Source organism: Strix uralensis, chromosome 1 (genome assembly GCF_047716275.1).
Source record: "Strix uralensis isolate ZFMK-TIS-50842 chromosome 1, bStrUra1, whole genome shotgun sequence".
Classification (NCBI taxonomy): Eukaryota; Metazoa; Chordata; class Aves; order Strigiformes; family Strigidae; genus Strix; species Strix uralensis.
In genome coordinates, this window is record NC_133972.1 from 151,471,198 (window position 1) to 151,615,376 (window position 144,179).

At 42.8% G+C, this 144,179-nt stretch overlaps 3 protein-coding genes and 1 long non-coding RNA gene across 25 annotated transcripts; 1 reads left to right on the plus strand and 3 right to left on the minus strand.

The window, feature by feature from the left end:
- Nucleotides 1-12,550: 12,550 nt before the first annotated feature.
- Nucleotides 12,551-66,938, minus strand: ANKRD46 (ankyrin repeat domain 46). 15 transcript variants are annotated; one of them, XR_012631082.1, is made up of 9 exons: nucleotides 66,823-66,938; nucleotides 52,922-53,264; nucleotides 51,472-51,630; nucleotides 44,071-44,167; nucleotides 41,009-41,221; nucleotides 36,347-36,578; nucleotides 34,453-34,575; nucleotides 23,217-24,138; nucleotides 12,551-18,259 (listed from the first exon to the last, which is right to left on the minus strand). XR_012631082.1 is itself a non-coding variant. In XM_074885592.1 (5 exons), the coding sequence occupies exons 2-5, from the start codon at nucleotides 53,230-53,232 to the stop codon at nucleotides 36,540-36,542; spliced, it is 606 nt and encodes a 201-aa protein (XP_074741693.1). In that variant the 5' UTR covers nucleotides 53,233-53,264; nucleotides 66,823-66,938; the 3' UTR covers nucleotides 34,579-36,539. The 15 variants fall into 15 exon arrangements, 6 of the variants coding, with proteins under 6 accessions (XP_074741693.1, XP_074741630.1, XP_074741649.1 ...); XR_012631081.1 differs by having other exon boundaries at nucleotides 35,730-36,578; XR_012631078.1 differs by having other exon boundaries at nucleotides 35,533-36,578.
- Nucleotides 66,939-68,549: 1,611 nt separating this feature from the next.
- On the minus strand, nucleotides 68,550-99,958 carry SNX31 (sorting nexin 31). Of its 8 annotated transcripts, XR_012631096.1 has the most exons (15): nucleotides 99,859-99,958; nucleotides 99,704-99,778; nucleotides 93,153-93,267; nucleotides 91,984-92,048; nucleotides 83,601-83,711; nucleotides 80,202-80,292; nucleotides 78,478-78,565; nucleotides 76,561-76,630; nucleotides 75,933-76,025; nucleotides 75,073-75,276; nucleotides 74,420-74,515; nucleotides 72,505-72,582; nucleotides 71,410-71,469; nucleotides 70,177-70,354; nucleotides 68,550-68,746 (listed from the first exon to the last, which is right to left on the minus strand). XR_012631096.1 is itself a non-coding variant. In XM_074885664.1 (14 exons), the coding sequence occupies exons 1-14, from the start codon at nucleotides 99,922-99,924 to the stop codon at nucleotides 68,651-68,653; spliced, it is 1,308 nt and encodes a 435-aa protein (XP_074741765.1). In that variant the 5' UTR covers nucleotides 99,925-99,958; the 3' UTR covers nucleotides 68,550-68,650. The 8 variants fall into 8 exon arrangements, 7 of the variants coding, with proteins under 7 accessions (XP_074741765.1, XP_074741777.1, XP_074741825.1 ...); XM_074885664.1 differs by lacking the exon at nucleotides 70,177-70,354; XM_074885676.1 differs by lacking the exons at nucleotides 70,177-70,354; nucleotides 99,704-99,778.
- Nucleotides 99,959-106,795: 6,837 nt separating this feature from the next.
- PABPC1 (poly(A) binding protein cytoplasmic 1) lies at nucleotides 106,796-123,322 on the minus strand. The gene is made up of 15 exons (XM_074885625.1): nucleotides 122,571-123,322; nucleotides 117,598-117,791; nucleotides 117,379-117,494; nucleotides 115,394-115,533; nucleotides 113,971-114,065; nucleotides 112,281-112,418; nucleotides 112,090-112,185; nucleotides 111,384-111,656; nucleotides 111,102-111,195; nucleotides 110,802-110,912; nucleotides 109,794-109,948; nucleotides 109,286-109,370; nucleotides 108,972-109,102; nucleotides 108,573-108,668; nucleotides 106,796-107,237 (listed from the first exon to the last, which is right to left on the minus strand). Exons 1-14 carry the CDS (start codon nucleotides 122,761-122,763, stop codon nucleotides 108,576-108,578), a joined length of 1,914 nt encoding a protein of 637 aa, XP_074741726.1. The 5' UTR covers nucleotides 122,764-123,322; the 3' UTR covers nucleotides 106,796-107,237; nucleotides 108,573-108,575.
- A 568-nt stretch (nucleotides 123,323-123,890) lies between these two features.
- On the plus strand, nucleotides 123,891-127,402 carry LOC141950590 (uncharacterized). Its single transcript, XR_012631094.1, has 2 exons — nucleotides 123,891-125,430; nucleotides 125,527-127,402. It is a non-coding gene; the product is annotated as an uncharacterized LOC141950590 (long non-coding RNA).
- The last annotated feature ends 16,777 nt before the right edge of the window (nucleotides 127,403-144,179 follow it).

Below are 144,179 nucleotides of genomic sequence, written 5' to 3' on the forward strand. Positions count from 1 at the left end.
GAGTCTGGCCCAGATGTTTAAAACTCAGCCCCTGCGTAGTTTACAGTGATCATTTTCATCACTGACTTTGGCAAACTTTCATAACTTGGAGAGGTTCAGCTGCAGCTAGCTTCAGTAGTGTAAAATTAATTACTTTTGTATATTCCTGTGCTGTAAGCACTGGGTGCAGCTACTGTGCTGTAATATTAGATTAAACTGAGTACATTATTAGCTTTATCAATGATTCATTACAATCTTAATGCCAACCAAAAGGACACAGAGTACCCATTTACCAGTGTGCCTCTAGCAAACACTGCAACACACACAGGTGCTTTTTTTGGAAGTGCCTTTATCAAGGAATATAAAGCAGTAGAAATTTCCTGAGTTGAGTACATGTGTTTCAAGTACATTATATCAGAAATAGGAAAAATCCCCCTGCGTTTAACTTTAGACTTAAGGCAAGGTGCTCAAGATGGAACTCTGAGCCATATGCTCCAGGCAGTCAGGATTAATACAAAATCTGTGTGACAGCAGACAACTGCAGACTGAGAGCTAGACCATTTGTAACACTGATTGACAATTGTGCTTATGTAAGTCTGTGTGAAGGCTGGAGCAACTGAATGCAGCTGTGAAATAAGGTTGAATGGAAAAAAGAGACTTGCAAAGACTCTCAGAAGCATGTGGCATGTGAGCAATTGCCTCCTCTCAGCCATCTCCTCCTTGTCTTCCCCCCACGTTTTGGAAGGAGCCGTCTCCTTGATTCATCAGTTCAGCAGTTTCCTCCACTGAAAAGTCATTCCTCTTTCACTCACCCCTTCATAGCAGGCCCTGAAGGAAGCGTGGGCACTTTCAGTGCTATTAATATGTAGAGAAATGCTAGCAACAGAATAAAGAGAACAGGGAAATTTTTATCTCCCTTTCTTTTTTGGGTCAGCATGAGAAGGGGTATTTCGAAGCCTATTTCAAGGCTTCCTAGTCTTTTTGAAAGCTGAGGCATTGGCCTGTGATATGCACACTTGTCAACAACTGTATATTCACCCCTGTGGGCTTGAATCAGATCCTACTACACCCCAGTTTGTCACTGGTGTAACCACTGATTTCAGTTAAATTAGTCTTTATTTACACTGGTGAGTATGAAGAAAGGCAGGTTTGCTAAGTACAGCAGATCCCATGAAACCAGTCTTTTTCTTCAAGGGAGGCATTAGTCACCATTGCAGCCACTTTGATTTGTTAGTTTGTACACAGCACAAGCAGGTTTTCAAGAAAGCAAAAGAGTGTTTGTTGGGTTTCCTGGGATGTTCAGCGCTCTTGTAAACCCTTGTGTTGGTTTTGATAAGGTTGGTTAAAATAGGTAATTGTCCACTTCAGAAATGAATCGATGAAACTCCAGAAACAAACCACATTGGAGGTTAGAAGAAAGGGTTGCTGTGTGTGAGACTGACAAGGAAATCATGCGTCCCAAGAATAGCCCACAGATGTTTACAGGGCTTCTCTATTAGGACCTGAAGGATGGGAGTAGTGCCATGTGTCTCTGTGCACGTATGACAAATATTACTCACTGGTAGCCATTTAAATGTGCCTTATAGATCTCAAAGTCCTTTTAAGAAAATAAATAGATATTAATGATAACAATTACATTACTGGGGTCTTTGGAACCCTGCTGGGGTCCTCTGACCCAAGACCAGGAGATTCAGTAAACCATGAGTAAGAAAACTAAACTTCCTGTGATTATGTTTCATTTCACTGTAGATGAATCTGTATTTCTACTGGAAAACATTTAGGGTTTAATGACTCAAAAATAAATAAACACTGAGTACCACTTTTGCCATTTGCAGATGAAAGTAAATTACATTATATAAACGAGAAATCTAAATCATCAGAGATAGATATTTAGCCCCGACAAACAGAATCACAGAATCACAGTGTGGTTGAGGTAGGAAGGGACCTCTGGAGGTCATCTGGTCCAACCGCTCTGCTCAAGCAGAGTCACTTAGAGCAAGTTGCCTAGGACTGTGTCCAGATGGCTTTTGAATGTCTCCAAGGATGGAGACTCTACAACCTCCTTGGGCAACCTGTGCCAATGTTCGGTCACCCTCACACTGAAAAAGTGGGTTTTATGTTAAAACTCATATATTAAGTCTCAATTTTCATGCAATGCACACACAAATAATTTTGGAAAGTAAAAAATAAGGTTTTGCTCTTCCTCCTTCAAAACTCAGTAAGCAAAAGGGACAATATCCACAAAAGACAAGTAAATAGAAGAAATTTTAAAATAATTTCTCATTGAAATGCTTCTTCAAAACATTTTCAGCCAAACCTCATTAGAAAGGTAATTTCCTAGAAGCTTTCAGGAAATTTGCCCATTTTTTTCACATACATTTTTGTAATATCACTGTACTTGACCTGATGCATGGAACATCTCCCTAAAGAAATCTGGAAGGCCTTGTCTTTGATATGCCTCTTGCAGCTTGCTGATGCTATGATGCCAAGAGGAAAACCAGCCACTGTATGTTAGCTAGGCTACGAGGCAGCTGGGGAAAGGCAGTGCTTCATTAAATACTTAGACATACATATATAAAATTCTGAAGATACTCTATGCATACACATATATGTATATACGAATACATTTTTTGTGTTTGTGTGTGTGTGTGCATATATAGATACACACACAACCATATGTATTTAAGCTTTTCTTATTTCTCTTTCATCCTCTTCCTTCTACACTAGTCTGCTTAGATTGTAAGCTTGCTGGACAAGATGCTGTGCCTGTATTGGTGTATCTTGTCTTAAGCGGGAAATGAGGGTATTCCTGTAATATAAATACTAATTTATAATCCAAAATCTGTGTTCAAAGAACACTAAGGATGCAAAGTCAAGCAGTCAAAGATAGGAAAGACCAGGCTTAGGAAGTCCTGTGTTACTTTAACTCAGTCTCCTTTGCATACTGCTAATTACCTGATCATATATTCTGCTTTTTCCTTTTTCATTGCCTCATTCAGTGTATGAAATGTGCAGTACTAACTTACCGACCAACAAGGCAAGATTGGTTTTCCCCTGACTGTTCCACATGTGAATTTACATCCTAGTTACTGCATGCTGTTCAAACCCTACTACCGAGAGGGAATTGTTGTGTCCTCTTTATTATCATTGGTGCTCATCTCTATCACCTTGGAGTGCCTCATGAGTTTCTGCTCATAACATCTTCTCTTTGGTGGAAAAGAAGTCCACTGCTGATGACAAACTGATCTAGATTAAGGTAATGTAGATTTGATTTGGTAAAATTTAAATAGATTAAGGTGAAAAATTAAAAAACTTGGGGACACAGTTTGAGATATACCTATTTTTTCACAGTATTCATCACCAAATAATACTTATAATTTCAAAGCTCAGCTCCAGAAGACTTCAGTTTGCTTCTCAGCCCTTCTGAAAAATGAGCCCAGAGAGCACCAGAAGAGACCTTTAACCCCAGATCACAAGCCCAAGCCACTGAGCCATAGGAGCATGTGCCTATGTAGCTATATTCAAGACACCCAAGAAGTAGATGAGGCCTCTCCAGTTGCTCTCCATTCTGTGGTGTGCGTCCTCATATGTCCCATGGTGAGAAACCTTGATTCTGTGCTGCTCTGGGTCAGCACACGTCATGGGATCCACAAATGGAGTTTTGGAATGAATTAAATATGAAAATGAAAAATGCACCTTGTACAGCATGCCTGGGGAGACCTAGTTTGAGACCACATTTAATTTCATGATCCTCTTAAATATTACATTGTTGTTGCACTGTAGAATGCTAAAGCAAAAATGCCAGGTTACATCCTGGGAGCAGTGACAGAGGTTTTGGCAGCCAGGCAGGAAGAATTGGAGCCAACAGCCCTTGGGAAGGTAGCAGGGGCACTGGGAGCTGTAGAATGGGTGAGCTGTCTGGATATTTCATGAAAGTCATCCTCTTGACACCATTCCTGGTGTTCAGCTCAGACTTACCATCATTAAGTTTCAAAGTCAATCTTGGGTGTATTTCTGTGGGGCTGCCATTTCCCGCAAAGATTCTCCAGCTTTTCACAGCCTCTGACATACTCACATCTGTTTGCACTCACTTTGGGCTCAGAAACATTTCTCAAGTGAAGGAGCAAGTTGGGTGAATTTTTCTAAAAGAAGAGGTGGATTTCTTGAGCACAGTTTGTTAGCATTGCATAAAAAGTGTGGTTTGTAAGAAATTTGTCTCCTTTCAAGCCTTCGGGCTGATTTTTTTTTTCACGGGCTCTTTGGCTCTGCTGTCTGCTCTCTGTGAGCTGTTCCCGGCTCAGCTGGCACAGCCAGCCTTTGTGCGTGACTGCAAGAGCCTCTGCATTTCTTGTGACCTTTGAATTCATGCCCACGCACAGAGCAGTCCCCAAGCTGCTGCGTGCTGCCTCAGCCCCAGCCTTTAAGGACTACCTGAGGTGCAGTGCCAGCTGAAGAAAATCAGCAAGGCTGTTTTTGGAAACTACTCACAACCACCCCATAAGTTTTGTGGTTCATAGAAGAGACATGAGCTGTATCTGGATGGTGCCCCACGCCTGCACCTTTCTGGTACCCTTCAGTCCTATACGACAGTACAAGAAAAGAGAGGGAGACGTAGGCTTTGGTGTCACAGGGCTTGCTCTCTTCTCACCCCTTTTGGATCACCTGTGGGCCATGGAGCTGGTGCTGCAGCCAGATGCTCACCAGGTGATTGGGAAGTCTGAAAGCACAGAAGACTGCCAGGGAAGGAGCATGCAGGCTGACAGCATGAGTTGCCGGAGATGCGAGGGATGGAGAGTCTCAGGTGTGTGGCAGAGGAGGAGATGAGGGAGGACAGAGTTCTCGGTGTGGGGCAGGTTATGAAGGATGTGAAGGGGGGGTCCACTTAGGAAACTGGCAATTGAGGATTTCAGGAGGGATCAGAGGGGAGGCCAGTACGACAGGCCTGCCAGCAGGAGCAATGAGATAACAGCCTTTTTCCCTTATGCAGCTTAATGCTTAAGGCTAGGGAACAAGTCTTCCAAGACATTCAAAGACTTTTCAGGGACACATGAAAACCTTGGAAGTTCTGACAAGTGACAAGAAAGCCCAGCTCCCACACACACGGAGGGGCTGAGCATCCTGGCCACCATGTGATGAGCGGTGCCACAGGGCTCGGGTGCAAGGGGAAGGTGAGTATATCCCCTCTTGTCATGTCTGAAAATTCATACTGGGAATTAAGATGCAGTGCCTGTGGCAGTCAGGGGCTCAGCCTGATGATCCCAGGAGCCCCTTCTAGCCCTTTTTCTCTAGCTTGAGCATATATATCTCTGTCTAACACCTCATCTGGGTGCATTAGGTTCATATAGCAAGCATAGCATCCCTGCCAAATCCAGAAGCAGGACTGACCTCTACATATGCCCTTTCTGTGTCTTTTGCTAAAGCAGAGGTGTGGAGGGAGGTACACAGTTTTCCCATATACATTTCTTTACCTTTCTGATGCCTATACACTGGATCTCATTATCAGGGCCTGCACTGGAGCTAGTTCTCCTACTGACTATCAGAAAAACTCCTGTTGGCTTTAAGAAGAGTGGGAGTGGACTGAGGAATCTCTGAAATTCTGATTTCAGGTAAGAGGGACTTCTGTAACGTGCCACCAATTGGAAATAATTCAACTAAACGTGAAAATTAAAATACATTCAAGAAAACAATAGGAGGGAAGCAGCTGACTTGAAACTGGACTTTTTTCTATATTACATAGAGACAGGGTGCTTCATTACATTTGTCTGTGGATAAGAGAAAATAACCCCTCGTATTTGAGTTATCTGACTCCACAGCCACTGCAGTAAATCACTGCACACTTTTTTTTCTACACGTCTGGTAAGGAAATGGAAATCTGTTACCTGGGCTTCAGGAACAAATCAGGAGTATGACATTTAGGCACCTGCTTCTCCAGTTTGTGTGCATTAAATCAGTGGTGTGGACTGCTGTGAATTAATTGCTGTTCCCTTTTATGTACTTTAGCTGGCTACAGCTGCTTGAGACACTTAAATATCCCAACAACTCCGGTATTGTTTGCTGATCCTTTCTAAATTCTCTGCTAGGCATTTGGTTGTCTTGATAGCATCGAACACCGTGTTTCACTTGGAGGCAGCCAGAGGCTTTGGTTAAGGGCCTGTACAGGTGTTGCGGAAATAATCCCGGGCAATTCAAGTAGCATCTAAAAGCCGTACTGTTTATTTTTCTGTTCACAAGGGCTGCTTATCACAACCACCTGGAAAATTCCACACACGCAGTTGCCCCAGAATAGGACTTTGTGACAGTGCAAAAAAAATGTGTTTTTTCATCTGATTCACTGGCAGTAAGTCTTGAGTAGGTAAAAGCATGTTTGGTTTAGAGTAAGAGGCAGAAAGATGAGAGCATGCTTTAAATTAAAATGGAAGCTTTGTTGGCATAAAGGAGTTAACCCAAATTTCTGCTCCTGGTGGCCAGAAACCTGCTCCCTTGCCATGACCCCAGCTCCCACTTATGCTTGTCTGGAGTTTTGTTGTGTGTAGGTTACAGCTGCGTGCATTTGTGCCAGGGTTGTGTGTGTCAGTACAACTCAGTATACTGACAGTTTACATAGAAACACCCTCTCATGGATGCAAAGCACTTGCTTTCTCTGCTGCTTATTCCTCAGCTCAGCCAAGGTGGTGGCACCGGCTCAGTGGAGACCCACAGGTCTTGGGGTGCCGGTGTGCTGGGGAAGAGGAGGGTGTCGGTGCAGCTGGGAAGGGAAAGGCAGAGCACATGAAGCAAGTGCCCGGTGCAGGGCGTACGTACAGCCACAGTGCCCAGAGAGCTCGAGGGTGTGCCAGGCTGAGCTGCCAGGGTCTGCCCTCTCCAGCTCTTTCACAATAATGAACTGGAACCCAAGGCAATAAATGAGGCTGAAACTGGGTGAAGTGGCCTGTTCTGTGCCTGAAGCATCATGTGGGGTCACAGTCTCAGAAGCAGCTTAAGTGAGAAATCATGAGCTAGCAAAGCAAGAGCTCTTCCCTGTTCCTTGCCTTCTTCTGAGGTACAGGCAATGTGCTCTTCACCCCTACTACATCACCTCGGTTCTGCTGAGGTGCTTTGGGATGACTGAAAGGGCACTGTAAAACCTGTCCTACTCCCTTTGATAGAGCAGTGCAGTACTCTGTGCCCAGCCTTTCCCTTCCTCCTTCACCTCAGCCTTCAGCCTGTTCTTGTGCAAACATGTGTAGGGTTGGAAACAACTGTAATCTGAGTGACAAGAGCAGTATGGCCATTCCTGGGTGAACTGGAGTATGTATACCACAGCAGCTGATGCTAGTAAGGAATGGGGAAGCTATGGCCTTGTCCTTGTAATCCTGCAAACGGTGTATATGTAGGGATTTCTCCCTGCTATATCCCTGGTCTGCTGCATAACCACAGTGTTAAAGAACTAAACTCTTTAAGGACACCTTCCACCACCACTCAGAGATAGTTCAGCTAAATAGATGTCCAGGCTGAAAATCAGCATACCAGGGAAGGCAATGCAACACACTACTGCAATGAAATCACAGGTGTCTCTGGAAGTTATCCTGAAACCATTTGGATGTTGTAAGAGGGTGACTTTCCTGCAGACATTCCAAGCCCTCTCATGGTGACCAGTGTGTTCATACTAAAGTTTCCTGCACCAGCACCCAGATTTGACTTTTGCTCTGCACTGTAAACCTCTTCACTCTGGCTTGGCTCTGCTGCCTCCTTTAACATATTCTTCGTTTTTACAACTGGTTTAGCAGTCTCCTCCCCATGACCTATCACATCACTATTATCTTCCTTATTAATCACATCTGACATTCAATTGGCATGTTTTGACAACCTTATCAGTGAGATTTGTGTTCTCATTCGACCTCAGTCTGCTGGGGATGGGAGGACAGGGAGTCCTTGAACAAGCCTCAGCCCTAATGATAAATATTAAACAGAAGAGACATCTTTCTTTGTGACCTCTTGCCATGTTCTGTAAGAAATGCTGGGAGAGCCTATTATTAGGCTGAGTACCCGTGCTGAATGCTACGGGACCCTTTGCCTTCACTGGGTTCAGCAGACACTGCCAGAACACACACAGTACTACACCGCACGGTACTTAATCGTTTGTTTTAATGCAAGGAATCACTTGCCTGTTCTTTCCCAGCTGTCTCTCCATCCTGCTGATAGGGTTGAGAAATGTACCCCCAGTCAGTGCCTGCCATCACTTTATGAACTCCAGAGTGTGAACTCCTCTGAAGCTGCCCTGCCATTGCTCCTGTCAAGTCTCACCAGTAAACACGCAAGACTGGTCTGCTATCTTAGGTTTCTAAAGGGATTCACAACAGCACTGGATTTTTTTTTTTTGTTTCAAAAAATGGCAAAATCCAAAAGACCTAAAGATTAATGGAGACTAATCCACTACAAGACTAAGAGATTCCCCATCCTCTTATTGACACTTCCTAGACCGTGAATTCCTCAGGGCAGAGAATCCCTCTCTCTTCTGTACTTTCTAAAACAAGCTTTTGTGGTGCTAGGTAGCTGCTGAGGGAAAGCAGGACACCTGGTCTCAAAGCATTTAGACAGGTAAGGCTTCTGCACAGTGTGCTTTTCAATTCCAGAAAAAGTGCTGAGCAAGGCCTTCAGGATTTAGCCCATGAACTGTGATTCTTGTAGCACATGTGGATTCTGAGATGATTTGAACTAAAATTATGTCAGAGAAGTCTCTACTCCTGCTTGTGTTCCTGGTGGGGCAACAGTCTTAATGTCTGTAGCTCTCATATGATTGCAACTTGCTGCACAGGAAGCAATTATGGATGAGGCCTGAGCTGCCTGGCCTCATGGATGCCTTCCTGGGTCTTGTTAAGCATCTGTGGACAGTTGGATGGATGTAATGTGCTAACGAACATATTCCCCTGCACCAGGCTTGTCCTACCACTTACATCAGTCACATGCTGGGGCCAGATCAAATCAAGTGAGTCAGGTAAAGGTCTCAAGTGTGGGATTGTCTCCAAGCAGCAAACGCTGAGGTGCATCTGTACCTCACCCCTGCACAGAAGAACCTGGGGAGAGAGGGCTGGAATATGAGTTTTCCTATAGCTGGCCTATGCAAGGCTACCTTGCAAGGGAAGCTTCTGGAAAGCTGAGGCTTTGACTCCTTACATTTTCTTAAATCACCATAAGACATTAGAGAAGATGCAAGACCAGGCAAAATTGTCAAGGGCCCTGGAAGGGGAAGCCAGCTGAACTAGCTGTGATGTGGTGTAGCCTACAAACTTTGCCCATGCACCCAAGCATGTTTTTGGTCTGGGGCATGCTGTACCCTCTTTTCTCAAGCCCAGTGGCAATTTGCCAGGCTGTCAATGAGGGTTATACAAATCTCATATGGGGCGTCTGTCCCAAGCAGGTTATCTCTTACCTACTACTAGGCTGTCCTGGAAGAGGCTGCCATTAATTTTTTTCCCTCCCTCTGATGACACATTTTCAAAACCACAAAGCTGCTTTGATCTGGACAACATCAAGAGTCATGCTGTGCTGTGGGTTTTCCCTTTAAAACTCTGGGCAATTATGCACACTGGCAGCTATGCCTCCCCTGGGGGCCACTGCTCAGAGGTGCTCCAAATGGGCTGGGTGCTTTTGTACAGCTCTGGACCTTTTTTTTTCCTGTGACCTTTGCCCACAGAGGTTTTGCTTGTCCTTGAGTCTTGGCTGCCTTGGGTAGCTGCAGCTGGTAGCATACTTGAGTCTAAACCTTCTATGTATACAGGAACTTGACCTGACGTGAGCCTCACACTGATGACTCCTTCCTCCTGCTCCTCCTCTGCAACCAGGCCCGCACACAGAGCTTTTGCAATGTGGCGTTCCTGTTTCATGACCCACATAGATCAGACGCAATTGAACAGACAGATCCATGATTCATTGAAAGGTTGCCTCTGACTTAGGGTTCAGGGCAGGAGAAAGGCTAGTTTCATCTTGTGAGCAATGATCCAGCGTGGTGCTATCACATGTGTCAGAGAAATAATACTTGGAGGTCTGCTTGTTTACACAGAGGATTTGGCTTCAGATGACCTGAGTTTAGTCACATTGCTGACTGAAGGGCTGCTGCTTTGGGTTTTGATTCCAGTCTTTGGAGCAGATGGTGTATGGGAGGCTGTGTGCTAGCTTCCTGTCTGTTTCTGCCTGCAGCTGGATGTGGTCCTGGAATACCCTTTTGGTGATAACCATGAGGCACCAGCAGAGCCAAACCTTTCTTTCTGGGAAGGTTGTCCCTGCTGTCCCACAAGGACTTTGGAGCAGCTATTTAAAGACAGCAGAAATAATCTGTTCCACGCTGCCCACAGGACAGCATTGCAGGAGCCAAAATGGGTTTCAGGCACAGAAAATGCAGCTTTTCATGGTTTTGTTCTTGACCTCACTGGAAAGGAGGGGAAGTTTGCAGCTGTAACCAGCTGCTGACTGCTCTGCAGGAGTGTAATTGGTGGTGTCCATCCATTTCCCCATGAGCAGGCATTCATGCAAAAGTCACCACCAGCCACCTTCACAACCAGGTTATGCGACAGCAGTCCCAGGATTCCTGATGGCAGGAGGCTACCTGAGCAGCACAGGGTAGGGTAGGGTGGGGTGGGGTGTGCCTCACCACCTCTTTTAGGGGCATGCCAGGGCCCTCTGTGCCTATTAGAGGCCTCCAAGCCAGGAAGCAGCTCCTTGCCTGGGCCAGTGGCCAAGAAACCTGCCTGACCCCTTACCTTTATCATAAGCCATCAAGCGTCAATCAAAGGACACTACTAACAAGGGCTTCAGCTCCCTCTCTGAGAGCATGTAGTTGCTTCATGAATTGCTAATCCTGCAGGACTTTCCACCTGTTCCTCTCCTCTCGTCACCTGCTCTTTCCTGCAGTGCTGCATAAAGGCAAAGTAAGCAAGATTTCTTTCTTTCTCCCATCCATTGAGTGCCTGCTCACAGTCCAAAACATGCCTCCTTTGCCTTTTTTTCTGATTTTTAGTGTTCCAGTTTCTCCAAGCTCAGTTGATCTCCCGCCTCGTCCTCCCCTGCCTTTCTGGGCCATGCTCAGCAACAAGTGTGAGCTATGCAAGATGCTTGTCTCCCATCAGGTGTAACAGATATTACTGTCATTTCTGCTCAAATCCACTGCCAGTAATAAGGATGTAAATAATGTATGAGCTGATGCTAGATGAGGATCAAATATGCACAGCTGTGAGTTATTATGTGGTACTGTGCTTTAAGGTTGGTGAAAAGAGCCACTTCACAGCTACTTAGGATTTTTGTATTCTCTTCCCAGGAACTTTCCTCTGAATGTGCTCACAAGATAACATCTTAATTAGTCACAGTCCTTCATTTCAGTTTCTGCTTTGCTCGACTTTGTTGGTTAAACAGCTGAGGTCTCCCTGGACCAGGGTCATAGCAAAGCCAGTGGGAGGTGGGTACCAATGGCTGTGATTTTTTTCACTGCAGGAGGACAAGCAGAAAGGTTTCAGGTGAAAGGGGAGGATTGTTCCCATCTCTTTGTCTCTCCCCTCCCTCAGAAGTGCCCTGAATAATACAGCCTAAACCATCCCCACCTTGAGGCCTATGGATACCTCCCTCCTTTGACTGCAGAATGGAGGCAGGATGTTAGCACTAGGGAAACAAAGCAGCCATTTACCTCTCCGGAACATTTTAACTGTGCCTTATTTTCAAGATTTCATGTTATGTGAAATGATGGGCAAATCAGGCACAACATAAAGCAAATTGTCTTCAAAGCTATCAAAATTGTCACTTTTGGACACTTTTGTGTTCAGCTATTACAAGTATGCTTTTCTAAATCTTTTCCTGTCTTTGTTGATGTTGCTGCTCACTCGCTGAGACACATCAAAAGGCTTGTGATGCTCCTTTTTATTTCTGTGCAAAAGGGACCTGTGCCTCTCGCTGCCACATGCTGATCTGTTTCTAGCATGCCTGACATACAAGTCAAATGCTTTTTCTGCTGCTTCTGAGCTTGTGCATCATGAACCGGCTTATGCATGTGAGTGTTCTTTTCACAGCCCAGGGGGGCCTGGCAGTGTGGCAAGGCAGCATGGCCAAAAACCAATGAGCTCAGGTCAGGAAGGCTTGGCTTTGCAAATCATCTCACCAGGGACGACTCAACCCCAAGGCAGGCATGTGCTTAAATGGAGGGGCACTGTCATGAAATTTCCATCCTTTCCAGGTTGGGAACTGCAGGCAGCCAGAGTGAATGTCAGAGGATCAAAGACAGTGGAGATGCCAAGTTCCCAGGCTGTTTTAAGATTATAAATAAGGTATTTTGGGAACAGAAGAGGCTGAAAGGCCCGTCCTTCTGGCTGGTTCCTGTTCACCCCAGAATTGGGAAGGTGTATGGGGGATGAAGCAGGGGTCCTTGCTTCTTGTGTGGCAGCAGAGGGTGAGGTTGGGGCTGCCCTTGAGACAGAGAATCAGGCCTTGAACTGTGGGGTGAAGCTTGGGCACAGCACTTGTCTCATTCATGGCCCATCACAGTGTGGTGGGGTCTTGGTGAAGGCATCATGCATAATGATGTGAGGAAAGATAATTGCAGTGCACAAAATTAAGCTAAGGCGGTTCAGCATTTACTTTAATTTTTTGGGTTATGTCACTTTGCAGTTTCTAACAATTTTTCATCTCATCTTCTGTACATAGCATATGATTTCTGTCCCCCACTAAGCCGTTGCTTTGTTCCTAGTGGTAGCTCTAGGATGTTATTCTCTCAAGAACAGTACCTAAATGCAGTGCCTTCTTTTAAGTTAACCTTCCTTTAGCTGGACTGAGTCATAGGTACTCAGGACCCAGGAAGGACAGCCTCCATGATGGAGAGCAGAGGGGAAGCAGCCCAGCAGTGCTTCTCTCCCCAAACACAGCCACTGCCTTTTGCCAGTATGAGGGCAGGTTGGGCAGAAGGGACCTGTGTGTGTCTCATGATGACGCTGCAAAGGAATGTGCATTTTCTTTAGCTTTGCAAGAGGGAGAAGCTTCTGGCCTGGCCATCCATATCCAGGCTGCCCCTCACTTTGGAGGGCACTGCCTGGGAAAAAAAAAAAACAACAAAATCAAGACCAATAAAAGAAAAACAGTTGGAAAGATTATGACTTGTCAGTGCCCAAAGCCCAGGCAGGAGCAGAGCACGCCAGCAAGCAGAGCTCTGACAGTCACTCAGGGAGGTAAAATGAGAAGTCCTGCAGCTTGGGGAGCCTGGAGATCCTCCTCTGGCTTGGAGCCAGGCACACGAGAGCAGGAGAGAGATTTCAGAAAGACATGAGAACTACAGGGAGTGCTGCTGGCCACCCATTTGGCCGATTTTCCTCTGTGTCCCTTAGGGGACACCCTGTTATGTCATCTCAGCAGCAAGAGGCATTACCTGGATCCTATTTATCTGTGGTCGTTAAAAATCCCTTTTTAACTTTGCTGAGAAAAATAATGGCCTATCCAGCATCCTGCAGTTATGTTTCATTTAGTGGCATACTTCTTTTGGCTGAAGGATTTTCAAAGCTGTTTAAAATTGTTAATACATCCAGCACTTTCACAGCTTTCCTGGGTGATGCGCACCAGATTATTGCATTGTGAATATTTGGAAATCCCGGCAAGAATTCCTTCTAGTTTTCCTCTGCTCCGTGGAACTACAGTAAGCATTCCCAGCCACACCCATGGCCACGGTCACATCCCTCTCCCGTTCGCTGATATATGGAATGAATAGCTAACAGATTTATTGACATTTCTATCCAGGGTGCAAGTGTCATAACAAAAAGATACTCAGGCAATCCAATTTAGCTGCAAATTTACCTCTGTCATACAGACCTTAGACCTGCAATTCTGAAATGTACTGCCATAACAAATACCAGATTTTCCCAGTATGGATACTAAGAAATTAAAGTATTTCCACACACTTCTCTGTCATCCTTTTTGGATCTTTCTTTTCTATTATAGTGTGTTTTGAGTCTGAAGCGATACAGCCAATCAGTAGTAAAGCACTTGGATGGCTTCTATATCAACGCTCAAGAAAACAGTGTCAAAATTGGGGAATAAGGGAGTGGAGCTGGAAGAGAGGAGGCTTTTAATTTCATTTAGCAATGTCTACTAATACTTGCGATGTTAGAAGATGAAGCAACATCATCTACATCTGGAGGAGAAAAGGAAATAGTTGTAGTTCCATTTTCAAATCCTAAAGCTTATGAACTGACAAATGGTGTTTATCCTATCTGGAAAAAATGTTATTCTTAATTGTAATACTGTCACTGCTGTCAGCTCTCACAGCTTCAGTGTGTGGCTCATGACAAATGGTGTCTTTTCAAGCCCTGTTTTGATTATATAGGAATCTCAACAATGCTTTTTTTTAAGCTTGAAAGTATATCCCAGAGCAGAACCTGAAGGCTGAAAAAGTGGAAGACAGAGAATTCACTATATATTGACTTTTTAAAATCTCATAAATTTTAAGGAAGTGTGATAATTTCTTCTTATTTTTTAGTTTCCCAAGTTAGTAATACTACAGTCCAGAACAAGAAGACACAATATACACATGTACACATACGTACATGTGACTCCATGTGTCGCTGCGGTGTCTCTCTGCAGAGAATACCCTTTGGTTTTGCATTTATCATATTTATAAATGCAAGCCTTGTATTTTTACATATCTATTGGACCCTTACATGTATAGAAGGTATGGGAATATGTAAATATACTTCTGTTTGTTCACCTGGTTACATTGTCTGGACTAGTCTGGGAAGATGCATGCCATAATACCCCAAAGAGTATTCATATCATAAGATCACAAGGAGAAACCTTCTGGGACACATCTAATAATGTTGTTTAAAAAGACAAAAAGAACCTGAAAAAAACAGCTCTCATATCTCATCAGACACTAGATTTTCAAATCAAGATATGGAGAAACTGGAAATGAAGAAAGCTTCCAGAAGATATTTTTCTTCTGTTGAAGATTGGTGGGAACATGCAGGTAAATCCAATGCTTAGATGGAGGCAGTTGGTGCATATATTTTACCATATATATTTTTATTGAACATCAGAGAGCATTAAAAAGGGGAACTGCCCATCTCACAGTTTCCTGGAAGTGCTGGGCACTCGTTCATGTGCAGAGCAACAGTGCTTCTTAGGTACTAAGCCACCACTGACTGTCACTGCGCATCACATTTCAGAAACAAGGAGATGATGCATGAGCAGGAGAGGACCTTTCTGTCCCCTAGACAGCTACAGCCAGCTTTGCCCTGTCACAGTCGGCTTGAGGGAACGCTGTTGTAGGATGCAGGAATGTCTGACTGTGGGGTTTTGACCTGAAATAGACCTTGGACCAGTCTGAATAAATATTTTAATGCTTAGCCACAGAAAGAAGTTGTCAAGACGATGGTTTCATATGCTGGAATTAGAATATTTCTTGTAAATATTAGCCTAACTTTGTTCCTTTGAACACAGAGGAACCTTGCCACAGAGGAATGTAGAGTTTATGGTCATGCTGGCACTCTTCCTGTGACAAACAGAAAGAGCAGCAAAAGCAACATACCTGGGAAGATAAAGCCAGGCAGAGAGGAGGTGAGCTGTGGGAGCAGCTGGGAGAGTGGGACAGAAGACAGACTGGTTTTGTCACCTGATCACCTGCTAGCTGCTCCTTCAGAGAAGGGACAGGTATCCACAGGCGCTGAGGTTTACTCGTGGGCACCTTTATGGGAGTATAACCTGTGGGATGCTTTTGACATGTTGGCTCGTTTTTGGTCTTTGTTTTCTCCCTGCTAGGCTGGGAGCCCATTCTGCCAGTGTGCTGAGTGGCCTCAGCCCTTTCTGCCCCTGGCTGTAGCTGAGGGTGTCCTGTCATTGATAGAAGGTACAGTGGTGCATCCTTGGACCAAGATAAACCTCTCCATTACTATAGCTCCAAGCTGAGACTTTTGATGCTTCCTCCTCTTGGAGGGGCACTGCTGAGATGGTGCTCATTTCCATCTATAAAGAGCTTTGAGATCCTTACTTGGACCATGCTGTGGAAGCATGACACGTTGCAGATAACAGTGCCCTGAAATAAACTAACAGGAGCCTGGCCAGAGGAAGCTTTTGGAGTCACCGTGAAGGAGTCCCTCAAACATGCTGCCCAGTGCTCAGCAGCAGGGAGCGTGTGAGTGAGCATTTGGCTGCTCAGCCCCCATGCACTGGCAGACTGCTCGGGCAGGTATTCATTTGGGCTATCCCTCACCTTCTGGGGTCAAAAGGAGCCAAATTATCAAGATGACAGATGATTTAAACTGCCTGGTCTCACCCACCTCATTATGACAAACATGGTTTGAGGATGGCAGGGTACCAAACGCTCTCCCAGAAACAACCATGGGATATGTAGAGGATGGGGCAGCTAGTTTCCTTCTGGGATTTTAAGCAAAGGTTTAGTGGTGGTTGTATTTACCAGGCAGGTGTTTGCTATGAACTAGACGACACCAGTTTTACAAAGACCATAGAGCTACTGTCAAAACACAAGGGTGGTGGGACACTTCTGATGTGTGGGATTCAGACCAACACCCTTCATGGCATTGCCAGTCCCTTAATCCACACTGAAAATACCAAAACCACCCATGTATCCCCTTGTGAAGTCAACCAGCTCTTGTTATTCCTCTTTCCCACCTGTGCTGGCAAGCATGGAAGGTGTAGAAAGGTGAACAGCATGACTGATCAGATGGGGTGTGAAAGGAAGCCTGTGCAAAGCAGCAACGTGAGGGCAAGGCATGGCCCTACTACCAGAGGCACTGTGCTCTCAGCCTCTGCCCCAGGAGAGTAGCTCCTTTTCGCCACACATTCAGGATATCACAGTGGAAGAAGCTGAGGCCATGGTCCCGTAATGTCTCTGGGTACAGTTTTGTCCCTGCTCAGCCCTGGGCCTTTGTTCTGGAGTGATGCCTTCCCATGTATATGGATCTGCAGCAGGTGAAAAACAGACAGGTCTAAGGACAGAATAGGTATAAGAGCTTGGGCTGTATCTCATGTTCCCAGCAGAACCCATCCGTATCTAGAGCAGTTCATAGAAATCAGTGGATTCCCTTCAGGTTTACACCAGAGTAAGAAAGCAGAAGCTCCTGAGAAGTTCATGTTCCCAGAAGAGCTATGTACTTCAGTACAAAGCACACCCACCCTTTTCTCTGGCCTCTTTCTTTAGAATGACTCATGCAGATTTCTGCTTGCCCTTGCCTTCTATCACTCCAGTGAGTCTGCTGTGATTCAGCCGTTCTCATTTTGAACTCCCTCAGAGCATTCAGTCAATCCCAGCTTACCAAGGTTGGAAACTAATGAAAACAACATGATACAATTTCCAGAGATGCTTGATGCGCTTGATGCTCAGCCACCTTTCTCTGCTGAATCGTCATGCAGATTCTCTGCAGGAACTTGATTAACTCTAACACTCGGTGAGACAGCAGGCATGGGGATGTTTGCCACCGTCTCCAGTGAATAGTTCACATTCCAACCAAGTATTTTTTATCACACATTATAAAGAAAATATGACATGCTATACACACATAGAAATAGTTGAGAATATTATTTTACTGGGACAGATGTTATAGGGCTGTCACTGCTGGCCCAAAGAGTCATGGCTTTCTGCTAAAAAGAGGATGTCCCGTCTGAAACGGGAAGATGCAAAATTAGGAGAGATAAAAGGTTCAGCATCTCCAAAGAAGCTCAGTATGTGGAGCAGATGTGGCAGAAACTCCTCTGCTTAAACCTGGAAAGCTGAGAGAAGGTCAAATCTAGGAGCTCAAGTACAAGCTTGAGCGAAGAAATAGATATGAAGGGGATCCTGAGAAGAACAGCTGATAGGGACAACCAGGGAAATGTGCCTACAAATCAGCCTGGCTTTTTGCAGTAAACAGCATAAATAGATACTTGAACAGGGCAACAAGCTGCTTCAAATGGGAAGAGATGAAGGAAAATAAAAAAACAGGTTTTGTTGATTAGAAAGTTCCACTGTGTTTAGCAAAGGGCTGAAGAAAGTATGGGATGAGGAAAGACTTATTTTGGGGAAGGTTGCCAACTGAGCTGTGATGTTATTGTGAAAAACCTATCTTGGGGCTTGCGCAAGTACTGGGAGGCAGTTTTTAAAAATTCCAGGGAAAAGGGAAACCAAAGCAGCAAGCTCTAGTGAAATCTCTTTTCTGTCTGCTTATGTGAGCAATAACAACTCAAGTTACAAATGAAGATTATTTGCGTTCAAGATTCAGCATGCTACCTTTTAATTTCCAGTGAGATAATTTCCAGGGCACATCTGTGAACCATCTAAGAAGTCCTACAGCAAAAACAGGAAAGATGAATGATGACATTAACCAGTAAAACAAAACAAGGCAAAAAAAAATCCAAAGACAACCAAAAAAATCCTGTTTGGAAGGCAACTCAAAACAAAACGTTTTTTTTCCCCCTTTTTTAATATACTATAAAGAGCCTAAAGGGCATGCATATAATTTCTTTTCCTTTGGGACACAACTGCAAACCACATAATGGCAAAAGACACTCAAAATAAGTTAGCCAGAAGACTGGAGCAAATGCCTGGCTTTAATGGAAATGCCTCAGCCCTGTTACTGATCCCAGGACCTCTGCGTCTTCTCAAATAAAGCACTACTGCACACCCAGCACTACTGCACACCCACGCACTGGATCAGTCCTTGGCTAAAGAGTGACAGAGCAAAAATTTGACTTCCTGCAGAACACAGGACGTTGCTTAGCCATCTGCAGAGCCTCCTGGGCACAGGGTGTGATGAGATCAGAGGAACAATCCTGGTCCCTGTGACAAGAAGTTCCTTTGGGGGACTACCAACACCATCAACAAAACCTTTGGCTTCTTGGAAACAATTGCTTTTCTTTTTAGCAAGTTACTCCCTCCCTTCCAGGTGACCAGATTTTGCATCCACCCCTATTCTTTGAAAGGTAAGTTCACAAAAAAAAGTCTTGATCATGTCCCAGCCATCTCCTCTCTAACGTGAACAGTCCTGGCTTCCCAGTCTTCCCTCTTAAGGAAGCTGATCCCCTTGGCCCTTCTGGCTGCCCTTCTCTAACCCACTGTATCTTTCTTCAGAAGCAGAGACCAGAACCACACACCCGACCCCAGCTGTGGGCACACCAAGCTGGAGCAGCAAAATGGTGCTCTCTGCCTTTTCCTTGGTAGCCTCCCTGAGGACAGTCACCATGTTCCTGGCTTTCTGGCTGCCACGGCACACTGAGCTGAGGCTTTCAGGGAACTGTCAGTGGTGACTCCAAGAGCTTTTTCTTGAGTGGTGGCTGCCAGTTGTGAGTTCAGCACCATGTGAGCATGGTTTAGATTATTCTACCCAAGACATCATCTTACCTTTGTGTACGCTGAAGCTCATGTACCACCCTTCTGCCCCCTCCCTTGGTTTTGTTAAGCTCTTCTGGAGTTTTTCACCAACAGCTCAGCATTTCACCAGACAAATGAGCTTGCTATTGGCTGCAAACTTGGGCATCCCATGACACACACCCTTACTCCAGGCTGCTGGTAAAGATGTTGAATAATACCAGACCCAGAACCAGTTCCTGGGGGTTCTGTTGCTACTTCTTGTCCATCCTGAAAAGTCACTGTTGAGCCCTAACCTTTCATTTCCGCTTTCAAATCACAAAAAGACCTTTTCTCCAGTCCACGGTGACTTAGTATCTTCATAGCCTTTGTTGAAAAAATGTCAAAAGCTATCTGAAAATCCAAATACATTGTGTCCAATTTATTTGTGTACTTGTTACCACCCCCATGGACTTCCAGCAGATTGGTGAGGCAGGATTGTCCCTTACAGAAATCGTGTTGACTGCTTCACTTGACATCACCTTTCCCCGTGTGTACAGTGGTCTTATGGTTCTGCTGTTGTAGGAGGGATGGAAGTCAGACTCACTGGCCTGTGACCCCCAAGACCCCTCTAGCTGGCAGCTACACTAGCAACTCTGCCCTCCGGCACAGAGGCCATTTGTAATGGCAGTTTACACACCTTGGCCAGCAGTTCTGCAGCTTCACATGTGAACTATCATGTAAACGGTGCCTGGTCCTGCTGGTTTACTGACGTCCAGCTTATGTCTTTGGTCTGATATATCCTGTGAATTTAATTCAGATTGGTGTAACTCTTCTGATAAATTGCTATTAAGAATATGTTGGGTTTGGGGCTCTCTCTTATGTCTTCAGCAGGAAAGACTGGTATATAAAACTCACTGAGCATTTCTGCTGTTTCTTTGTCTTTCTTGAGTGCCCTTTTACACATTTGTCATCAAATTAGTTGGCTTCCTGCCTTTGCTATGTAAAGAATTGTTTACTATCAGTCTTTGCAAGGCTCAACTCACATTCTTTTTTAGACCTTTTAATTTCTGATATATGGTTCACTTGCCATATTTTATGGGCTTTCCTGTTCTCCTAATTTGGGTAAGCTTCCCATTTTTTAAACATTAACTCATTGCCTGTGATAGCACCCCTAATGTTCCTACTGAGCTGTGAAATGGCCTGTTCTAACCACACTGGGTTTCTTTCTTGGATTCTTTCTTGGTTTCTTGGTTTCTTGGTTTCTTGGTTTCTTGGTTTCTTGGTTTCTTTCTTTCTTTCTTTCTTTCTTTCTTTCTTTCTTTCTTTCTTTCTTTCTTTCTTTCTTTCTTTTTCTTTCTTTCTTTCTTTCTCTCCTTCTCATTTTGATATATGTCTCTTGAAACTGAATATCCATGAGCTCAATATGCTTGGGTTGTTCTCTCCCATTGCAACACTGACCTCACTGTACAGTGATTATTATCACAGAACTGCTCTCCCATTAACATCTGAAGTAGGTTCTGCGCGCCACCTCACACCAAATCTAGAATAGCATCTTTTTGTGGGTTCTATGGCTAGATTTTTTAAGAAACAATAATTTATTGTCTCTGTATCTCATGTTGATGAGGCATTGATCCAAATGTGGGTAACTGAAATACCCTCCTCCTATAACCTGCCCTAAATGTATAGCTTCTTTAATCTCACTTAGCAGCTCACAGAATCACAGAATAGTTGACGTTGGAAGGCACCTCTGGAGACCCGCTCCTCAACCCACCCCTGCTCAAAGGAGGGTCAGCCACAGCAGGTTGCTCAGGGCTGTGTTCAGTTGTGTTTTGAGTATCTCCAAGGATGGATGCTTCACAACCTCTCTGGCAAACTGTTCCAGTGTTAGACCACCTGCACAGTACAACATTTTCTTCTTACGTTTAAATGTAATTTACTGTATTTCAGTTTGTGCCCATTGTCTCTTGTCCTTTCACTAAATATCATTGAGAAGAGTCTGGCTCTGTCTTCTTTCCCTTGGCTTGCTCAAAAAGTATTCAGGTAAGAGAAAGGGTTAGCAACATGCTAACTGAATCATAGAGTCATAGAACGGTTTGGGGTGGAAGGGAGCTTTAAAGCTCATCTAGTCCAACTGCCCCTGCAATGAGCAGGGACATCTTCAATAGATCAGGTTGCTCAGAGCCCCGTTCAACCTGACCTTGAATGTTTCCAGGGATGGGGCCTCTACCACCTCTCTGGGCAACCTGTTCCAGTGTTTCATAGACCTCATTGTAAAAAATGTCTTCCTTATATCTAGTCTAAATCCACCCTCTTTTAGTTTAAAACCATTACCGCTTGTCCTATCACAACAGACCTTACTAAAAAGTCTGTCACCATCTTTCTTATAAGCCCTCTTTAAGTAATAGAATTCTCAGAGGGCTCAGCACAGCCTGGTCAGATTTTTAATTCATGACAGTCCTTTTCCTTGTAAGGAACCCCTCTGTTTAGTACGCACAAGACTGCATTTGGAGTACTGTGTCCAGTTTGGGGCTCCTAGTAAAAGAAAAACATCGACAAATTGGAGAGTCCAGTACAGAGTCACCAAGAGGGTCACAGTGCTGCAGCACACACTGTGGAGGAGGGACTGGAAAACTGGATTTCTTTAACCCTGGAGAAGAGAAGGCTGAAGGAGGGTCTTCATGCTGCCTACATCTACCTAATAGGGAGTTACAGCGAAGACTGAGTTACATGCTTCTTGGACATCCATAGCAAAAAGAAAGTAGATGTGGTTACAAGTTGCAGGAGAAATTCCAGCTGGACATATGGAAAAAATTTTCACCGGAGTACTTAACCAGTGGAACAGGTTGCCCAGAAAGGTGATGGGAGCTCCATACTTGGAGATACTCAACACCTGACTGAACTAGGCCCTGAGAAACATGAAGTAACTTTGAAATTAGTTATGCTTTGAGCAGTAATTCTTCCTCCACCCTTAGCTTTTGGCATACCTTTCCCTGAAAGCTCACCTATAACTTATGGCAAGCTAATTGCTTTCTCTGGGCATGAGCATTTGTGAATGCCAGGCTTCATTACCAGTCACTGCAGAGAGCACATTTAATGATGCAGCTCTCTGGTAATAGAACAAGTTTGGCATCTCATAGTGCCTCACAGTGCCTGGAAACACAAAGCTGAGTGCCCTCCAGGGCAGTGAGAGCAAGCCCAAGATGAATAACTCTTCCACTGCAAGGCAAGATGGAAAAGACTCCAGAACAAACATGAAGACATTGCTCCTTTGCAGGCAAACTAATCCCTGCTTTTCCATCCTTTCATGTAATCCGCCCACCACAGAAAGTTGCTAACTAGGACTTGGAAAGTAAAATGTGCATTAAATGAATGGGCTTGGCAGAGGGAACATCTGTTTGTGAGTAACTTCTTGTTCTCTACATATGATAATGGTTATGGATTAGTGTGCAGAATACTGAACTTGTTTACAGCTCCTAGGAACTGTATGTTTTGAATCATTAATAAGGAGTGTTTTTAAATGCAGAATTTCTCATCAATATGAGCGTTGCTGTTTTTCCTCTCCCTAAATAGGTGCAATTCAGTTTGCAAATTAAATACCAGTGAGATTCACTTAATGTCGCTCTTTCAGCAGCCACAGAGATCAACATTTTTATTATCACAGTCTGTTCTACTTGGTATGTTGATATTCGTGACACTAACCCGGTGAAAATAGAACCATTTTCACATTATCTCTAAAAGATACTCCGGGTTTAATCTGACATGACACCAAAGGAAGTAGGAAATATTTACTGGGAGAGGGTGGGTCTGCTTGTTTAAAACAAACCAAGGAAACAAAGAACCTAAAATGAAATGATCCCTAGCTACAGCAGGATAGTCCCTTCTAAGGGATGATTAATGAAGAGGACTCTCCATCTAATGCTCTGCCTTAAAGAGTTTTCCATTATATAATTCTCACCTTACTCAGCTCAGATGTTTCCTTCTCTCCTTGTTTTTCACCCTACTCTTCAGGCAGCCCATTCTATTGTGGGGATATCACCTTTAAAAGCAATAAAAATAACTTTTTAGTAGAGGTATGTATGTGTAAATCCTAGCTAATCATTACACTGACTTAAGCTCTGGCTAGTGTTAAATGCAGATTTGTAGAACTGCGGATTTGCTGAGCTCCCTACACACAGCACATGGCATTTGCTTATTTCTCCCTGTCATTTTCATGCGATATTGCCCTTGCCTTGATGCTTATTTTCTCTAGATTGCAACATGAGCCCCCCGAATGCCACCACTCCTGTGTGTGACTGGGAGGTCTGCATTCCAGCTCTCCATCTGAAGCCCGTCAGAGCTGGGAGAGAGAATAGTCCATGACATATTCCAGTAGGAATGCCTTTTTAAAAGAGTTTTTTTGGCAATGCTCCAAACACAGCAAGTGCAGGGAGGGGGATTTGATTTCACCTCTAACGCAAGAAATATTCATGTGAAAACTTCTCTTCCACAGAAGAGATTGCAACGACAGTTAAAAGTTGTAATTAGTTTTCTGGTGTTATCTGATTTTGATAAGCACACCCATGCACCACACCCACACATAACCACACTCACGCCCTCTCAAAGCTAAACTAACCTGAAGGGAATCAGTAGTGTGTTTTTTCATGTGTCAGAAAAGATACTCAAAATGACTTGGGGATGGCTGGACAAGCTCATCAGACAAGACAAGACAACAAGAATATTCACGTGACTGTATTTTGGATTGCTTACTACTACTTTTCCCAGAGAAGAATTTTAGGGGGGAAGACTCCAGCTGTGATGTGGTGCGGTCTCTGAGGAAGCAAGCCCAGGACCACTGCCCGATGGGATGATCTCTCCAAGACAACTTTTAACCCAGCTTCCTGTGAGAGAATATTTTTCATAAAACAACTAGCACATCTCTACTTGCCAGTGCTTGAGAAAGACCTATAAAAAATGAGCCTAGGAAATAATATTCACCTCTACTAGCTACTAAAAATCATATCAGCACAGACATTTGCTTCATGTCATCCTGCGATGTTTCACACATCCTTCAACTGCTAATCCCTCTCAGTCCTCAAGTGCTCCCTACCTGTCACTGTATCCCCCAATCATATCACCTCTCCCCTTGCCAACACCCTCTGTGGTCCATGGGTGTCATCACCTTAGTCTATTAAAATTATTTTATTAGAAGTAAACTGATCTCAAAGTGATCATTCCCAACCAGTACCATGAAAATTGCAGTTTCTGTCTCAGACCTATTAAAAAAGCTTGGTTGCCCAAAGATTTATGTATAGTTTTTGAGTGCATAGGGTGGTCTCCTGAAAAATTCGACCTACAATCCTTTCCTTGTCTGTGCCCTCAGACCTTCACAGCTATTACAATGATAACTAACGTTAGGGGCTGGACATAGTCACTTCCCATCATTACAGAAAGGCTTGGGCTCCCTTCTGGAACCGAAGCACTCAAACAACAAAGATTTCACCTCATAACAAAGGCAGAGTGGCTCCTTTGCTATCTTTGGTGGTTTGTGTGAATGTAAAAGACATGCAGACACAGCAGAGAAAAAAGATAGCAACTAAGTGCAGACAAACACAGAAGTCTTCATAGCAGGAAAAATCCCCCCACTCTAGTACAGACTTCTGGCTGAAAGATAATGTCTTTGTTCCCAGTTCCAAGATGCTGTCACTCCTATTTGATTTCTTCTGCTCTAAAAGAAACAGACTTCTGCACATGCTTTGTAAATGAAAGGGACTCCATTAAAAAAAAAACTGTCATTATTTTTTCTTCTTAACAAAAACTGCCTGCAGGGTCCCTCCTTTCAGCTAACAGCTTGCCAGAAAACAGCAATAGTACGCTGAAGGAGTTTTATGTGTTACCTTCATCCTTATTAGCCATTATTGATTCAAAGGAAGGAGAAGCAAGTTGTACTGGATGGATGGTGGAGCATCTGAGCAGAGGCTGTCTATATTGGAACTGTTCAGATATTTGAGCTTTGATAACTTTGTAGATATATGTTCCAAAACACCATTAAATGGTCCCCATATAGGACACAGCCTGTGGGGGCTATAAACCTGAGAGGTCCTCTTAAGAAAACTAAATCTAACTTCTCCTCTGGGGAGATTTGCACTGTAAGAAAAATTACTAACTTAAAGATAAAAACGTTCTAACCCATCTTCCAAAAACAAGACCATGTATGAAAATGTTATAAACTGGTCATGCATATTTTACATACATTACTATTATATATAGGTATATCTACTTGCAGGTACAAAACGTAAAAGAACATGATAGGGTTGTTTTGCAAATGAGAAATTCTGAAACTTCAAAAGTTAAGCTCTTTTAATAAGACCATCTCCTTCAACGCTGAACACTGGATAATCTAGAAACACAATTAAGAAACTCACATATCTAAATATCTGCCTTGCTCCTCACTGTATCACGTTGATTTTTTCTCTGGTGAAGACCCCAGGGTTACAGAGACATGAAATGAAGCCACAGGAGAGAATAACTGTGTATAACATCAGCCCCTGATGACAACTACCACAGCAGCATAGCTGACTGTTTAAATGTAAGGTGCCATGGCAGTTGGGTGCCTGACCTTGTCCCCTGGCTCCAAGCTGTAAGATACTCTTGTTATTTAACTGTGGTTATGGGGTTTCTTATGTCCATTGCTACAGACTTATCAGAAATACTGATCTTATCACCATGAGATAAAACCATTTATTAAGGCTAACAGTTTAACAACTAACAGCCCCTGGCAAATTGTGCATAACCTCTCACACACAATGTCTTTCTAAAGCTAAAGATTTATTAAAAGGGAAAGAAGAAATTAAAAAATCAGGGTGATGGAAAGAAATGAAACCCTTTTGACTTAGTCACCCCTCTGAACGCATCAGGCAGCACATTTTCTGTTGCCAGCCATAGCAGGCAGATTTGGGGCAGGCTTTTTTTGCCACTGCACACTATACACTGAGAGTATAAACACGAGATAAGAACCACTCCAAAACCAGACGGCTGTGTCACTGCGTGGTGCCGGCACCTTTCGCTTTCAGCAAGCAGTGGAGAGCAGAGGGGCAAAGAATGGGAACCTGCTGGTAAGCAGGACTGTGCAGCTGGGACAGGGGCCTGTGTTGAACTCTTGAAGACAAAAGGCTTTCCTGTACATGAGCATTTTAAAAGCTCTCTCTCATGGCCTGAGAGTTCACAGGCTTGGTAAACAGGCTTTGCTAAAGCTATTTAAAAACTTTTCTTCCCTGATTTGAACATAGCGGCCCCGTTCAGGAAAACAATGTTTTTCTCTGGAGTTACATCCTGGCTTTGGATGTGGTGAAGCTTTTTCTGAAAAAAACTTTGTTAGCAGTCTAGCAGGGTCGTCCTCCCCCTCCACACCAAGGAGGGTGCGGGCTGGGGTGCAGGGCCAGTGCAAACGGCTGGGGCAGGAAACGAAGACCCGGGGAGGGGAGTGGGATACGGGGTCAAAGCAAGGATCCAGGATCTGTGTTTGAGCAGAATCAGAATCAAGACAGCAAATATGTTGTAACAAAAGATTTCCTGGGATTCCCAGAGTGGCTGTGGGAAGCCAAGTGCTCTTACATTCCTTGGTAGTTCCCAAATGTGCCTGTGAAGACAAAGGACAGCTTTAAGCCTCCTTGGGCCTCACCCAAGTGCCAGTGAGCTACAAGTCAGGATGGTCAATTTTTGACCATCAAATCCATTCAGCATAACCTTTCCTGTATTCACCAAACAATTTGGGAACTGGATAAAAAGTCTTTGTAACATTCAACACAGTATAACACTGACAGCTAACACACAGCATAGCAGCATGACTTTTGCTGTTCCACATGCTCTCCCCAAATACCCTGTAATTGCCAGCAGCATAAAAATAACTTCCTCTTGGTTCTCATTTTGCTATCACCACTATCCACAGTACAACTGTGCTGACATCTGGATGGCTGGGGATATGTATTACTCTATTGCAGTAGTGCCCAGGGGCCAAGGAACATGCTGTGGTAAGCACTGGTCACCCAGGCAGGGGCAATGCCTGCCCTGAAGAGCTCATGACTGCAATGGAAGATTAAAATGGAAAGATCTAATAACAAATTTTCAGCTGAATGCAGTCAGGATTCAACTGAAGGAAAGGCAATAAGAACCACAAGGGCCAGTTTTTCTGCTATGTCACCTTTTCGGACTTGGCTGACAGGATGATGTCCAGGACACTATCGTGCAAATAAGAGCATCTCCCAGCTGTAACTAACCAATTCTGGCAAAAAAGGCAGTGAAGAAGCAGCCAACAAAGATTTGATGTGATATTTATGACAGATTTACATCTCTCTGCACTGTTTGAATGATGCAAGAAAGGTAACACCAGAGATTTTATCACTGAAAGCATTTTAATCTTGCTCACAGTCTGCTCCAAAACTGCAGTTACCACTGCACCTCTTGCCACACACGAAAGCACCACAGTCACAAGATGCCTGATGACCATGTGAGCCGAAGGCCTGATGTCTCATTCTTGCTTTTTTTCTGTGGGAAGTCCCTGCTCAGATCAAATACATCATTACTGGGTGAGACACAAAAGCAAAGCTCTATCATTTATGATTAAAATCTGTCTTGGGACATATTTCACATCTCAGAGGTGTTAATTCCAAAATACTGGCCAACTTCTTAGTCTTCACAATTTCCTTCTATTTCAGAAATACACTGGTTGCAAGGTGAGTGAGTTTTTTCTTTACTTTTTGTTCTAAAGTTGCTGTGTGGTCCTGCACTGCAGGGACCATATAGACCTGGTCAGAAATTTCCAACTAAATTATTTTCCCTGCAAAATGCCTCACTTACCCTTTTCAGAGCTACTTTTCCTGATATAGTATATCCTGTGCCAGGGAAAGTGGAGGGAGGCTAACACGGTCTGGCCCGAAGATCAGGGCACTCTTCTTGGATGAAAGAGGTCCAGGTTCAGGTTCAATTACTATCTGATTACCAGGCAAATAGCTAATCTTTTCTCATGGCCTTTGAGAGAAACAAAAACCAAACCAGACAAAACTGAAAAAGGCCTTGGCGTTGACCTACTAAAAGAATTTGAAAATTCTAAAATCTTAACTGTTTTCGTTGATGGTATGAAAAGCATTTCACATCCCCCTCAACCAGTAGGTTTCATATCAGAAGCAATAGCTTTTAGTGGGGCTGAACTTCCCCTCAGCAGCCCTTCCCCTTAGAATTGGGGTTATTTAGGTTGGAAGAGACCTTGGGAAGTCATCTTGTACCTCCTCCCATGCAAAGTTAGTCCAGCCAAGATCAGATGTCTCAAGACCTTGTCCAGTCGAGTTCTGAACATCTGCTGGGATGGAAATGACACAACTTCTCTGGGCAGCCTGTTCTAGTGCTGAACTACCCTCATGGTGAAAATGATCTTTCTAACACCTGAACAAATTTCCCTTGCTGCAGTTTGTGCCCATTGCCTTTCATCCTATCAGCATGCACCACACAGAAGAGTCTGACTCCTATTACTGAGTTGTGAAGAGCAAAAACATCTCCCTGTGGCCTTCTCATCATGGGACTGGGCAAACCCAGCTCTGACTGCCTCTCTTCAAACACCATGTGCTCCTGACTCCTAACCATACTGGTGACCCTCCGCTGGTCTTGCTCCAGTTTCTCAACTAATTTCTTGAACTGGGGAACCCCAGAGTGGACACAGTACTCCAGCTGTGGTTTCACCAGTGTGGAATAAAAGAGAAGAATGACCTCTGTTGACTATACCCTTACTAATATAGCCCAGCACATGGCTGGTCTTTGCCACAGTGGCATATTGCTGCCACACACTCAGCTTGAGGTCCACCAGAACAGTCAGGTCCCTTTCTGAAAAGCTGCTTTCTAGACAGTTGACTATACTGTTGCACAAGGTTATTGCAACACACGTGAAGGACTTGGCATTTGCCTTTGCTGATTGTCATGAGGATCCTGTTAGTCAATTCCTCCCACTGCCAGGGTCCCTCTAAATAGCAGCCCTGCCCTCAAGCATATCAACCACATCCCTGCAATTTGGTATCATCCACAGGTTCCAAAATGCATTAAACAGTGTTGGCCTCAGTATCAGTCCCAGAGGGACACCACCACTGTGGTGTCACCTGCCACCAGATGGATTTTGTACTGCTGATCCCAACCTTTTAGTCAGGCAGTCCAGCCAATTTTCCCTCCACTTTACTGCCACTTATCCAGGCCATATCTCATCTTCTTACAGAGGCACAGTGAAGATTTTTGGGTGTTTGTAAGAAGCTTTGAGAGCTGCACCCCTGTGTAAAAAACAACACAATAATTTTGGAGAGAAATATATTTGTAACATTTTCCAGCAAATTATCTGAGTTCTTATTTATATCAAGTGGGAAGTGTTGATATGGGGCTCAAAACCTTTTAAATGTTGGGGGTTTCTTAGTGGGGTTTTTTTGGGGTTTGTTTTGGGTTTTTTTCCTGGTAGATGTTTTGAAATCTCATAGTTCAAAGATACTGCAGGAATAACTATGAGTGATAGTTCCTAATGAATCTCACTAACTGCAATTATAGTGACCAATACTCTTAATGTACTAATTTTCCACAAGACTCCTGCCTGCGGTATTGGATTATGTGGTTATTCAGGTTTCTCTCCATTTGCCTGTGTAGTTCCATGACTGTTGTTCCTCTCTGTGCTACCTGTGGTTCATGAAGACAGCCCACCCAGCTGCAGCAGTCACTACCCTCCCCTCTTCTCATTGCATTGGCAATGGCAGAAGCAGCACGTCTGATTTCAGGACCACCCCAAAATTTCCCTGTATTCCTTCCGTTCTCACATTAGGCCAGGCCATCCTTGCAACAGCAAAACATCAGTTTCATTTAGAGGGCTGAGAAACTTTGAACTCAATCTGAACAGATGATGAATTTACTTCACAACCATGATTCACGCCTAACACTGAATGGGACAGCAGGGGGGATGGAAAAAATTGCACTTGAAGAGGGAAAGCTTTTTGCAAAGAAACTGAAGAAAACTTATTGAGAAAGCTCAGGGGATCTTTACTGTGCCAAAAAGGCAGACAGGGCTTTTGGTGACAGTTAGTTGCTGTCTTCCAAGGATAAAACATCCACTTCTGAAGAAGAGGCTTTGGTGCTAGAGGACTAGCTGTAGGCATTTGGGGCAGGTCTGGATGGTGGAAAGCCCTACATGTCACAACAGACACACACAAAGAAGCTCCCTTGCTGAATGGGTCAAACACAGTGGAGTCAATGCAGCTCGACTGCCATCATTGCCCATCAGGACTGAGTCTCACCATGAGAAGAGCTATCCTAGAATTATAGGCTCATAGCAGGCACTGTTTTTGAGATGGTCATGCATACTGAAATTTCTGGTTTGTTTCTGCTTAGGCAATGAGAAGAGTTTAGTGACAGCTTTCCAACAATCAAAATTAGGGAACTATTCAAGGTCTTAGGAGACAGGAAAAGGAAATACCACACAAGTTCACAGAAGAGCTATTTTGAGAAAAAAATTCTGTATCTTCTCACACAGCAACTGCAACTGCTGAAGCTACTCCGTTGCCTGCTAAGTTGCTTTGGGTATCTGGATGAAAATGGGCGTTATCTGAAGAAGGAAAGTTTGAGCACAAATAGCAGGAAGCAGAGTCTAGAGAGACTGATGCTTTTTTGTTGAAAAGCTTAATTGGAAAGCATGGACACATGGCAAGAGTGAGAGATCAAACCCCACTGGACAGATGTCAGGCACAGTGCATAAGGCATTACTGGAATGCACTCGAAGATGATGGGGATGTGGCTAGTCATAAAAGCCCCTATAGAATGAAAGCTTTGTAAAATTTGGCTTTGCTGTAAGTTCAGATAGATGTATCTTAGAGTGGAAAACACCTTCTTGCTTTTGCCATTGAGTTTAAAACATACATTGGGACAGAGACCCAGAGAGCCATGGTTTACTGTGTTCCTCACCTGTGCGGACCACCCTCATAGCAAGCCATGTACCTGATGGCTGGATAGCATGAGTGATGGTTATTATTTAATACTAATGCAAATATTTTTGTGATATTTAAAAACTATAAATTGAAAACAAGTGACATGCTTTAGAAGAAATCCCAAAGTTGATTGCAAATTACTGCCATAGACAGGAAACAGATCGAAGTAACTTTTGGGGTGGAAGATGACAATTGTCCATACAGCATAATGTTGTACGTGCATGCTTGTCAGAGAATGAGGAATGTGAAGGTCAGCTCAAATGGTCTGTGTTTTTCATTCTGTTTAGCATGAAAAGAGACAACTCTGGTCAGGAACACTGCTGTCTACAGAAAATGTCTTGCTGACTCCTTCAGACTATGGCTAAAACTCCTGTAATGTCAGTTGGTATCTCTCCAGTAACAATTTACTTCCTGATGCACTTCTTGAAGATATAAAACACCCATTATTATTACCAAACCTTGCCATCAGCAGTCTCAGCTCTAGGGTACCGTGGTGATTAATACTTGAGGAACATCTGAATAGGGTTTGCATGCAGTGGAGGAACAGGATGTTTGTGCCATGCCCAACACAAACTGCTCCTGCTTTCAGTTGAGGAACTAGGCTGCATATGATAAAGAACATGGATACTCTTTGTAAAATGATTAATCATGTTATACTGATAGAAAGAGGTTGTTTCAGGACAAGAACTAGAAGACCATTGAGAAGCGTGAAGTCAGTGCTTAAGGCCAGATACAGCTTTTAGGGAAACAGGTATTTAAAGCCAGAGTAACTCCACCAACAGTGAATCTATTTACTTCATATTTGTCTAATTTTAGTTTGATAGAACTGGCCCCTGATTTTCCATGCTATAGTTTGTCTTTTTTCATTGCTTTTTTTTGCATTCTTTCTCAGCATCCACCAGCCAGGCTTGCACTGGTTTAGCAGATTCCATTTACATCCATGTTTACATTCTTTCTGTACTTGCCCTGTACTTTTCTATAACATAATACAGTTATGCACATAAATACTGTCTACACAAAAAAATCTCGTTTTCGCACATCCCAGTCTGTCTCACAGTGTTATAAAGCTCTGTGCATACCTGTTACATCTTTGTTCCTAAAGTAACTATAATGGTCCAAAAAAAGTGGGGTGCCACTTCAAACAAGTGGCATGAAGAACTAGGGTGCCTTGGTGTAGTTTCTGACACTACTCAGAGCTAGCGGGCTGGGTCTATTGCCCCTCAAAGCAACATTTGTCTTTCTGACAAATTACAATATCAGGTCAATTATACGGTGCTAGTCATTGACTATCCTTGCACTCAGACCAACCTAAAGTTTTCAGATGAGTCCAGCTATCCCAGCAGCTTAGGAACCAAGTGGCAGATCGGGCTGCTGGGGCTAACAGCGCGCTACCTGCCACCAGCAGAACCCAGTTCTGCTGTTCAGGAGTTCAGGAGGTGGATTTCAGTGGGGCTACAGGAATTTTTACTGTATTTCACAATCCAAAGCTCAAAGAGAATGGCTTTGACCCATAACATTTATGCTGCACAGTTCTAGAAGCACACTGCCTGCATCCACTGACAGAGGAATTTGTGGTACGTCCATAAAGACTGCATTGCAATTAGCTGGAACAGGAGCCAGTTCCTCTCAAGAATCAGGTACCTGCAAGGTCTCTGGAAGTCTTTTGCGATAATAATCTCATGTACATCAGCCTTTTTGGAACTATACTGCCTGTGACATATAAAATCTGTGCTGGACTCCGTCCTTCATTGTTAGCATAGGGTAAAAAGATACCTGGTGTGTAAATTAAGAAAACAGCACAGAATTTATTATTTCCCTTTTTAATATCCATGAAGTGATGATGACAGGACAATACTGCTTTCTCACAAAAAGGCCTTCAGTCTAATATAAATGATCGATAAACATGGAAAGTAATGACAAAGCCACTGAAAAGTCATGGAGCAGGGTGCCATTAAAATGGAGTGAGGGAACTACAGAACTGAATTCTACTTTTAATTTAGGAAGAATTGGACTTCATTATTCCCAGCAAGACATTATTTTTCCTTGCCTGAATCTCATGGCTTTTTACTTGGTCTAAGTCACTCTTTACACAGAAAGACATCTAGTCTAGTCCATTTAGGCTTTCTGGTTTCTACTCAGCTAAGATGGCTAACCAACTTCCCCTTCCTGATGGAGAGCTGGCTGTACTTTCATCCACTTTCTAATATGCTATTCAGAATAATTTTCCTGCTTTCAGGACTTGTTTCAGAACTTAGTCTTCAAACCACCTCATTATTAAAACTCCAAGTTACCTTTTTTTTTCTTTTTCCCAATACAAAGAAAACGCATTCAGAGTTTAAAGCTAAAGATGTTGCTAGCAGAGCCTAAGCATTTTAATAAATACGTAATTTAGCTAGATTCACCACAACACTGAGTAGCCAAGTTCCATGCATTGAGAATTACCTTGCACCTCTTAGTTTTACAAGCATTTTTTACCAATACAAGCACTGTTGCTGAATTCCAGCACATTAGTACCTGTACCTGCAAGGACTGAGAGAACATCCTAGAGTCTTGCACTTTGCCCTTGTTATAGATATTTTTCTTAAAATACCTTAGGAAAGGATTAGGATCATTTGGCTGTAAAACCATCTCTTCCAAAATTAAGCTTATTTTGGTGTCACAGAGAGCTGAATGGACCTAAACTGAAGGATCTTCGGAAAGCCTCAGTCTGCTCATCAGTACAGTTCAACCAAAGGATCAACTCTGTCATCTAGACTTGCAAAAGCAGGCAAGCATCTCATCTTAGAGACGATTCATTAAAAAACCCAACAAAACAACAACCCAGCTTTAGCAGAATAAAAGGGGTGTGTCTTCAACATGGACAGTGCAGCAGGGTGACAAGGGGACACACTTGACTAAAATCTGCCTGAGCTGGTGATTTGTAATGGCAAAGAAATTTGTTGGCAAATTGTAACAACTCCTTGAAGAGTATTTGGCAATAGAAAACAGTTAATCTTGTCTTTCGAAGAAGAATCTACACTTTTCATGGGGTTTTGAAGATGCTTATAGTCCACCAGTGACAGCATTTAAGCAACGTAATTCAGCTTACCCACCTCTTCCCCCATTCCTAGAGTAACTGTCAATTAGTATTCCAACCCTTTTGACTTTCTACCATAAATTATAACCAGATATTTACATTCACAGAACTGCTAAGACAAAATCCACTGGGTAACTTACTTGTCTTAAGTTAGCTGCCCTGCTAAGGCACAGCAGTATCTCTGATGAACTGATGAGCTGCCCATATCCAAAAATACTTTTCTGGACTGTGAACAGTTGGAGAGTTGCCTGCAATTCACACAGCTGGAAAGAGACAGGTTTTTTTATTATCTCAACCGGATATCTCTATGTACAATATGCTTCAAGACAATGAAGATGGGCAATTCCATAGTCAAAAGCTGGAGTAATAGCATTGCTTCAGTGGAGTTACTCTGCATTTACAGTGAGGAAAGTGAGATTGGAATCTGTACAACTAATAAGGGGTTAGTAAATCCTTTTCTCACTATTTTTTCCCCCCAAGAAAGACAATGAAGCTAATAAAAATTATACTGGATTGAAAGTAAGGTGAAGTGGCTGTTGCACACAGTTAACGCTGCACATACTGTTCTCATGAAGAACAGGGAGTTTCCACCTGGGAAATTCCCCCAAACTCTATGTTTATCCTCATGAAAGATGAGCAAGCAGCCAAGTAAGTGAATGCAAAGGATACAACTGCTCTAAAGGAAGATGGACCTTTGATTGCAGAGGAAGAAAGATTTTTCTAGAATCATAATTATTATTATTTTTAAATTTAACAATCAATACAAGTGTCAATCTCTTAGTGGTCAATGTGGCCAATGTAGGCTAAGACATTAACACCCAATGAGAGATGTTCAGATTGTTCACACTTGACCTTGCCCCAGCCCAGTGCAATAAAATCTGTGGTAAAGGATATTTTATAAAGCACAACACAAAAGAAAATAGAAGCAATGAAAACAGAAACAACGAAGCTTACACAGGAGCTCTGAGACTGCCTAACTTACACTGTTATAGTCCTCAGAACACTCTTTAGCCTGGCTGTTTCCATACTAGATGTGTGTCTCTGATGTTAGCCATGTTGTACCAAGAGCCCCATCAAAATCAAGGCAACATCTCTTGGCAGCTTTTCACAATGCAGCAGCTAGAACACCAGCATTTTGTTCCCACAGTCTATCATTGTGCATAGTGGTGATGCAAGCAATGAGGAGTTTTTAGCCAAAATAAAGCCTCGTAAAGTACTACCTGTCACCAGAACCTTGAGTTCCCCTTACTCTTCCTCTCTCCTGTCTCTCAGTTCATTCTTGATTGCTTTTAGTTCTTTATTCTTGAAGCTTCCTGAGCCTCTTCATTCTGGATACCAGGAGACATGTTGGGCCACCAGCCCCTGTCTGCTCTCAGAACAACTTGCCTCCTCCAAGGCCAAGGGTTGTGGGACTAACCTCTGCTGCACAGGACCAGGTGCTGGCAAGGGCTGTACGAGAGCTGTATAAGGTCTTTAATATATGATCCTGGGTGAGTGCGTGAACTGGCAATCCAGTGAGCAGAACGGGTAAGACTTGGAAACGCTAGGACAAAGAAAGAAGCCTCTTTTTAAAAACTCATCTTCACCCTGTGGAAGTTCGAATAATTGTGGGATTGGAGCAGTCTGAGCAAAGTAGTTCCACAGCTAGTCCAAGACACGGCTGGAGAGCACTCCCCTAGCTTCCTGCACACAAACATGCAATGTCTGGCCTGACTTCTGAGACTGGGTGCTGGATTTAGGACCTGGCCATCGAGTGCTGTCATTAAATGATGTGCCAAGAATGGAGAATTGTCACTGAAGACCTTCCAAAGCTCTGATTCCATAGCTCATACATCCTCTTGCTGCCAAACTTGTTTCCAGAATGAAAACTGATCCCCTGCTCAACAGGGAAATGTGAGAGCCCTTACATCCACCAGAAAGAAGAAAGGGAAGTGGCTTGGTCACAATCCTTCCTACTCTGCCTACACTGAACCTCAGCCAGAGGCATTGACCCTGGGAATGGGTTTCTTAAAAACTTAAGGAAATGGCAGACACCTGGATTAGCTTCTGTACTTTAGTCTTCTTCAATTTCCATTATGCCTAGCTGAAAACAGGATGGTCTTCCATGTTTGGCCATGATTCTGGATCTAAATCGTCTCTGGACACCAGCTGCTCTTGCCCACAGCCACTGAAATCAATGGGACTTCACACACTTGTGCAGGAGTCTCAGCCGGAGAGTGACATAAGATCAGAGCTTTTGTCTGTAATTCATGCATGCCCAAGAGTGCTATGGAAAAAATAGGAAACAACTATGAGATTAATAATTGACATATCAAGGAATATATATCCCTTTGTCATTAGATTATGCTTAGAACATATTGGGTAAAATTAATACAGTTACTTTGAGCAAAAAAACCCACAGGCTATCAGTACCAGTATTTATTTTCAAAGTCTTTTTATGCATATTAATGATGACATCACTCAAAAATTGAAGTTACATTGATTTTACTGGTGGGGAAGCAGAGGTTAAGTAAGTTTTTAAGGCCACACAGCAAGTAAGTGCTTGGATTTATAACTCCCAAATCTGCCTTCTGCTCAGTCCAGCAGGCCATGCTGACTCACTGTGGAATGCATATTTCCAGCGAACTCTTAAGGGACAAGAAGAATCAAAAAGAAAAAAAGCTACAGATAAAGTAAGCATTAATTCTAAAAAATAAATGTTTTCTGCCCTTCAGGAAATGTGAGTCAATTTCTGTTTAAGTTGTCACACCTCACAAGCCCATTAGCCTGAAACAGGAGCACTAGAATAACATGAGGGAGATATTGTTCTGACAGTGTTTTTAACAAAACTGAAAGTCAGACACAACAGCCTTATGCCATGAGATTTTCAGTATAAAGAAAACCTAGTATGTGTCTGAGATTTCACATGACATTTATGGAGATTTATCCCAAGGTAGCTTTAACATTCAGAGAAGCCAGAACTGTTCCCTTCCATGCAGATCCTGGCATCCACAAGACCATAAGAAACCAGCAGTGGTACTGTTATTCCAGCTTCTGGAAGACTATCTCAATGCTACTGCTCTATAAGTCTGCTCCTCAGTGTTGGACCTATCTGTACGTACTGAATCATGTTAAAAAACCCACCCTTAAGAATTTAAACATTAATTTACTCCTCTTAAAGATTAAATATTTTAGGAAAACTAAGAAAATTAAATGGAACTGACCCTGCAATTTCAAAGACCTTTTAAGTCAGACATTAACCAAGATGAGAGTGAAAGGAAGTGCTGATTACGTGACAATACTATAACCAGACCGTCTGGAATCTGGCTCTGGAGTGGGAATAAAGAATGCATTTCCATTCCATTAAGAGTCTCCATCCATAAAAAGTTCATTTCCTTTTATAGGTAAATAGAAGGGAGATGCCCAACCTGACATAGCTCCCTGAATAATCAGACAGGACTTGTAAAGGCCTTAATGCACAGTGCAGTTCAAGTTGCAAACTGCCTGCTCCACGTACCCTCTTCTGACTGCATCTCATTTATGCTTATGCAACTTATGTCGTGGGATAAATCCCAACCTATTGCTGGCAGATTCAAATTTAAGTACCTGTAACAATCTCTTTTGTGCACTGAAAGACTGAGAGACTGGAGAGATTGAGATTCAAGTGACAAAGTACCAACAAAAAAAACCCAGAGAGAAGAGAATAAAGAACTGAATGGCCCTATTTGAACTTGGCTTTGGTTAAAGTCAAGCAGCTGAACGAGCTCCTGATCCAATACCCACATGTAAAAAATAGACAGGGAAATCACATATTCTGATACTTAATTTAGAACCTGACATTCTAAACTTACTCTGCGGGTAGTTAAGTCAGAACCAGACACTACTCCTGCTATGCATTATCGTTTCAGAAACACAGCCTTCTGAGTCCCAGAATACAAAAACGTCTTAAATGATGTTACAAATAAAATTCACAATAAAAATCTTACCAATTTTAGTCAAGAGAAAAAAATCTAGTTCTGCTTGGTTTTTGTTACAAAACTGGGAATGTTTTGCTCATTTTGATAGCTCCGGTAAAATGACACTTAGATATCTATAACTAGAAGAATGAAAATGAAAAGAGTTTCCCCAAACCTGTTCTTTTTGCCAGGAGCATGTCTGCATCTGCCCAGTTTTCCTCAGAAACATCTGCAGTTTCTAAGGAAGTTGCTAATCTCTCTCTCTGAATCTTTCTCCTTACTCTTTTTGATTTGATCCATTACTTTCAGCATTCTTCCTTCATGTGCCAAAAAGTTGCACTGAACCTCAGATACTAATGCTTGGTTGCCTACAAAAAAGCCCCAAACCAGGGGAAGTTACATAAAATATTTTTTACAAAGAATATAAGCTCCAACCTGTGCACCAGTGGCTCTCACATATGGTTTGTGGCCTCCAACCTGCTTGCTAATTGGCCATGCAGAGATAACAGACTACACAGCACCGACTCTGCTTCCTCTCCTTCCTGCTGCTGCACCAGGTGCACATCCTTGTCTCATCTGTGAAGTGACTGAGCACAGCTGAAAAAGCCAAGGTATATTCATAACCCATAGTAGATGCACAGCTGGTTCTACCAGCTCAGTGACACTTGCTGGTAACTAGGAACCACACTGGTCTCATCTCCTAACATCTGTTTTGGCCTTGACAGACTAACTCTGTCCTATGTCAAAAGTCTTGTAACAGAAGGGGAGTATCTCTAGTGGTGTATGTCCACTCTAGAGGCTATTGCAGCATCCTCTATACACCCAGCATAAGACTATTATGGAGCCATAACCAAAAGAAGGATGATAAACCTGGGGCATCCCTGTATGCTGTTCTTGTGATCTGTGCTGCTGCTGTAGACTGCAAGAGTCCAGAGGCTACAACACCCTGGTTCCATAGAGCAGAGACCGGTCTCCATCCAGTCCCACTACCCAGAGACTCTCACAAGTGGTGCACAGATTCCTCATATCCACTGACCTAAACCAAGCTCAGCTTGTTCACAGGGCAGATTTTGGACATTTTCTATTGAAAGCTGAAGCAATCCACACATGACTTAGTTTGATTTAATGAAAGTACCATATCAACTACAGCATTAGACAAAGGAAGTAAAACTGAAAACAAGGCTCATACAACAAGGTTAGCTTCTTGTATCCTTACTACAGGAAAGCATAAATTAAAAAGATTACTACTACTGGTAGCAGTGAACAGGTGAACTGGAGCCAAGTGATAACCCTTCTCTTCAAAATATGATATCTTCCATCCCATAAAGAGCTTTCAGCATAGACTAGGCTAGGCAAATAAAGATACCTGGTAAAGAAAAACAGCTCAAATAAAATGTGGGATAGTGTGCTGTAAGCAGTGAAAGAAAACAAAATGGAAAGAAGTTACAGGAAGAAATTTGTTTTATGAACAGAATCCTTGGTGCATAAGAAATGGGGTAAATCTCAAGCCTAGGTGAGGCATGACAGAGGCACGGAGTGGAGGGCAGAAGATGAAACAACGGGGAGGGGCAGAGTTAGGAAGAATGCAGTGGGAGTGAGAATAAATTTCTGGTAGGGCTAACTGGCACAACTTCCCAATTCAGGACCTTGGGGTCAGATGTGTGCTAGCGCTAATGCCAGGGCAGGGAAGCACACTGGGAATAAAGTAGGAGATGCCTGGGTGCCAGCAGGAGGTGAAGTCAGTGGACTTGTACCCTTATGTTAGTTAAGATTTAAAAACTGACTTGCAGTTAGATTGCTTTCTTGACTTAAAAATAGAGTATTCCTAATTGCTCCACTAGAGTATAGTTTGTTGCCTGGAGGAAGACAAGAGCTTTCAGAACTGTACACCTTTACATTTCAGAACATAAAGGCCAAAAGTTTCTACAAAGCTATTGTTCTTCTGGCAGAGGGACTCCAAATGCCCAGTATGAAATTCCAAGGGTCCTGGAAAGCCTGAAAATGCAGGGAATAGATACCTCCAGCTTTATTGCCAGACCACCTTTTAATCCTCAAAGTGTTTGCTCCATCTGCACAGGCTCTCTGGAGGACCAGGTTAAGCCAAGACCAACAGTTCCCCTAACCATTGTTGCATTTCACATGAAAAGTGGACAAAACAACCAAGTCCTTAGTGAAACAAGCTGTACCGTACTAGCAAATAAGTTGCTCGCTTTGCAAAGCAGACAGCATAACTAAAAACTAAAGAGAATTGACTAACATTTTGAAACTGAAGAATTCACTTATTATCAAAATAATGGTGCTTGGTGGATGAAGCACACCTCTGCAAGGTAGGTAACATGATCTACACTTCCCAAACTGTATCACTGAGACCAAGAAAATATGTCAGTAAGTCAGTGCAATGCAGAAAAACAGAGCTGGTGGTGTATTAAATACCAATCTGATGACAAATGACAAAAACCAGAATTCCTTAGATCAGACTTACTTCAAACAGATCTCACTGGAGGCCTTGCTTGCTATTCCTAAACCTCCTTTGGCATAAGAGTGCACAGAGTAAGCACACACACATGCTCATTACCTGTGCACGTTTGCAGGCTGTAATTCTAGTAAACATTAGATTAAAAAAAAAAAAATCATTGAACTTTGAAATAAAGAATAAAGCTTTGACTTCTATTATAATTAAAATTTTTGAAAACAGCCTTCAGTTCAAGCCCCATGTTAACCACTGGTGTTCACTGACTGACACAAGGGTTCAAACCAGTACCATAAATGGGAGAAAGACCAGTTCTGTAAGGAACACGTCTGGCAGGATTGAGCAGTCCACATACAAGCTGTCATGACTTTCAGTGGCGTGCTCCACTATTCTTTATGTCCGCTACAGAAACTGTGCTTGCCGGCTTAAACCTATGCATGTCTATATACTTCATTTTTTGTCTGAAAATATCTGTACCAAAACAAACCAAGCCAGATGTTCAGCCTGAAATGAGACAACAACAGTATGAGGATGACCATATGGCATTTCAATTATTACATTCTAGCAGAAATCCACTCTCTTTATTAACTAGTTTTGTTTCAATATGCACACTTCATTAAGCCAGCACAACCTTTAAATGTTACTATATTCACACCACTGCAAGGCTATGTCAGCCTTTCTACTAGAAAACTTACCTGTCAGAGATTGTTATTTGAAAAATTCCTTATACTAAGGAATTTGACTCAATAACGAATTCATATTCCACAGTTCAAAACAAATTTACTATGATTTTCTTCTTGCTTTGCATTAAGAGAATGTTACCCATTTTTTTTTCTTTAGCAAAGGAAAATGAGATATTATTGCATATACTCGATCCTTCATCTGGATTCCTGCCTTCTGATATTTAGATAAACATAATTGAATACACCAGAAATATTTAATGTTTTACAAAGAGCTTCTGTTCACATTTGGTAAAACTTCTTTTGCTAACCTATGTGCAGAAAGATTCTTGTATAAGAGGAACCAGTTCGGCTTCCACATGAGCAGCTGTTACTGTAGGCACACATTCAAACATGCAGTTGTCTGAAATAGCAGTGCTCTAGACGTTGAAAGTCAAGAAGGGCCAGCTCAGGTTGCAGGGCTGCATGGCCACCCCTGTGAGATGGTGTAATCACAAGCCAGTGAAATCCTTCTCCTGCTAGGAGGCTATTACTGGTCACTCCTTGCACTTCTTACAAGCATTGGGACTGGCCTTTAAGCAGTGATTCATGAAGGGATCACACTGCTCTGCCTCCCTTGTTGTTGCCTTGGCTCACTGCATTCATTTCCCTCCTATTTTCTGCAAACCATACATACCACACAACAAATTCTGTTCCAAATGTCTCCTCATTTTCCTGTTCCCAGAAGGTAGTTTAAAATCACACACAGACAGAACATGCCACTTGAAGCCACAGTTGTGACTTGTTCACACTTTGACTTCAGAAGAAATTCTGATTTGTTGCTTTTTAGTTATGGCAACTTCCAGTAGATTTCCCATTCCCTTGGCAGTAATGAAGAACAATAGTTTTGTCTCATCATAGTCATTAGGAAATATTGGTTGCTTAATGCTTAGTTACAACAATGGTTTAAAAACTATAAATGCCTACAGCAGAGACACATTTTCCAGGGTTCTGCACACAGACTGCTTCAGCTGCAACATCAGATCGTTAGTTCTGCTTTGCATAACAGCACAGACTATACCAGATCACTGTCAGTTGGAGACTTCTACTTTTCATCTCAGATTTCTCTGGCAGTGTGAACCTGGGAACACTTCACTTCCTGGCAATAAATAGCAAAGAACTACCAATTAGTTGCATTTGTTTCCTCATACTGTATATTTTAAAAGTGTTCTTCCTTTGAAGCATTTGTAAGGGCAGTACAAAAGATGCCAGGCAACACTAAAATCAGCTGAAGTACTTAAATATGTTTCAGATAACAGGTGCATCATACTGCTCTGCAAGTGCAGGTACAGAATTATCTCTACTGTCACCAGAAATTAATTTAATAATATTAAGAGAGATTCGAGATTCATGATTCAACAGTACTTCAGCACTTACAAAGTTTACAGCTCTGCAATGATGTTTGAATTCTAGAAAGCCCCAACACCAGGGATGAAAAATGTAGTAACAATTGGCAACAACAATTTCTGTAACATTTTGGATCCCTTAGGGAATTTTACAAAGTGTATCCCAAATAACCAATCCACAAGGATTAATGTTGAAATGTAAAAAAAGAACACTGAATGAAGGAAAAGCATTCTGACCTAATTCTCACATCATTTAAGACTTATTTTAATCACCAATTCAAATATTAATTTAACAAAGAGCTGGCTTTAGGAACAACTTCAGAAAAAAATGGCTTCAGAAACAAGCTAACCTGTGTGTCAGCTGAGGAAGAAATCAGTCCTGTTAAAAGTCAACTTCAGGTAATGTTTAAATATATGCTAGACTTTTGAAAATTCTGAATATGACAACAGACAATATTATCCTTTTTTTTTTTTTTTTTGAGTTTGCAGGAGAGTTTTCACTTACAATTTGTACTTTCAAGTACTACTTTAAAAAGATGGTACTGGATTTCTGAATAAATTACTTAATTTGCATTTCTCTAACGTATTATGACCAAGCATATTTTAATTAGGCAAAGAGTTACCTAGCTAACTAGCCCATCTACAATACACTGGCGAGTTGATCATTTTTACTTACTTAAGATACTAAGAACAACCAGAGAGATTAGTTGACTCATGCTAAAATCAAACTCCAGATCAGCTGCAGATCCAGAAACTGCCTCGATCTGTTTCAAAGTGAAACCGTGTTCTTTCTCTCATAGGAGCTTTTCATGATTACCTGTTGTACTGTGGCAACCAGAAACAATACCTACCCATGACAGTCACACAACAGCAAACCTTCTACAAAGCAAAGTACCAATATGAGTGAAAACAGAAACCCTTGAAGATAAAAAGATATGGTACATGAACAAGATACTATGAGGTAAGATAGGTGTGATCTTGCCATGGAATAAATGTGTGCACAGGGACGGCCCACTGCAGAGTAGCCTATACACATCCATTTTACACTCCAGTTTACCTTGTACTATCTTGTCCATCAAGTTGTTTTATGACACTGGAAGAAATCACTTCATCCCTCCATGATTGTTTTCTCTCTCAATTCCTTGTTCTGTTCTAGTTCATTAGTCCGAGATCAGCTCAAGACAACAATCTGTCTTGGATTTGAAGAGCGCCTAGCAAAGTGGAGTCCCTGGATCAAGGTATCTAGACACCACTGCAATAGTAAGTAAAAGAAATCTTAACGACTTACAGCCAATCTAAACTGATCTCTGCCATTATGCTGAAATGGTGAAACTCCCTGTGACAACAGATTCAAGAGGAAGTGGGCTAAAGTCCTCTTTCTATTCCTGTAAGAAAGACAGATTGTATTCCTTGAAATCTAGCGTACAGGAGGTAAATTCACTCTTTAGAATCAACCTTTGAAAAGGAAGTTGTTAATGTTTATAGATACATTGAAAGGCACAGCTGTCCCTTTTCAATAACAGAGGTATATACAGAACAAACTCCTCTTTTAGTCAGACGTTTATTACGTCCTTATTTCAAAGAGTAGCAGTCATTACACAGTGAAATTCAAACAGTGCTTTGGATTTCTTTCAGTTTAAAAAGTGACATACGTTAATTTGGAACACACACACACGATTTTTCAAACCTTTTCAATGTGCAGTTTCGAAAATGCTTATGCATAGAGCATAAACAAAGTACAGCAAAGTAGGAAAGGCTACTTAAGGCTCAGGCTTGGCCTTCTTGGTTATATTATTTTGTACCCCTTCATAGTTAATCTTAAATCTCAAGGGGCCTCTAGAACACATGTTCAATACCTGAAATCTTAGATAAGAGAAAAAGACAGACAGACAGCAACCTTGATTCAGTGACAATACTGAAGATAAAAGAGGCAAATCTAAAGAAACCGTGCTCTAAAACCTCATTTATACCAACAGCGTGGTTGCCATTTCTCAGGGAGGGAACTGCCCCACTTGTGAAATGCTCATTATCAATGCGCAACAAACAAATAAACTCAGTCAAATGGGGTAGCATCATTACCGCTGCACTAATGTAATAATAAACCAAAACATATTTACTACATATATTTATTTGTGGCATTCACCCATAATGAGAATACAATTACAAATTACGCAGATAATACATACTGAAAGACAATATGATTATTCACGATACAGAGTACTATTAACAGAAATGTACTTGTTTAGAGAAGTAAATAGAAGTTTAGTTATACTATGAGTTTATATTTCTCTGTTCCTGAACAGATGTACAGTAATTGAAATATTCATAAGAGGAGTATGCTCCGCTTTTTGTTTTGTTTTGTTTTTAAGAGGCTTTCCTTTCTGCGGCATTGTGGCTACTACAAAAGTATCGTTTCATGAACCTCTAGTTTAAGGAATGAGATCAAGAATCATTCAGATGCAATTTAGAGCAGTGCCCAGTTCAGTGAAGTGCCTTCATGTCATACATCAAAACAAACACAACCACCCTCTTCACTCAAACCGATAAACAAGAAAGAAGAACATACATGATAGCAGAACAGAGAGATGCATGCTACTTCTATCAATACTTATAGTAATTTATATTTTCATAAATGTTTGATGTTGTTTAGCAACAATTTAGGAGTGACTAAAAAAAAATCAATTCATTAGGTTTGCAGCATTCATTTTGTTTGGGATTTTTCAAGGCAATGGCAACAAAGAGAGTTAAATGTCTAATCAGCAGGGGAGGAGAGAATCTGCTTTCTTTGAAAACCTCCAACTTAGTATGTAGTACCTTTTTAGCCTTCATAAAAGAGTATCTCACTGATTCATAACCCTAGATTATTTAAAAACAAAGGATTTCACAGCTAAGCACAGAATGGGTCAAGATTTCTTTTCATACAATGTTCCTAAATATTAACATTTTAAATACTTTTATTCTGCATAGTCAGAAAATAATTCATAAGCCTGTAAATGCTGACATGGAAAACAATTCTAGAAAGGAATTCTATTCAATCAAGTCCTCTCCACAAACATGAAAACAATACAATCATATGGTTCAGTCTGGTCCTTGTGGGAGGAAAAAAAAAAATCACCCTTCATTACATATTTCACAAAGAAATTACCTTACAGAATTATTATATACAGAGCAGAACACCTAGATCACTTTTTAACCACCCTTACAAAGAAAGGTTTGCTTAGTAACATTTCAACAAAAAGGCAAAATCTTCAGCCTAAGGCTGAAACAACTTTACTACCAAAGCACAACAAACAGCTTTGTTCTACAAAAATTTACTTCAGGCAGGTATTAACAACATTAAATTAATACAGGGAAGAAACACTGCATTAGCCTAATAAATAAAGGAGTGATCTATACATTAAAGTCATAGTAAAACCTGAACTAATTCTTCTTATAAAGTAGCAGATATGAAACTATGGGGAGGCATTAAAAGAACTATGAAGTTGCAGCTTATTACTGTCGATATATCAGAATGCTTTATTATATTATTTGGATTTCTTGAGGAGGACTTTTAAAACAGTATTTTTCTTTCAACTGAAGTGCACACAAAAAAATCCAACAACAGATTTACCTCTCTTCATAGGGAAAATAAATCAAATTTGGTTCTGTACTAGGATGTATTTTGCATGCCAAGGAATTTAATATTCATTATGAAAGGCCTTTTCTAATCATAATATTTTATCAACAGAGAGGATTATCTTCACATCTTGCTTGCAAGTCAAGGTAAGTCAGAGGTAGCTTAGGAATGCTTTAGAATTTAGTGTTTTACTTGAAATTAATTTATCCCTCTTCCAAAAGGGTTAATAATAAGTACAAAAGGCAAACAGTATATACAGCTGCCACTGCCTGCACCAAGAGAATAATTCCAAGAAGCTCAAAATAAGATTAGAACAGGGAAAAGCACAGTGCACTTCTTTGCATTTGTTTCAGTGCACCAGTTCAGGCTGGTTTTCTACAAAAGGAAGGACCCCACTAACATAGTACGCTATTCCAAGTGACAGAAGAGCAATGACAAAGATCAGGAGCAGCACCCTCCAGAAGCCCAGGTCTTCCACAAACTCTTGCCATGTCGTGCGGAAACTGGAAAGAACTCCTTCACCTTGCTGTAGGTTTGGATTAAGGAGGGAATGGCTTTCCATTGCACTACGAAGGATTAAAGTTAAAAATACATCAGAGCAAAAGAATGCACCTTCAAATACAACAGTAATCCTCCTAAGACCAACCGAAACATTCTAAATTAAAAACTAAACTCACCTGCAGATTTATAGCATTGCCTCTGCTAAATCAAGACAAAGAAGATCAGGAAAAGACTCCTAACTCTAAACTTAATTTAGGTGAAAGGATGTTTTATTAACCTGTGTAAAGAGAATGATATTTGCATCTGTACAACTGCACTGAGTTTGCAGGCTTGCCACCTAGAAGCCTTCAAAAGTCAATCCTCATAATTTCTACTAAATATGGCTTAGTAAAATCTAATGAAGCGTAAGATAAAACCTCAGGGGGCACAGATCTTCTTAATAAAACAAATCATGATTTAAAAATAAACTCTGATGAATAAAATGGAAACTTTAACCAATATAATTTAGATTCTGAACTCTGTAGTGATCTTTACTCTCTTGCATGTCTTTCTTACAGAGACCTCTAGCATAAAAATATCACATAAACCAATAAATTTGGATAACAAGAAATTCAGAAACTTTCTGATCTTCAAGACAAGTTGGCATTGCTGTGTTTTCTGCCATATGGCATTCAGAAACCGCTTTGATGTTTAAACATTCCACTACCAATCCATCAGCCCCCCTTAAATTGTCAGACTATAAATTAGGGACTGGAACTCTTACTTTTAAATGAGAAACAAATATAAAATCAGAACGAGGCAGTCATCTTGACAATGGATCACCTTTAGAAAAAACGTAAGCTCTTTCAAATACTGCATGGCTTCTTGTATCATTCTCCCAGTTTTTTTGGTTTCAGAATTGGCTTAAAACAGGAAACCTTCTCTGTTGCTGTAAGAAAAACCTCACAAAGACTAGGAAAAGTTTCTCATTACTTGATTTCACTTAGGTAAAATTTTAGCCATCTGCACAGTCCTACTACTTCTCACTTAAGTGAAATTACATACACAGGTGTTTACAGGATCAGATTCTGACAAGCACTGAAAGGAAATGGTGAAGCCAACTACGTACACAATGATGTCAACAGCAGAAGGTAAGATGAGAGAAACCAGGTTTTTTCCTCCCTTCTAACTGCTTTCAGCTACCATATTCCTAGATATCTCTTATAGCAATAATAAAAGAGAACATTTCAGGGAAAAGTAATTTCCAAGTCAAAATTAACTGTAGAAATGCTATTGTTCTTGGTGACAATAATAAATTGACAAATGATTGTTATCAGAAAAAGGTCTCATTTATGAACCTCTCTTCTAAGATTACGCCATGAAAAAACTTCACACTATTCATATGGTATTTTTTCTTAAGAAGTACAGCTGCTGAAGAATAATTTGCCTGAACTCGCATACCTTGCTGAAGTATTGCAGCATCACATGCTGAAGATTTCAGAAAATGCCTATTAAACAGCTTGTCTTTTTTGTTTTTTAAATATTTACCTTGCTGTAAAGTTATTTTTGCTTGCCCATAGCTGCAGGATTTAGTCATCTTCCTTGCTTATTATAATTTCCCAAGCAAAACAAAGAGTTTCATAAAAGACAGCCATTGGTGTAGAAAATAACTACTCACTCATTAAGTACTAACTAGTTAATACATAACCAGAGAGGTTAAATAAAGGTGCAATGCAATTTAAATTAAAAGATCACATGCTTGCTCATTAAATACAAAAGAGTACATAGAAAACACTTTTGCTATTTTATATTGCAACCCAATTAAAATCAATCTTATTCAAAATATTTTTTCTTATTACGAATTACAGCTGCTTAAGAAATGGTAATGCAGCAATGCATCCTACAGAAGAGCGTGTGCCACACAGCCCAGACAGATGTTCTCTTCTGTTTCCAACACAACGTGGAAGTTCACATTTGGATGCACTTGTGGGTGCAGTCACGGGGCATGCTGGGCTGTGTAGATGGACAGAACGTCTGTGCTAAAAGACGGACAGAGCGAGCTCTGCCTCCTGACAGCACAGTGCCACTCCTCACTGACAGGAGTGCAAAGGAAGAGAAAATAAATTCAACTCGGGAACCTAGCTTTGTCCTCTGCTTCCAGAGCAGCAGCAACTGTATGTAATAAGGAGCAGAAAACTTAAGTCAGAGACTGTTTTCAGAAAGAGCAACCATTTTTTCTCCATAGGTTCATACATAATGTAAGAGAGTCGGGGAGTGGGGGAGAGGACAGAAGACATTCATCTAAGTGTTTCTAAAATGTGAAAATAATACTGAGAGGGAGGAGTGAAACTGTGGAGGTCTGAAAAGCCAGCCGTTACAAAGCCATTATTTATTTACAAAGCAAACAGCACACAAGCTCACTTGCTTTTGCTGCTGTAGGCATCTGTTATTTGTTATTTCAAAAATAATGTATTTCAGACATTTTAAACATGTTCACAAACAAGCTGGGTAGTGCACTGTTTATGTCTCTGTGCCTCTCCCCAAGGAGAGTTGCTGACTTCCTTGCCAAAGCAAACAATGTAACGTTTATGAAGGTCAAATAACAGAAAGGAAGCTACGTTCATTAAAGGGACACTATTAAATCAAAAATTGTAATTTAAATGGGGCCGAGCTGTTGGTCCATATGTTTAAACAAAAAAAGCATAAATGCATTTCTGTGTGGCAAGCACCTTTCAATAAAATTTAGTTAAGTCACAAAGGTAATATGCACAAATTCTTGTAATTTGTACCCATGTAATTTTGAGAATAATATTAAATTTTCTATTTCAGGGCTTAAAACGCTCTCTCTGACAAGTGGGGTGACCCAATGTATGAGAAAACTTCCAACCTGCTCACTGGGAGTATTAGGCATGATATATGTAATTTTGTTGGTTTCACCTTTTTACTCAAGAGAACAACTCCATTTACACAGTTTAATTTTCATTTACAGTACAGGCTGTGTACATTTTGACACAAACTGAACAAGAATTATGTGACAAAACTCCCTGTCTTTTGTGATAATTATTAGACAATACTAAAAAAATTACAAATTTGAATAAATTCAGTAGAACAGCAAGTATTCCAAACAACACTGATATCCTGTTTCCAATATAAAGTAAAACCAAAATAAAACAGTACTGGAAAGATCTCTTGCATTATTAATCTCAGTTCCATGTTCTGTCACGTTTACTGGCAATTCAATGGTTTCTGCAAGAGAACTAGCCTCCTCTGAAACTCGTGAGGCTTCTTGCCTCATCTAAATCCTACAAGAAGGCTGCCTTGGAAGCTCATCGTAAAAAAACACTCCCAATTTTCAATCAAAAAAGTACTTGTGGTTTATCTGTATCCTTTGGCTCTTGTGCTATCATCAGCTTTTGTCTTAAACAGTTATTTCATGTTGTTCAAAACCAGTATTTCTTGTCAGCAATCACACACCTCTCAGCCTTCACTCTGCCGGGCTAAAACAAGCTCTAGTTGCCTCCTTTCACAAGCAGACGCTCTGCTCCCTTGAGCGCTGAAGTAATGCTTCTCCACGCTTCTTAAAGGATAAATTAAACTTTCTTGAATGGGGCTCAACAGCATTATAAAACGTACTACACAGCAGAAGTTACCATTGCTTTTTAAAGTGGCACTAACAGTTTTGTTTATGTAGTGGAAATATCTTGTTTTGCGCATTCTAGGACTTCATTGCCTTTTTCAGGGTACCATCAACTCCTGGAGCTAATACATCAAGTCTTTTCTCCTATACCCTGCCTTTCCACTGAGGAACTCCCATTTTAAGGCATACAGCTTTAGGTAAATGAAGTTGTATTTTGTGCTACTGAATCACAATTTATTCCTATTAATTTCCTCTCCCTTGTCATCCCAGATTTTCCTCTGGGTTGCCTATATCTCACTTCTTAGTATCACTAACATGCTTCTATTTTCTATGCCAGTATCATTTACGAAAATTTTAAGTAAGCACAGTCCCAGAACCAGACTTTCAAGAATTCATTAATAACTTCCCTCTAATCCAATACTTTCCCTAAAATTGTCAGCAATTTTCCTGAAATCTTCAGTTCTCCTTTAATGACCTTTTTAGCCTCCACGAAATTCTTATTTTATTCTCCATCCTTTCCAGGACTACTACTGATAGAAATTTCATATATGGCACTGTATCAAATCCTTTACTGAAGTTCAGATGGATGAAAAGTCTGCTGTCCCTTCTTCGCATAGACAATCCATCTTATCAAAAGAACGTCAGGCTAGCCTGTGATACTGGCATTTTGCATTCACCCCATTTTCCCTTTGGCTCTGTGATAAGTGGTATTTTGGGGAGTCTGTAATGGAAAACGAGTAACTATGTTTAAAAATTTTCATCATAAAATGAAAATAACAATAGAAAAACTTTTTTTTACCTTAATTCGATTTTTCCAAAATTTAAAATTTTATTTTGATTTGGTCTAATACCAGGCCTAATGTGATATCTGTTCTGAGGTACAATCACGTCAATTACAAAAATCTAAAAGCCATAAACATTATTTCTCCTAGTAATTATTTTTGTTTTGCAAATACCTTTCACTTTCAGCAGTTTGCATCGTTTCCAGCTTTGAGTGAGCTCCTCTGTTAAATCCTTTCACCTCTTGCTCCTCTAAAGATTCCAGCAGTCTAATCACATCTTTATTCACACCCCTTCGTTTTGCAAGAACAAGCGGTGTTGCACCTTGGTGATTGCTAAAATAACCCCACAAAAGAACATAAGAAGAAAAGAAACTTTTAATACAGAAATTTTGTAACAAGACAACTCAGCACAACACATCACAATTTAGTAAATCCTCAGAACTATTTTCTGTCGTGTGAGACATTAAGAAATTCCTATCTATACACATTATAGCGTAATTGGCTATAGAAGAAAATCAGTATATTAGGTTTGAAATTGCACAACTCTTCTTCAAAATAAAATCAAAATTCCTAGTATTCTAATCTAACTGGAATCTCTGGGTGTTATAACAAAAAATAAACAGTAGATTTATGGCAACGTTCAAGATTAAGCTTAATTTCAAGAAGGAATTGTGCAATCTGGTTCCTCATAGTTCCTTTTCCATGTGGGTATAAGGACATCAGGCAAAAATGAAATAAGATACAGATGGTCCTTCCACTACTATTAAAATAATACTGAATAGGACCAGAGCTGCCTTCAGACTAGGGATTTTCAACAGTTATCTGAAATGAGGAAAAAAAAAACAAACAGCCCACAACCCATACAGAATCTGGTCTGCCAATAACTAGTTTTGCTGAGTTGAAAACATTAACGAGGGACAGGTGAAAAAGGGACAGATTAAAAAACCAACGTTTTGAAGTTATTACTGGTTTTGCACATGTTGTGAATATACAGAAAGTTCCACAAACAAAATAATTCAGTTACTGCAATGAAACAGCTAGTTATTTTGCAGCTTGAGAGCTTACATCTGAGCGCTGGCATCTGACAGCTGCTGGAAGCCAGAAGGAAAGAATATACAATATTTAAAAGAAGGACTGAGTCACAGACTTTGAGGGTGGGGGAAAACACTGAAAGGAAGCATTGTTACCAAAGGAGTATGGGAATGAACTGACACATGCATATACTGTATTTTCTTTGTCTTATACAGTACAACAATTAAAACAATAGAACTGTGTGAAGAAAATTCTTTTAGAGTAGTCAATGTGATTTTTTCTTTGGTGCCAACCACCCACACCTGGCTGTCTGGCCAAACCAGGATAGCAATGTCATCAGTGAGGCAGAATTAGATACAGCAGCCCACACCAGCAGCTGCTATTTTTATTTGTTTTACTTGTTGCACAGACTAGCAGAAGTGGCCTCTTATTGTTTCCCTGACTTCTTATTTTATGTTTTAATTGATATTTTTAAAAAGTTGAATTGCACCAAATATAGCATTTCAGCAACACCAGATTTATATGCAAGGCTCTGGTGACAGAAGACTAATATATTATAAAATATGTGCTGTTAAAAAAAAAAGTGACTTACCAAATATCAATTTTAAGTCCATTAGAAACTAGGAATTGGATGGTGTCCACATGCCCACACAGGTGAAGGGCTGTATTACCTTGGTAATCAGTGGCTAGTAGGTCAGCACCAAACTTATGCAAGAGTTGACAGATGTCTACATTTCCTCTGGCTGCAGCAAGGTGAAGGCCAGTTCGGCCTCGGCTGTCACGAATATTTGGGTCAAAACCACTCTCTAACAGTCTTTTGGAATAGTTAAAATCTCCATCAATGCAAGCCTGCAGCAGTGGCACATTCGTCTGGGAAGAGTCGTTTACAAAAACGTAGGACATTGTTCTGATTCTCTCTGGAGTAGGTGACTAACCTGCAAGTAAAAGTGGGAAGAAATGATGGTGAAACCAGGCAAATAAACACAGTGCAAATATTCGGTAGACAACAAGAATATGAACTAGCTTATAAACCAAATCCAAAATCTTCCTGTCATACCTATTAACTTTGTCTGCTGTATTCCCTTCTGGCACATACGGAAAGAGCTCCTTTCAGTCTTACTCACACCTCTGGAAACAGCAGCAAATCTTCCTTATTATAGAAAACCAGTAAGATCAATGCCACAAATGCAAGACAAGTGATTAGCTTTCACCTAATAACAGATCAGTGTAGTAGTATTGATATTAAAGGGCAAAACACTGTAGATCAGAACTGAAAGAGAATCACCTTTCACAAATCAGGATCCTATAAACAATTCAGTCAACAGATATAGTGACGCTAACTGCAATTCTTACTAGCTATAAGCAAAGCTACTCCAGTGGGATTTCTACCATCTGAATTTGAACTTTGATGCAGTCAGTTGCTGAAAATGCTTGATTACTAAATGCTTGAAAACTGGAAGTGGGTAAAAGGAGGACAGTGGTAAAATCAAGTACAGAGCTACTGTGGGTTCAACTAGAACCCCAATATGGAGAAGCACAAATGTAGCTTCTCTAGCTTAATATTAAATAAAAGATTAAGTCCTTTTCTGTATCAGGACCTAAAAGAGGAAGACAAATATTGTTTCACCATGGATTTCATGATATAGAATATTTCATGAACTATGATTTAAGTTTTGCAGAAGAATATTTTAAGGATGAGTCAAATAATGAGGGTATGATGACACTGCGTGCTCACAGGACACAGAAAAGATGACTTGAAAACAATAAGGAAAAAAGAGAATGGTAAAATGTGCATGAGGCAATGGTAAGAAGAAATTAAAACATCTAGGAGACTGAGCAGCAAAGCCTCAGAGAGGAAACAAAAAAGAAAAAAAAAATCATTAGAAGAAATCTCAATACAGACGTGACACAGTTCACGCGACAAGAAGAGATTTTACTAGGTAAGGTTTGAACAGAAATTGAACTGAAACTTCACTTGAAACAGTGTATCTCATTTGCCCAGGGTTTGTATTTTCAGCTCATGATGTAGCAGTGTTCTGATTAACTATACGAACCTCTTATTAAGACTGCTATACGTAGATTTAAATTTACTAATCTATATAAGGTATCCTTCCACACCAGTGCACTCATTCAGCCGGGAGAATGGAAACATGGCCAGCAGCCAAAGAATTCGATTTAAAACCTCTCCTTTTTTTTGAGGGTTTATAATGTCTGTATTTTATAGCTCTTCCCCCATGTTTTAGATCAAATTCAAGATCAAAGTACCTACAGAAGTAATTTCCAAACGTTTACACACTGGTCCGATTAACAGCTGTAGCATTTGGGGCTGTTGAGGTTAATAAATCATATTTAAACTTCACTAGGTTGTATCTCCTATCTGGACAAATTCTGCTACATGTATCAACACTGTCTAGTTTCCCAGTGCAGGAATGCACAACATTTTTTCTTTCTTGGACACAGAAGAGAAAGAAATAGGAATAACTTCCACGTCCTAGTATCTGTATAAGGAATGATTTTAAGCAGAGTACATTCCCCTAGGCTGCAAGTATGTTTTTAAGCACATGATGGTATATCACCGGCTCAAGCACCCTTTTCCACAATCATCTCCAACAGCAAAAGGCCGGGTTCACTGATGTACTGTAAAAAATTTCATGCAAGACTGGTGTCTTTTAGGCCACTAACAGCTTTCTTATAACCCTACACAGAAAAAAAGGGCAATGTACTTACTCATATTTCTAAGGAATGTTACAAAACCCTGGATGTTACAAAGCTAGGATTCCCAGCTGACAGCAATTTCAATTTCTTGACTATTTCCCACTCAAATCATAAATGATACAAGAATTCTTCTTCAACTCTGCTAGTCCAATCTTTGCTGAGAAAAATATGGGGCCCAGTTTCTGTATGATGTGATTGTGACCTTTACATTCTGCACTAAATCTTTCCTAAAGCAAGACCATAAATCATTTTAAAACCTCCAATTATCAGCCATAGTAACAGCTTATCAACAGCACAAAACCCTACTTGTACTTGATAAAAAGATCGTGCTTTGGTTGTAAAATAATGTTTGAGTGTTTAAACCTGTTTAATAAAACAAGGCCTAACATAAATCTACAACAGAATATTATACTGGAAGAGACTTACGCTATTTGCGAAACAGTATGGCACGCTCTGTTAAATGTAAGCTAATGTTTAGATTTTCATTCCAGGCGTATGTCTGGTAAAGCCTTACAGAATTCTCCCTCACTTCCCCTACAACTCTGATGAAACTTTAGCTATTAGAAAAACCCATCACCGCCCTATCTTCTCAGGAAAGGAAGCCCAAAGATTAGCAGTTACCAGAAAGTGTAACTGGAAGTAATTCTGATTCAGAATTTATTATCACTAGAATTTTTTTGAACTGATCACTGAAGTGTAGAAGACTAAAGTGAAATCTTAGTATTTCACAGTAAGAAAGACAAGAAACGCAACATATCCTTCTTCCCAACACTTGAAGACTGCGGACTAAGCAAATGCACTCACCAAAAAAAAAAAAAAAAAAAAAAAATCTGGACCATCTGGTTTGATTTATCTTTGTGATTAAAAAGATTTTTTCTACAAACACAATTCTACTTCACATATGGCTACCTAACCTATGCCAGACATGAACTGCATACAAAGCTTAACTATATACATCATCTTCAAAATGCCAGTCCCCAAATTACCTCAGATTTAACCCAGTTTAGCAAAATTCCCTGTCTAACAAAACTTAGAAAAAAATTACAATAGTCGACTAAATTATATATTTTTGAATAAACATACAGTGGTTACATTTCTGTCCACAGTGTGTATCAAAAAGCTTATTGCTGTAATGAGTATCTAATACAGCAGATTTAGAAACAAAATTCCAAAGCATTAGCCATTCTCTTTAAACTGCTTCTGAAAGGTGAATCAGATAACAGCTCTGAATCTGCTGAAAAGCTGGTACACCTACCGTTAAGCACTAATGTCACAGGCACAAATTAGGACAAACAGATTTGCATTAGTAACAAGACACAAAAGTATTGCGAAGTGAGCATTCTGAGTAACCCTATAAATTACTAATATTGATTTAAATAAACCTAATTTGGTTCAGTAAGTGACTGCTTCTAAAAATGCATCACTATCTACTGAAAATGTATCTTCTAAATTATACTTTTGTTTCAAAAAAAAGGTTTTACTGTTAATAACTTGGTACTTTGATAGAAAATTAGTTTTGTGGAAAAAAGTAAATTCAAAGACGTCTTCCCAAGCAAGAAGGATACCCATTAGAAAGGCATAATGTAAGAACACATTTTTGTTAAATTTATACAACATGGATATAGCCTGAGCACAGTGTACTTTTATTAGTAATTTTAGAAATTATGCTGTAAGCCACTTCTTCAATGACACATGAAGGCTAGTACAGGATAAGAAAATCTAATTGAACTGTTCTGTTTTCAAAAGGAATGCTTATATTACGTGATTCTGTAAGAATAATTTCCTTTTATTTATTAGAAGTCAGTTGTCTCTCACTGTACTGTGTACAATGGTAACTCAGTGTCACATGCTGATCTGTTGTATAACATGTTCACACCTGCAGAAGCCAGGAGTGATCTTGAATAATTCAAACCATAGAGCTAGATGCAAGTTCTGTCACTTCTTAAACTAGTCCTAAATTTGCACTAACCGTGGACATGTTTATTTTACAGGAAATATATGCTGTTGTCTCCACCTTCTCAGTAAGTTCAACAGCTACCAAACAGCTCCAGAAAAAGGAGGGAACACCTAGACTGTGAGAGAATCACTAATGGGACCAGTCTCTCCACTACAAAAATATTAACGAACATGACAAGTTGTAATTAATCACCCAGTCACTGCTACATAGGATATACCAGTTCTGCAAAACCACATTATTTCCAAGAACATTCAGAAAAACTGAAGTAATTGTCCTTATTTTAAAACAAGATGTCAGGATAACGGAACAGTATCAGATCGCTCAGTACCTGAGATTTCTCAATATTAATACAAACTTTGACATTTAGAACCTAAGCATCAGTAAGACTACCACCAGAGAAACTGCCACCACCAAGACAGGGAAACTAAAACAAAACCAAGACAAACTAACATCCCCCACCCAGTGCCAGCAAAACACATAACATGCATTACTTGCAAAATCTACATTTGCCAACTCCTTCACGGCAAACAGCTTCCTCTTTCAGTAATACACTTTGAGAGTGGCAATGGCTGGCAGAGCTCTTCCTCTTCAGTCTTCAAATGAATGAAAAACATTCCAGTACTTTGCTTAAACTGTAAGCCCACGCTTTCTGAAGGCGAAGTTTCCTGGTCAAATGTGATCGTTCCCCTAAAAACACTATGTGAACATAAACTCTCTTTGGATATACAAGATAATTTTTTTTAAAAGGTGTGTTTTAATAATTAAAAAACCAAAACAAACCCATGTTACCTTCCTTGTCTAGCCTCTGAACACTGATCAGATGTTGAAATGTAAACCCAGCAATATTATAATTTTTCCTTTCCTATGTAGGCTGAGGGAGAAATTCTTTGTTAAGTTTTCATGCACACTTGTATTTATGTGTAAGTTACTAAGAAATCATTCAACTGAATAAATGTTATAGTTAGTAAAAAATCTGATGATCAATTGTCATATCTGTTTGGAAAGAACCCCATTATCTACATCGAGTTCCACTGAGAGGTCTGTATCTTCTATTAAAAACTTTTATCTATTCAGTCCAACTGGAACATTTTATTGCTCTACTAACATGGATCTGCTGCTAAAAGCAGCACCCCGGATCCAGTACAGCACGATGTCTGTTTTACACAGAGCTGCATTTTGCAGCATTTTCCCTTCCTAACAGTTCCTGGATTCAAGACATCGCAGCAGGTTCATAAGACCTATCTCTCCTTTCAGATCTCTAGCCAGACACATGGGTAAGTGGTAATACAAGAATATAACTTATGCCATTTGTCTTCAGTCATTGCCATTCCCTTCTGCAGACAAGACATACAGGTATATTCTTTTGATGTCAGAACCATCCTGCAAGTAGCATCTTTGGTGCATTGCATATACATAGTGCTTTACATATACACATACAAGCTACAAAGTGCTTTATGAAAAAAATTAGAATAATTATTGCTGCTCATTTATGGATCAGCAGACAATGGCACTGAGAAACGGTGCGCTTTGCTCATCATTGTATAGTATGTCAACATTAGAAGATAAAAAGCAAACGATCTCACGTGCCAAGCCAGGGTTGCAGAATGCTTCCTCAGATAACATAATACACATGCACTGTGTATTTATGTACACAAAATAAGGGAATGATAGGAAAGAGATCATTCTTTTAAAACATCTTTATTGATAAAGCAGATTCACAAACATTTTATCCTTACTACATTTAACTGGAATTCGGTTGCATTACATGTTTCAGTGCACTTAACTTCTGTCAAATATACATTTAAGTATTTTTGAACCTCGCTCATTTTTCATCTTTGGCAAAAGAACTATTAGGAAGCAAGGCAATTTACAGCCTTCTTCAAACCATCTGTAACTTTAACTCCCCACAGCCGGCTCAGGTAAATCAGTAAATAACCGCAGTACTTCCCTGATCACTGAGGCCAGCTTGAACACATCTGCTTTTACAGAAAGTTCCTGCACCCCTTCCACCGGCTGTGACTGCCGGCCTCTCCCCGGCCCTGGCAGGGCTCCCGCTCGCTCCTGCGCCGGGTCGCTGCGCGCTGCCGAGGAGACCCCGGCGGGGCCGCACGCTGCCCCGGGGCTGGTTTCCCGCCTGGCCCGGAGCGGGCGGGAGGGAACTGGCCACGCGCCGCGGGCCGCGCGCCGCCCTCGCGCCTGGAGGCACAGCGCCCCCGCGCGGGCGGAGGCAGCGGCCGCGCCCGGCAGCCGCCGGCCCACACAGGCCGCTTCTCCGACACGGTGGGGTGCTCGCCTTTTCCGGAGAAGGGAATGACGGAAGGCCTGAAAACAAGGCTTTATAAAACTTGGTAAAAAAGAATTCTGAAATCCAAGCTGCTGTTCCTTGTGGCATAAACAGCGTTCTCGTTTAAGCTCCGATCTGGGATTAGGGAAATGAGGCCTTCGGTATGAGGCTTGAGCTCTGAAGACAAAGGCATTTCCTTTTAAAAAGTAGGCATTTATGCCCGTTTCTTAAAAAAACTCGAAAACTGAAACCAAAACACGCCCCCCAAAAAAGCCCAGTCCTTACCTAGACAAACAAGAAGCCTGAGACAAGAAGTTTACTAAAATGGGATTTCTGCGTCCAACAGGAATCATCAGAAGCCAGAGCTTAGTCAGCTTTATTCCAGCAACAAAGCAAACTAAGAACCTGTCACTAAACCGCTTATTATTATACAGTCCATATTTTCTTACTTTATTTCTTATAATGTGTATAATAGCTTACATGCTCTTAGTCATACATAACCTTAATGACATAGCTTTAGAAACGTATGCAACATCAAATCAAAGTTTAATGGCTAGAGAAGCAGGTCACTTTAAAAAAGCAGATGTCTCCTAAATTTATAAGTCATTTATATATAACTGTATGTTTGACTTTACCTTTAAAATAAAATATTGCTCTGCTTGTTCATTAAGTTATTATTTTCTATCAACAAATAATACCAGGACAACTAACACTGTCAGTCAGATACACAACTCTTACTATGACTGCTGGATACAGATATTTATGCTCAAAACTTTCATGTTCACCCAGTAAATCATTAAACCAGTTTATCAAAGCCAAATAGTTAACAGATATATTTATTTCTTTAAAATATTCTAAATCTGTAACAACACAGTATGACTTTAAATACTTAATTGTACCATGTTGGATCACGTTATAACATGGTAAGATGAAACAGCAGAAGTACTAAGGTTGTATTTCTAATTAATATATACATATTGATGCTATTTTTCATAAACAGTTAATTCACCATGCTTAGGCTCAAAAAATCTCTCCATGTAAGCAAACCTGTAGTACTAGTGTCTGCCCAACACTGTGTCTTAAGGGATGGAAGGGGGTAAACCAGCAGCCTACAGGTTCCAAGGGCAACCAGCAAGTCTGAGGAGAATCAGGGAGGCCACCCTTAAGCTCCTGATCTGCACAGAGTCTGGAATTAACCAAAAATGTAATGGAAGATGACTGAAAAGACATTCATGGATTTGAAACTGCAATTACGGAACCTGAGAGTGACGTAGCTCAACTGATGTTTACCAATTGCATCAACGGATCCTGCTGAGCCTAGAAACAAAAGACACTTCTACAGGAAGTCACTTTTAAAGTCACTTGTACAGGGAACGCTTCCATCTTTAGAAAACTTAGTAAATACTAGTAACTTATCCGTAAAAGACTCGATATTCAACATGAAAGCTGGTGTCCAGACAATGAACAGTAAAACCCGTGTTTCTTTAAAAAGATTTGACAGGTGATACTCAGTTCTATTTGAGAAAGGGTGAAGAGACACTGTACAGAAGTAAGTCCATGTCAATTATTACTCTTGTGAATAAGAAGCTAACATAAAAGTAGCCATAGCCAATCACAGCAAAGGTCCATTTCAGCCTAGTATCATTTTTCAAATGGCAGCCAAAAGCAAAGGCCAGGGAAAAAAGTAGAATAGGGCAAGCATATGTAATACTGCTTTTTCCATTCAAAATCTTTCGCAGCTGGATGGGGTTCCTATGTATTTAGCATCCCTCAGTGCCCCCCCCCCCCCCCGAATCTGCCCATTTTCCCTTTCAACACATATACTTTTAATATCCACAACATACTCTCATAAGTTCTCCAACCCAATTACCTGTGAAGAACCACATCTTTTGAACTTGCTCAATCAGGGCCTTATTAGCTTCACTTGTGGACCCCCAGCTCTCCTGCTGGAAGAATGAACAGTCAACCCTTGCCCATTCTTTTCATGCCACTCATGATTCTACAGGACTTCATCATATCCTAGTCAGACATCCCTTTCCAGGATGCATTTTGGAGTCCCAGCTTTCTTGGTCATGCCTCATATTGAAGGTGGTCTGTGTCTTTGACCATTCTTGTTTTGCTTCTCCAAATCTCACTCATTTTTACTATATGCTTTCTGAGCTGGGAGACAGAGTGAGGGAACCACAGAGGGTGTCTGAGGTGAACTATGGATTAAAACAGTAATTCTTCAATTTGTTTTCCAATAATATTTACTACCTGGTTTACCTTTCTGCCTGCTGCTGAGCATTGTGGTTCCATTTTCATGGAACTATTCATCATACATCACTGAGAGCCCAGTATTTCATATGGGAAGTCAGGATTCTCTTTATGCTATCTGAATCACTCTACCCACACTGAATTCATGTGCCATTACATTATATTATCCAGTTACTCAGTCTTACAGGGTCCTTCTGCAGCTTTTCATAGTTGACCTTATCTTTACTACCCATGTCTCGGCAAACACTATCACCTTGTTGCTCCCTGCCTTTTCTAGGCTGTTCATGGAAATGCTAACAGTTCAGAATCCAGAACTGAGCCCTGCAGAACTAAAATTCTTCCACTCAAAAGACTGATCATAAGTTCACAGAAACTGCTGTCCTGGATCAGATTGATGCAGCTGGCCCAGCCCCCTGCTTTCAACAGTGGCAGTCAGAGATCCTTCTTCAGGACAGCAGAGGAGCCTGGCTGCTTCCTTTAGCCCATTCCCCACACACACCCCAGCAGCCACTACTGTCACATCGGGGACCTCCCTGACTAGTCCTTTTAGCAGCCCCTCAGCAAACTTCTTGCCCACGAGTTTTTCTAATCCCTTCCTGAGCCTGCCCACAGTCTCTGCCCCCACAGCTCCCTCTGTCACCCCCGCTGAAGTCCTTCCCTATATCCACCTGAAATCGCCCTCCCACCAGTCCCGGCAAGCCCCATGCCAGCGCCACAAGACTGAATTAATAACTCACCTTAACCACTGCCTTCATTTCATAAGTCTTGATCATGTCCCAGCCGTCTCCTCTCTAATGTGAACAGTCCTGTCTTCCCTCTTAAGGAAGCTGATCCCCTTGGCCCTTCTGGCTGCCCTTCTCTAACCCACTGTATCTTTCTTCAGAAGCAGAGACCAGAACCACACACCCGACCCCAGCTGTGGGCACACCAAGCTGGAGCAGCAAAATGGTGCTCTCTGCCTTTTCCTTGGTAGCCTCCCTGAGGACAGTCACCATGTTCCTGGCTTTCTGGCTGCCACGGCACACTGAGCTGAGGCTTTCAGGGAACTGTCAGTGGTGACTCCAAGAGATTTTTCTTGAGTGGTGGCTGCCAGTTGTGAGTTCAGCACCACGTGAGCATGGTTTAGATCAGGGGTTCTCAACCTTTCCTTCACCATGGACCCCCTTTAAATATATTTCGTGGCCACGGACCACCAAGACTTAATTCAAGATTTAAAGCACTAGACTGCATCAAAAATTTATTTCAATTTTCTCATACAGGGTCTTCAAATTTGGAGAGAAGGGGAAATAAGTTAATCTGTTAATGCACACACTGCTATAATAATATCTTTATTGCAATGATTCCATATGAATCTAAAATAATAGCATCAACACTCTTCTTGCTCAGATGGCCCATTTTATGGTATTTTAACGTGCTACTTTCGAATTCGATGCTAATTTTTACATTAAAATTTGATGAAAAGTTTTTACAATTTTTCTCACCTCCCCCCTTGTTTGTCTGTGTTCAGTCACCATATATTTTTGTTTACAGGTCCAGGGCCACCACTTGGAGGAACAGACTTCAGCCCCGTTGTGGCCCTAAAAAGGGCCGTTGGGTTAAGAGAATGTCTTTAAGATAAAAACCTCCTAGTTAAAGGGCATCCCACCAACCATACTAGCACCAAATATACTAGCACGTCAGGGCAGGGGGGCTTGCCTATGAGAGGAGCATTGAGGGGAGGGGGCTGTGGGAAAAGGAGATGCAGTGCTTGCCATGGGCCAGACCAAATGTTTCTGGGCTGGACGTTCCCCACCCCTGCTTTAAGCCTTCGTGGACCCCCTCTGACGACATCGCAGTCCCCTGGGGGCCCACGGACCACTGGTTGAGAATCACTGGTTTAGATTATTCTATCCAAGACATCATCTTACCTTTGTGTACACTGAAGCTCATGTGCCACCCTTCTGATCCCTTCCTTTTTTTGGTATTTTTGCCCTCTTCTTAATTTTTCAGCTCAACTATTTCTGCATGTAAGAAATTTCTTTTATGCTACAAGCTGCCAGTCTCCTCAAAAGCCTCTGGTAGGGTACTTTTTTTTTAATGCTTCCTGAAAATCCAAATAGACTGTATAAATCACATCACCTGCATCTACAATCCTACTTGGTAAACTTCCATAAAAGCTGACAAGCCTTAGATGTAGTAAACCTCTAAAAATGTATCCAAACTCAGGCAGAACCAGTCCCTAACATACTATCACACAGCAAGGACAGACATACACTTCTCTGCACACAAAATGTGGAGGTGAAGAAGACAGACAAGCATTCTGCACCACCCATGGGAAAACCATACACCAGGAACCTTCCCTGAAATGTGCTGCTGCCCTTTCTCTGTCACCATCTATTATTGCTGGTCTAACACTTATAAGGGGTCTTGAGCATGCTGGAGAATATAACCCCATCAACAAACATTAAAAGATGCCTTTAACTTTATGTTATAAAATTCAGCTGATGTAGCTGCATTACTCGGATGTGAGAAATTTGCTCAGCGACAAAACTGGTGTTTAAGCAGCTCTGTTCCACTTAGTCAACTGAAATTTTATTGATAAAGAAATGCTACTTGGAAAAGTGGTGTTGATACATGACCTAAAGCCAGAATCTAAGTTCTATAAGTATAGATATGGCTTCAGTGAGGTACTGCATGAGATCAAACTTTCTTCCGTGTATTTAGTAAGTATCATCTTTAAATAGCAAAACAAACCACAACAAATCTGAACAGTATTTGTGCTCTTGACTTAAGCGACAGCAGAATTTCAGTAAACACCAACGATCAAAATTCCGTGGAACAGGCCTGTCAGCCTGTCATCTACACTAACAGCATGCCATGAAAGCTGACTGCATCAAGGATCATGTATTTCACATACTGTGTGCAAATCAACACCCTCTGAAATAGTTTATGTGCCTATTAACAGACCCATCTGGAAGTGGAGCATCTACAACTGAGATCATGTGGGAGGCAACCAACTGACAGACTGATCAAAAGAAAAGAGAAACAGCCCTCAAAATTCCAGCATACCCAAATCCCTACAAGAACCACTAGTAGTTCACTCCTTGGATGACCAGGTATGTCGGGTCCTGGGCTGCAGATGAGGACTTCAAGGCCACATGTATTCAGAAACTGACTGCACAAGAATATGAGGTGGGATAATACAGTCAACTTAAGGCATCACTCAGAATCCCTCGCTCTTGCTGATGCGGCAGCTCTAAGTTAAGGATACCAAAACCTGCCGCGAGGAAAACTAGCATTGAGTGCAGATCAGAATTGATTTTTATAGTCCCCTCTTGCAGAGACAAACTAACATTCCTCTGGTAAGAAGACAGCAGATGCACATACTACACTTCAGCCTTTGACTCATCTCAGCTTACTCTCCACTACTTTCTCTTCAACTCAAAAAAAGAGCAATTAGCCAGTGTCATTTTCTGATTGTCACCATTCAGACTGCAAACATTATTATATCTTTCTTCTAAAAAACACATTTAACATCTATTTTACAAACAAACAAACAAGAAAAACAGATCTAAAGTCTACAGATAACACTAAGCTTAGTCCCCTGCTGCAGCAAACAAAAGCATTACTTTTACAAACCAGTCACATTCCATGTAAAAAGTGTTGGGTTTTTGCTCCTCCTTGACCTTTTGGAAGGCTGCTCCTGAACATCGGTGCTCTCTGATGGTTAGAAATTTTCATATATTATTACTCCTTAAATCTATGTTAAATTATTCATGTATTGACGTCATTCTTTGGCTCAATTTATTCCCTTCACAGTGTTTACCTCGATGGTTCAATAGAAAGCAAAAAAGACCTTTATTCTGCAGAACTAAAATAGCCAAATGCTTCTTTCACAACACTCTTAATTTAGCTACCTGTCCTAGGCACATCTTCCTGCATCTGTTCCACTTTACCATTTTACCTGAGAATTATTAACATTACACAAAGTATTCTAGAGTTTTGTTCATGGTTAATAGTAACTTGTTTTTCTGGATCATCACAGGTCAGCATTCACTTTTTCTACAATTGTGTATCTTGTAACTACCTAACACATATTCTGGTTTTGTATTGCTTTCAACCAATAAGAATTTCTTCTGTAAATTGTGTGTTTACATGTTTGCAACTGCAAACCCTTGTTTTTTAAATTGTTATTGTACTTATTTCATACTCTAGTTCTCAGGATCACCCAGTTCTTTCTGGGTAGTACTGTAACTCTCTTCTATATTGCCAATGCCTCCTGACTCTTCATCACTACCAAATTAAAACAGTAAAGTTTTAATTGCTACATCAAGATCTTTATTAAATACTTATTAAGATTGGTCTCAAGACAGATCTTCAAAGAACTACTTTTATAATCTTTTATACTCAGATTTGATGGATTTTCTTTTCAATATTACTCACCATAGTTTGTCTCTAAGTTACTTCTCCATCCTCTCTACAATTCGGGGGCTATCCCTATCTTTTCAGTGCAATAACAATTTCCTTTGCAGCAGCTGGTCAAAAGCTTTAGTGTTGTCTAGAAAACAAAGATAACTACTCCACTTCCCTTAAAAACAGTAATTATCAAAGACAGTTTTGAGGAGAGGTTAAAAAAAGCTCTTCCGGCAAAAATACGTATTGCCTCTTACTTTCACTTATCTTCACTGCTTTCTCCTAAGAAGTATGTTCCCAAGCAGCACGCCGCAGGGGCTGCCCACTTCTGAACGCCCTAGGAGGAGGGCAGCCGCCTTCCCGTCTCCATTTCCCTCCCTTCCCGCCATAAATGCTGGCAGGGCACTCGCTGTCCTCCCACCGAACAGCACCGACTCGGTTCCACCTCGTCAGGCCTCGGACCGGGCGCTGCCTGGGCCCCACGTCGCTTTTGTCGCTGCTTGCGGTGGCTGTCACCGCCGGGCCCTGCCGCCGGTTTTCGGGCCCTACCGCGGCGCCCCCCGGCCCCGCTCCCAGCCGAGCCGCCGCACGGCCCCGCCGCGGGGCTGGGGGCAGCGCTGGGGCCGCGGCCGTCCGCTCCCCGCCGCCGCTCCGGCGAGGGCGTCACGGCCTCGGGGCGGGCTGTGCCGGTGCCGGTGCCTCCCCCGACGCTGCTCCTCACCCCCGCTCCGCGCCGCGTCGGACGCGCAGCGCTCAGCAGGGCCCGGGCCGCCACACGCACCGGCCGGCGAGCGGGCGGCGCGGCGCCACCCCTCCCCTCCCCTCCCCGACCGACCGCGCCCCTCTCCCCGCGGACTGGCGGGTGGACAGCGCCACCTCCCCGCCGTACCTGCCCCTCGGCGGCGGCGGCTTGGCACGCGGAGGGCGCGCGGGGTCGGTCGGGCAAGCTGGCGGCGGCAGAGGCGGGGCGGAGAGGCCGCGCGCGCCCCCTGCTGGGCGGAGGCCGCCGCCGGGCGCCCTGGGGCGGGGCCCCGCCCCCGCCGGCCGGGGCTGCTGCTACGGGCGAAGCGGGGAGGGGCGGGGGGTGCCAAGCCGCGGGCGCACCGCCCCCAGGGGGAGCGGCCGGGCCGGCCTCCCAGCCAGCGCGAGCCTAGGCCCGGAGGTAGGGGCCCAGCCCCGCCCCGCCCGCCCAGCGCTCCCCTGAGGGCGCCTGCCGCGGTCCGGCGGGTAGCGGTGAGGGGGCCGTCCCCGGCCGGGGGGAGGAGGCCGGCCGCAGCGACGCCGCTCCTCGCAGGGCTGCCGCCTCCCCAGGGCCGGGCTGGGCGAGACGCGGCCTCCTCCGGCTCTGACAGGACGCTGTTGACAACCCTGCCTTTGCGTTTGAAATCCTTCCCCAGCTGGTGTGTGGGCGGCCTCCAGCAGCAGCGGGGAGATGAACTCTGCCACGAGAGGGAGGGCCGCGGCCATCCCCTCCCCCCCGGCGGGAGGGAGGCACAGAGACGGGACAGGCAGGGACGCGACCGCAGGCAGCTGAGAGGCAGGAAAACAACAGCGAGAAGAGAAAGGAGCAGCTTTAATGAAGAGAAGCAGGTCTCTGATTTATAGAAAAAAAAAAAGTCACAAATTTTAAACAGTTGATGGTTTTCGTTAAATAAAGGAAATGCCACAAAACTCTCAAAAAAATGCCTTTCAGGGGAGCTTTATTTTCGATGCTGCTCTGTGCGCTACCCCTATAACACCACAAAATCATCAAGCTAAAAATTCAGGCAAGAGTGCAGGACCTCTGCCCCTGGAGCCCCTTCAGCAGCAAGGTTCTGGGAGCATAAGTAAATGGGGAAAATGTTAACAAAGTTATTTGACTTCCCCAAAAACATTCGTGTGAGGTTTGGGGTTTTTTTTAAATTTTCACTTCCTTTCCCTGGTTCTCACACCTGATCCTGCCTTTCAAAGCGAGGACCCTAAGAAGAGTCAAAGATCCTTCAAGCCTGGTACGGAATATCATGGTTTAGGCACTTCAGTCTTCCTGCAGTAGGAAGCAGCACAGGGATGTGGTGTGGGCACGTCCCCCTTTACCCAGCTACAGCAGGTACTTGCTTACCCCATGGTCATCAGCATAAAACAGCACAATTTCTGAAGCCCAGCTACACACATTGAACTGATAGCCCTCCCCACTGCTCTGCTGGAGAGCAAACGAATACCTTCGTTCTCCAAAGCCCGGCAGCTTTTGCATCAGCGCTGATGGTCTCTCTGCAGGTCAATAAGGGCACCACAACAGTCTGTTCTGCTAGGAAGGAATGACTGGTCCTGGTAAGGGGAATGATCACAGGAGATACCTGCGTTTTCCAGACAATGTCTGGATGGGCAAGAGCCTGCTCAGCCATCACAATAATTACACCAACGCTCACAGAAACATAAACTGGTATGTAAATACTTGTTCCTCCTCTAACGTTGTACCACCATTTCTAATTAACCCTCTCCTTTCTGCCTCAACAATTTCAGTCTAGGGGAAAAAAAGCCCAAAAAGCATTTATGCAAGACATCTCCAGATTCTCAGCACCCATTCAAACTGGCTTGCTAGAGTTGTAACTACTAAAAGAACACTGCAAAGGCAAGGAATTACACTGAGGATTTTTTTTCCCCTTATAATTCAATGTTTCAACAATGGGTTTATTATTCACAGACAATTGATTTTGAAAGACAGTATCTAAAATAAATTATCACAGGTCCTCTTCTCTTATTTTCTCAAATACACAGTCGTCTTCATTTGGCCTAACCAAAAATCTTTTCCTTGACATAAACCCTGAATGAAGTACCTGCAATGAAACAAATAAACAGTTAAAAAGAGTATATGCATTTCAATAATTATAGGTAGATACAAATATAAGCTAGAAAATCTGACATGATACTGTTCAGGTGCAGTGGCTGATCCCTCCAAGAGCTTTCAGAGAGAGCAGGTTGTTTTTTTCTGCTGGAATAGGACAAAAGAACAGTTGTTTCTGCTCTTAAGGCTTATTGCAACATACTACATGTGGTGCAGATTGAATGGCCGTTCCAGATGTGCTGACATCAATGTTATTTGGCATTATAGTGGCCACAAAGACATACAGACAGGTACTTTAACTGCCTACTAGGCCTTCTGAATTAGATTGACTGCTGTTAATCACGCACTCTTAACTTTAACCATAACACCTGCATAAATGATATCTTTCAAGTCTACTTTTCCTAAAAGGTACCATGTACTGTCTGAAACTTCCTAACACCACATCAACCAGCAGGTATAAGCAGGCCAACTATAAGCACCCAAGGTATAAGCAGGCAAGCTATACCACTCCATCGCATGTATCTGCAGTTGTCTGTTGTACTAAGAAAATTTATGGCACAGATTTTTCTTCTTCTTGCAACATGGTATTTTGATATATATGTAACGTAAATGTCCTGAAAAACCCTACTGAAAGTGTCTATCACAAAGCTATGGCAACCATACTGCAATAGCTAACATTAAGGCGTTAGGAAACTGGAACCAAATTTTGCATAATTATCTCTGTAGAAGTTTTTTTCATACCTCTTTTCTCAAGGTTTCTAAAAGACATAACAGCAAAATTGCCTAGATGCAGGCACATTCTACAGCACAGCCTCCCTATCTGCAAGTCCAACTATTGCACACTAGTTAAATCATTTTTATCTCAATTCAAAAAGATTGTTCTTGATTCTCCTACTGAATCTTACTGCTGCACAAGATTGTCTGTTCAAACAAGAATTTACAGGCTGTTATGCTGATCTAGTAGTATCACTATGCTCCTACAGGATCACAAAGAAAAGCAAAGTTACATTTTTCTTCTCATGAGTCAGCAGAAAATATTTGGCTTAAGGTTTCAGTGTCTTTGGACAGCAGTCAGTTAAACTTTCTGCCAATTTGGAGCAAAGACTTGTAAGACTCTCGGGGATACTAATGGCAAAATTATAAAGACCCCACTCAAACAACACTTTCAAATGAGAATGTACAAAGGTAAACTTTTAATACATTTTTCAAGTGTCTTGCAAATAGAGGAATAGGAAAGGGAAGCATTAAGAACCTTAATATTGCAATCACAGTGTTTAGACGTTAGCTAAGCATGTTTTCAGATTTTATATTAATTCTCCATCTAATAACAGTTTGGTGCATGAAGACCTAAGCCACTTTAAATATGCTGTATAAAATGAGGCATAGCACGCCATACAATGGCTGTTTAACGCAACAGCATACCTTGACTTGCTTTAACTCCATTCTAATTATCAGCTGTCATTTTCTTAGTTCACCGTGTTTCATATCAGCAGCCAGACGTTGCACCAGCAGGACACAGCTGATAAGCTCAGTGGTTTTATGTTGCCCTGTCCAAGGCTGCTCTCCTCACAAAAATGCAGAGGGAGCATTCACAGTTCATCTTGCTCGCAGTCGAGGAGGTATGGTAAAGTATGTCAGAACAATTGCCTCAAGCCCAGAGTACCGCACAACTTAGTCCTTGCTAAAGCTGCACCACAGTGAGGCTCCTTCAGCCTTCATGACAGATACAAGTCTATTCACAAAGTGTTGTCTCCCTTATTTCCAAGTTATTTGTGGATACCGAAGGCCACACCTAACCTGGAATCTTGCTCCAGCAGTGGCACATACAGAGCACTTGAAAGAAAGTGGCAAGAAAACCCACCACACAGGTTAATTGATTTGCTTATTGAGGAGCAGTTAGTGATTGGTTTTGTGCTGTTTCTGAAGATATAGCAACATTACTTTTTTTCTGAATTCAGATTAGATTTTGGTCTTTCTCTTTTAGAAATATTTCCCCTTTGGCCAATCACACACTGTAATAGAGGTATTTATTTTAATTCACTTTACATTATTCCCTTTCCATTTATTTATTATCTCATATTCAACAAATGACTTGGAAAAGCAAGATCTTTTAGCCATTTAGCTATTCAGGAATTATTAACTATGAATACTGATTCCAGCAATGAACTTGGAATTACATCTTTTACATATCTATACGTATACATTCCTATCAGGTAACATGTCAAATCTGCAAAGGGGTACAACTCCCAACTACAGGGGAAAATGAATGCATAAACAATCCCAGTGCGGAATCCAAGTACAAGTCTGTAAACTACATCAGCAGTTGCATGGGGATACACACAGCTTGATCTCTGTTTAGATTCTGGCTTTCTGTAAACTTCAAATGTCTCATTCAGAAACACTTGCAAAAAAAGCAAATAAAATGAAGCAAGTTGTCATTAAACCCACCAAACTAAAATAACATTTTTATTCAGACATGTTTCTTGCCCTCTTCTTCCTTCCAAAAGTCAAGTTTAGCTCCTTTTCCTACCCAAAGAAATCACTATGAAATTTATTAAGGAGTATTCCTAACCAGAAAAACAGAGGTTGGGCTAAACACCACTAGCAAGCAAGATACTATATTTACATTTTAGAGACACTCTCTCACTCACTAACCTGCTTTTGTTGGATGATGGATTTCTTACTGTTTTTCATGGATTCAGGCATCTTGATCTCCTAAATAGATTGAAAAATTTAAACTTATAATAAGCTTAAATGCTCCCCCAAGTACTCTAACAAAATACGCTGAGCAAATCAGCATTCAGTTAAACTCAGCAGAAACAGTGTAAGAAATGAACTGCATATTTACCATTCTCTCACATTTCTGTTTTAGTCCAAGCTACCTGAATACCATCAACAGATGACTATTTAAGTAATGAATGCTCATCTTCCCAGTTAGAGGTTTACAGTACTTCCGTTACAAATAAACTTAGAATGAAAGAGATCAAATCTTTTCCAAAATTAAAATTGGTTCTTCTGAATTGCTTATAAAGCTACGAAATAATATGCTGTTCATTGCCTCATTGCTCAATGTAATCAGTATGGGTCTAGAAGATCACACATGTTCCTTTCCTTTTTTTCTCTTCAGAAGTTTTCAGTTAGCAGACATTCAAAGTCTTTAGATGTCACAAGGTTAAACAAAGGCATTATTAATGCTGGAAATTAAGGATGAAAATACGTTTAGATACTTGTTATTTTTAAAAATAAAGGCCTGCACAAAAGACAGCAGAAGTATTTTAGCTACAAATCAGATTTTTATTTTATTAACACTTCTATTTAAAACCAGAAAGTTTCTTGGTGTGAATGTCACAGATCTCAAATTGGTCTAACAGACGCAGCAGATGGAGCAAGCAAGTGAGGCGGTGAAAGAGTGAAAACCAGAAATGGATACAACAGGGTAGTACAGAACATACAAAAATTATGCCATAGATATCCTTTATCAGACGCAGCAAAAATTAAAGTCAAGGAGAGAGAATGCAAAACAGATTATTAAAACTGCAGTGATAAACCATCTTTAACATTCAGAATATTATTTCAGTAAAACTGAGCAAAGATGTACTTTTTAGCCAATTAATTCTGTACTGAAATGTTGGAACATGCAAGATCCTTTTCCTCAGTGGGACTTCTCTCAGCCCATTTGAAAGAATGATCAAGTAGCAGGCTTATTTTTTTTAAGTACAAATTCAGATACCAACATACACACATGCTCACCATTTCTTGGCCTTCTTTGGCTGCTTTCATCATCTGTTCCGATATCATTTTCTTCAAGCAGCTACTGAGCAAAAAGGCCTAAAGAGGATAAACCAGAGAACACTCTGATTTCTTCTATTAAAAGATGTACTTGACTCTTCCATTCCTCCTCCACCAGAAAACTACATCCCTAACTACTGAACTATTACTTCCCTAATTCAGTTAATTTTACTGTGCTTAGCATCCTTACAGTGCACCAAACTAGCTGCAGCTGCTGAAAGCCCAGCCTCAGCATGACTAACCCTCATGGCACTGCTCAGAGTGGAGAATAAGAACTTTTATGACTGGTTTTGCGAGGCAAGTTAGACTCCCTAGTCGCCTGTGGCTCCTACCTTAACAGCTGCCAAATTACACCAAAGGCTAAGTAGGGTTAACCAAATGTGACACTATCAGCATCAAAACCACTTCAACAAATGAAGCGAGCTGGAGTTCACAGGCGTTCAGCACTGCTGAAAATCAAAGCCCTGGTGGTTACACAAGACGGCTGCAACTGTTTGTAGAGCCGCTCACAAGGCTGCATCTTGCGCAGCTAATATGAACAGAGCCAGACGCATTCATCCCACATATTAGGTATCCAGCAGAGGCACCTCAGAGGGGAGTGGAGTTGTTCTTAGTTCCTTATGCTGTCTGATGAGCATGTGCACCTCCATGGGAGGGTGCAGCCCAAGTTAAAGTCTGAACTGCACCCTGGAGATGCGCCCTACTACTTACTCTCCAAAATGAAGCATCTCAGGTAGGGCATCAAGCCCTGAGAGACGAATCAAAGACAAAATATCCTACAAGATCAGTGATGGAGGGGGGAGCCATCTCTGACTAAGCTCCAAATCATCCAGTCTTTCCATTTTCTAAAGTGGGTTCTTGGATCAAACCCTTGTTTCTTCCACACAGCAGCACCCTTCTGGCCTTTAGCTCTTCCTCACACTTCTGAGGAAAGTGGGACACAGGTTTTTTAATCAGCAAGTCACTACATCAAGCACCACCCTAATAGATTTCACAGAAGAATTAAGACTGAGGTAATTCTAGGGATTTTTGGTTTCCAACAGCACAGAAACTACGAAGTTTACTGCTTATGGCTCACATTCTCATAAAAAAACCAAAAACTTAAGCATGGCAGGAAATTAACATTTACTAAGTAGCTGTATGAACTGCATTGTCACCCCAGAATTCATAAATCATATGTGAGAAATTAAGCACTTTTACTTGAAAAAATCTCTCTGCTGGTCTCAGAGGCAAGAGAAGCAGTTTACTTGAATAACAGGCTCTATATTTTTTATAGAAGCTCTGTACCTAAACTGAGATTGGTGCTGTCTTGATACTGCAGAGCTTTGATTATTTGCTAAGCAGCATAACCACAGATGGATGACTTGAATTCCTGGATACCTTTCTCTTTAAAGAGCTGCCTGAAAATAGTGGGAGGAATAGCACCCTATAAAAATCTTATTTAAGAATTATTTATACGTTAAAAATATTCACACCCTCCATTAACCCGTGTTAATATGGCATATATTTATATTAGAACAATAGAATTTATTCTGGAAAATTGGAGCCCTTTACCTTAGGCACGTCTAACCAATTAATGATTTTGGATACTTACTGAGTCCACTAAATAAATAGCATCTCTCCACACTCCCTCCCAGTCTTGCTGCTGAGTGCTAGACATTTCTCTTCAATGGGAAAAAAAAAAAAAAAATCATCCTCTTCCCTGTATACAAGAAACTCAAATGCTTTTCCCCAGATAACTCTGTCCCTAGGCTAACCTGCTTGAAAGCATAACAACTGCACTCTTGTACAGATGGACTAACCACTTTTGAAGATGCCCTGTGGCTGTAAGATTACATTTTCCTCTGATCCTTTCCTAAAAGGACTGAGAACTAACCTGTTTTGTGTACAAAACTATCCACTGCCATGTGCCTGAATCATTGTACTCAAATCGGAGCTCCAGAGTGTCATCTCCACCATCCTTTGTAGCACCCTGAAAAAAAAAAACCAAAAAACAAAAAACAAGCCCCAAAACAACCAACCAATGAACAGAAGAAACAGCTAAAAACAGCATTAAGGTGTTCAGCCTTAAATTAGAATTAGTCAATTAGGTTCATTTTATACATTATATAAATAAAACAGCTGAAGATCTGTACCAGAACACTTCTCCTGGGGGAGGGAGCAAGTGGGAGGTAGGAAGGGGGAGTCTTTACAAGCATAAAGCTGGCTAAAGCAGTTCTTTTGCTCCCACACAAAACTCTTGACAGCTCTACCTCCAACAGGAAAGGAAAGGGGCAGGTAAAGTATGACAAGGAATGCCAGGGAAGGGAGAAAACATAGCAGAGTAAGGCTAGATAGTTTACTGCTAACGAGTTTACTGCTAAAGGCTGCCAAACGAATATGTTTCAGGATAGGTTTGGAGTGGAGTATGGGCAAATGGGAGGGACTTAAAACAGACCACCCCCTTCTCCCCAGACCTGCTCTTCCCTGACAACTTTAGTTTTCATGAAGAGAAAGTGAATTCAGATACAAAGCCAGTGAAGTACTTACAAGAAAAGCAACCTGCCAACTTCTTAACCTGTTGATTTTAAAGCTAACGTCTTTGATTTGGTTAGTAGGCAGTTTTATGCAGCAGTTAATCTCATTGTTGCCAACATAGATGTCAGCTGAGCAACCTTCTTCTGGATAGTCACAAATGCAAGGATCAAGCCGTATGTATCCATAGAACTGCATTTCTCGAATCAGCTCCAGGAACTGCACCAAAAAAAAAGAGAACTAAAATGATTTGCTGTAAAGGCAAGTGAAATCTAGTGATCTGGAGCGGGGAGGGGGGGGGGGGGTAGGGGGGTGCGGAAGGGCTACAAGACAAATCTTTTAGATTCCTAATACTCCTTCTCTTGGGAGACACAGATTTACCACAACACGTCAGTGCTTCATACAGAGACTACTGTTCACAGTCCAGACTTGGAAGGTTGATTTTTTTTTCCTCCCCACTGGATATGATAAGCCAGGACTTTTGGATGCTTTTCAGATATGATGATGGGAAGAAATAAAACTAACCAGAAAGAAATACTGAGAACAGCAGTCTGAATTTCCATCTGATTTCTTAAACTGGATGACAAACCTTTGCACCCGAGCTTAGCAAATAGAGAAGACTGGGATTCACAGTCAAAAACCTCTTGTTACCCCTTGGGATCCAAGTCATTCTGTTGGGATAAATGCTATCAGAGATGGGAACCTCCTTTTCTATTTGGTGGCTCAGTATCTGACCAGGAGATGGGAGACCTGGTTCTCTAGCTCAAACCACTCCACAAAACCATGCCCTATTTTTAAAGTCACAGCCTCTAGTATCATTGCTTCAGAAACCACTCCTTTGATCTGTTTGTAGTGTTTTTAAAATACCATTTTACCTTTGCTTTGTTTGCATTTTTTTGTAGAAATTCAAGTTCCTGCATCTGCCTTTCTGTTGGTTTAAGCCAATTCCTCTTAACTTCCTGGATTGCCTTAAAAGAATTTTTTAAAATAGCAAAAAAGTCAGCAAAAACTGTTTCCTTTCACACACAAACATTCAGAAATACACACACAAAAAGCTTTTTTTTTTTAAACAAGGCCTTTGATTTTGGGTCAAGTCCACTCTGCGCTGTTCTTTCCTCTTGAATTAATAGTTTCCAAAGCTAGTAAAACTCAACACACCTACAGTTTGGAAATCAAATGCTCTCATATCATGGCAGAGTGCCTACATATTAGAGACACACATACACTTGAAAATAAGAGTGGACTAATATCTAAGTATGTCCTTTTCATGCAATACTTTTCCCATGCACAAAACAGAGATTCTAACTCATCTAGTACATGAGTTTGAAGGAAAAACAAACCATCAAAACACATGATCAACAGCAGCTATACTCAGCACTTAGAAAAGCACCACAGAGCAGTGCTAAACAGGAATCATTTACAAACATTTCAAGAATTTGTATAAAAGATGAAATGAATGCAGGAAATTTAACTTCCAAAATTACAAACACCTTTCAGTTTTACCTGCATATATAGCAAATTCAGTGAAGCTCTACAATCCATCAGCAGCGTATCAAGAGAAGGATCCATATACCTTTTCCAAGCCAAGGGAAAAAAGTAATAAAATATGAAGATATGCTTCTAAATATGGCATTTTGATTTTTCAACTAAATATGATGGGAGCACAACCCTGAAAGATCCCATTACTTACCAAATTAAAAAAAAAACCAAAACAAACCCCAACCAAAAATCATTCTGCTGTTGAAGTACTATACTCATTCTTTGTACATTGTAGCAGAATGGAAATAAACTAAAGTGAGGTTATCCAATCTCTCCACTTTGATTTTAGTGGTACCAAACATAACAGTTACAATTTAGAACTAAAACTTTCTTCCTCCTTTCTCAAGCAGCTCAGCTGGTAAGAGTCCCAGAGCATCCACTGCCGTGCTGCAGTGCTGACATACAAGATCTAGCCTTAAGCTAGCTAGCTGCAGTACCAACTACTGTAGAACTGCTGCAGGATCAGATCAGGACAGCAAAGCAAGTTAAATACTCAGTTATCCAAGTGCCATGCTGCAACAGCTAGCTTGAGCCGTTTTATTTAAAGCAGCTTGTGTAAGTCTACACGACGGTACAAACAGAGCGCTGGGGGCTCCATGGCTAGCACAGCTGTAGTACTCACACTGCACAGGCAATACACTCCCTGAAGCAAACAAGCCCAGGACTGCCATTTCCTACCTCTGTGCTTTGAAGCAGTGCTAGATGGAGAAGCATCTACTCAGACAGTCACTTTGTCGTGGCTTAGAACCACACAGTTCTTTCATTAGGCTGCTAGGTTCTGCAGTTTATAAGGGCACATACAGGGAAACAGAGAAAGCTTTGTAGAGGCCAAGGTCTAGCCTAGCAGATTTAAACCAGACAAATTACAAGCATCAAACAACAGGTTTCTGTGTACCCTCAAGCCAGGCAACCTTGCTTGCTGCCACCAAGAGGCATGGTCTGTTCTTCCTCTTCTGCTCCCAACCACAGTCATTGCTCTAACATTCATCTGATGCAGCCAATACAACTCACTAAGCATGCAAAAATCTATTCCCTTTTTTCTTTTTCATTGTATAGAGAAGTAGACCAGACCACAACCACAGCAGTGAGACAGCAGACTGGCTCAGCTATACTGCTTAACTGCACCCTCAGGGCACCGTTTGACAAGCAGGACTTTGGCAGCAGACTCCCTGTCCCCAGGCTTTATCCTCACCCACAAGTCAGCACAACTGTTTGCTGCACAGCAAACAAGACTGGGGGACCGATCCAGGCCAAAAATAGGCCAGCAAAACCAAACAAAAACCAAACAGCCAGCAACTTATTTTTAGGCTAGGTTAGTTCACCAGTCCAGTTCACCACACAGTTCTACCAGCATAACTGAGGAAGAGCAATAAAAGGGGAAGAGTGCTCTGCTGCTTAAGCCAGGCCACCTACCAAAAGAAATACTCAGGCCATGGCCTCAGATATTATGTGTATTAGCAAGCACTTCATATAAAAAGTAATTCACCTCTGCCCAAACAGAGCTGCAGCCTGCAACTCAGAACTCAAAGTTCTCTTCTATGTATAAGTTTACAGGTATATTCCCATTTGTGGTCACTACGTTATGCAGGTATAAAAGTCAGGAGGCAAGCACCCACAAAGAACCTCTCTATAGATTCTGAAAGAGAGAGGGAATAAATAACTAGCTACAGTAAAGGACATTTTGGGAATACTAGAGTGATAAAATTTAAAACATGCAGGGCCTCAGAAACCAGTCAATTCCAGTAACAAATTGGTCTCAGAGAAAAAACAGTCAACTGCTGAGGCTTGAAGTCTTTGAAACTAAGTTATTAAAGGAATTTCTCTCTCTGTTCATAGCAGTTGTTGTACATCTTGGTAGTTTCTCTTAAGCTTCTTGCTCACCACTTTCTGATCCCAAGCTTACAGCACAACTCTTTCATGCTCTGAAGACTCACATAAGGAAGTTCAAATTCTGCCACTTTTTTCACCACTGGGAAAAGAAAAACCAGAGACATTTGGTGAAATCTAGCGAAATAGTCCAGCTACTTTCATACATCAGTTAGTGCTGGTTAGCAATATGCTTTTGGAGAAGAAAAAGAACTTAAATATAAATTCTGGGGTAAAGTAAGGTGACAAGTTAGTTGACTTCCTCACTTTTCTGAGTCTAAACTTACATAGCTCTATCACTTACAGAATATCTCTACTCCCCTAGACTATGCTCTCATAAGAACATTCTTCTCTCAAAACACAGCTAAGCAGGATAGAAGTTTCTGCATTTAAAGGACACGTGGATGCAAGCTTCCAGGACTGATGCTTTTCTTGAACAGAACACCAGACAAGAGCAGTATAACTAACGTACAGCAAAAAAAGCATGTCACTCTTCAGATGTCACTACTTTCCTGCTCACTTAAAAAAAAAAGAGTAAGTCTAAATGCCCAAACCTGTAAACATTTATTTCTAAGCCAATACTATTCAGCAGAACTCTTAAATATGTGATTTTAAGCATGTAAGCATCTAAACACTTTTTGGCAGTGGACAGTGGGTTACATTTGTACTTGATGTATTTGTGAGAAATAAAGATGCATAGAAATGTAATCAATTCAAAAAAACTTTTCTATTTCCTGTCTGATTATATCACAATACAAGGCAAAAATAAATCCATCTGCAACTGTTGTAGAAGAGTATAACACGTGTTATATCCAGATATATCTGAGATGTAACAACAGGCAGGGATTCTGTGTACTCAGAGATACCTTTCACAGCCAGAGAGAAGGGGGCAGGGGAACAATAAATGCAATAGACAGAGACAGTAAGGTTCCTACCCCACTGAATAAACCTGAGTTTACTACTGGACCTTCATCTTGAAAAGGTTCAGAACAGCATTAACATCTTTATGCCAATGAAAGGACTGAAAAGAGCTAAATGACTTGTGAAGGCCACTCAGACAGGCTGCAATGCCTAACTTTACTGCAGTCAACAGCAAAGACTTCACTTCCCTGATGTGGCCCGAGCCTATCCCCATCCCAGGCCTGGATCCAGCCTCCCACATGGGAAGCAGGACATCAGCAGACCGATGAGGCATAAAAGCTCCTTCACGTTTTATGACCATAAAGAGACTCACAACCCTGATTTACAGCTTGCTCAGTACCATCATGGTTAAACTTAAGTTTCTGTCAGTTAAGAAAGGAAACATGTTGTGATATAAAGGAAAGTAAGCCACAGACATTGTTTATAAACATAACAAAAGAGTTTCCTGCCCCATTGTTAAACTCCACATGTGGTCTGTAAATTAAGAACTGCTTTATGTAGGTATGGCCATCTGATTAAATGCCTACCCAGAAGATACAACAGTTCCCATGTGGTAAAGTTGCTACCTGACTTGTAAACTGAAAGGGACACGATATTTGTATGTGAAAGTCTCACCCCTGCACCACACTATCTTTGTTCCCCACTACCACTCTTTCCAAGGCATGTGGGGAGAGGGCTTGAGGGGGTTTATCAGACAGAATGGGTCTTTCAGCCTGAGCAGGCTCCTGCAGGCTCTGTTCAGACTCCAGGTTCAGTCACTGCAGCCAAAAAAAAAAAAATTGAAGGGAGGGCTAAGTTAAGCACCTTGTAAAACTTACCAGAGAGAGCTCCATCATCATGATCTTGAAAGAAAAATAAGCTAAAATATTTTATTAATTCTCTTGAGAGCCCCATCCTGCACAACGTAACCTTTAAAAACAAAGAAGGTCAGAAGCTTAGCTATCCATTAGCATAAGGAAGAAATGTTGAATACATGTTAACGTAACTTAATTGGTTTTAAATTTTCCCTTATGTCCCATTTAACTGCCCGTTTAAAAGCAAATATAACCATTCCCATATTGCAGCATTTGAATTTGTGAGGAGTTTCATAAGTTTCAAAGGAACATAAAAATGTAATAAAACGGAAAATGTTTACTACTGTGCCATGCACTTAAGCATCCTCTAACACAAGGCATCTGCCATGTATTCCAGATCTTTACTACACAAATCCTCAAATCCTGTTGTACAGTGAGCACTGTGTGCTCCGAGCTAACAGCATTGCTCATGAGCATCACAAATATGTATTTTTACAGAATTGGTGTATTTTCCAAGCTGATAGTCCTCTTGTTTTTCTAGGAAATATCTAAAAGTCCTACACCTTTACTGAAAGCACCGGTCTTACTTGCAGGGTTCTACAACTCTGTGTGAAGCCTTTTGACAAGAGCAGACTTGAGCTCTGCTGAGCTTTCATTATTGACAGTGTACAAGGAGGAAAAATCCTATCCATCTTGACATTTGGATTGTTTTAGCTTGCTCTGGCCCCTCTACATCTTCTCTGAAAGAAGGCAGAAGTAGAACCAACAGAAAATGCAGAAATTACTTGCAGGACCAGCTACACAATGGGATAGTGAGGACAGAAAAATCAGGCAGAGGTAAGCAAAGAAACCACTGAATGAGATTGGGGTAACAGTCTTGTTCTGTTCCAAGTCCTGAAAAATCAAAGCATAAGTTAAAGCAGCCATAACCTAAAAGAGAACAGTGCTATCAAAGCATTCCTAAAAGCAGTAACCATAATCTGAATTCACTCAGGAAAGTGGTGTGGCAACTGTAAGAAAACTCTCCACCCCTGAGCACACTCCCATCATAGCTCATCTGGCAGATTGTGCAACCTGATAGAGGAGTCATGCTTTGGTCAGAGAAGCTGGACTTTCTTTGTCTGAGCATAAAGTGGAAGTACCGGTTTTCAGTCTTCTTGCAAAGGGTGCGAATCCCAAAACACTTCCAGCTCTGTGTCACAGTGACAGCATTGTAAATTCACTCATCGCCACAGTTCAAAAGGGTTTTCTCCAGCTTATCAGCTGGTTTAAAAAGCAGACAAGTTTTTAAGCATGGAAAAAAGTAGACATCAAGCTAAATATAGGTTGGGAAGAATTGTTCCAAGTTAAAATTAAAAAACACATTCATAAGGTTTTCCTTATACTTGTTAATATCAGAGCTGTTACCGGAGAGGGCAGCAGAGCATAAAAATCACTTGCCTCACACTCAGTTCAGACACCAGGCATAATGGGGAAAAAAGTTTCAGAAGTCCAAACACAAAAGAAAAAAGTGAATATTGGCAGCACCACCTTTCATTCTGTCCGCCTCTGTGCTAAGAAATCCCCACAAATTACTTGAAGAAATTAGCCACAGAGCTTCAACATGCTACCCCTTGTGTACCATATGGCATTTCCCAGGAATGTCAAACACAGATCTCTGATTCAGTAGGATTTTGACTTATTTTACCTCTTGGATCAAAGCACAAGCTGGCATATGCTGCCTGAACACTGGGATGTTAGGGAGTGATGGTTGCAAAATCTACCTCCACTGCAAAAAAACAGTGAATGTGGTAGCACATTTACAATGACAAAAGATAAATAATTCCTAAAAGTCCTATCACATATTTAAGACCACAAGAGAAGAAATGGTGTCTGCAGCATTTCAAATGTCATTGTTTCTTCACAGTGCCACATAAACATTAAACATCTATAAATACAATATACAAAGCAACATACACTGTCTGGCTTGGAAATTGCCTTGACCCACTGCAAAGCTAGCAAGTTTATCAAGCCCGAATTATTAGTAATTTTTAAAAAAGTAAATTAGCAAATCCTTTCCTTACTCAAGGTCCCAGTGCAAGTCTCCTACCTAAAAATGTCTCCTTACTTCTTCCACCTTATTAGCACTTACTTCCCCCTCCCCAAATCAAAATTCCTAACTGCCTGCCACCTCACAACACTTTTTGCCTTCAGCATCTCCCACCCCACCCTCAGCCTCCACTAATCTCCTGTTGCAGGGTCTAAGGCCAGCTCTGACACTTACCTTTCCTGGAAGAATCAGCACTGCCTCAGGCAGTGCAAACCCCATGGCAGAACAAAGCTGGCAAGGGGTTACCCTGTGTTACCCAACTCACAGTAACTGTGCACAAATACTGTGTGTTCTGTGGCCAGGCTAACACACGTCAGCTTGACAGAGGAGAGCAAATACACATTAGGCTGGCTTGTACCTATGGCCAGCTGAGAGCTACCTTCACAGACTCATATGGCAAAGGCACAACAGGAACACAGCACACAGTTTTCTGTATGATCAGAGGAAATTTCAGATTCCCATGACAAAGAAGAGTATCCATCTGGCAGGTGTATGCTTTGTTATTGCTGTTAAGATTAGGAAATGGGAGCAACTGAGGAAGAGGTTTCAGTCTTGCTCATGCACACACACGTGCAAATACACAAAATATGCAGAGCGACTGCTGCTCCTCCTCTCCTGGCATAAGAAGGGAACCCCAGCTGAAAGTTTCAAACACAAGCCAGCCAGTTGTGTAAACAACATTTGGTTGCTACTGGTTTCAAAATGCAACTAACAATTGTTTACTCTATGTATTACAACAGCTGTTACAGACACCCCAGAGCCAAGGTGCTAGAACTGCAGCAATACTGCAAAGAAAGTCCTACAGTTTCACAGCAAACGTCAAGGGACACAGAACAAGCAAAGAAGAAGCACGCAGAAAAGCAAGACATATCAGCTGCACACTAAGTTTCAGTAGCAGTGCACCAGCTAAGACATAAGCCAAGACTAGACCTTTGTTTCTGACTATAGTGTTCAAGCACTTTCACCCACATTACACTAAACCAAAGGGGGAGTTAATTAAGAATGTGTCCCCATAAGGAATAGTATATATTTTCTGATTCTATCATATATGAAGGAAACCTGAACTTGACAGCCAAATGCTGTAGAAGCAGAGGGCACATAACATTAAGAAGAGGTTAATTATGGACAAATGTGAGAACCAAAAAAGCTCATCTGCAAAATCAGCAACAGCCCCGGACCCCTTGCCCCTGGTACAATAAACCCCTCAAAAACCACAGAAGATATTCTCGTATGTCTTCAAAAAGGAGTTTTATTCTTTCTTGACTGAAATTATCTTCACTTTTGCCCACTTGTCACAAATGGAAAATTTAAACACAAATCTAGAAACCCATTACCTCTAATATTCTTTCTGCAGTGTCCGACGTCTGGATATCAAGTCTAATATTGCTGCCATCAGCAAGGTAAACATCCAGAAAGGCTGTCTGGGTTTGGATCTTAAATGTATCCTGTTAGGAAGAAGCAGAACACTGGTTTATTGCTTTCCATATTGCTGAAGCCCTTCCAAAGATGCTGATGCTCCATTTCCCTATTTTCTCAAGTAAAAGAAACAATTGAGGTTACTATTTACTAAGCAGTAAGTTACTAAAATTACCATTAAAGCTTGTAGATTACAAAAAAAACCCCCACATGCAGAGCAACAAGTGGGAAGATACTGCAGAATTAGAGCAGGGTCACTTCAATGTTAAGTTGAGCACAGGTTAGCTAGTGTCTCAGTGTCTGTAGGAAAAACGCAGTCACTGTCCTAGGAAGTAGAGACTCCAAAAAGAGGAGGTGAATAAACAGCTGCATGTGAATCTTCAAAGCCACAGTCTTGCCAAAAGGAAAAAAATGCATCGCTGTACCCATAAATAGGAAAATCTCCAGTGAGAATAATGAGGCCAGGGTATCTTAACATAACAGAGGCACTGCTACTGGAATACTGGAAAGTGCCAGTGCCCAAGGTTCAAAACCACCACAAATGGAGAGTGGATATAAAGAAGAAACCTGAAAGCATTTAGGTAATGAGAAAACTTGTTTCACATAAGTGACCTCAGAGAACTGTCTTATGTCTAGACATGAAAGGGGTGATTTGCAATCTGGAAAACTAAAGTACAGAAGCCAGATCCATTGGCTGTCAGCTGATGATAGATGCAGTCAGACTAGAAGTAAAGCACACATTTCTAACAGCGAGGTTGTGCACAGGAATGGGGTATTCTCCTTTGGGTTTATAACAAGACTATATTTCCCTAAAAGATGTTCCTGAGCTCAAAGTTAGAAAGCCCCACACCTTGCTATGCATGAGAAGTCAGTTACTTGTTTCAAGAGGATGGAGACTAGTTTAAGAACTCCCTTAGGGATGCATCTGGATGAGGTGGCGGAAACAAACCCATCACTGCAGCTCCTCTTCCTGTTGACTGCCCTGTATCAGAGGACAGCAATGGTCCTTCTGGCATTTTTGTTAATTAAGGAGAGGTACTTCCCCTGAGATTCATAGTGGAGGAAAATGCTGTACATACTGCATGCAACATTAAATTTTAATTTCTTGTATCCATTTTTGCTAGCCTGGTAGAAGATATGGAGGACTCCCTGGGAGCCCCATAGGTTTCAAGTACTCTCTGTATCTTGCTGCAGAGTCTTTGTGGTGCCTGTATATAGGAGCATCTCCCAACTCCTGTGATGTCAGCAAAAGCAGGGTGGCAGGACTGACATTTATGCTGTGTGCTCCATTACCCCTCTTTGGGTACCCTGGAGAACATGCTAGGATGTATGACTCCAGTTAACTAACTCAGCTCAGATTAGCAACTTCTTTGGGTCAGAAAGACCACCTTTTCCAGTAAATCTGGCTTAATTAAGAGTTATTTCAAGGCAAGATCAAGTGCTAACAAAAAGTGTTTTCTTTCACAACATCTAAAAATTAAGAACATGTTGTCAAAAGTTTGTAGAATGATATGTGGGGGGAAAAAGGGTCTTGAGGAAAACCAAAACAAAGCAATCTTTCTTATTTAAGCAGACTTCCCATGGATTTTCCTGACACCTAGTATCTCACCTAACTACATGCCTACACATCTGTTTGCCTGTACTAAAGAACAAGAGAACCACTTCAAGACATTAACCAATGCCCTGTCTGAAGTCCTTCTGGGGATCCACACAGATTTAGTCTTTATCCCCAAACTAATTTCCTTCTTATCCAGGAGACAAGTCTAGTCATTCCTCTTAATTAAAATAAGCATTACTTTGCATCTGTGAAGATACAAAAGCCCCTTGCTCTCTTACATCGGGGATCATCTCCTATGCTTGCCCAAGTACTTTACTACTTTGCTCAAATAGGAAGGAGCAGAGACTCACAAATGCCTTTGGCACAGATATTTTGGTATGAAACACTTCACATGTGATAAAAATGCATGTGAAATGTGGAACAAACATGGAATGCAAACAGCAGAATGTGATAAAGACCCATAACTCATACTGACTCCCAAGGAGCAAGCAGGTCTCTATATGGCCAATTTACTACCCAGGACTCAGCAGTGCTGGGGGGTAAAGGCAAGTGCAAAAGCTCACACACCACAGTAAGCGCTTCTGGGTGTGAGCTGCTAATGCTAAAGCTCCCACAGGGAAAGGACATGGAGGGCTTTATGCATCTACTTCTGCCAGATCCTCATGGCTGCTCCTGCAACTTTCACAGCTGGGGTACAGGCCACCTTGTCCACTGTGGCAACCCAGAGTCAGAGACAAAGGTCACTTTGCCCTTCTGCCACTCCAAGGGAGCCACACCTTGCAGCACCCTAACCTACTTGGGACCTCCCCCACTACTCAGCAGTCATAAGGGAAAGAAGAACACTTCAAAAACTTTCAAGCTGCTCCCAAGCAGTTTGAATTCTCCAAAACGACCATGCAACATACTAGTAGGAAGATTAATTTGAGGATCTACAAGAAACGATATATTAGAGAAATCTGTCCCATCCAGAATGATCGCATTATCACCATTTAATACTTAAACCAGTGGTTTCTACAGTCTTTTTTTAAAACTGCTTTAGATTTATATTACTTGACTCTACTGAACTACAGGCACAGCTTCATCTCATGGTCTTGGGGACAAATTACCTACTTCCTTATTTCCAACTTTTGATTACTGTTCTCTTAATACAGCTATGACACAGCAATCCAAAATTAAGAATTATCCTAAATTGTTGAGTTTGGGGATTGTTTTTCCCCCTTTATCACCTGCTTTTACCCCAGAAGGCAGAACTGTCCATACCAGAAACTCCATTGTACAGTGTTCTAAATATTTTTGTTTAGCCTCTTATCAAAGTATTGTTGAGACCAAAAAGATTTACTTACATTAAAAACAAAAGGAGGAAACAGTGCAGTCTGTAAGGCAGAAGGCAGTGTTAAGTGAAGAAATAGAAATACAGACATGTCCCTAAAACAACACAAGAGAATCCAGCATAAGTTTAATACAAACACAAAGGGAAGAGCATTTAGCAGTGTTAGTGATAATCCATTTAGTAAGTGCACATTGCAACCCAACTGCTTTCAAAACGGACAGAAGAATACTTTTGAAAGAAATTTGCAGCAGTGAGACAGAAAAGTTCAGATCTTCTCCCAGGCTGCTATTTTAGTTTTGGAAAAAGCAGTAGAGTCGTCATCCCATCTACTCAAAACAGGCACCAACATCTAAAAACCCTGTATTTTGGCAGCAGTACATGTTCAGTAGTACCTTTTGCATTTCCTACACTTTTGCTCCTGAAATTCAGGAAACATGCCATGTAACTAGAATTGGACGCTCTCTTGTATCCCTTAATACTGCTTATTTTAATCTTCCCTTAACACTGTCACTACTACCCGTGTTAAAATCTCCTGAAATATCTAGAACTGCTGCCTAGTCCCCACTTGCTTGCCCCAGTAGCTTGAAGCACAGGTCAGTCATTAATATAAGAATACTGAATAATACAGAGCTGGTGAGGGATTTTCTTCATTTTTTGGTTTTGATGAAAAGAACAGTTTTGTTAAAAAAAAAAACAAACAACCACAAACCAAAACCCCAAACAAAACCTCCCAAATACATATATATAGATAGATAGTTCCCTCCCAGTTTCCCATTAGAAAGCTTAAAATTAAGTGATTTTGTTTTAACAGAAATCAACATCAATCTGAACCCTCAAGAGGATCTCAATGGATTTGTTGCTCAGCTAAGAAGCATGGGCCATAAAAGGAGAAAGGGCAAGAATGGAGGCCCTTATTACAACACATTTTCAAAGAACAGCAGGTCAGGGGACTGAATTGCATCTTAGTATTGAAACAAAAATAAAACAGACATCCTTGAATTAAAATGCTTCAGAACTTTCCATGCCAGAAACCTTCCCCCCTGGCCAGCACACAATAAAAGTCTCAGAGTATGGGAACTTCCCACATGAAATTCAGATTTCTGGCCAGCTGCACTTTTGAAATAGAAGTTCATAAATAAGAAACCCAATGCAGTTTGATATGAAAGAAATAACATTTTTAGAGCAGAGCCGAAATCATAGATATTCAGCCTGACTTCTCTTTGTGTACATACACATCCAAACACATTTGTACAATGTGCATTCCTCCCCTACGTGCACAAATGGTAAGTGCATTGTGAGTGCAGAGAAGCAGGGGCTGCACGGTCAGAGACGGGGGCTCTATCCAAGAAAATGCAGCCCATGATCAGACCAGCTTTGATTCCTGGTAACACCTGCAGATTTCTGGGTTACATTTTACCTACACTCTCCATACCATACACACCACAGACCTCTTACGGTATTCAATTCTTGGCCTCACACTCGCTCTTCAATAAGGAAAACCACCTTACATCAGAGTTCTTTGATGAAGGACCACATAAGAACACTGCTTTTTGCCTGTTATCTGGCACTGGTTGGCTCTATTTGCTCAAGTACTCAAACTTTTCATTGGTGCTTTCACCAACACCTGAATCCTTTTGCTCATGCTAAAGGTTGCTGTTTACCAGCAACACAGACTGGAAAAGGTCAGCCTCCTAGTCACTAACTCCAAACCTCTGCTGCTGCAAGGAAATATGTCTCCATTTTATTCATAAATGCATAATGACTGGCTGTCCTCACAGCTGCATCCTGAATACACCATGTTACTCCATGGTGCCCAATACAGAGAGAGACCATGATCTCAGATTACATTCAAGGATATAGATGAGTTGCATTAAAATGAGACTGACAGGGATGTATGTACCTGCTCATGCTGTCTTTCTCCTGATGAAAAAGGAGAAGACACGGCCAGAGTGGTCTCATCTTGTTAATGACTTCTTGCAAGAACTGTGCCATTTGTCTTTAGGGGCTGGAGATAGTGGAGCATATACTGACAGCATAATCTGTCTCTCCAGCTTGGTCACTGATCAAGTTTGCAGAGTTTGGAAGAGTGGAGGGGCAGGGAGGTTATGGGTTAGGTTGTTCAACTCTGCTACACGACAGTACTGGTAACTATTTCAGCAATGTTCACTTTGAGCAAAACATCCATGGTACCAAGCTCCTTCCCCTTGTGTCAGGAGCCCTGCTGTCCCCTGACAACTTCTCCCATGAGATTAGGTTGCTGGGGAAACAGCCCGAGCACAGCTGCTATGAGGAGAAAACCATAACAACCTATGCAACAGGTAAAGGTGGTGCTGGGCACGAACAGGGGCCTGGAAAGCAGGGTTAACCTGCATAGACTTGTCCCCACTTGGAAAGTTTGCTCTCTTAGATATGATCAGGGTGCTATAGCTGGGGGTTGGGGCAATGCCAAGTGCAGTCACAGAGGAGTCATGTTCAACACTGTCGGGCAGCTGCAGTAAAGCCATGGTCCTTGCACAGCACTCCCACTCCAGAGAGTGCTGGTCCTGGAACACTCTTCACAACCCCATTCAGAAGTAAAACACAGGACAAAGACCAAAAAGGTCTTAAATTCAGTTTGATTTTTCCTTTGCATCTTCTATTTTAGTCAGTGACATATACAAATATCTTCAGCTAGAAGCTTAAATACTCCTGGTTTTAAGACAAGCCAAGAAAATGAAGCAAGCACTAGCAAGACTGCCTGAGAGGACAGCTCTACTCTCTCTCATAATGAAAGACAGAAGTGAAGGTGGAAAGATTCAGCAGGAGAGTTTTTTGGCAAAAAACCCTAGCCTAGCAATCGCATTCAACTCTGGTGTCCCATCTTATTCCATTAAAACTGGAGGTTTCTACTATAAAAGCTGCAGTTTTACCTGCAGACAGATCTGTGCTCCATAAATAGCTGTGGTGGCAGAAAAGTGGCCAACTGCTCCCTGTTCATTGCCACCTGCAGCGCAATCCCTCTGCCACTTCTCCCACATTAGGGGGCAGGTTGCTTGTACAGGTGTGCACTAACTCATTTCTGGTAACCAAGACTGACTACTCAAAGCCAGTCCCTGTCATTGACAGCAAAAGAGCATGCTATTTCATCATTTTAATGACGTTTTATTCTTGAATCTTCCATTAATCATCCCTCTTGCAATGTAACATAAACAAGAGCAAGTTTGGGGTAATGCCTGGTTTTAACACTAAGTAGCAGTAACAGTGAAACCCTAACTATGTTTTCACTCCTAAGCAACGTGTAGGATGCCGAGTGCTGCCTACACATCTTCAACAATGGAGAAGGAAAGAACAGTACAGAAGTGCTTTAAAGATGAACTTCATTCCATGTCTTTCAATGCTTTACAGAAATTTTGTCACTCTGCCATAAAACATCTCACAAGTCACAGTATACTAATACTGGAACATGCACAACAAAGCCAGTTTGTTGAGTGAGATTCTTTAATAGCCAAAATGAATACTTGTTCAGCCATCAGTTACACCAATTAAAGGCACTGTGCACAGCTAATGACAGTGGATGCACTCCTGTCTTTCACAGTTATTTGATCTCTCTTAGGAGTTTGTTCTTTACTGTAATGAAAGAGCACATACAGCACTACTGCTATTTGTATTATGAAGTAGTAATTTATGTAAGTACAGCCATTTAAAGTTTAAATTTTAAACAAAAAAAAGCCGGAGAACTACTGTCTTTGCCAAGCAGAAAGCCTAAACATCATGTATGAAAATCCATCATATTGTGGAACAGAAATTTAGGTTAATTTTATGTCTTGAAAATGTACTGACCATACACTAACATTTAAGGTATAATTCAATGCCTACCTTGAACTCTGCAAAATAACTGCTTTTGGCAGCACAGTCATCACATGCCTTAATAAGCACACTCACATACATACATAACCCATAAATCAAGTATTACCCATGTACTTATCAAGTCACCCCTCTTCACCAAAAGGGCCTGCAGTAAAGAAAAACCTAAATATACAACATCATTTCTGATGGCATGTTAGGAGTAATCCACAGTACTGGCATGCCAAGGCATCTTTAAACACTGCAAACAGGCATTTTGAAGAGTTATTTCCTGCCAGAACTTTGTCAAAGAAAGTCAGTTGGCAGTTTTTGAGGGCAAATTGCATGCATTCCTGATGGATTTAACTTTCTTTAGCAGACCTGTTATCAGTCTCATCAAGACTAATTAAGACTCAGCAGTAATTGCTGGGAGTTATCTGTTGGGCTATAGCAGGCATTGGATCAGAACTAAGAGAAACTGCTTCTCGAAAAAAAGCCTAATCACAGAATCATCTAGGTTGGAAAGGACCTTGAAGATCATCTAGTCCAACCGTAATCAGAAAGGAGCTTTTCATTTCCTGTCTTGAGCACTTCAGTAGGTCTGAATTTAAGAGACTGTAAATGAATTGTATCTTTTTATTTACAAAGTACATAGGAAAAACCTTTTTAGAATTTGGTAGGAAAACTTCTTCACACCATTTTCTAAAGCTTTCTGAACTCCCCTTACATACCTTCATCACACATAGCAAGTGAAAACCTCTCAAGTCACAAAACTTACTCGGTCCTTCAAAACATCCCCTCTCTCCAGAACAACTCACTGCAAGTAGAGTTACAGCAGCATGCCAAGCACTTTGCAGAAAACTAAAGCAGCATCCCCTCCCTGAAAATGCTGTTGAAGTCATACTGCAGCCACCTGCTCCAAAACACTACTCTGCTCATAAGAGCCACCGCAGTTGGAGAGGCGGTAAGGGAAGAAAAGGGACATACAGCACCTTGCAGTAGTCAGACACAAGCAAAAGCTATCCAGGCTCCAAGCCTGCCAAGAAAGATCATACATGTCATGGACCACATTAAAATGGATTTCAAAAGTCATCTAGGCTGCAACAGCTCAAATACATGACAGATTCTGCCCATCACTACAGCTGCAAGTAAGAGAACATGACATTTTCACAGCAGTCATCAATACACTTATCAGTCCAAAGCACTGACACTACCAAAAAGCATTTACAGTTGCAAAACCCAAGAATGTGTGTAATCCTTCTATTGAGCTCTCACAAAGACTCTTCTGGGAACTGTTTAGAGGCAAAAGATTCATCAGATATGCCACAGGATATAAAAACAAAGCAAATAGTTCTTTCCATGAGAGAAACAAGTTTGTACATGGACAAAACAATAGCAATACTATTATTATTGCCACCCAGGCTTCACAGAGAGCACTCTGTCATCAGAACTCGCTGCTTTACAAGACAGACCAATACGCTAAGAACACAAGGAAAGGAAGATAGCAAAGGAAGCCTTGAACTCAGGAGGTAGGATAATATTTCAATTCTCTCATTTAACAAAATATTTGGCTGAAAAATTCAAAACTTACCTGCTGTAGCTTTCGGAAAAAACCTATGAAGACCTCACTATGGGTAATATTTGAATCCAAAGTAACTGAAAAACAAGAGGAAAACAGGGAGGCAGGAAACCAAACTTAGTCAAAAGATTAAAAACATAGCTAGTGTCTAAAAACAAGATGTATACAACATGACTGTTGGTTAAACTGTCAGTGCTCCTTTACTCATCGTTTGGTTTCTGCACAGCTACCTTCACAGCCTGTTAAATCACTGAAGCTATGAACAGTGCAAAATACATGTAGGGTTGCTGTTCTCCCAAAGCAAGACTACAGTAAGGTTCCTGGCCACATAACTCCATGGGCACTCATGGCCAATAACTAAAAGGAACTGTTGAATACTCAAGTGAAAAAGATAAAATAATCACTAAGTAAGATTTTTAAAGACTAATTTTGAGTCTGTTTTGTAAGTCTTGGCTCAAAGTATCTGAGACACCAGAGGCTACAAAACCTCTTTAAGCTCATCCCCTCACACCCCCTTCTTTTTGGGTAGGTGAAATGGTTATATTTTTTTTATTTCTTGGCTTACATGAAACTCACAAGATGAATTCTAGGGATCCTGCAGACCTGGTTTATAACACAACACATTGCACCTGAGATTTAATTTTTCTACAAACCCCTGTTATAATTCTCACAAGTCTGCCTGGAAACTCTTGAAGGGAAGAGGTTTACGTAGAGCCCAGTTCCATATTACACTTCTACCAGTCCGAGTGCCTGTCTTTTTTTGCCTCCCTCTTTTAACGATCAGCCATGAACTCTCACACTCTGGCCCTGTGTCAGCTCTGGCAGTTGCAAAGCAGCAGGGATGGGTGGCTCAGCTCATAGCCGGAAGAACAGAGAACGGCCAGACTACAGGCTGCCACCAGAAGGCCAAGTTGGCTTAAGTTTAGTATGAAACTGCGCCCTTACATTTTGGGAAAGCTGCAAAAAGGCAGCCGCTTCAGAAATAAGAGAAATATGATATGCTGCTGTTCTAGAGGCAGTGAACCAACAGACAAGACAGGGCTTAGCCCCAGCCTTTTAGATACACCCTTATTCAGCTCAGTATAGAAGGTAAAGCACCCTGCAGTCACAAATGTAGACACACCCTCAGAGGTTTAAGGCCTACGTATAAAAGCTGGCCAGGTTGTTATAGCCAAGCTCACCATTCTGAAGGTACTGCTCCAGCTGAGATCGTCTCTCATCTGCCATCGACTTGGTCATTGCCAGGTAAAACTTTGGAGGGAAAGCAGGCACGGCACTTCCAAAAAGCTGCCTCAGCTGCAAAACAGCCAAAGGAAAGTTCCGGATCAATGAAGAAGAATTCATAGTTTCCAAGGAACTTTCAATGCTCTCTTGTTTTGACAGCGAGACATAATGACCTACAAAGGGCATGGGGCACCCACCCCAGCACCTCCCTGATGGTCCTCAGGGCCCAGCGCAACGGCAAAGCCTTTGCCCAGGCAGCCACCAGAAGACAGCCCAAGTGAGCGACCTCTTTTGATGGGTTTCTCATTTTTACAGTCTTACCACTTTGAGCTCCTGCTCCGAGCCAGAAAAGTAGCATTGTATTAACCTTATCATCTAGGTCTTATACACCTCATGGACAAACAAGATATGGTTACAGATGTCTTCTCTTCCCAATATGTCCATACAGGATTTGTTTGTTCTATACCCACAGAACTACTTTTTAAGAGCTGGTAACTTCTCCCCTTGACCTGTGCTACCTCAGAGGCTTTTACTATTTTGTCTGTGAGAGGTAGTAACTTTTATCAGATAACCTGATATTGTCAAAGGTTAGGAAAAAAAAAAAGAAAAACCCAAAACACCAGAGAATCATTTAGGAACACAAGCTATCTGAAAGTTTGATTCTTCCTCCAGCTGTATCAGCTGGGTAGTAAGAGTATAATGTCTCTGTCCCTACCTCATTTTTAACAGATCTGAAAGGACTAGAGAACCACAATTACATTATCTTATGATAACATAAGACACTTCCAGTATAGGTTTGGGCATTAGCTGGTCACTTGAAAGAGTAAAAATGGTCTGCTATAGGCAAATTATCCCAAGAGAAGGATGAGCTTCCCAATATGCACATTACTAAACACAGCAAAATACAGCAAGTTTTCCAGGAAAAATTCCTTCACCTAAATCAAAACAATATGGTATCTGATAATAAAAGTGATACTCCTATAGTATGCTGAGACGTTATTACTAAATTTTAAGCACCAGTATTCAATTCAGCAATTAGTGTCACTAAATCCTGTGAAAGATGACATTTTCCCTCTGGGCCCAGCTGCCCAAGTCTTTCACATGACTCCAGCAGCTGAAGCTTGAAAAAAAAAAAAAAAGTTACTGTTGCAAGAATTAGCAATACCTTTTCCTGTCTGTTGGCTTAAAACAGGAGTGAGGCATATTCTCACAGCTCCACTTTCCCTACATCGACAACACACTGCTATTTCTGAGTTCTTGATTATTAGATACACGTGAATCGCTCTGAGATACACAGCATAAAAGTGTTAGATAACACTACATGCTTTGGTTTTATGTAAAGCTAACAGTAATAGCTAGTATAGAGTGCTTTTTATCTTCAAAGTCCTTCACATATGTGATCTTCCCCCAGGGACTGAAAAGTATTATCTCTGCTCTACAGGCAGGCAAACGGAGGAGATAGAGCAAAAAAATTTGCCAGACGTCAGAAAGCCAGAGCCGCACTGACAACAAGGAGGTCTCACCCTCACAAAGTGTTGCTGTCTGTTATCATCAGTTTGCACAACCCAAGACTCTGGCCTACTTAAAAAAATAATTAATTCATCTCAGTGCCAGCTGCTTGGTAAGTTTCTTGAAATGCAATTGTGTGTCCTCAGGATTTGGGCTACAGAGAAGAGAAACTTCTCAGAGAAGTAAAGAAAAATGTCTATAAACTTTAAGTGTGAATTTGTGTACAGTGCTGTAAGTCTACCAGACTATCAGCCACCAGCATGAAACTTCATTCTAGCAGAATGAAACTAGACAATATTTGTCTTCACAAACCAAACAGCCTAGGCTATATTTTAAATGCAAGTCAACAACTACACTGTAGCTGGTGGTGCCAACTGCCTGCTGCCCTGTCATGCTAACACCACCAGAGGAGATGGGTCCCCTACCCAAAATCTTCTTCCAACCATTTTTTTGAGGCTCTGGGTTTGTTTCTGCAACCTAATGCCACTCCCCAGAAGACCCATGGCTCAGCCCCAAGCCAGGGTGCCCTGTGCACTGCTGTTTTCCCTTGACTGGACCTACTTGACCAGAGAGATACTTCCAAGCCATCCTGCTCCACAAGCTGTCCAAGGGGAGGACTCCCATCCTTTGGCCTTGGCATGCCTGACCAAACAGCTTCTTTGCAGACACTATGCACGGCTCCCAACACCACTACACAGTAGCCACCTGGGCCTGTCCAGCCTCACAGCCCACAACCCAGCACCAAGGCTGGGCACAGCTCCACTCCCAGCTCCCCACCCCAGAGGCAGCTTCAAGAGCAAGTGGCAGGAAAGCCCACAGGAGACTGGATCACAAAAACAAGCTTAAATCTGACCGTGCTAGAACCCCAGGCAGGATGTTCCAGTCTGGTGGAAGTGGTACTTTTCCTCCAAGATTTCCACCTAAAATAGATAGGGCAGCTTTCCTAAATATGACAGTTCTAAACTCTAAGAGCTAATCTGTCCAAAAAGGGGAGTAAAGACACATGCCATAGTTGGTGCTGTTTCTTCATCTTTCTGCAATAAATATTCCCCTCCTCAGCAGGAGACATCATCAGTTTTAAAGTGTAGTTGACCAGAATTAATCATCTCCTACTTAGTCTAGTCCCATAGGTTTGCTTTTTGGTGTCAGGTCCTGCCTCCTGCCTATGCTGTCTAGACAAGCTATTTCACCCAGGGCCATGCTCCATCATAGGTGTACAGTCAGACAGAGCACCAGAAACAAAAGTGCTATCCTGAAAAAAATAGAGCAGCATTATAACTATAAAGCTACTATGTATGGATTATATAAAGAATAAACAGGCCTCTGGGCATTTCCTTCTCAGTTACCTTATTGAATATTAAAAAAAAGAGGAGACACCATTCTAAGATTAAAAATGCTTAAACATGTTTCATGTGAAAATTAAAATATATGTATGCAGAAACTGTCCAAGCAATCAAAGGTATGAGACTATTCTGGTACATGACTGGCTAAATGAAGTTCAAAAATATATTTTCTATATTTAATTCCTTTTTACCAATTGTTTTGTTGTGATTAACATTTTTTTTTTTTAAACTATTTTCCCAACAGTTGTTCACAGATGCTGCTGACTCAGTAGCGGCTGGCATCATGACCAGAATCCATCAGTGTTGCATTTCACTCTTAATCCTACAGAGGACACTTCCTATTTACGCACTGCCTTGAAGTAAACTAGCGAATACTCCAACAATTGCAATGAATAATCTGTTCCTTAGGTTCATTATGATGATATGAAGGATGTGCTAAGCAGCTGCCAAACTGAAAAGCCAAATGCAAACATCAAAGGTGGAAACTAGGGACAGCAATTGTTCAATTTCAAGGAAAACCAGTAACATTTTTAGTGCACAAACCACTGATCAGGTAATCTCTAGCCCCACTCTGCCACTTGTATATTCTTGCAAGAGATCCTTACCTGTCCATAAGCAGAATAGAGTCCACAGCTCTACTGGGGGTGCTCTGGTCAGTGTGCAGTCCTCACAGAACTAAAGCCAGAGAAGAATACAGCTACAGTACAGAGCACTGCCTAGCTGTCCTTGTATAAATCTAGGGCCAAAGGTTAGATCCTTAAAATGCACATCCATCTGCCATCAACACTCCTGCTGAAGTTGTTCACTGTCATTTGCAGAGAATGGCTACACAAGTCTTAGTTCAGAAAGCACAAACAATAAGGAACGCTGCCCAATGTCTATGGTGTTCATCCTGAGCAAAGGGAGACTGGTCTGTCAGTTGTCCTTCCCACTGCTAATGCTTAATATCTAAATACCCAGGACAGAGGAGGGAATGAAAACTGGGTTTCCCACAATTGAATGCTCTAGCTCCTAAAAGAAGGGGCAAAAGGGAAGAAGGCAGAGCCATCTCTGGACCCTCTTACAGCCAACACAAACCCCCATCTCCCAGAGGAAGGTCAAGGGAGTAAATCCTCAGACCAAGACAGGCACCTTCTGGCAATTCACAGCCAAGTGCCTGTCTCCACAAGAGAAGGGCTAATGCTGCACTGCTCTCCTCAGCATTTCTGCCAGCCCTGTCTAAGCAACCCCTCCTAAACAAGATGTCTTTTAGGATATCATTCTTGGTTGTTCACACCTCTCTCTATACCATTTGGCTTGGGTGCTCAGCTTAAGGCTGAGAATCTTGTTTGGAGGTAAGGAAATGTTGCTCAGAGTTAGTATACCTGCACCTCCCCATTCAACAGCGTATCCAAAACCTCATATGCTCCATTACACTGCACTGCCTCTAAACAGTTGCTTCCTTCAGACAGCCCTTTTGTAGATAACAACTGCTCTGGGAGACAGCAAGAAACAGAGTTTAGGAGTGTCAAACAGAAGCATTCTCAGATTATAAAGTGATGGGGAGCCGGAAAATACACAGGAAGAGAAAAGGGGCAGTAAGGCACAGTATCACAAACAAAAGTTACGTGTCCTGATTTTGTATCACAAGATAGGAGAGGAACGCATAGAGGTGGAACAGCAGTGCTTTAGAAATTGCCACTCTGAAGGAGATCAGAGGCACAACTAGTCCAGCATCACATCCAGCAGAGGTCAGAGAGAGATCCTCCAGAGTAGTGTCCAGGAAATACCGTCAAGTATAATCATACAGAAATCTGTCCAAGGGGGAAGCTTATTTCTAATTCACATCCTGCAGCCATCACAGAATTGCTGTATCTGTGGGGCTTTGTGGACACCATGTCTGATCTGGTCAGGAGGGTAAAATTACTGTATTCTGGAGTTTAAGACTTCTTGTATATGTGTATTTTTCTACCTTAATAGAGTATTTCAAGCAAAACAAGCAGAACAGGATATAATAATTATAGACGAGCAACCTCACATAAGTATGGGGAAGACAATTAAGGGACAGCAGTGTAGTTGTAAGCTTCAAGACCAAGTATGGCAGCTACCAACAGCAGGAATGAAGGAATTAAAAATAAAAATCAGCTAACAAGTTGTAAAGCCCAGCAAGAGGCAAACTGTCAGTTACAGAGGACGCAGAGAAGGGAAAGATTTTGCCGAGAGCATTAATGAAGTTAAAACCTCTTGAGCAAGAAACAGTAAGCCTTAAAGAAAAAGCAAGCAAGTACATAAGCTGGTTTATGAGTTCAGATATGTTACCAAAATGCTCCATTAATCAAAGCAAAGTATTACTATGAGAGCTCCCACAGGGAAAAGAATTGCAGAGCTGGGGCACAAGAGCACACTGCAGCAAATATTGCTACCCATGGCAGTCCTACTGCTAACTCAACTGCTTTCAGCTGTGCTGCTCCAACTGTTTGTGCACTCACACAGAGTTGGGAGAGATGGACTGATCCCCATCTGGGATTATCTGGTTGAAAAACTGCTCCAGAGTGGTCCTATCACTGCAGCTGACCGCACAGGAAGGAGGCTGCCAAAAGAAGGAGCACCTACCTAACCCACTACCAAGAGAACCGTTCATCAAACAGGGCCCTAAAATAGGATTATCAAGGTAAAATAAGGCTGCTCAGCAGAGATGACAGTGTGCATCTAGACTGACGGAAGAACTGGGAGAGATTTCACTTGGAGCCAAGGACTGGCAAAAGCCAGAGAGATCAGGCTAGCAAAGAGAAGGCTGGCAGCCACTCTGCTTCCATGGAAGAGATCAACATCACATGCTCCCTTACAACAACAAAACAAAAGCAGAGATAAACTGGCAGATTCACTCTAAATAATCCACTTCAGTTTGGATTACTGATACTCACTATTCCTTGGAATACTCCAGGATTGTGTTCCAGCTGTTTTGTAATTGCCTAGTAACTGCCTGTGTGGAAAGGGTCACTCCTGAGGTATGTGTTTAGGCAATTTGGGCCAAGGGATCCAACACTGGTTAACCCCTGGCTTGTCCAAAAAACCCTGCAACTGACTGCAATTTGCCTGGACTGACCTCTATACACTTTCTAGAGTTGTTCATAGGATTAAAGACCCCAGCAAAGCAGTTGCACCCCTCTCCCAGAGGCCAAGGAAAAGAGGCACTTTTGAGTCCACAGCTGCTGCTGCTTGACCAATGTTTCCCATTAAGCCAGCTTACCACACTCTTCTGCCACATCCCTTAGCTGGTTTGTTTGTTTGTTTTTGGTTTTTTTGGGATTTGCCTCTCAGTTGCTGCTGGATTTCACCCTGCAAACACAGGTGCCCCGCAAGCTGCAGCTCAGCCCCTCTGACAGCCCAGCATCGGGGGGACCAGGCAGGGTGCAAGGGCCAGGTGGGAGGACAGGGCCCGGGTTGGGACCAGGCACATCTCCCCTGGGCTGTTAGCATGAAGGAAGGCTTTAATGCGGATTTGGGCAGAAACAACTCGCGGCCCCCACCCCACACCAGGCCTGTGAGTGCCAGCAGAGTCCCTCCTGCTCCGCAGCCCTCCCAGGGGCCCGACGGCCGCCTGCACCCCGGCAGGCTGCCCCCACCGAGGCTTTTCGGGGTGCCCCCGGCCCCGCCACCCCCCGGCCGGCCCTCACCTGCGCGTCCCAGCGGCGGAGCTGGCTGTACCGCGCCTTGCCGAGCAGGAAGCCCTCCAGGCACACCGAGTACAGCTGCAAGCACACCGCCGTCAGACCCGCGCCCGGCCCGCCGGCCCCCGCCGCCCGCTGCCCGCTGCCCACCCCGCGCCCACCACGTAGGGGCCCCCGCGCCTCTCCCGCAGCTCCTCGGCGGCGGTGATGCTGAAGTGCAGCTTCATGGCGACACCGGGCCGGGCCGTCCAGTCCCCTGAGGGCAGCGGCGGGGCCGAGGGAGGCGCCGGGCAGCGCGGGTGGCAGCGGGCGCGGCGCCAGGGGGCGCTGCCGCGGTGCGGGCCGCTGGCACAGAGGCGGGACGATCCCTCAGGCGCAGCCTCGGCGGCGGCTTTTATTTGAAATCCCTCCAGAAAAGGGGCCTGAGGGGGTCGGCCCCGCCTTGGGAGCCTCGTTAGGGCCAGGGGCAAGGTGGGAGTGACATTAATGGTCATTAGGCGCCAAGCGGTGCCCGCAGGGGAAGCGGCCTGGCTGGGAAAGGCAGCGGGGGTGACCCGGGGCACTGAAGAGCCGGTGCCGAGCAGGGAAGGAGATGCGACTAGCACGGGGAAGGGGACTACGAAGTGATGGTAATTCACTAGTTTTCAAGGAGCAACAACTAGGGACTATCTGGTAAAAGGGGTACGCAGCAGGTTTATAAGAAAAGTCCTTTTTTTGCACAGTGCCTCACTGGAGGTCAGATACAGTTAAAATGCCAGCTCCCATCTCTGGCCTGGGACTTCTGTTTATCACTAATTGCCAGACAGTAAAGATGAGTTACACTTGCCATACTTCCTAGCTTTCTTTAGTGTATTTCTGGTACCCCTGCGGGAGCTGGGCCTTTTCGTGTGAATCACCATGGAAGTCTTACACAAGCAGTGCTGCTGGAGACATGAAATGAGTTCATCAATGTGGAAATAATGCAGCTGAAGTGCCTCCCCTGCAAACCGGGGCCTGACATAAGTGCAGTACTCCAGCCTCACCAAAAGGCCCTTCGTCAGGGGAAGAAAATTATTTCAGGAAGGCAGTGATTCACTAACACCTGGGGAAAACCCCTTAACGGTGGAACAAGGTTTGTACATTTTTTCAAGAAACAGGGTTAACTGTGGGAATTTTGGAGAAAATGGAGAAGAGTAAGTAAAATAACATTGTGTAACATGTTTGATAACTTGATTTGCTTTTCTTCTTCATCTGTGCAGCCAAATATAACCAGTCTGACGACTTCTGGAGCACCCACGCAACCACCCTCTTACGGAGCCAACTTTGTATCTCCTGGTGTCAGGGCTGCCCTGTTGTACCTGGGAGATGAGGCATCCGCAAGCTGGGGAGCTCTTGGAAGAACTTTCCTTCCCCTCCTGAGCAAGGCCCCTGTGTGCATCCTGGTTTGCCTCCCAAGCCACTTTGCAAATCCACATCTCCACTTGTAACCTGGGAGGCGAAGCAGCTGCAGAATGAATTTGATGGAAAGATGTGAGGTATAGACTGACAGAGGGAAGATCTACACTCTGGGCCCTGGGCAGGTATTTTCCACTTCTGCTGTCATTCCAGGTTGGGGGTCTCTCCTCATCTGCCTGAATCTGGTTCTCCTCTGGAAAACAACAGGAGGAGAAACTGAGCTACCCTCGGTGGCAAATCTCTCTAACAGTGACAAGAGACAGCTTTAGGCAAGCTTCCACTTACAGATGTGACAATGCAATATGTTTGGGGCCCACTTTCTGAAATGTAATCTCTGTTTTATGTCATCTGCTGACTTTGAGTTTAACCTAGACCATGTGTAACCCAAGGTCCCAGTTACTGCGATGTGACACAACCAGTTAGCCTGCCCAGGGCATCATTTTTGTTTTCTGAACGCTCAGATATCACATGGAATGTTTTAAAGTGTGCTCAGAGCTATAAAAAAGTACATACCTCTGGACAGCTATAGCCAGCTGGAACATGACTTGATTAGGGATGTTTCTTTCTCAGGTTATGTGGGAAGTAGGAAACTATTTGGCATAGATATACTGCTCTTAGTCCTTAATGTGCAACAGGCCCATTATGTTGGCCCAGCTTGTAATTTCCTTTTTTTCTTAATGATTACATTCAATCCCAATACAATAAGTGAGAAATATAAAATTCAAATTATTTTTTGAAAATACTCTTCCTTTGTTCTTGTTGCCTAAGTCCTTCAAAGGGAGCTCCAAGGACATGTGCACCTTGTGGTCTTAGTGTAGCTGAAACACTTGTTTCAAACTGGTATTCACTTCAAATGCCACATGCTAACAATTTGTAACCCTGACAGCTGCATTTTCATTTGCACACAGCTACTACCCATCATTACTGACCACATCCTGCAGAAGGTAAGTGGGACTAAAAGCTTTCCTTCTCAGAGATAGTCGTTTCACACGGACTCACAGCTGCCTAAGGAACAGCATTTAGGCTGCTGGTGTGCTGAAATCTCTGCCTGCCTTGTTGGGGAATCCTATCTTGGGGTTTTTTTTGTGTGCTCCTCCTGGCTTGTCAATTGAGGAAAAACCTGTGAGGAGGAGAGGCAGTGAGTGAGATGCTGACTTGCGGCTCAGAAGAGACAGGATCCCAAATGCAAATCACCAGCTGGCAGAGGTAGGGCGTACAAGGATTCCCCAGGTTTCAGGTCTTCACATGAGAATAGGGAGGGCCTAGGCTTGCCTCCTTCACCAGCAGTTGAGCTGTAGATCCTCTAAGTCAGCACACTGCCTTTGAAACTCCCTCAGAGAAGACCTGCAGCATTTCCCAGCCAGACCCTGTAGCCTTCCTGTGGCTTTTCATTGCAAAGGTGGTGTGGGGCTCTTCGTATCACTTGCTGTGCTGTTGATGAGGCAGCTAACTGATGTAATGGGACATAGGATGTGGTGTTCCTCTTTGTAAGGAAAGGACTAGTTGATCAAAGGGGAAATGGGAAGGAGGCAAGGGAAATAAGGCAGTTAAATTCAGAGTGCCCACTTACATCATAAAAAGTAATCTGAGAGAACTGAGACTTTTTTGAGAGTAGCCTCTGATTCCAATAAATCCAAGCCTGTGGTGGATTTACTCAGGGAGCATTTCTAACCTTGAATTGCCTCTCAGGGACAACTCATGTACCTGGGAAGCTATGAAGAGTTTGCTACTAGTTTAAACTACCCCATCAGGGAGTGAAAATGTTGCTCATGTTCAGGGAGCAACTCCAATGGAAAGATCAGTCCTACAAATGGAGCTTCCTACTTAATCCAAAGTAGGATGGCCAGAAACATGTAACTGTGAAAGCCTAGTGAATTGTGGTCCCAAGGACAAGACTGGGGCTCTCTCTAAGATGTCAGTTTGGACCACAGCTCCCAGATCTATTGAAAATAAATACAAATCCCAGTTGTTTTTTGGGAGTTATGTTTTGGTTTGTTTTTTTTTTTTTTTTCCCAGTTATTCCAAGCAGAAATATGTCTATTAGATGCGGAATTCAGAAAACCTTTTTGCCGAGAATCCTAATCCAAAAGGGCAAGTGGCTGTCTTTCAACATCCAGTTGTCCATAGCAATCATTAACAATGCTCCCAAGAAGGAGATACATTCAGGTGCAAGGACTGAAGATATCATTTATTCAAGGGTAGACACCTAATTAGTGTAAAATGGCAACTGTAATGCCATTGCCTGACTCAGGAATGTCTTGATTTCCACCAACTTGTCCCCTCCTCCCCCAGGACCCAGTGAAATCCAAATTTCCTAGACTTCTGCAGAGCAGCAAAGAGAATGGATGCAATCCAGGTTACCTCTGCACCAAACCTTTGATTGAGTTGCCCATAAAGCCACATTCTGCTTGGGAAAGTGGATGGTGAATACCATACCATTTATTCATTCAAATCGCCATTCCGTTCAGGAGCGAGCTTTTGGCTGCTGCTAAACAAGCATTTACTCTGGTTAGAATGGAAGACAGGAAGGACTGAAGGAATGAAATACCGGAGGATCCAGCAAAATCAGCTTAGCACTGGGTGGCTGCAGGGCAGTAGAGGATCAGTGTAAGCCTCTGCCACATGCTAGAGGGAATGTGTTGCAGAAGGAAGAGACTGCCAGTGAGGCTGCCTATTAACCCAAAGGAACAATGCTCTACTGCTGGTGAATAAATTGACTTCTCTGTGTGGCGCATTGTTTTACAGTAGTACTCTAAAGATACATTGATAGAGGTGCTAACACACACATTGTTCACTATCTCTAAGATTTAAGAAAAAAAAAATAGAAGACTAATTAAATAGGCATCTGTGGTATACAATGGGGAATTACCATGTAATCAAGAGTGGGAAGGAATAAAGCCAACCAACACAGGGTTTTGTTTTCTTAAGCTGTCACGATCAGCAGAATTGCCTGTGTCCTTCCATCACAAGTTACCTGGTATTTCAGGCTGGTACAGTTGCTAGTGCTTAACACACCCACAAGAGTCTTGTACAAAGCTGGAAGAACCCCTCTTTTTCTCCTTTTTCAGTTTCCCCATATGCAAGAGGTTAAATAACTTGCACACTCTTACAAAACATAAAGATTAGTTTGGTTAACTGCAGCAGACTCAGACATTAACTCTAACCTGTGGAAACAAGCAGAAGGGAGGTGGGCTCTTACTTTCCTGCAAATAGTTAGATCTTTATACCATCCTTTAGACCTTCCATTAAGCCTTTAATATCATCCAATTCTTCAACATTTCTATTATGGTGCTAAATATTTTTAGGTCTTTAAAACTGTCTCCAAAGCTTTAATGTTTTTATATTTGACATTACGTAAGATTAAGGTTGTACATTCAACCTCTTATCATGTACATATCTTGTCTGAACCACTTCCTTTGTAGGATTTACCATCCAGTTTCAAAAGTTCTTAATTACAGTGATATACTTCAGCAAGATTGTAAATTAAAGGCTAACCCAGTCTGCCTCCATCAGGACAGGACTGAGCGCAAGAACTGTACAAGCTTAACCTAATGCTTTTATAGTGAAGTGAGGGATTTTAAATAGGATTCATTTGCACCAGACCAATTTCACCTCTCTATGCTAGGCTTATTTCTCAAATTCACTTAACACGAAAAAATCCAGTCTGAAGATCTTTGCGCAAGGGGAAAAACAAGGGTACTCTTGAATTGTCCTTTGGGGGACTTCAGAAAGCATACTGTAGGGCTTGCAGACTGCAACAACAGGTCCAGAGAACACAGGCATTCCCCCCATGCAACATGGATTTCAGAGGGCCTTCCAGAAAGAACTCACAAACTCCTTCCTGTGATTCTGTATCCTTTAAACACAGCAACTGGGGCCTGATGGATTGCAGTGCTAAGGGTCATGCCTTCCGCCATGACTAACAGATCTTCCTTTTCCCCATCCCGGCCTGCCAGATTCTTCTCTCTTCTTGTAAAAGGACATGCCATGTTCACTGCTTCCTTTCCCCCCTCTCCATTATCAATTTTCATTAAGCAGCTTACAGAGCCAATTATGGGCTAAACTGGGTAGAAAATGCCTCTCATTCTGCAAGTCTGCACAAAGTACTCCCTTGAAGGAAGACAGAAAAAAAGCAAGGCAGCAACTGTAGGATAACCCATCTGTAGGTGGCCAACTTCAATGTTATCTGCTGACTTTTCACACAGCTCATCACTCTGTCTTGATTATGCATTTAACAGTTTCAATCCTGCAAAACTCTCAACCTCGGTAATGTCCTGTAGAGCAAACTCATGTGCAAGTGTTGGCTCTTCTCACTTTTGCTGCCATTGGCCATTTTCTTGGATGCTCTTTTTAGTGACTAACATACAAGCTGACCCGAAGGACCTATCAGCCCTGAGTGAAAACAGGATTATTTTTATTGTACACTAGATCAGATGTAGATCAAGCAGCAATTTATTTTAAAAAGGCATTCCCTCACCCACCCCCCCCCCCCCCTTCAATTCTATTTTTAAATGACAGTCAAATATAAGGACGAACCAGGAAGGTCACCTTTTGCAGGACAGTGATTCCTGGACCCAGTAAAACTGCTAGAATTTTTTCACCATTCACAAATTCGATAAAAAAACCCACCAAGTTTTGCATTAGCTCACTGTATGCAGAGTTCTGTGACACACTGCAACAGGAAATTACTGACAAGATCTTTGTAGTGAGAATTAATAAGGAACAGCATTAAGTTTCAGATCACACTCACTTTTCAAATCTGCTGATTTAAAGCACCCTAACTGTATTCTTTTTCAGTAATAATTCAATAATTTACTTACCAAAGAGCTAGCTGAGACTTTCAAAGTTGCCTCTGGACAAGAAGGATTTGTTCAGCACATTAAAAACCCCAAAATGTAGCAAAGCTAACATTAAACCAACTGGTCTCTCACTAACAGGAAAAATCCATTTTTCGGTAGCCATTCACTTGTCAGGGAACACAGCATTACAAATACCAACTCAGGATTAAGCAGTCCTGACCACAGGATTTTTACTGTGTGAAAAGCATGATCTTTCCATTACTATGCATCCAATTTTTAATACATTACCACCCAAAGCCTCACCTTTTTTGTTCTAGGAATGCCTTGTGTTCATACTTGCACAATAATGGAATTTTGCAACACTGCTTACTGTAGACGCTCCTTACTCATTCACCTATGTCCATACGACACTGCCTCCATCTCAGGGTTCATCAGCCATCTAAAGACACAGTCAGAGACCTATGTAGATTGTTCCTTCCACCAAAACCTGTGAGAACGAGCACCATGTGCAGGTGGTCAGATGGGATCATGTGTTGGTATGCTACACAATTCCAACACAAGCCTTTTATAATAACATTTCTTACTGCTCATCTCAAGGTAGGGTATTTAAAGGTCTATTTCTAATCAGACAATGACAAGAGTTCAGACACCATGCTATAAAGGATTTAAAACCCAGATATGAATCTAGCTGCTCTTTTGATTTGTTTTAATGCTTAAGTTTATATTATCAGTAACAGGTGGCTAAATGTAGGCTAATCTTCTCTAGAAACTGCTAAAACATACTGTAGAGTGGACTTCTAACTTGGCATTCCAAATGACAACCTTACCGGAAGTACACTGTACAAAAGAAACCATCACAAGTTAATCAGTGTTTAAGGAATTTTTATTAAACCAAGAATTTTATAATCCAAATTACGTTTCTTTGCTCAGCTATCAATTCTCACTGTCAACTAAAACAGTGGTGATATTCTGAGCTTTTCCACAGTAAAGAATTACAAAATTAAAGAAAGGAATGCTTTAAATTTTTGTACTGTGCTGAAAATTCTTTTCCCCCGGGTTTATAAAACATTAATTTGTATTTTTTATTTTACTATTTTTTTTTAAATTTTAAATCAATAAGTAATCTAGGACTAGCATTTGTTTTGCTAGCCCCGGCGTTGCTCTGTACATAAGCTTCAAAGTTTCCTTTCCTTTTTTTATTTATTTTATATTTTGCAATGTTTTTCTCAATATTTAATAGTTTTTCCATGTTTAGATTTTTTTTTTCTTCGGTGAAGCGAAGTTCTAGATTGTAGTCCCGGATCTTTCTGCAAACAAAAACAATGTTGTTAGGTTTTAGAATCAAAGCCGCACCTTATGTTTTCTGACATGCTTTCTGCAACCGTAAGCCTGACAGTACTTTGGGCTTTCACAGTATCAATCATACCAAAGTTCTCTACAGTAGTGTATCAGGAGTATCCCCCACTTTAGAGACATGGAAGTAAAGTATCCCAAGTCTGTGATACTAGGAAGACAAAACTGAGTCTAGAACTAAACAGTACTCTGTGCAGCATGGCCTTGGACAATGGCTACACACAGTAAGTTGTTACTGTAACTAGCGTGACTGCAGGTCACCTCTACTCTTAAGGCCAGCACACCCAGGCTCATCAAGTAACTGCACTAGCAGTATTTTCAATTTCCAATTACTAAAACGTCATGGACCATATGGAGTAATGCTAGGTTTGGGCATCTCAGTTTAGGAGACAGAACTTATTCAGCACTTGCTTATCTCCAGTGTGAAAGTGTCACTAGCAAAAAAATTATAGAAAAAGAAAGAAGTGTGGAAAAAACATGACTCAAATTCTGCCTCCAAAAGGAAAGTTCCAGAAATGAAAAGATCAAGGAAAAAGAACATTTGAAGTGATCAAATGTTAAAGCAGGCATCTTCAACCGACATCTATATATGTCGAAAATAAATTCACAGACAGGCAAAACCTAACTGGACTGAATAGAGAACAGACTTCTATATCATACTCAACTCCACAACACTTTCCCCTTTCAAAACAGTAAAGATACCACCTTTTGCCTCTTCCTGTCATGCAAAAATTAAGATACTAAACCCACAGAAGGCAATAAAGAACTTCAAGATTTTAATTGACATCAAAGTTAAATTCACCAAAAAGTGAAGTCAAGACAATATGCATTTTAGTTTTTAATTACTGTCTAATTTTAGATTCTGGCAAGTATATACAAATTATAGTGTAAATAAGCTATTTCACTTCTAAAGAAAAATAGGCTTGGAGTATCATTTTAAGCTTACTTCAATTCCACAAGTTCCTCTTGAACAACAGTATGAATAGTAGCGTTTGACAGAACCGCACGTTTCTGCATGCATGCCTAGAAGTAATTTCAGCTAAATATGCTGTTAAAAACAATGCTTTAATTCCAGCTAAATATGCAATACAAAATGTCAGCAGCATTTGCTGACCAAGAGCTACAGAACTGGACAACAGGATTGAGCACAAAATTTGTTTACAACTGTGACCATAGCTGCTACTCTTGGTATCATTTGCAGCCACAGAACTTGGAGGCATGCTGCTTACAAGGCCATGGACTAAATTACCCCAGTCAACCTATAAAACTACAGTGCTCAGAAAACTTACTTATTAAACACTTGGAACTCCAGTGGGATTATTAACTGCCTTTTGAGCAGCCTCTTTAGCTTGGTGGGCTTGTAGTACGGCTACAGCTTCATCAACCTGTTAAGTAAAAAAAGAAAAATTAATAAGGGGAAGCTTAGTAATTTCTGTATATTTAAGTTAATGAAACAGTTTAAACTATACACACAAACAATGCCTGCATTGTTAAAAAGAAAAGGTTAACATTACAGTTCCAGTTCATGCTAATTTAAGCCACTGCCACCCTCTGACAGAGCATATTTTAACTTCTTGCCCTGGGCCACTGTTGCACTGCTGCTACTTCACCGTGCCAGCACGAACACCTGTTAAATCAGTGTAGACTTAACTGCTGATAAAACTAGTGTAAGGCAAAAGCACACCTACCTTCGAACGAAGGGACTCAGGAGACTCGAGCATGTGAAGGAGTTCAGAGTTGTCAATCTCCAACAACATACCAGTGATCTTACCCGCCAGAGTAGGGTGCATGCTTTGAATGAGAGGAAATAGACGTTCACCTGGAGAGAAAAAAGTGCATCAGTGACAAATCTCATCTGACAAACACAGACTAGATTTAAGGGAAAAGGGAAACAAACACCTTGTTCTACTGCTAAAACCATTTACTTCACATTTTAAGATTGATAAAAGAGTAGTTCAACTGTCCTTCTGCTACAAGGCAGAAAAAGGTATCATGTACATACCTAACATCTGCTTTTGTTCTTGTGGAGGGGCAGAAGCCAACATGGAAGCAGTCAAGGGTTCCTGACCTTGCACATGGACAGCAGGCTGCAAATTAATTTAACACCATTTCAAAATTAAATTCTAATTCATAATTAGGTGCAGCTTCAAATATCCAATGTTCCACAAATCAACATGGAAGAAATTACTACTAAGTCAATTTAAATCAAATAGTGCTTGTTAGAGTGGAGCAATGCTGGAGATTAGTATCAACTGCTCCATTGTGGAGCAAACACAAGGAGAATTCGGGCTAAGGTATCAAGCAACTGGAAAATATGAAGTAACACAGGATCCCATCCTGTCCCAGGTGAACTTGAAATAGACTTAAAACCTCAAGGCTATAACTCTGCTGCTACAATGCAGACCCTGAATTCTAGAATAACAAAGACAACTCATAACCATAAGCACCCCCCCTCCTTCCTCTGCAAAAAGCACCAGAAAAAGCATGGACCAGTTCCTAAAATTACATACCTGCTGCATAGCAACCTGCGGCTGTGTATTAAGATGCTGCTGAGGATTACGAACACCGGCAGCATATTTGTATTGTGGTACTGTGCGTACGGCAGGAGTAGCTGCAGTAGCTGCTGCTGCAGGACGTGGACCCATTGTTTGTGTTGATGTATTAGCTGAAAAAATAACGCAATTCTGTATGTGAATAATTAATTTTTTTAATTTAGCCTACACTGTACAAGTCACAAAAAAATCCCAAACCAGCCTCGAAAGGGAATACCTAATTTAGGTATTGTATTATAGATTCATCTCAGTAGTATTTTCAACTGTCACATCACTGGTCATATCTGAAGGTTCAAAGCTCAAAATTCACTGGATGTTACTTTCCAGTCACTTCACTAATGAATTGCTTTTCTGACATGCTATTGAAAAAAAGATCTGTGAGAAAACATTCACTTTGGTTGAGTATTAATTTAATTCTAACCTCAAAGGACACTTGATTTCCTGAGTACCTTACGTCAGTCATCCTAAAAAAGATACTTTCATGAAGTAGAGCTAAAAAACCACTACTGCCTAATACATTCTGAGAGAATTAAGACCCCATTAACAATCAATTCTGGTTCATTCAGTGATGTGCAGATTCTGCAGACATGACACTGGCTCACAGTATTCTATGACAAAATTAAAGCTAACATTCTCAGTATTGCTACACGCAACCTATTATTACAATTGCCACAACAATGTTTAGAAATGGCAGAAGCTGTCATACAGAATTCTTGAAATGCACACTGTAAGAAAAAATGCTTCATGATAAAGAAATGGGGCCACAGCACTAGTCTTTGCGGGGACAATATTTAAAGCAACTACTAGAAGGTGATACTAGCTTACTCAGTCTCACTAGAGCCAGAAAAGGAGAGAAGTGTTACCACATGTGATATTGAACTTAACGAATGCTTTTGAGAGATCATTCTGAATCAGCAAAATTAAATAATAAGTTTAATACTTGAAGTTTGCATAAATGAAACTCACCAACACGTTGTGTTGACATGACTCGTGGAACTTGTGAAGAAGCTGGTCTCATGGTACTAAATGGTGGTCTGGGTGCTGCTGGGCGGATAGCACCAGGCATGTTTTGGAATGCTATGTTTTAAAGAAAATAAATTAAGTTACATGCTGAAACACGGAATGGTGAAAAGAGTTCAGAAGTCATACCAGTACTCTGACAAAGAGAAGACTGATACTGTAATGCTGTGAAAATGTATTTAAAAGTGCAAAGGTAAATGCTATGGAGGTTACCACAATCACTGGAAAGGTAAAGAAGTGACTTACGATGAGGTCTGGCACCCTGAGCAGTCCAGCGAGGACTAGGTCTAGCAAGTTGAGCAAGTTGATTAGTAGGATAGTATGCAGCACGGTTCTGAGTCTGTCAAATATAAAAACATTGTGTAATTTTGCTGTCTTGGAAGGGCATGCTGAACAGTCCATCTCCTTTCTGCTATGAAATTAGAATGATGCAATTATTGACAGATGGTAATAGTTACATTTATTGTTAAATGTAAACAGACTTTATACATAGTACAAACCATTTGGTTAAGTCATCTCTAGACATACCTGTGGGATAGCTGCCATGAAGTAACCTGAAGGAGGTGCTGGTTGGTAAGGGTTGATTACAGGATTAGGTACTGCTCTTACACTTGCCATTCTCTGCATATACTGGTTGGTGAGATGAGCTTGGCGCTCTTCTTTACGCTGGGCTAGAGCTACATATAATGGTTTAGTAGCCACAATTCTACCATTCATTTCTGTGACAGCTTTGGTGGCTTCTTCTGGTGATGAGAAGCATACAAATCCAAATCCTTTGCTGCGGCCACCTTCCATCATGACCTGTCAGTACAAAATTTAGTTTTAAAACAAGAGAATGCTGTACCTACTCAACCTACGTGAGTTTCTTTTTTCAGCTTACTCGAAGTGAAACCACAGGTTTGTTTTACTGATTTATAAAAAGGAATATAATTGCTTAATTAATAGCTGTTTACTGGATACAGATGAAAATCTCATGAAGTAGTAATGAGCACATTATTGCACTGAAAAGATGTCATTTTTCTCACCTTAATAGCAGTATTCAGTTTATTTCAAGAAAGGATGATCATATGCATTTAACCTGAGACATACAATAATTGAGAAAGCAGATGTCCACATATATAGTGGCAGTGGTAAGTGACTGGGTTCCATCCCTTAATCAAAGAAATCACTCTTCCTTGGTGAAGGATCATTGTTCATTTTCAGAGAAAGGACAAGCAGAATCTCTGAAATTTACCTTTGCACTAGTGATTGTACCAAACGGGGAGAATTCTTTTCGAAGACGCTCATCATCAATCCCATCATCAAGATTTTTCACATAAAGGTTTACACCCTAAAAAAAAGGCAAGATATTTTTGAAAGCAAATGGGCTGTGTAAATCTAAAAATATCATAGAATAAAGTTAGTCCTCTTGAATTGAAACTGAACCTGGTATCTGGTGATCCTGTCCTGCTTCATTTGTTCAAACTTGCGCTTCAGCTCCGTCTGTCTTTCCACCTTTTTCTGAGCCCGGCCAACATAGATTTGTTTCCCATTGAGCTCTTTTCCGTTCATCTCATCTACAGCCTTCATTAATAAACAAGAGGTTAGCAGTGCTTTGTATTCCAGTGGTTTTCGGGAATACAAAAAATAATGTAATTCAAATATAAAAAGTCACATAAGGATTCCACAAAAAGAGTCAATCCATCTAAAATATCACTAGCTGAAACAAAATACCCCAAGACTTCTCTGCTTTAAGGAAAATGGAAATTGCTTTCTGAGTGTGCTTCTGTCCAGCTAAAGTCACAAGGGATGCAAAAAACATTTCTTATATGAAGTTGGAAAAAAAATAAAAATCAAGTCACATAATGAAGAACTATTTCTCCAGCCTTATCTCCCTGAAGGCAGAAAAAAGAAAGCAAATTAAGCTGAAAAGCTCTAATTCATACTTTTTAAAAGTAACAACTGGAACCACAGTATCTACCAGATTGTCTTATATTAAGCTAGAGGTGGCATATATGGCTTTTTTTTTTTAATGTTTAATCTTTCATTAAGGAAATACTTAAAGAGTATGAAAATATGAACTTTCTTCCTTTATGCTGTTTTGAGTTACAAATATTAAGATGTGAAAACTCTGGCACAGATTTGTTCAATTAATTTAAAACCAGAAGTCACTAGTTTATTGTATACCTTCACAATCAAAGCCATTAAACACCTGTTTACTGAGATATTAGATTTTTATGTTATTTCAAACACCCAACATGTGATTCTGACTACTGAAAGAGAAACAATTCATCAATGAATGTATGCAAGACTGAACAATGTAGATGTAAGACAGACGGGATTTATTCTAATCTCTTGCTTGTACACTTGCAGTACTGACAAATCACCAAAATGCCTTTTGAAAAGCAAACTTTGTTTGTTGCCCTGATTTGTTCTGTGCTGAGTTTTTCTCCTGACGGTATGTCCCTACTGCCAGAGTCAACTGACACATCAAAGCAACCAGCTGACAAAGAATTAAGTTATACAGCATACCAGCATGTTATAGACATATACACGAATTAAAAGGACCCTTCTTCCAAAGTTACTCTTCAGAGTAAAAGCAACATCACAGGGTTCTGACTATTTTCTTACAGCTGTGCCAAACATGCTCTATAAAACTAATAGCTTTCCTGCTGACTTAGCAGTGCTGAAGTATGAAAACACAATCCTTTCTGCCTTGCACAAATGTTTTGTGCAACCAAATTGGATTCAATGATTCATCTGGGTTTTGCAGAGATGTAATAATTTACTATGCTTGTATGCTGCCCAGCATGAGAGAGTCCAAATCTCAGAGACCTTCAAGCCCAACTATAACAGGTTATTAAATTATTCAAGATTCCCCATTTCTACACTAGCTCCAGCTGTCTCCAAGTATCTTGACTCAATAGGCTCCTCAGATCAACTGACATCTCATCATTAAGAAAGCATTCTAAACGACAGAAACCATGCTAAGTCATTTAAGCAGCGGACACCTGTTTTTGCAGTGTCCTTGACCAATTAAAAACCTTAATGAGTTCACAAGTTTTCAAATCACTCAATGAAACGTATTATTTGGGTCTCAGTTATAAAATTCCTAAAATGAAGTCCAAAAGCTTACTTTTTGGGCATCTTCATGTCTTTCAAAACTAACGAAGCCAAAGCCTTTGGATTTTCCACTCTCATCAGTCATAACTTTCACACTTAGGGCAGGACCTAAAAAGAGAATGAAATACTTATGCTTTGCATACAGAGTGTATCCTTGTCACATTTTGAACATCCTGTTTAGAAGTTAATATTTAGTTTGTTTCACTTGTATTACAAAGGACTCCTGCACCAATAAGAGTATCTAGTAAACATCACCCATCAATATGAAATTGCTCGTTTGCCCTGACACTGAACTTCAGTCTCTACAGCTAAAGTCTGCCATGCTGTATTTCTTTTCTACTGTGTTTTCAACCAAAATGGGGTAGGAATTTCACCTCAGAGTGAATGAAATTTGTTTTCTCATTAAAAATTATGACATTTAAAAAGCCTTAGGGCTTCCATCCTTGAAACAGCTACTGAAAGCCAGAGAGGAGGCCTTTCTATCAGGTACGTGCTTCACCATTTATCCCAGTGAAAGGCCACCCCAGTTCAGCAATTTCAAACCTTTGAAAAATTGCAGGTCACAGGCTCAACTGAGACAGATATTAGCAGCTAAATTCACTACTGTTTCAACCACAGATACTTAATAGAGGAAGGGAATTTCCTGTAAATGCTGTGTAGGGCTGCTATAGAATACCACATACGCAAGGCTTTCTCTTGCTTTACATGATATCTGCAGAAGAACAGCAAAAGCATGGAGGAAAGAAAATACATGGAGGAAACAAAAATGCTAGGTGTGAAAATAAAATAGATGTGCCCTATAAACCAGTATAAGAATCTGTAACTGAATTAAGGAGTTTGCCATTTCCTATTTTGATGGTGACACATCATATACATTACTAGGTCATGATCATAAGCCTGCATAACTGAGGATCATGACAGAACCAAACAGCTTGCCAGTGGAAAAGTTCCTTATAATTTTGTATTGGGTCAACCACCACAATGCAACTGAATAAAGAAAGCAGAGATACTCTGAGTAAAGGTAAGTCTGCAGGTCAATGAAAGCAATAGCAAGCTCCTTTGTCATGTATCCTGTAGTGAATTCATAACATCAATCTGTACTAAAACAGAAAACACTCCTATTTGCAACTTAAAAATTTGCAAAACCCATTCAAAAGACTATTTAAACATATCATTTTCAGATTATCAGAAACAATTCTGATGGCAGGATTATATATATTCTATTCTGCCTATTTAAAATTCTGCAGTGGATATTACTGCACATTGAATGTGAAATCAGAATTAAGCACAACTTTTAGTACCTTTTTTATTTTCTTTTTAAATCAGCATCAGACAGCCAGCTGATTCCTTGCACTATAAAGCACTGTACACGTAAGATCTAAGTAGTACCCTGAAGTTCACTCGTGTTTATATAAACTTAAAGTTTAAGACATTACCAAACTTGCCAAAGAGTTCCTTAAGTCTCTCATCATCCATGTCTTCTCCAAAATTCTTGATGTAAACATTGGTGAATTCCTTTGCTCTGGCTCCAAGCTCTGCCTCACGTTCCTTGCGGGATTTAAACCTTCCAACAAATCTAGTTGCAGAAGAACAGAATAGTGTAGATTAAAGCAAGTCTGTCAAGGTTTAAAAATTTACTTCAATCCTCTGGTATCAAATTTTAATCAGTCTCATTGGTCATTATAGGAATGAAATTCTTTAGATAAAATATTTACAGTAAAACTCCATCAGAAAAACAATTTCACTATCCTTTGCTACATCAGTGTGCTTATCACAGTTACTAGCATAAAAATGCTTTCAAGCTATTGGCAAGATTGTTCACTCTTATAAAACAGCCTTTGACAACAGGAGCTGGACAATGGGAAAGTACTAGGTAAAGTGGCTAAACAGAAATCAGCATAATCTCTCTGCCATACTAAAAATTTGGCAGCCTTAAAGCAGTTGCCATTCTCCGACCCAGTTTTTAAGCAAGGGATATTTAACTAACCTCCCCCACTCCCCTACACACCTTTCCAGCCTATATCAAAGCAAGACTTTTGTTTGGTTTGTGTTGGTTTTTTTTGGTTGGTTTTCTTTTAAATAAGCATAGAGAAATAAATAGTTCAACTTGCTCTTTAGTCAAATACCATTCCATATTGTCTGGGAACACCAAAGGTCAGTTCATACCATCACAGAAAGAACAGAAACTGAACACAACACTCTGCAACCCAAGGAACTGCTCTAGTACAGCCTTACGTGGTTAACACAGATTTCTGATCATAGTAGACTTTTGCTCTCAAATTTTATTGTATTGCCCAACTTTATAGTTCCAAATCCGACAAATCCAATAAAGTAGCATGCAATAACTCAACATTTTCTTAAGACAACTTCACCCAATTTATAGTAACCGAGGATGGTAAGATTGATAGCACAATGTGTTCAGCAGATTTTGGTAGTGAGTGAGGTACTTTAATTTACTTTTAAAAGCCTAGCCTGAATAGAAATTCAAAGTAAAATTAACTCCCATGATGTATTTTACCAAACAAAGTTTACATAAATCATGTGCTTTTATGAGTACATGCTGACCTTTTTTTACTAATTTAGAAAGGCTGTATAAAGACGGAAGCTGAATAAAAACATCCACAGTATGCCAGTCAAGCACAGAACAAGCAGGAAAAAAGTTTCCAAATACATGTTCTTCCTGTACGTGGTTTGATCCATCCATCTTTACATGTAAAAATAATCCATGATGGTAAGCTGATGCTGATTTCTGTCATCCTTTTTCCAAACCCTCTCAAGTATTTACAGAGCTATTCTTTTCCAACTATACCAAATACCACAATGATCCCTTAGGCACAGCTAGCTGTCAGGCACACTTGCTCCCTCTCCGCCTAGATATCACTAACCAAGTAGCCAAATAACGTTTTTTCCTACAGTACAGAACAGTGATCATGTTTAAAACATTAAGTTGTATTTTCTACTCCTATTTCCTAGATATGTCTATTAACAGACACTCATATATTAGTGTAATCCGACCACTATTCAGGACCGAGTAACTCTAGAGCTTTAAGTTTCATCCAAAAAATGGACCACGTACCTATCTCAACTCTTACAAAGGAAGTATTATTCAGAATACCCAACCTATTGTATTTTATGAGACTGGTAAGATCAGAAAACCAGAGAAGCTCCCAAATCCTCATTACAGCATTGGCTTGCAAGACAATCAGTACAATAATTTTTTCCCTCGAGTCCATTATTAGCCTTTTCTGAACTTTTTCTGCCTTTAGAATAGGCAGGTGATACAATTCATAGTATTCCTAGCACTAAAATTCTAAATCCTCTTTAAAATTAGAAATTTTTAGAACAACCTGTCCTTCTATATTTGTCTGCTGTAAAATGAATTTCAGTCTGTTGATTCCCAACTATGTATTTATGTACTTACACTTTGCGGTCATTAAGCAGCATACCATTCATTTTTTCAATAGCTCTTTCTGCAGCTTCTTGTGTCTCAAAATGTACAAATCCATAACCCTTGGATCCATTTTCATCACATACCACCTATTAAAGAAAAACCCTGTTGTAATACCCATGGAATGTTTCCAGCGTAAATAGAGGGGGTTTTGTGTCAAACCATTAAACACACTGATCATTTTCCACTAACCTTACAAGATAGGATGTTTCCAAAAGCAGAAAATGTGTCATACAAAGCTTTGTTATCAATTGATTTGTCCAAGTTTTTGATGAAGATGTTTCCTACACCGCTTTTGCGTAGAGACGGATCGCGCTGAGACCACATGATGCGTACTGGTTTGCCTTTAATGACATCAAAGTTCATGGTATCCAAAGCTCGTTCAGCTGGAAAGGCATCATGGAATTAGTAGGAAATGCTAAAGTTATCTTAATAAGCACACAAATAGCACTTGAAGTACAAGTCTTCATAAAATTTTTTACTATTTTAAGTCCAGCACCACCACCAAGATGCAAACCCAAACCTCCTATGTAAATAAACCCACTCTGTTTTATGCGAGTAAAAACCAGCAAAAACTCCTCAGCAAAACCTGCACTTCGGAGACAGGGAGAAGCACAAGTCAGCTGAACAATCTGTAGGAATCCCAGTAGCCTAAAGGATTGGACTCCACTATGAAAAGATGGTACGATGACAGGACAAAATTTATCAAGCAATGGCAATCACAGCCAATCCCATAGGAGGAAAAGTTTTGACATTTGTGAAAATCAGCTGGCTGCTCCCACATCACATAGAAGTATCAATAAAAATGCTTTTAGGGGTACGGTTTGTGCCTGTGAGGCCTTTTGCAAACATTAACATAAGAACTCCTAGGTCACCAATACCCCTAAACTGACAAAATTTCTTTGCTAGGCGGAGTTGGTTCAGGCAGCTGTTCCACACAGCTCCTTCCTTAGTGACGGGATCTGTGACAGACTTCCGGGCAAGGGACAGTTCAAACAGACTTAAAACTAGCACTTACTTGTTTTTGAAAAGCTGAAATTATACAGATATGAAAAGCTCATGATGAAATACATACAAGCTCAATGAAGGAGTAAGCATTAAAACAGCAAAATGAAGTAACATAAACCAGGTTTTGTTACTCCAGTGGAGCAGTTTTTCCAGTAGAACTCCATAACTAACTTTTCAAAGCCTGAATTTAAGATCTCCGTGTATTTGAACAGGGAAGTATCAAGACTTCTTCAGTTTTCATATGTCCCTTCAAAGCAACAAGACATGCCTGTGATGTTTTAAGTCAACAGGTATTTAAGCAAGAAAGAGCAAGAGTTCTCAAGTATGGCAGACATATTTGATGATCTCCTACATTAGCTCCTTTTCATCCTCCCTATATGTCTAGAAGAACACTGAAAAAAGTCTCAAATATCTGAAGTCACACCCATTGGTAGCAGAACATGTAGCAGAACAATGTGATGTTAACAAGACTGAAATTGGTTCAATCTTATCTTAAAAACAGTAACGATGTCAGCTAAACCATGTCAGCTAATTGCTTCTCTTAGGAGAAAGACCAAGAGCCAATCACATTGTGAAAACCCTTATATTTTTGTTAAGTGCTGCTTTTATCTTTAGCCATGTTGTTGGATACCATGGCCAAAGAAAATTTACAATCAGCCTCGGTTCAGCTGCTACACCACACTTTTAAGTCTTTTCTTGCCATGTTTTCAGATTACAAGTGAATTTGAAGATTATATTCTCTGAAAGACGTCTGTAGAAGTTAAGACAAACATCTAACATTTTCTTGTTAAAAAACCAATCTATTGATACTATTACCATATTCACATGACAGTAGCAAGTCAACGGCTGATTTAAGCTGAAGCCACAAAAAACATAAGCATTGCCAGTCTTTTAAATAAGTTAACAACACTTTCACAAACTTTAATATAAATTATGCTGGAGAGAAAAGACAACCTGGATACTGAGAAACAAAAACCATTGTAAGGCTTTACATTGCAAAACAAAAAAAAAAAAGAAAAAAAGATGGCCAAGAACTGTGGATATCAGAGTGGCCACAGCAGAAACATCTAACTCTTTGGTACTGCCCTGGAAGTCATTACAATTATTACTGCCAGCACCAGCAAAAGTGCCAGCAACAAACAGTTCATTATTTCCAGAAGTAGTGACAGGGCTTCCTTTACTAGCAAAGAGGCTTCTCTAATTCATGCTAATTGCTTCTAGAATAATCCTGACACACCTCAAAAATGTGTGTTCCTGGACACATTTCCCAAACATGCGACTCCAGGTGGGTCCATACTAGCCTTCTCAAACATTACCACTCTCAACTAATAGCAAGCATGTATCTTACACCAATGCAATTCCTCCACAAAGGACAGCATGGAAACTCTCAACAGCTCTCCTCATCTCTTCTATGGAGCAGCAGCACAAGACATTTAAAGATTTCTGCTTAATGAACACCACATCGTCATTCCACACAGATTTTAAAACATTACTAGAATACATAGGTACAAGGTACTCTCATTAAAATTCACAACTAGTAAAACTGGCTTACTTTCCTTATATTTTAGCCATAAAAGGCTGCACAGTAGTTTGCAGGAGGCAATTCCATTCAGCAGTTAACTTGTTACCAAGTGGACACACCTACCCATGCTGTACTTTTGCTGATTCTGCTGGAGCTTTTATTGAATGAGTCACCAGTTCCCATTTTAGTCATGAGCAACTGGACAGTCCACTTTATGAAAAATTTCAAAATCTCATGGAATATACACTTAATGCTAAATGTACATAGCAATAGCTATAAAATAATAAACCTCTGGAAACAATCATTCAGAAAATCTGAAGGGAGAAGTGCAGTTTCAGATTACTCAAAAATATTTCTAGTTTAGTGATTAAACAAATTGCCTGGGTTTTACTTTGGACTATGACTCAAATTCAGAAAAGTCACAACTATGAAATGTGTGCATACCTCACAAATGTGTCATCAGGCCTCATTAGTTTTTGGAAGACCTTTGAGATACCTAGTTTACAGACAGCTGGTAATGTCAAACACACCTTCAAAGACATTTTTCAAAACGCGAGCTAGTTGTTACTAGCTGATTAATAAGCGCAGCCTGAGATGCAGCTAAGAACTAGGCTAAACCAAGAAAAGGCAGCTGGTTTGGAATCAAAAGGAAACCAGTATTACTGTAATAACAACCATTCATCCTCGGAGCTCCTATTTCAAGGTTTCAGTAAATGGATAGAATGATCTATTAAAAAAAGCTCAGCAAATGCTTTCTAGGTATTTGACAAGAACGGCAAATTAAGTATAGAAGTATAATCACACATTATTTAAGAATATTTTAAACAAGTGCTTCGAGATACATGCCAGATGCAAGTTTGATACAGATGAGAAATCCTTTCAGCTGAACTGGACTAGGTGTAGAATAAAACATGTGTGCTTCCCAAAGCCTGAAAAGATACTTACAACATCTGGAGTAACAGCATTTTTGTAAGAGGCACATTCTCAAACTCTGAATGCAAGCACTGCTCAAGTGAAAAAGCTCTATTTGTTCCCACATTTGACAAATTATAAACTAAGTCACAAAATGTAGGGTTGAACAGGTTGCTCAACTAATGACAATGATAAAATTCGCCCTTACAGAATTCTGTCATTACTAAGGAGAAGCATTTAAATCACCTTCAACTTCTGCCTTGACATTATCACATCACAGTACTGAACTGTGCTAACCCCTTATTTTTCTTTTTGAGTAAACTGTACCATAGGTTTCTGTCAAATGAAAGCAAAGTATGTTAAACATTCTAACCGTCTCATCCTAAACAATGGCTGAATAAATTAAAAGCTCTCTGAAGTAAGAAAGCTGATAACAAGTGAAATATCTGCCTATTAAAAAGATGAGACAGTAACTTTCACTACTTACATACAGATATCATCGGTACACCGAAGTCTGATCTGATAATGGCTATATACTAAAGCCAATTTTGAAAGCCAGTTAATCTAATTGCTTGAAAAGTTTGTAATTCAAATCTCTCACGTTCATACGCTTGAAAATAAAACCATTATAATAGAAAGCTGTTTACTTAACTGTACTTGAAATCAAATACGTTCTAGCTGGCCAAATTGTTTTTGCTTTTAATTGGACTCCACAAAATTTGGAACCGGTCACATTTGGTTCTTTTATCAGAACGCCCTCCAAACGAACAAGACAGTTTGCCAAACTCAGCACGAACACGACCAGAACTACATGGAAAGTTTCTTTCCTGATTTAACTTTAGAGAACCAGCAGCGTCATGTAAAGAGACGTCTTAGAGAATGTCGTATAAAGCAAGTTTACTAAAAACCCAACTTGGGAAAGAGTGTCACAGAGCTTTTACTGCAAGGAGAAATGGATCAGAATACAGCTTGCAAAGGAGGCCCCAGTCATTTCAAGCCCTGCCTACACGTGACAGACCTGCCGTGGTGTTTTAACGTATTATGCTTTGGCCTGTTCTTTGGCTGGACGTCTGTGAAACCACCAAGCCACCCTGGTGCGTCCTACTTCCTCCTTTTGGCCTCTTAATCACGCATACACACCCAGCTCCTGCGTAGTTATTAAAAGGTGCTAATGACTATGGTGTTTTCTTCAAGCCGGCCTTCATCTCGGAGTCCTGATGCAGCCGCGCACGGACGCGCCAGCCTGCGGAAAAGCCGCCTGCACACATACCGCCACCCCCACCTCCGCCGCGGCCGCGGCCCCCGGCCGGGGCAGCTCCGCCAAGCCCCGGGCTTTCGGCGGGGGCGCCCGGGCCCTTCCCCGCCCGTCGCCGGGGGCGCCGCGTCGGCTTTCGGTTCCCGGCGGCGGGGCGCGGAAGCGCCTCCCCGCCCCCCCTCCCCGCCACGAGGCGCGGGCGGCCCCCGGCCGCGTGTCAGCCAGCGGCGGCCCCGCCGCCAACTTCCCCCCGCGCCGCGCCAAGTTCGCCGCGTCCTGGCGGCACCGACGCCGGCCCCGGCAGCGCCCGGGCGGGGGAAAATGGATGCGGGGCGGCGGCGGCCGCGCCGAGCCCTGGTGGGGGTGGGGGAGAAACATGGCTCCTCCGCCGGCGGCCGCCCCGGCTCTCCCCTCAGGCCGCCTCGCCCGCCGCCCCCCGCCCCCGCGGCCCGGCCCCCGGCCCCTCACCGTCGGCGGGCTGCTGGAAGTTGACATAGGCGTAGCCGAGCGACCGGCGGGTGATCATGTCCCTGCAGACGCGGATGGAGAGGATGGGCCCGGCAGGGCTGAACTTCTCGTAGAGCATGGCCTCCGTCACGTCGGGGTGCAAGTCCCCCACGTAGAGGGAGGCCATGGGGTAGCTGGGGGCGCTGGGGTTCATCCTGCCGCCGTCTCCCGGCACGGGAGGGCAAGGGGGGGGCGCTGACGAGGCGAGGAGGCCGCGGCGGCCCGGCGGTCCGTGAGGGCAGAGGCCGGCGGTGGCGGCGCGGGGGAGGGGGCACTCCGGAGGCGGATTCGAAACTTAACGGCTGCGGGAGGCGGATGCGCGGCGGCGGCGGCGGCGGGTGGAAGGGGCGGGGGGAGGGTTCTGGCTCACTCCGTGCCGGGCCTGGCGGAGGTGGCGGCGGCGGCTGCTGCTGCTGGCCTCGGCGGGGGTCGGGCTCGCTCTGTGTCTCCTCTCGGCTGCGCCGGGTCCGGGGGCTTCGCTTCACCGGGTTATTTTATATCAAACCGGCCGGTTGCAGAAGGTTGACGGGAGGTGGAAGAGGGAGGGATTTTTTTTTAAAGGTTTTTTAGGATTTTTGGATTTTTTTTGGCTTTTTTAATATTTTTAGTAATAAATGGTGCGGCGGGGCCGGGCCGGCGTGTCCGGGTGTCCGGAGCACACGCACTGCGCACACAGCTCCGACGGCGGCCGGGGGACAAGGGGGAGGCCGCCGCCCCGGCCGCGCACTATATATACCCGCCCCGCCCCCACCCGCCCCCACCGCGCCGCACGCCACGCACCGACCGCGCGCACTGCGCAGGCGCCGCCGCGGGGGAAGGCGGGGAGACGCGCCGCGCCGGCGCCCGGCCGGGGGGACGGTGGCTCCGGCGCATGCGCCGCGGCCGCCGGGGGGGACGGCCCGGGGGGAGCGCGCCTGCGCTTCCCGACGTCACCGGGGGCGGGGGGGGGGGCGCCCGGCGCCAGGGCGCACGCGCTGACGTGAGAGCACATGTGCGCGGCGGGAAGGGGCGGGGGGCGGCGGGGCGCCGGCCGGGTCAGGGGGCGCGTGCGCACTGAGCGGGCCGGCGGCCGGCGGGGCGGGGTGAGCGGCCGCGCGCGTGCGCAGCGCCCCGCCCCGCGCGCGCCTCGGGCCCCTGTGCGGGCAGCGGGCGGGTGGCGCTGCCGCCAGTGGCGCGCGGGGGCAGGGAAGGTCGCGTGCCGGCCGGAAAGGGCTGGGCCCGGCCGGCCCCGCGCGCACGCGCCGCAGGGCCGCTTCCGCCGGCGGTGGGCGGAGGGGCCCCTCCCGCCCCGGGGCGGCCGCGCGTCGGAGCCTCCCGCGGCGGGGGCGGCGCCGTTGTAACGGCGGCCGGCGGTGCTGGTAGCAGTGCTTCAGCGCGGTTGGGCCTGGCCGGGCCGGAGTGTCCGCCCCGTGTCCCCCTTCCGTTCCGTGCCGGGGTTTTCGGCTGCCGCACGGGAAACGGGCGTCCGCCCTCCCTCCCTGTGGCGGCTCGCGGGTGCATCCCGGGGCCCCGCCGTGCCTCCCAGCGCCCTGCCTCTGCTGGGGGGGGGGGGGGGGTGTTAGTCCTCAGGGCCGCAGCCGTGCTGTTAAAAGTTAGTGAGGGCTTTCTCCTGCCGGTGCACAGGCTCGAGCCCCGTTCGGAAGTTTCTTTCTTTCTTCATGTTTTCAAGGCCGACTTGGCGTTAGGTAACATCGCCTCATGGGCTTGGTATGCTTGCGCCAGGGTTCAGGAGCTTTGCTGGCGAAGCACAGCTGGCTCATGAGAAGCCCGGTGATGCCTTTAATTAACCCCCCGAGCTGTGCAAACCAGAACAGCACCTTTTAGGTATTGCGGATTTTGCTCAAGAAGCAGTGAAAGACTGGGGGAAAATTTGAAGCTGCATCTCCAGGAGGAGGATTGTCAGTAGACTGGCAGAGCTGGGTTTAGCAGAAACAGCATTTAGGTTCTGCTGTCGTTGTTCCTTAAGTTTAATGTATTTTGTTGCTGTATTTGGTATTAAAACATGAAAGTTTTGGTTGTGGATTGAATACTATCGGGTGTTAGCTGACCATCTTTTTGTAGTTTTAACGTGTGTGTAGGGCAGCTGCCGTTATTCTGGGCAGTTTGGGGGGGGTAATACACGGCAATAATGTCCCATCAGAAGCTTGTCAAATCGTGATTTGTGCCATATAAAGAATTTTTCAGAGGAGAAGCAATCCTGTGGATTTTAGAAAACCCTGTGACAAACGTACTGCTGGTTTATTTTTAGCTAGCTTCTCCAGTCCTAAAAAAATGAAGCCTTTCACAAAAAAGGAAAGTATTTTCCTGTCTTTTATAATTCTATGGGGCTTTTATTACCAACCAATTTAATGTGTTTCAGATTCACACAAAAGAATAGAATCAAATGTACTTCATTCCTGCTAAATAAATCAGTACAAATGTAGCCAGATATTAGATTTGCAGAAGTCTTGGAGTTAACAGCTCTTTTATGTTTAACATAGTTTTTCTTCTGGTTTTTTTTTTTTTTTTTTTGGTTGGTTAGGGTTTTTTGGGGTCTTGTTTGTTTGTTTTTTACATAGTTTCAACAGAAAGAGGAAGAATTGTCTGCATTTTCTTATGTTGTTTTATTTTCTCATATTTTGTATCTTGTTTTATTTTTCTTTCACCAGCATTTGCCATCTCGAGTTTAAATAGAGCCGTAGGAGGGAGTACTTGCGGAATTCTGCTGTCACATGTGAAGGATTCCACTTGCATTCAGCAGCTGCTGCAGTTTTACTGCCTCTTGTTGTAGGTCACCAAGCCCACGGCAGAACTGGCATCTCCCCATCTGTTGCATGGCAAAGTATGACATCTTTGTTCAATCCGCACCCACACCCCCCACCCCCCTCCCAGCCCCACACGGGTGTTTTAAACTGAGATTCCGACTTTGGATTTGAAGCAGCTGACAAATGAACGTGTCCTCTTCTGCTGGCCCTGCTGTAGAAATGGTTACTTCTGCCGGATGAGTAAAGCAAGCGGCTAGAGGCAACAGTATCTTATAGTGACATTTGATGTGTTTATTAAAATTGAAACTGTGATTTTTATAGAGGAAAAAAGATCTCTAGTTTAAATACTGGTTTATAATGCCCTCCCTAGGATGTATTATATAATGTTTCTGCTCTCTCCCTTCCTTACCTGGTTCTGTTATTCAGCACATCTCCTTTGTCCAGACTGTCCTTTTTCATACTACTGTTTCTTTCACACTTCCCTGTCATTGGCTCCTGGGCATATTCTTACATGTTTCTTCTTGCCTAGGCATGTTTTTCCTCTTTCATGTGAGTTAAGTCACTCCATTTCTGTCCTCCTGGATCATGGCGAGAAAGAACCCAGAGCATGGCAGGGTATTTCTTCTCTCTTGCCCAGGTTTTTAAAAAAATTTGCAAGTTTTGTTCAGCAGAGAGCAACTTTTCAGTGATCTTGCTATTAGCCTCATAACAACATATGACTTCAGAGTTTTCTAACACTAAATGCTACTAGGGCACTAAAAATCTACTCAACTTTAGGTGGATATCCAGAAGAGTTCAAATTAGTGTTCAAAAGCACTAGACCTTTCTAATTAAACATGTCTCGTATTTCTTCTTTCAGCAAAATAATATGCTGCTTGAGTCTTGTCCTGATAGATTGCACTCATTTTGCTTTGACTTGAAGCAAGGATTTAGAGTTAGTAAAAGTTTTGCTGTCTATTCCCCCACACCCCCATACCATCAAAAAGTGTTAAACGGGAAATTTAGATATCCTTTATAAGAGGAAAAACCCTTCATGGTAGGAGGTAGGTATACTTAGCTGATGGTGCCCAGAACAATTATCCTGTCCTCTTCCTGTAACAGACATATTAAACTTACTTTTCAAGATGTGACCTAAGTGTTTTCAGGCAACAAGAAGGGATGGTTTTGTGGTTGAGACACAAGATTTGCATTAAGCTTTAGATTCTGGTGCTGGCAAATTCTGCTAGTCATTTAGGATTAAATCTCATACAGGACTTAGATGCTTGCGTGCTTGGTTCTGCTGGTTGCCCACCCAGAACCGCTGTCCAGAACCCCAAGTGAGGTTTGGGGTCTGGAAGGGATCTTGGCAGGAGACCCCTTGTTGAGTGTTACTTGATATTCTCATCTGGGTCTCTCCAAGATCCGTTTTAGCTCTGCTCAAGTTCTATATGGTGGCTGATAAAAGTTGCTGTAGCACGCTTGTCTCGTCAGCTGGGCTTATTGCCCAGACCCAGTGTACGCCCTGTCATTGCTGCTTTTACGTGTGTGGCTGGGCCTGGAAGGTGGCCTTCTTAACAGAAACTGATGTTTTGGGAAACCCCAGGCTTGAGATTTAGCTGGAAGATGTAACTCAGTGTTTCTGTTACCAGCTTCAAGGACTCTAAGCTGAACAGGAATTGAATGAGGGGTAATAATTCTTTAATTATAAATCTTTGAAGTATTTCACAATCCAGATAAGACAATTTACCCGATGGACATGTTGCTTCCTTTCAGCTAAATGTTAATAGAACTACCAAACAGGAAAAAGAGCAAAGTTTACCCAGTATTTTTCACTAACAGCAATTGATTAATATTTTAGACTACATAGATATGTGTTTTCTAAACTTAAGTTCTACCAAAGTTAAAGATCCTTTGTAACTTAAAGCTCTAAGCAGAAAGAAGATTTTTCTTTTGTGCCAATAGTTTAATGATTTATGAATGCAATTGTTTTTTTATTCTAGGCTATCGTGGAAATAGGGAAGTTATTGAAATGTGTTCAGACTTCAATAAATTTCCTCTTTGTTGCCTAGGAATTACGACTTTTTGATACATGATGGATTCCACTAAGCTGTTGGAAATTATGCAAACCCAGCTTTGTAGTTAGCCACAGGAAGCATTTAAAAATTGTATCTGAAAAGTGCTAATATTGAAGATTATTTTTTTTTAAATAAACACAGCTGATAGTTGATTTAAAAAAGAAAGTTTTATAGTTCAGAATGCACATGCTGTGTTTCTGAGTTCAGGAGCTGCATGATCTTTTTCACATCTTGGCGTTTTCTGTTTAGCTAGGGAGCAATGTCATATGCTAAAATTGCATTGTGAAAGCTAAAACGTTGATGGTCTGTGTTAAAGAGATAAGGAAGAACATGTACCTTTTGAAGGGGAGTGCCACTTTCTTTAAACCGAGCGCCTAGCTGATAACACTGTTTGCTTTTGGTAGTCTACCTAGCCTGGATAGGCTTTCCAGTGCTAGATAATCTTTTGAGCAGAGCCAATCCCAAATTCTGAGTAATTTATTTAATTAAAAATAAAAATAAAAAAGGAAAAAAAAAAACCCTAGATCAAAGTCTCAGAGCTTTGTATTTTGAATCCTCTGGAATGTGGGCAAAAGCAGTTTTGATTTCTTATTTTTGGGGCTATTTGATAAGTATTTTTCACTTGTACAAAGAACTGTATGTCTGTTTCCTTTACTGAACTTGTGGAGGAAAAGTCATTTTGGCAACGACAGGGAAAGAAGCATCATCCTCAGGCAGTCATGATGCGGGGAAGGTAATAGTTAATTACTTCATAATGTGTCTGAAGCAAACAAAGCAACAGGTTTGTGCGGTGGGATTGTTTTTTCCAATGCCAAGTGCAGCTGAAGGAATAGGAAGGTGCTGAGCTGTTTGATCAGGAATATTGCAGCATTTTTCCCCTCGTATCTCCTCAAGAGTATATTCTGTCTCCTGCTCCTCACTCTAAGAACTGTTTAAGTATTAAGCCTCGGGAGATGCTGTCGGGGTGGAAAGATGGATGGGCAGAGGGAGAGGTCCCAGAGCAGGGGCTGGGGCTGGGCACCGAGCTGTTCTGGGAAGGCTCTGTCTGGAGGATAGGGACAGTGCAATGCAGGAGCTGGGGGAGACAGCACCTGGCTGTCACCAGGTGCCCTGCGGGACAGGCTCAGCTGCTCCGGGTCTCCTGCCGGTTTTCCTCTCACCCCTTCTTCCTTCCCTGAGAGCGAGCTTTGTGCTGCCCTGTCCCAATACAGCCACCTTCTCTCAGCCACGTCCTCTGCTCTGTTTCCCTGTCCTCCTCTGCCAGATGCAGTCCACTCCCCTCACTTAGAAACCATCAAATTAAGGTATTGTGAAAAACAGATTAGTGTGTTTTCTCTCTCCCTCTGCCCTTTACTCGATAGAATCAGAATTGCTTAACTCTGAGGCTTGCTCCCTTCATCAGTAGCTACAGTATTTCTTCCTTAAGAGCCAAAATACTTGAAGCAAAAACATTTTTGAGTATCATGCTGCTGTTCCTCAGTGTCCTTGAAGCGCTGCGCAGTGACTGGTAAGCATTGTATACTTGGGGAAACAGTTATTGCTGTATTTCTTTGCAAACACCTTGATTATGGCAGGTTGTAGACTGTTAAAGATGCAGAACTGGGGGAGGGGGGAAGCATGGTAAGTGTCCTAGTCCATTCTCTCCCCAGGTGAGAACACTGTATCATCCTGACCGATATTTTTCAAGCATTTTCATAGAAATCCTCCAAGGATGGCAATACAGTAATCTCTAAGGCAGTCTATTCCAGGGCCTTACTCTCCTTAAGGTGGAAATTATTTTCCCAATATCTGACCCAAGTTCTCATTTTTGCAGTTCCTTCTTGTTCTATCCCCAGTGGAAGTACAGAGCATTTTTTTTCTTTTTTTTTTTTCTCCCCCAACTCCTTTTCTCCTAACAAAGCCGTGTCTCTCTTGCAGGGTATGCATTGGAAAATGTTCATTCTGGTCTTGTGGTGCTGGCTCAGTGAGTGGGTCAGACTGGATTGAGCTCTGGCATGAACAGGTTCCGGATGGGCACTGCTGAATTGGCACGTATTCATGATAGTGATTTTTGTGCCAGCATGTGCCAATCTGCTGCTCCCTGTTTCGAAGCAAGCCGCTATTGCTCTGCCACATGCACACTGTGCGCATGATGGGGAGCCAGCCCTTTTGTGTTTGTCAGGATTTTGTGTGTATATTCGTTTTGCAAAAGGCTGATGGTAGTAGCGTAAGAGTGTGTTGCCCGAGAGGAAACACGGACTGTCACTGGACCAGCTACAGTTCATTCATTTGCCATGAGAACTGGAAGGACCAAATTGCAAAGGATGCTTTGGCCAATTTCTCTACATAAAATCCTTTAGCTGTTCACTATGACTTCAGATTGCCCGTATGCTGAACGTATTTCTGTGTTTCTTACTCCATGCATGATGCTTTCCCCTAAACTTTTCTCACAGGTCTCAGTCCAGGCCCTTTAACCATTTTATTGTAGTCCTGCCACCTTTGAAGCAGTAGCCTGGCATCTTCTAACGCAGTGCAGAAACCCTGCTGGCTCTGAAATGTCAGCCTGCAGCTCCTCTAGTGCAGCCCTGCAGGCCCTGGCAGCCTGTAACTAATTATCTCAGTTCACATGGTGAGCCAAAGAAAAGTGCAAGGACTGTTTGAAAATGAAGTGCAAAGAGGAAAAACAAAAGGCAAAACGAAACTGGAGTAGAATATGATTCACAGACCTGCATGAAATTGAGCCAGAGAGAGGACAGAGAGAGGCAGGGTGGCTGCCAGGGTGGCGGGGCTGGGCTAGTCTCTGTGCGTAGCCATACAGTGCCTCCTGCAGCCTGGGGCTGCCGCACTGGGGGTGGTCTGCAGCGGCAGTGGGGCATGGATCAGGATGCCTGCTGAGGAAGGCGTGTGCAGGGCATGGAGACACAGCTCATGCACAGTATGAGCCGTTGGCTGCTGACGATAAGCCCCTATGGAACCCTCAAAATGAGACTCATACTTGAATGAGCTCCCATTGAGTCTGCTGGCTTGATGGAACTCCTCCACAATGTTGCGCCCACCTAAGGACCTTGCAGATCTGTTTGCCAGGCTCCCCTCTCCCACTGTTAGCACAATCTCTGTGGTGTGCTCACCTTTCCAGGGTGACTTGAAATCGTTGCATCAGTTGCAAGATGGTCCAGGCAAACATCTTCTGGAGGAGTCAGACACAAAACCTGAGATCTGAGGCAGGAAGAGACCTGCATATAGCAGAGAGAAGGAGCAAACAGGATTGAAAGGATCTGCATTTGAAGGAAGCTGGTGATGTCCAGGATAAAGGGGCAGGTGGAGAGCAAGAAAGAACAGATGTCAAAACCTCCAAGGTAGCTGTACGAGGTGTGATGAAACCCTGGCCTGGACACATGGTGACAGAACCTGCATAAAGCCCTGCTAGTATGATGTAAACCCATAATTGTTTGGACAAATGTGATCCACCATGAGGAGTTTATGTCAGTGAGTGCTTCGTGTCACACACTGCTTTTAACCCAATTTTAGTACATTACAGCTCAATTTATTGTACCATCAAACTGTGGGCATCACTTGTGAAAGGAGCCAGACAGCTTGCCCATAGCATGACACAGACTTTCCGGCCAAAGCTGACCTTGTTCTCTTCTCCACCACTGACACCACAGCAGAGTTCTCTCAGTTCAAAGAGATTGTACTGGCAATTAATAACTGCCTTATAATACTGCTCTTACCTGTAAGAGGTGGAAAGTAGAGTACTGCCATTGTATATAGCATAGTAAGTGTTAAGTTCAGGTGCATTTTGTGGTGTCTGTGGCTTCCAGTCCATTTTGGGTTACAGTTGGGACCCAATGTGGCCGAACTCGGTGTTTTTGAAGACTGGGAGCATGGCCCTGCCCAGTCATCCTTTAGAGGGCACTGACTGACCGTTTGTCATTCCACTGGCGGCTGAACATACCCGGTGACTTGTTGTCACTGAGAGAAGGACAGTTCCCCTTTCCTGCTGCCTTCTTCCCTTGTCCTCATGGCTTTCTCCCCTTCTCCAGCCCATGCAGTCTGACCACTTTGCTCTTAAGGGTTGGTTGGTTGTAGGGTTGGTTTTTATTTTTTGCAATGAGTTAGTTTGGGATATTTGAGTGACTTAAATCTGCTCCCAGAGTCAGAGCTGACACAAGATAAGCAGCAGGGTGTGGCCCAGGGACAAAGGGAGACTGTTCCAGTGCTGATAAAATGTTAATTTGCCTTATGGCCTCCTGCAAAACTATGACCTTTGCAGCACAGTTCTGGAGGAATAATTAGCACTAATTGTTTGGTCACCCTGTTTCACCCCAAAAAGGGGGAGAGTGGAAGGGAAGGGGAGAGATGAAAGAGTGTTGGTGAAAGGAGTGAAGAGAGAGATGATATGTCAAGAGAGACTTCAGGCCCTGGGGCTGGGAAGTGATCTGATGGGAAGAGGATTTCGGTGTCTGCCCAGAAGAGGTGGAGCAGACCCTCCTTCAGATCACCAAGAGCGTAAGAGGTGCCTACGGCATCTAACATGTTTGGCTCCTGTCCCCTTTCTCTTCACAGAAGGGCAGGGCCCAACTGGTGTGGAAAATAGGTGGTGGATCTCTGGCTAAGCACCTCAGTCTCACTGAAGGCCCAATTTCACCTCCCACTGCTGGCATGTTACCAGCATTAGATAAAACACACTTCATTTTTTTGTCTTGTAAGGGCATTGATTTATACTCCCAGAGCTGCCTCCGTCCCTCTTGCCAGGTTAGCTTCTTTCCCCTTGGGCTTTGTACGAGTCTTCAAAGAAACAAAGTCAGGGACTGGAGGATGAGGAGAGCTGAGCTGGAAATGGAGCAGGAGCTCTCCTACCCACCAAGATAACCACAGGGCCAAGGGGCCCTGCTGAGGGTGGTCCTTGGCCCATCAACTCCTGGGAGTCAAACCAGTCCAGAGCCCTGCAGCCCCAAGGGGCAGGTAACAAAATGCCAGTAAAGCACAAATTAGCAAATGATGAAACACCGTACAAATTCCCCACCCTTCCTAGGGAAGATGCTGACTCATTGCCTTACTTTGACACTGGGATGCTGAAGCATGTAGACTTATTTTCAAGCACATGTTGAACTGGGACCACTTGAGTCCCAGTCACCCCTGCAGCAGAGCAGAGCAAAAGTGCTGGCTGCTGAAGGCCATGGCAGATGCTGCTTGTGGGTGGCTTAGAGGCATCTGAACAGTTTGGTGCTTTTCTGCTTTCTAGAAATGTTCGCCCTGCTCTGAGCATCCATACCTCAGTGTCCATCCATACCTTCCCACCTGCCCAGCCTCTGGCTGTTTTAGTAAGAAATGCCAAAGCCTTAGTTGTGATGGTGTTTTGTTCCTGCTCAAGCCCACTCGAGAGCCTCCTGGTGAATGTTTGGTGAGGGCTTCCTCCCCCAGGCTTGAGTGTTTGGTGAATGTAGTGAGAGAGCCAGACACAGGTGACTTGACCCAGAAGCGAGTTACCAGCAGGCTATTGCAATGTCAGCTTTGCTTAGCCTTGGCCAGGACTGGGCACCTGTGGGTGTGATGTGGTGCAGCACGAGCTCTGCTCCACACTGAGCTGAGGGCTGGGAGGAGAAGGGGAGGGCAAAGCACAACACCAGGGCTGTCTATCATGCATCCAACAGGGGACTGGAAAGGGAGCATGGAGGGGATTACATCTAGCCCAGCACTGCAGGCTCAGCTCAAAGCAAGGACTTTAAAAACAGCTATGATACTCTCTTTGTTTGGCCTGCATGGTCTGGGGAGCATCCTGAGCTGGTCTGAGGCAAACTCTTCCATCCTGGTTCCTGCTACACTCACATGCAGCCTTCCCCCAGATCTGTACTTGCTCTGTCTGTACAAGTGACAGAGCCCCCTGAACAAACACAGGACGTCAACTGTCAGTCATCGAGGATGTAGCAAAGTCCTATGGACAAGCAATACTCTAAACATGATTGCTTAAAATGAAAGGTGAACCATTAAATGGCCAGAGATTCTTAACTGCAGTAACATGCGTGCAGTTAAACCCAAAGAGAGAGGAAAATTAAATAGAAACAGCTACTAAAAATGTCATTGCAAAAACAATCCAAAGAAATATCATGTGAACATAGGAAAAGGAACTGTCTTTTCATGCACTGCAAGCTGCCACTTTTTGAAAGCACCGGGAAACAAGCTGTTGAGCGGTGGAATGGATAAAACCAGGCTCCCAACCTCCCCTGAGCTGCCTGACCCACTAAATCGCGATGCCGCTGCTGGGTCAGAGGCAGGCAGCGGCATGGCCACCCCAGCTGTGCCCACGTGCTGAGGGGTGACTGGTGCATGTGCTGAGTGGCATGTCGTCTGCCATCATACCAAGCTCCTACCAGGTGAGCTCGGCCTCCCTTTCCATGGACAGGGTCACTGCTATGGGTACCTCTCTCTCTCTTTTCCAGTATACTCCAGTACATGGCTAAATTTGATTGAGGCTACCTGAGGATACTGGGAAAAAACAGGCAGACAGACCCCCGGATTATACAAGTCTCTTGCCTTTATGAAATGCAGGCTGAAAATGAATCCAGGGCTCAGAAAAGTGGCGAATGGCTCTGGCTGTTGCAGGATGCCAGAGACTGAGCCACGTAGATGCACTCTGTGACACAGAGGCACCCCGCACCTTTGCCAAGAGTGACACAGAGCTGGACGTGCAGCACTGGAGAGGATGTCCAGCTGGTGCAGGGATGGTCACCCCGGTGCAGATTTTCACGTGGTGGGAATCTGCTGCTGCTATTTGACCCTGCTCTCAGCCTGGGCTGTGCCTCTTGCAAGGTGTGAAGGTCTTCCACAGGTCAGATGCGCCAGTGCTGACAGCAGCGATGCTCAGGTACTTCAGAGGACTTGAGTGTGAAAGTCTTCAGGAACATGCACTTTGATTTGGACAGGCAGAAATGCAAAAGCAAACAACAGGGCTTTGATAGTCACAAGGATCTGGCTTACATGTTGATGTAGACTGGTTTGTACTAGAGTTTTTTTTGTGCCAGGTATCTTTCTCCATAAGAACAAGCCTGTTTTATCCTGCTGCACCTTCCAGCTCTGCTGCTGATGTTTTCATGCTCTTTGCCCATGATGCACGCTGCATGGCCATGAGTAAGCAGGTATCAGTACCGTGCACTGGCACACTCCCAAGGGATCTGCAGTAAACAGTGAGCACAGTGATCCAAAATCATCTTCCGTATCATGTTAGCAAAGTACAAAGCCCGAGGGCGCTGATGCTAGTGTGGCTGAACAGGGAGGATTGGGTGACCTCTAACTCCTCTGTGTCTTTTTCTGACAGCAGTGCCCCGTGGGGCTCACACCGGGGTTTGTTCATCTGTCCCTGTGCTCTCTAGTGCTGCAGCTGGCTTTGCGTGGTAGCAGCACAGCCTTCCTGGGGTGAAAAGGAGGATAACAACCACCTCCACCTCCTGCAACAGTGCTGCTGCAGCCAGGTTACTGATCTTCAAAACCAAGTTACTGCTGACTTAGCTGTTTTGCATAGAAGCAATCCCCCTCCTCATCTTCATAAGACCTGGCTGGGCAGCTCAAATTTAACAGCTCAATTTCTCCACAGGGCCATAGCCAGGATGTTGCTAGATTATAATCCAAAAACGTCCCAAATCCAGGTGGAAGTCATCACAAAAAATTGCACAGACTTCTCTTTAAGAGAAGTATCCACAGCTACGCTTGGGCTACAGGAATGTGGAGCTGAAAAACAGGGCTGGCTTCCCAGGGCTCTTCATTCTCACTTTCTGAGTAATCCTGTCCATTTTGAGAGTGAAAACAATCCTCTATTCTGCTCCAGAAGGACCAACCCCAGTAAGGCACAAGTGTCCCGACAGAGACTACTCCTCAGGAAGCAATGCTGCTAATTAGCTTTGGCTTTCCTGATTTTCTGTATATTTCTACATGTTCGCACCACCTTCACATCTTCATGATAGATGAAGCTTCTGCTACTGTAGCCAAACAGTGGCTATTTGGGGCTGGAGCACCCTGATGAAAGACTCTCTCTTCTGCGTTTTGTTATCTTGGAGAGGTATTTACCTCCACCCTGTACCTGATGTCCTGTACCTCTCAGCACTTTGATTTTCCTGCCTATGCCCCTTCCACCTTTGTTCTTATCGCAGAGCCCCCATGAAAGCCAGCATTTTTATATCCAGGATTTACCCACTAGTTGTCACTACCAAGGAGCAAACAGGGGCCCTGACATGTATCAGTTGGTCTATCAGAAAGCAGTGTTGTACGGTGAGAAGCCGCAGAAGGCAGGAGTTCACAACCGGTTGTGCAGCTCCCTTCCCTGAAGGAAAGAGTTTGCTGTTACTGTAAACAGAGCAAGTCAGAGCAGCCAGGCACCCTGCACTCCTTCCACACTGCTATCCCCCGGCTGCGCCACAGGGGAAGAAACCATGGTGGAAGGAGATTTCCTGGAGGTACTGAGTCCTGACTAAGGTAACAGGCTGCTGGCACATAGTGCAGGCCGGGCACAGTCTTGGGCCATCTCCAAGCACTTCTGAGCAACCTGCAGAAAGTACTTGAAGCCAGCCATGGAGAGACCTGAACCCAACTGCTGGGTGGGTGAAAGCCCCCGCTCAGCTCACTGCCAGTGCTGGTCCTGGTGGTGGGGCTCTCTGCAGCTTCCCTCTCCTCCCCTTGCACTGCTCACAACACAGACGTCTGCAAATCGCTTTTTGTCCTCCTTTTCCCCTTTGCAAGGTGGTCAGAAGAAAAGCCCCACCCAAGAGTTTCCTGTTCTCTGAGTTACCTTTTTTGGTTTTTTAGTTTCATTATTGGATTGTCTCTCGTTCAGCTTCCTGCCAGATCCTTGGCTGTGCACTTGGGCTGTTTGGGGCCCCTCGGTCACTGCCCCACTCTCTGCTGGCACAGAGGTTTGTGGCCAGGATGTGGTTGCAGAACCTGAACCACCATCAGTCAGAGCCTGGCAGAGCTTCCCGAGCCCCAGCCCTCCACCTCCAAGTAGCTACCAGGCCAGTGGTTTTGAGCCACAGCCTGTTTTTTAAGCGTTTCCTATTGTCATTGTAGAGATTCCGTGTGATTTCTTTCTCCGTCACTGAGAAAATCAGCTTTGAAGACAAAATGGGACCAGAGGGGTCCGAGCTTGGTCTTATATTTGATGCAGAATGTCCCATGTCCCAACAAGCAGCTGGAGCACATGCTGCCTCTTTGTGCTGGTCGTGAACTGGAGTGTGCCATGCATCTGCACCCGAGGATGATTTCCATGCTGAACATCTGTAGGTATCACAACTAACATGTCAGTGAGGGCATCTATTGGACATAAGCTGTGTCCTATATTTTTTGCCCTTTCTTTTCTGGGATGGCAGGCAACCAGCCAGCACTGTGATGTCCAGACTCTGCTGCAAGTGGGGTTATACTGTTGGGATGTGCAACTGCTCTGTATGCCCATGGCTGTAGTGGGCTGGAGGAGATGTGCTCAGAACTTTTCACTCAATCAACAAGATAAGGTCCTTATGCCCCATGCAGACAACCTTCACGTAGTGGGTGGGGATGAAGTTTGGCTTGGTTGTGGAGCCAGGAGTGAGTATCTTGGCTAAATACTGATCTTAGGCCAGGGACGCAGAATTTGAAGCAGTCAAGTTAGTAAGTTAGAATCACAGAATAGAATCACAGAATAGTTTGTGTTGGAAGGGACCTTTAAAGGTCATCTAGTCCAACCCCCCTGCAATGAGCAGGAACATCTTCAACGAGATCAGGTTGCTCAGAGCACTATCCAACCTGACCTTGAATGTTTCCAGGGATGGGGCCTCTACCACCTCTCTGGGCAGTCTACTCCAGTGTTCTACCGCCCTCATTGTAAAAAATTTCTTCCTTAGATCTAAGTTCCATCCCATCTGCTGAGCTTGGCCTGACACTGAACAAGGTAACACATTTCAGGTTACCAAAGCTCTCAAGTTACTGTCCATCAGCTGAACCATCACTTGGGACTGATTTGCTGCTCATGCGACCAGTGATATGTGCTAGTCTGAAACCCAAAAGAAGGTGGGAGCCCATTGCAACCACACTGGAATACCAACCAGGGTTGGGGGTCCATGTCTGTCATGTATCGTGAGGGTCAAGCAATGAAGTGCTCATATACATCCATGTCTCCAACGTCTTTGAAAAAATATGCAAGCAATAGGATGGTGCACAGGGTCCGTCACTATCCTCCATAAGCATAGTTACACTCTCAATGAAGACCTCCCAATAGAAATTGATAGATGATACCCTCCATTCCCAGCTTTGGTGTGAGAGGCAGCCCACAGAGGCTCTCCTGGCTGTCCCTCTGCCTTTCTTTAGTCCCATATCATAGTAATGGTACAAAGCCTTTCTTCTTGCTGTGAACAGGGATTATTGAAGCCAAGGCTGCATTGTACACCATCATTTCCAGTGTCAGGACAACCAGTTAAAAACCAATTACTTTCTTCAGCTCCAGGCTCTTCCCCTTGTGCTTTTCAGCTAGTTGCACCAAGAAAATCTGCATTTCCTAACAAAAGAACCTTGTTCTCCACTGCTGTTTCGACTAGGATCGAGTGTCAGTGGTACGCCTGCCTGCTGCGTCCCCTTCGAGCACTCGGCTCAGGGCCTGACCTGCCAGAGCACGGGGTCAGAGAGCTGACGGGGATTTTCCGTCTAGCTTCTCTCCCTGCCCTCGTATGTCACTGTAAACGGGAGCCAGAAAGAGGTGGCCAGAGGCAGTGGTGCCAAGATGCAACTCCCAGGCATTACCACTGCTGCTATTTTTAATTTCTTCTGTCTGTGCCATGTTGATGAGATAATAGGATAGCTGTTTTGCTAGGCAAGCTGTATTTTTTTAACCACCAATATCTCTTGCTTTGTCATCGTTTCCTTGCTTTAATAGGAAGCCGCCTTTTTTTTTTTTTTTTTTTTTTTTTTCCTTCATGAAATGCCTCACTAATTCCTATAAATTAGAAGGGTGAGGCACATACTGGAGAAACTTAAAATGTTTGCAGTGGAAACCAGTGTTGTAGACCAGTGGTGTATGGTCTGGGAACTGACCACTTGGACCATGACTCACCACTGCATCACTCTGAAGAACCATATCCAGCAATGGCAGTATTTGTCATTTGATGGCTTCTCCTTCACAGGTTGCTGGTGGCTCGATCCAGAGGGTACTGGCCCCTTACACAGACTTCTGTGGGAATCTTCACATGCTTTATAGTTGTCACTTCGCTGGACCAAGGCTGGAGTCCAGATACCACCCATCAGGTAGACCTGTCTAGGTATTAGTTTCTCTGACAGCAACAAGAATCAAAACATTTCTCTAAAATCCAGTAACAATCCAGAAGGGAATGTGATCCTATCCACAGGAGCTTGCCTGGAGAGCTGAATGGAGAATTACAGCCCTATGACACCATTTACAGAAAGCTGGCTCGAGAGCTTTATAGCTAATTAACACTCCCTGCAGTTTCATGGGCTTTGCCACGGCAATATGGTCATGTAGGAGCTGTGCATCCTAACTGGTGCTTTGGCTTCAAAATCTTGAGAATAGAGACACAAACAGGGAGCCAGTGGATACCCAAAAGAGGACCAACCACTGAGGACAAGGAGAGAGGGCAGCCCTTCTGAAAAATGAGGTCACTGGAAACATGACCATGTTCATGCAAGGTTGGTTGCTGAGCCTGAAGCTGGTCCAGTCCAGTGCTCTGCCCAAAAACACTGCCTTCTCTTTTGAAAGCAGAACTGCAAATTACAGGTGGGCTTGAACGAGAAGCCGGGACCTTAAAAATCACATATGTTTCTGGAAACATCTGATTCACGTCCAAAATTTGCTGCTGGTCTCCACTAAGTCTCAGAACTGAATGTGTGAGGATGGGCTCAGCTTCCCCTGCAGTTCAAGCTGTGCAGATCTGGAGTCCTCTCTTATTTCACCTGTACAACTACTACTTTAGCCTGAATCTAACCCATGTTTATTTGACAGGGTGGATTCAAGCTGCCAGTTACAAGGCTACTTCCCAAGAGGTCCTTTCTCCTGGAAGCTGCAGAGTCCTCCCTGCAGACCTGGGCAGCTCGTCTTCCCCCCCGCCCTGAAAAAACATGGGGTGGAAAGTCACATTTGGGGTATGCGACTTAAAAGGGCATTTAAGAAAGTTGTATCTCCCAACCTTTTGTCCTGTGATGTCTTGTACCATGTAGGTGACCACAGCAATCCAGAATGGCTTATTTTATGTGAAAAAGCTGAGTGCTCCTTCCTGGAGCTCTCCTTCTTGCTCCGCTTTTTAGATAGTTAATTGCAATCGCTGTTCTGTGAGCATCGAAGAGACAGCGCACACATCTCAGATTACAGCCTTTACTGCTTCTCTAGCTTCCTCCCTGCTGCTTTGCACCCTTCAGAGGTTTTAAAAAGAAGGTAACAGGAGAACAGGGAAGGTTGTCCAGAACTGCCAATCTCTTTTTGCTGACCCTAAAATAATTGTTCCCTGCAAATCTCATGGAGCAAGGGAGGGTGCCATCGCACCTTTTAACTCACTTTATTTTCCTGGCAGCACTGCCCCTTTGCTCAGGGGTCTGAGGTCTCTTGGGGTCCTGCCATCCCCTTTCTTGTGGCACAGGGTAGGGGGTGCTCTTTTTTTGGTGTTACAATGTACAAAATGAGGGCACCTGAGGACAGCTTCACCTCTAAACCACGCAGTGCCCTGGAGGGATGTCCAAGATTGCTCCCAGTTGGATGGGAATAACTGAATTAAAAAGCCTCAGCCTGCTCCCACCAGTGCAGTGGTTCATCCCCAAGGCATGTCCCCCAGGCATGGCCCCTCTCTCTGCAGGCTGCCAGTGGCACACCGCAGGCTGTGCCCCTGAGCTGGAGCTGGGCTGGGTACGAGGCAGAGGAGAGGCCGGCATTGCCGCTGATGTGGCAGGTGAGGGGAGTGCAGTGACAGGGTTTCTGGCTGGCTGGAGCTGCCTTTCAAGGGCTGCCAGCTGCACGTCCCCTGTACCACACTGCTGGGGACAAGAGGGGATGAGGTGTGCAGGAGCAAAAGCAACCTGTCCCCGGGCACTGCGCTGCGGGTGCTGGGGGGCCACCATGTTCACACCCGTAATCCCACTCGTGGCCAGTGACTAAATAACCCCAAGTCAATTTTTAACTTTCCCAGGACATGAATTCCTTTTCAGCAAGATGACATGGCCTCCTGTGAGGCTCAGGCACTGACGAAGCAGCCATTTTGCTGGATTTCCCCTCTTGTTGCTGATGAAACCCACCGCTTCCTTCCCCAGCAGTGGGTGGGTGCCTCCAGCCCCCTCCCTGCCCTGTTCTCTGGAGCAGCCGGGTGCCTGCTGTTGTTCCCCAGTGCCCCTCCAGCCCCTGGTAGAATACCAGGTCCCCACACCATTTTTGTGCTCCCGATCCCTCACGCCCCAGGGGAAGGATGATGGAAAAAGCTGTCCTGGGAGGTACGTGCTAAACTCACCGAGAGGCCTCAGTGCGGCATGAGGTTGGGGAAGAGGGTTTCAAGGTTCTTCACAGCACTGAGCAGTACTTGGGCACTGTCACTGTTGGTCCAGCTCTGGGCAGAGATGTCAGAATAATCGGTAGGCATGCAGCTGTCCTCCATCTCACTTAAATGCTGATTTCATGTTATGCTGGGGAGAATAACTGGCTGCTTTTGAAAGAATGCTAATTGCTTTCTGAGAGCAAATACATTGCATGTGCTCTATCAAGACAGAGTGGTGCTGCCTCTCTTCTTCTGAGTGGGGAGTGAGCCCTGATCAATCAATTAACACTGATTATCCAGGAGGAAGAGAAAAGCTGGCTCATAACCCTGCTCCCTGAGTGCTGGAGCAGAGTGCTTCAGGTCACAGTGGTCATCAGTCACAGCCTCAGATGCATGGGGTAAAGCCATTCCTGGCTGCTTTTAAGTAGGGAATAAGCATCAGGGCTGGGCAGGGAGTGCTCTAGGGGAGGAAGGAATGGGGAGCAGGGCTGAGGGGAAGGGATTGGGCAGTGGAACACGGTAAGTGAGGCACGGTCATGCCCCAGGGGGCTGGTTAGAAGGGCTGCCTTTGGGATATCCCTTATCTCAGTGCTTCCTGGTTCTCAAACATGTGCACTTTGTCACTTCAAGTCCTTGTTTCCTGATTTTCAGCAATCTGACCTGCACAGCGGCAAAGGCAGCGCTGCAGCAGCCCCAGGTTTGCTTAGTTGTTTTCAATGTAGCGTTGCAAACAGACCCCAGAGGTGCCAGGCTGCAATGCAAAACCACGGGGGCTCCTCCAACCACAAGTGCTCAGTCTGGCTCCCAGAAATCAGAGTTGCCTCTGCAGGTCCAGCCCCATGTGTTAAGTGAGAGGCATCAGATCTGCTTTGTGATAGCTTAAGGGCTGGTGATGCGGTTTTATTCAGCAGGGAGCTCTGGTGTGTTTTATCCGGTTGAAATCGATGGCGTTGCTGGTGGGAAGCGCTGGCTGCGGGAGTGAATGGGACTTGTGCACACTCTAAAGAGGCTCATGAAGGAATATAGGCAAATCTTCTGCCTGCCCAAGCTGAGAGGCCTTTGAAAGCCCAGTTTTCACCCTTTTTTTGTTGTTCCAGAGCTGGAGTTTTTAATACGGTATTTTGTCATTTCATTATTAGTGGGAGCAAGACTTAAGGGTACTCTTGAATTCAGAGAGACTTCTGAGCCCTACACGCAGCAGAAGCCACTTGTACCCAGCACCTCGGCAGAGGCAGCCTGAGACAGCCCTGCACCAGCTTCCCCAGCACGCCGGGGGAAAGGCTGCTCAGGGAAAGCTGGGAAGAACAACCCAGTGTATTTGCTGCAGTATTTTAAGCACAAAGAGACACCAGGCTATGATTATCTTCCATGAGGATGTGAACAGATGAAACACAGTGTAATTTATGATTCTTATGTTAAAATTGTAATGCATGAGCTGCTCAGGTGGCTGAGAATTGAGCGTCAGCAGCAGCCTGCAGGTTGGATTACAGCAGGCGTCAAAGTTTGAGGGATGCTCAAGGGCAGGTTCCTCTTGTTCCTCAGATCTGCATGGCATTTGGTGAGGTTTCTGTGGAGATGAACATCTCACCCTCTGTTTTCAGTGACAAGAGTTTGCCCTGGGCTTCCCCGGGAGCATCACAGGGAGGTGTGGGTAGGGACAGAGAACAGGTCATGAGAACAATCCTTGCAGTGCCGTGTGTGCCTCTGTCAGCCTAACGAAAGCCTAATAATTAGGATTGCCATTCTATTTATTTTTAATTATGAGGTAGCACTTTATTTTAGAGGGCAAAAGTAACCCTGTAATTACTTTGTACAATTACTCAGTTATTAGCTGGTCTCTGACGCTGCGGACACCCTTGGCAGGCTGTCACAGGGCTACGTGGGCTGGAGGGGACCCCTGGAAAAACTGCCCCATCCTCTTACCCAGACCATGCACAGACCCTGCGGGGACAAGGACAGCACAAGGCTCCAGGCACAAGCGGACAAGCCCTGGCAGTGAGGTGCAGCCCTCCAGGAGCCTTTGGCTCAGCTTTTGTGGGCTGCCGAGGCCTCCCCATCCTGCATCCCCAGTGCACCCAGCCCGGCTGTGCCCACCTGCGCAGGCCCAGGCTGGGTCTGCCAGCTCCGAGCGCCGACCACGCTAACACCCCACGCTCACGGGGAGCGGCCTCGGGCCGTAGGGCATGGCTGAGCACGGCGGTGCACAGCAGTACGCACACTGCTGAGTAGCATCAGCCAAGAAACTAATGTGTTTTAAACAAATTATTTAAGAAAGAAAGAGTGGAGGAGTGCAGAAGGCTGCTGTGAGCAGCCCTGTGCTTCTCATCCGTGGTTCTTTAACTGAGCCATTCCGAAGGCTGTCTGGTATTTCAGTCACTGAAGAAATTAGTAACCAATTTATATAACATCTCGTGTGACTGCAGGGTCTTCAGAGATGCGACTGTGAACAAGTACACTACTGTCAGAATAAGAAAAAGCTACCAAAAAGCTACCTCACAGTTAATTGTGGGAATCACCATTGCCAGGCCAGAGCCACTCCGCTGTCTCGCAGCAGTACCTGTACCTGTGCGCCGTGGCCGTGCCCCATTTCACTGCAGCTCAGCTCTGCAGGCGAGGCCCCAGCAGCCATGTTAGCTCATCCTCCCCAGGGCCTGAGCAAGCTCCCTCCTTGAAAAGGAGCTTCTGGTCTCCCCTATTTCTACAGGCATCAGGTTGGGCCCTGTCCCAGCAGCACAGAGCTCAGCACCAAGGTGTCTTCTCACCACAGGCCTGTTCATGCTGGCATCGCTCGCCAGTGGTGGCAGCGCCTCTCCTGCAGCCTCTGTCTGGGCACATTCACGGTTGATGCCCAGCAGATGCAGGATGCTGTGTGTCGTGAGGCCAGATCACATTTCAGCAGGAACTGGATGCTGCCTGCTCTTGCTTTCCTCCTGGTTCCCTGCGAGACCTTGGTAGCTGTCTCTCACCTGCAGTCATTGGTGCCTGCAGTGGGGCAGGAGGGACGGTCTCCTCACACACGCATGGCCTGGGCAGAGCAATGCTGGGACACCAGATCCTGAAGCGCTCCCTGACTTTCCTGGGGCTGAAGCTCTGATCTTGGACGGTCCAAGGGTTATTTTGAGCACGTGTATGTCCATAGGCAACCAGTGGCAGACCCAACGTCCCTGCGCAGGAGTGGAAACCACACCAGTTCAGCAGCAGTAGGTGGGAAGCTGAGCAGCGGTGCCAGCTCCCCTCTCAGTAGCTGTGATTTAGTAGCAAAGTCTAAGTAAGAGATAACAAAGAAATGCTTGCAAAATAAAAACGCTT

Coding starts and splice junctions, on each gene's coding strand:
- ANKRD46 (XM_074885529.1), bottom strand. CDS start 53,232: ATGTCCTACGTTTTTGTAAACGACTCTTCCCAGACGAATGTGCCACTG. Junction 51,631..52,921: donor GGACTTAAAATTGATATTTG/GTAAGTCACTTT, acceptor GGGTTATTTTAG/CAATCACCAAGGTGCAACAC. Junction 46,965..51,471: donor CAAACTGCTGAAAGTGAAAG/GTATTTGCAAAA, acceptor AATCCTTCGTAG/TGCAATGGAAAGCCATTCCC.
- SNX31 (XM_074885664.1), bottom strand. CDS start 99,924: ATGAAGCTGCACTTCAGCATCACCGCCGCCGAGGAGCTGCGGGAGAGG. Junction 80,293..83,600: donor CTGCAGAAAGAATATTAGAG/GTAATGGGTTTC, acceptor TTGTTTTTAAAG/GTTACGTTGTGCAGGATGGG. Junction 68,747..71,409: donor CCATCATCCAACAAAAGCAG/GTTAGTGAGTGA, acceptor GTTTCATTGCAG/GTACTTCATTCAGGGTTTAT.
- PABPC1 (XM_074885625.1), bottom strand. CDS start 122,763: ATGAACCCCAGCGCCCCCAGCTACCCCATGGCCTCCCTCTACGTGGGG. Junction 109,949..110,801: donor CATGTCAACACAACGTGTTG/GTGAGTTTCATT, acceptor TTATTTTTTCAG/CTAATACATCAACACAAACA. Junction 109,103..109,285: donor AGAACAAAAGCAGATGTTAG/GTATGTACATGA, acceptor TTTTCTCTCCAG/GTGAACGTCTATTTCCTCTC.